Genomic DNA, 144,179 nt, shown 5'->3' with positions numbered 1-144,179 from the left:
GTGGTTTTCTCAGTGGTGAGAACATGTGGAAGGGCGTGTGTTTTCTTGTTGAAACTCCTTCCATCCTACTGTAGTTTCCCTTCCTCTGGCCATTCATCTGTGATATTTGTTGGCCCCTCTTCCTCCGACTGCTGTTTCATTGCTGTGTTCCTCATATTTCCTGTGTTAATATTTCTATTCTCTCTAGTGATCTTACCCATTCCTCCAAATTCTCCTACTTTGAAAAAAATAACACTAATGTTTTAAAAAATATTTTATTTATTTATTCATGAGTGACACAGAGAAAGAGGCCTAGACATAGACAGAGGGAGAAGCAGGCTCCCCGCAGGGATCCTGATATGGGACTCCATCCCAGGACATAAGATCACAACCTGAGCTGAAGGCAGACGCTCAACCATTGAGCAACCCAGGTGCCCCCAAAACCACTTTTTAAGTCCAGTCTCTCTTTCTTTTCATTAGACAGGAATTGCATCTGCTTACTCAAAATATATCCCTGGATGCAGCACAGATTTAGCTGGTCTAAAACTTTAACTCATTGCCTTTTTCCAGTGACTCCTTCCTTCCTCCCTTGCTCTCTTCCTTCTCTTTGCTTCTTTGTTTTTTTTTTTTTCTTTGTTTAAATAGATAATTCATGAGCACATTAAGAACAAAATTGAACAATATAAAATAATTCTTCAGAGGCAGTAGTCCTTGCCCGTTACTTGTGTATCATCTTACAGACATTCAATGCAAATAAAAGAATGCATGTATGATTGTGTTGTCTATTTCTGGCACAAGCAATAACATGTGCAGACTATTCTGCATCTTGCTTTTTCTCTTTTAATATATTTGGAAGTCAGTCCCCACCAATAACACAGAACTGACTCGTTGCTTTTAATGAATATGAAATGTACACATTCTATGAATTTACATACTTTAACTTATTGATGGACATTTCAGTTGGTCTGATTTTTATGACCTTAAAAATGCTAAGATGAATTTTGAAATGCATTCTGTGCATTTACCTGTAGGTTTAAAGTATAAAAAGTAAAATTATTAAATCAAAGGGAAATGCATTAAAATTTTTATTGCATACTGCTAAATTTATCTCTAATTCACATCCACACCCTAGCCAGAATACTATTTTTTATCAATAATTTTCAGTTTTTGCCTATTTGATCAGAAAAAAAATGATGCCTAATTATAGGTTAAATTGTATTTTTCATTTCATGGGTGGTTTTTAACATAAATTGAAAATAATCTCAAGTGTTTACCCATTTTCCTATTTGCTTCTTGGTTTTTTGCTTCCACATTTGGATAATCTCTTGATTATTAAATATATCAGCTCCTTGTCTGGAACACCTATTAAAAATTGCTCTTTTCACAGTGTTTATTTTTAGTTCTTTTTAGTATTGTTTTCAAGCAGAACCTCCTAAATTTCTATGACATAAAATTAATTTTGGGCTATATTTTAATTGCTTTTTGTGCCAATGTTGTACTGGATTTATAAAAAACTGTGAATATTTTCCTTGCTTGCAATACTCTGAAATGATAATAAATAAAGCTTCAGTAGGAATTATATATTTTGCCATTTGGGCTTATTATGTTTTGTGTGAGGAGCAGGGCTTTCAATATTTTTTTCTGCAGCTATTATAGCTTTCCATTTTCTAGCTCTTCTCAGGTAGATTTCATAGAAAAAATTAACTTTAATTAGATTTTTAAATATAATTGCATAATTTTAAGCAAGATAATATGTTATACTTCATTTAATTCCCAACTATCTGTAATTATACATTCAGCATGTGCACATGCTGAATTTGTGTAGATTATCTACATTTTTAGCATTTCGGCTTTTTCAACAAACACTCAGAATTATTATATAATATTTTTGCTGCTTTTTAAATAATTTTATTTTTATCTTCACATATTTCTTCTGTGCTTTGGGTTGATTTTATTATTTTTTTCAAACTTGTGGTTGAATTTTTATTCATTTTTATGCATCACTTGTTTATATGAATGATTACAGCTATTTGTTTTAAAGATTTTTATTTATTTATTCATTCATGAGAGACATAGGGAGAGAGAGAGAGAGAGAGAGAGAGAGGCAGAGACACAGGCAGAGGGAGAAGCAGGCTCCATGCAGGGAGCCCCACGTAGGACTAGATCCCGGGACTCCAGGATCAGGCCCTGGGCTGAAGGCGGCGTTAAACCGCTGAGCCACCCGGGCAGCCCTGATTACAGCTATTAATTTACTCTTAGTTTGCTGTATCCGTTAGGTTTTGAAATGTAGAATTTTCTTTATTGTCAAACTCACTACATTTTTCACTTAGTTTATTTTCACACTGATGCATTAAGAAAACATTTTTTTTTTAAGTTTCCAGGTGGAAGGTTGTGTCTTGTATGTTTTATCTCATTTTGCTATTAGTTCCTATTTGTATAGATACATTTTTTTTTTGGTTAGAAAAATATGCATGCTATCTCTATTCTTTGAAAAAAATTAAAATTGTCTTTATGATCAATTTTTAACTATTTTGTGTAACTACTTAGTCAATTCTGAATTCTCCACCAAAGCTCCTTCTATTTTCCTTCACTAGGGGGTATATAGTGAAACATTGATGTGTCCTGAAATAGCTATGAGTGGAGTATCTAATATGTGTGCCATCATTTGTTTTTGCTGACTTTCAGGAAAGTAAATATCTGTCCTCTATATTTTAACCACTAGTCTTAGTCCTTAGTGCATTTTATTGATATCCATAGTTTTGGCATGGTCTCCACTTGTCAGATTTATGTATCCTGGGGCCTTCCCATCCCCATTAAAGGATATCATTGAAAGTTATCTATTTAGCTATATTTCTGTATCTATATCTATTTCTCTATTGATAGATATACGTGTGTGTATATATATATATATATATATATATATATATATAGAGAGAGAGAGAGAGAGAGAGAGAGAGAGAGAGAAAGAATATATACTAAAAATTGAAATAAAAACACTGGGTCAGTGATAAGTAAAGAAAAGTAAATATGGACCCAAGAGACCTAAATATAATAATTAACTATTAATAATTTTGCACTGAAAACATAGCTTATGTTTTAAGTAGCCATGCAATATGCATAAACAACTCCATAGCTCAAATAAATGAGAGCTAATAAATCCTTAAGAAATAAATTTTGTTCAGTTAGAGAAAAATAAAGAACAATTCTGACAGTTTAAGAGAGAAAAGTATTTTTTTTCCTATATGTATGTTGAGTTTTTAAAAGGAAAGCCTAGAGTTCAACATGATTGCCAGGGTTGCTAAGTCTGTGGGAGGTGTCTGCAGTGTGGGCTTACGAGTTTCAGCCTATAGTGTAGGGAAAATACTGGAGAATTCAAAAACCCTTTGAGCAAGGTGTGGAAATAGCTTTGAGGGTCAGTAGAGAAGAAATGACCATTCATCGAGGGAGAGGAAGATAAATAACTTGTGGCTCTAAGAAGTGGGGTCTGTAGCAAAACCATGGACATTGGCAGCAAATGCACTAGGGATTGAGGTCACTGTGCAAGACAGTGGGGACAAGTTGAGGTGAGCAAGGACATGTAAGACCATAAAATGAATACAGTTCCCTGGGTGCCAGGAAATTCACAAGCCACCACATCTACCTCTGCTTCCTTACGAGGTATCCTGAACCAAGAACCAAGATCACTCCCTTTTCTTGGTAATAAGAAAAAGAGAAGAGGAAGCTAAAGAAATCCTTGAAGAATCCAAATAGTTACCTAACGTTGACCGAAATCTATCTGGGTCCAATTGAGTTACATTAAAATAGCAAGGTTATATTTGCTATACAACTGGAATAGAAGTCTTATAAACCAAGGTGACTTCCATTATGGAGAAACAAAGAAAGTTACTTTTAGCACATCTAAGTTTCTTACTGTTAATGTATGTGCCCATGCCAGCCCCCCAGGTTTGCCACCTTCCTCAGAGAAACATATGTTCTGTTGATTCTTTCAGAGATCCTCAGAAGCAGATTTATGTCTTCTTTTTGTAGTCTCACTATATGGGTCACCAGCGTCTCAACTTCCTTGTTAGAAAGCTTGGAATTACCCAGGACTATGTCCCTCATTCTCTGCATCCAATTTTCATGGTGTTACTGATTTTATCTTAGAAATATTTCCTGAATTGGATCTTTCTCTGTTTCCACTGTCTCTGTGACTCTCATCATGTCTCAAAACCCTTGCAGGAGCTATTTATTATTCTGCATTCCCAAATTCCTTCTCTTCTATAGTTTGGTGCCAGGTATCTTTCTAAAAAGTAAATTTAATTTTCTTTCTCCTCTGTTTATAAGCCCAGCTAGTTTCTTACTGACCATAGTGTAGTTCCAGCAACTAATGGTGATCTTCAAGGCTCATCATCACCTGCTCTGTAGCTAGTCTCTCCCATCAATAACCTTGGATCTTGCTACAGGGAACTTCTCACTGTTTGTTGTCTACAAATCTACTTTCATGACAGCAAAACTGTAAACTCTCTGAGTTCTCCATGGCTAATTGTCTTCCCTGTCTGTTCCATTTATTTGACAGTTATAGTGACTGTATGTTGAAGTTTTATAGCATTTTTAAATTACTTTTTAAGAATTTTTTTATTTTTATCAAAAATTTTATTTTATCAGATATAGACATTTGATTGAAAAAGCAAATATTATCAAAAGGTTTATTATTCACACTAACAGGAGACAGAGAGCATCCCCACAATCCCACAATCCTGCTCCCAGAGGGAACAGTGTTAACTTTTTTTTCCTGTTATTACTACTATTTACCTCCATTTTCAAAAACAGTATATAGTAACTTTCTAGTATGGAACCACTTCTCTGTCCTGCATCTTTGCAAAATATCACTTTTTTTTTGTTAAATAAAGATCTAAAACATCATTATTATAATGTGAATGTTAAAATGAACACTAAATATATGTATCACATTTTTCATCCCATGGCTGTTGTGAATAATACTACAGTGAAAATGAAAATACAGGTATCTCTTTGAGATAAAGATTTGCTTTCCTTCCTATGTATGCCCAGAAGTGAGATTACTAGATCATATGATAGTTTTAATTTAAATTTCTTCAGGAATTCCCATACCCTTTTCGATAGTAGCTGTACCAGTTTACATTCCCACCAACAGCGTATGAGAGTTCCCTTACTTCATATCCTGGCTAGCATTTGTTACTTATCTTTTTGATTAAAAACATACTGACAAGTGTGAGGTGGCATCTCACTATGGTTTTATTTGCATTTCCATGATGGGTAGTAACATCGAGTAACTTCTCATGTACCTGTTGACCATTTGTATGTCTTCTTTGGTAAGATGTCTGTTTCACTTCTCCAAACTTACTTCACCATGAAATCCTTTTCACATGTAAACACTTTTTTTTTTTTTTTTGCCTTCTAATAATTTGAGAAGCACTGGCTAAAAATGTGTTTCAAATCAGCCAAACAGGAGAGCAGGAAGTGTAACAGAAGAGAGGGCCCAGGGAATATAAGGAGCTGGGTATAAGCTTACTTGCCTATAGAGTCAGTAAAAAGTGATTCAAAACTTGAAGGCAGAAATTAGGGACCAGAAATGGAAATGTCTTCTATCTCCAAGGAAGTTAAGGAAGCTGAATGGAGAAATACACCCAACCCTGGAACCAGAGTTTCAAAGCGACCTGTTCAATTCAGAAAGTAATCCCAGAGAAGCTTCTGCTAGGGGCTTGGTTCACACCAGCTCCAGAAACTATTTCAGTTCTGGAGTCTCAATGTCCTTGAGTTTCAACCAAGTCAAGTCAATTAGTGAAAGAACTGGAACCAGAGTGCTTGCTTGTCTAGTGTCAGCCAAGAAGCCTGAGGAGACTTCAATTATCTTAGCATAGCAATTTTGTGCTCTGTAAGCCAGTGCTTTGTTTTTGTTTGCTTTGTTTTAATATTTTATTTCAATTTGTTTTTCTCATTGACTTCACTAGTAAAATCTTTTTAAAACTACCAGTCAATCCGGCAATAAAGGGGGATTTTTTTAAACAAACTGACTTTAGAAATACTAACGTGTGATGGTGTTAGCAGTGGATTCACCAATGTGATCCCCCAGAACTGATGGAACCCTGGGATGTTCTTGGGTAAACCTTAGAGATTCAAATTATTAAAAATAGTTATCTGTCTTCATCCCACAGAGATGATTCCCTTTATGTTTCTTCCTAGTTGGTCAGCAAAGTACACACTGATATCCCCAATTAAAAAGTACATGGCTATGGAATATTATTTCATATACACTGTGTAATTGTAAGTTTCTTACTACGTTTCTACATGTTATATTCTGAAGATACAATTTTTTAACAGGGAATATGTATTTTTAGTATGAATCACACCTTTATGTACCACATGTATTTAAATAAGACTAAAATAGACGAACATATTTATCTCTCTCTGTCAATAGACGTCACAGAGTTTTTTAAAAAAAATACTCATACTTTTGGGGAAAGAACCAAAAAATGGAACTCCTTTATAAGTATAATAAGACTCTTGGAAAAATTATCCAATATAAGAAGAAAATAAAAAAATAACCCACAGAACCTTCAATTTAAAACATACTAGTTTGATTTCCAATATAGAATTTGTGTTCATATCTTTATTTAGCAGCATTACGGTTGTTTTTTTCCATTTGCTGTTCTCATAATTTGGTAGTTAACCGTCTTGTTTTTTAAAAAGAAGTTCTGCCAAAATATGCTGAGCAAGTTGTTTGTTTCTAAGCCCTGAGAAATCAAAAGTAGCAAGTAAACTTTATTATTATGACATTTTAATTATGAGTACATTTATGTATTTTTTCTTTTGATCTTTGAATCACTTTATGATTCTGGAGTTTAAATTTGTGAACTTGGGAGATCATAATCATTTAACTAAAGAGTAATGCTAACCCATGTTTATATATAAATAAAGTTATATAAATAGGGTTCTCCCTCTACTTTTCAAAATAATATTAACACTTTACATTCATGTTGTGACAGGATTTTCATATATATAATTTCATCTGATTACCAAATAGCTTGTGATCCTACCAGGTCAAATATTGCTCTTCCCTGGGCTCCTCTCCCACTTTGGTTTGTTTGTTTGCTTGTTTGTTTGTCTTTTATAAATAAGGAAACTAAAGCTTACAGATGGAAAGAGATGCCTCCAGAATTTACAAATAGTAGGTGGTTGCTCTAGATCTAAAGCTAAAAATTTCACCCTGCTTTCCATGACACTGGGCTCCCTCTCAGTCTGTAAACAGTTTAACTCAGACTTGAGGAGTGAAATGCAAAATGTGACTACTCTTTCCGAAGCCAGTTCTTAACCAAAAGAAACCGTTTGAATAGGTAGCAGAAAGAAAATGTGCAGCCCTGTATCATAGGATGAGAAGGTAGTAAGATGGAATCATGAAACTCTGAGGCTATTTCTTCTTCAAAAAATCATTTCTCCCACCCAATAAATAAATAAATAAATAAATAAAAATTAAATAAAAAAAATCATTTTCCCAGGATCTTACTGAGGGGCCACTATAGAGACTGCTGCATACCACACACTCAGGAGTAAAGGATATATGATAGGAACCCTGGACTCAAGAGTGTCATATTCTGCATAAATACAATCCACATAGAGATAAGTATTTATGATAACATACGGTCAGTTCTTTAGGCTCTACAAAGTTTTTTTTTAAAAAAGATATTTATTTATTTATTTATTTATTTATTTATTTATATTTGAAAGGGAGAGACAGCATAAGCAGACTGGGAGGGGCAGAAGGTGAGGAAGAAGCAGACTTCCTGGGGAGCAGGAGCCAGATGCAGACTCCATCCTAGGACCTGGAGATCATGACCTGAGCCGAAGGCAGAGGCTTAACCGACTGAGCCACCCATGTGCCTCAGCTCTACAAAGTTCTATGGAGCAATAGCAGGACAGATCTGTTTTGTGGGGTGTTACGGTCTGAATTTCGTATTCCCCCCACCCACCAATCAAAATTCATGGGTGGAAATCATAATTCCCAATGTGATTGTACTAGGAGATAGGCCTTTGGAAGGTGATTAGATCATTCATAGCATGAAAATTTCATAAATGGGATTAAACCTCCTATTAAAGAGAACCCCCAGAGCTCTTCTCTTTCTCCACCTTCTGAGGACATAACCAGGAAGAGGGACCTTACCAGCAACTGAATCAGCCAGCTCCTTGATCTTAGACTTCCCAGCCTTCAGAACTGTGAGAAATAAATGTCTTATTTAGGCTACCCAGTCTATGGTATTTTTCTTTTAGTAGCCTGAGTTGACTTCAACATGGGGTCTGAAGCTTACACAACTTGATATGTGTACGGGCAGTAGAGGGATATAAGAAAAAGAGTACAAAAAATATAAATATAAAATTAAGTACAGGGTCTTGGAAGGGGCCTGTGCTAGGAGGGTCTCTAAAATTTTAGCTTCTATAGTGGTATCAAGTATGAAATCTTGATAATAGAAGGGGGAGGAACCTGGAAGAGACTCTTGAGCAGAGTAGTCCTAGAGGGAGGAGGAGCCTGCCCAGGTAAAAGACCTGGGAGCAACAACAGCTTGGCAGACTTCAAGGGCAGTGGCTGAGAATCTCTCTGGGACAGAAAGAAAACAAACAAGTCCCCTATAGAAAAAGCCTCACTGACACTGTAAACCACTAATGTGCTTCCCTGCCATGGAAATTCTCCTGTAATATATTTAAAATAAAATGGATAAACTTCAGCAACTACATTTTCCCAGTTTAAAAAAATAGCTTTCATCACCACACATAAAACATATATATCTTTTAAGAGTGATAACCTCAAAAAACCTTTGCCTTTAAAATGTGAATTTAACGGGCACCTGGGTGGCTCAGTTGGTTGAGCATGAGCATCACACTCTTGATTTCAGCTCAGGTTGTGATCTCAGGGCTGTGGCATTGAACCCTGCTTGTTGGGCTCCATTCTCAGCACCTGGTCTGCTTGTCCTTCTCCCTCCCCCTCTGCTCCTCCCCTACTCGCCTGCATGCACATGCTCTTTTTCTCTCTAAAATAAATAGATAAGTAAAATCTTTGGAAAAAAAATAAAATTGGATGTCAACAGTTAATAGGTAGTAGAATTGTGAACAATTTTTAAAAAGTTAAAAAAAAGTAAATTTGAATTGAAAATAAGTGGATGGAAACGACGAGCAAGTCCTGTTGTAGCAAAGCCTTTTTTTGAAAATGTGATGAATGAAGTGGAAAAAGGTAAAGTATGTCATACCAGGTGAGCAAGCAACTCCAAACCTGTAACATAAACTCAAAAATAGGGCTAACAGAACAGACGGTATGCCATTTCCTAATGTCATTCCCAGGTAAGGATTCAGTAATTCATTTATTTACTCGACAAATAGTCATCGAATATTTACTAGTGACAAGCACTGTACTACTAGAGAAACAATATTGAAGAAAAAAAGAATAAAATTGTCAAAGTCATGAAGCTTATGTTATGGAAAGAAAACTGTCAAAAAATAAATCAGTAACACACAATACGTTGGGTAGTGGTAAATGCTTTGGAAGAGAATTAATAAATTAATTAATAAAGCAGGCAGTGAGGTGGGCCATTTTCTGGGAAGGTGAACATTGTGATTTTAAAGAGCACAATTGAGGGAGGCCTAACACATAGGACAGGATTTGAACAGAGGGAGGGAGTAAGAGAAGGAGCAATTCCAGGAGAGGGAACAGTTAGTGCCCACAGGCAGAAGACTGTTAAAAATTCCACAGCATATATACTAATAACAGAATTTCAGTGCATTTAATTTTTTCTTAATACTTATAGGTTTGTATAGACATAATACTGAATATAACTGAAAAATAAGCTGTTATAATTATAACTGATTTTATTATTATTATTTTATTGAGGTCTAATTGATGAATAGAATTGTAAAATATTTAAAATATATAATGTGATGATCTGATATGTATTCACATTGTGATAGTACTCCCCACATTGAATCAATTCACACATCCATATAATGATTAGAAATGATTCAAATCCAAACAGGTGAATTTCTTTAGTAAGTCAAAATCTCTAAATCTCTGACTGATTTCCAACAATCTGGGAAAGTGATTTCTTAAACTCCCCTAGACTGTCTCAGCTTTTGTTTTTGTCAAGCACAAAGTGCTGAAATCGGCTCTATTCCAGGTATTTTAAATTTTTAAATAATATTGATGTCAGCTGGGGTCACTGTATTCTCTGAGATTCATAAACAATTAGTTTAAACTCGCTCTCCTGTATTCCTTGGGGGTGTTTCTTCTCCCTAAATTCTAGGTGGTTTGTGATCTCCCTCAGTTCTTTCTCCAGATCCCTGTGCCCTCCAGGTTTCTGTTCCCAGTTCTGGTTCACTGAATCCCATTAGCTGTTCTCATCCCCAAACCAACCTCCCCCCATTCCCGTGGCCAGATGTGGTCCCCAGACAATATCCACAGTAGGAATCTCTGTGTGTGAGAGAATCTATTAAGTTTGGAAGCAATAAGAATAACTTGCATCACTTCACAACAGTCATCACTGGAATTGTTTGTTGCTGGCATTTTCCTGCAGATCTCCATGGCCATCCACCTCTTCACTGAAACACTGTGTTCCTAATTCTCCTGTCTTGCCCCACATCCACCCCCTCTCTTATGTGGTCTCCTTCACACCAACATTGCCATTTATTTTCTTTGTGCAGAAAAGTTCAGATTTCTTTTTGTGTCACTCTCTGAAATTGTCCCTTGAGTTTTTCATATTTTCATAGTTATAGATAAAGTCATCTGGAAAGAAATTATATACTCCCTTCTTTACAGTAAGTTTTGAGGGTTTTTTTTAAGATTGTATTTATTCATTCATGAAAGACACAGAGAGAGGTAGAGACATAGGCAGATGGAGAAGCAGGCTCCCCACAGGGAACCCCATGTGGAACTCGATCCCAGGACCCTGGGATCACGACCTGAACCGAAGGTAGACGCTCAACAATGAACCACCCAAGCAGCCCTAGTTTTGAGTTTTAAAACAATTTTCCCTCCTTACATTTATTATAAGTCTTCAAAACAAAGATTATTGTTATTTGTTGTTGTTGTTGTTTTACAATGGAAATCTAAAGTGTAAAGGTATTTTGCCCAAGGCCACATAGTGGGTTCTAAGTTTATCTGTTCCCAAGGTCAATGCAATACGTGAACTCAGTGGCACCATGTAGCAAAGCCATGGTCAAGCAAAATAGGCCATCTCCTTAGTCAGGATTCTGGGAGACAATATACTCTCTTATTTTGCATCTGGAATATTTTAGCAGGTCATGGATGGTATAAACTGGATTCATTTTAGGAAAGTGTAGTTAGCATAATAAAGTAATAAAGAGTCTTCATGTATGATGCAATAACATTTTTTTAAAAAAATAGGAGCTCTTAATGTACAAAAGTTACAGTGGTTCATTAATATAAACCAAGGGTGTAAAGTCAGAAATCCTGTGAATAGTGTAAATGTTAACTTTTTGAAATTCACCACTGTACATTGAAATTAGCATGTGGAAGTTGAGATAAAGCTCCAGAATTTATATTTGGGTCCAAATTTTAGGATTATTATATTATATGGCAATTAATAGCACTGGTAGCCTCCTTATTCCAAACAGTGTCATGGACTTTCACTGTGGTTTTTAAGACTCTAAAATAGTTTTGTTTTGTTTTTAAGAGAGGGAGGGAGTAGGGGGAGAGGGAGAGAATCTTAAGCAGGCTCCATGCTCAGCACAGAGCCCCACATGGGGCTCAATCTCACAACCCTGACATCATGACCTGAGCCAAAAACAAGAGTCAGACACGTAACTGACTGAGCTATTCAGGTGCCCCACCTTTAAAATAGTTTTGATTAAGTTTCAGCATCGGGACACACAAACTGACTTTTACGAATAACATTCCTAGAATGAATTCACTGATCTGATCTCTAATTCCTATACTTTTCTATGCTATAATTAGATAAAAATATTTTTCCAAGTTAAATTTTCTACTTTAATAGATATTTCAATACAGAAAAGAGCTTCTGTGATAGACTAATGTGGAGAAGATTTTAGTGCATTTTATGTAACATTTAGTGGTATCGACAATAGGTAATTATTGTGAAGTTAATTCAGACATGAAAATGAACAGTGATTTCTAGTATCTGGTTATTTACTAGCATATCCTTAGGGTGTGAAATTCTTGTGGGTTATCCTGTGCCAGCAATTAGGCCAAGACATCCTTTGAAGTAAATTATAAATCTCAAACCTGAAACATATTTTCACTAAGTCAGAGACAGTATTGGGTATCTAATGATGCATAACAAATTACCACAAACTTAGTGGCTTAAAGCAACACATAGTTGTTATCCTGCAGTCCAGGCATAGCTTATCTGGATTCTCTCCTTCAGGGTTTCCCACAGGCTGCAATTAAGTCATCAGTTAGGTTGTGGTCTCATATGAAGGCTCTCGCAGGGAAAGATCCACTTCCAAGCCTGTGCGGTTGTTGGCAAGACTCAATTCCTTGAGGGTTGCTGACCTAAGGGCCTCAGTTTCTCACTGGACATTGGCTGGAGGCCACCCTCAACTTCATAAGGCTTCACCATATGGCAGCTAGCTTCCTCAAAGCCAACAAGGCTTTAATGTTACTATCTCATGTCATCTCATCACAAAAGTGACATTCTGCTACTTTTGCTATAGCTTGTTTATTAGAAGCAAGTCACTAGGCTACTGCACACTCAAGAGGAAGGGATTAGACACTGGGATCATCTGGGACCATCTTAGTTTCTGGTCACCGTAGAGACAATGAGAGATAGAACTTACTTCATGACAGTTACAAGAGGGAAGTAATTTTATACTGTTTCTACTCTGACAATATCCAAGTAAGATTAATTTTTCAATATAAGTAAAATATTAGTGTACTATAAAAGTAGCAAATACAACCAGGCATGTCACAGATGCCTAATAATGGTTGCTTGGCCAGTTGTCTTTATATCCCACAACTCTGAGATTTTAGAAGTTATTGGGGAAGCATAGTCTTAAAAGTCATTTACCTCCTTTGATATTCCATCTCATTGCCTTTTTGTTTTTGTTGCTATTGCTATCGTATCCTGCTAAAACTCCTCTTTTAACTTTGACAAGTTCTATCTTTCTGTGTCTTATTTTCTTTGTCTATATTGTTGTAAATTTTTTGAAAACATCTCTTTCATATTTCAGAGGAATGCTAGAAATGTGGATGAGATCATGAGATGTATGTGCAATAATGCTAAGCCCAAAAGGGTGAGAGACACTATATAAACACAAAAATCTAGAATATCATAGAAAGTATAATAAAAGTTATACATCCTTGAAATCATTTATAAAGTATGATGATAGTGAACCTGAAATGCAGTGCACGCTTAGGTCTCTATTCTGATGTTGCTTACCTATGTATAGTTTAGTAAACAGAAGATAGACCTTTAAAAATGATATTTGAGAGGAGAAATACAAATTAACCACTGTGTGGTCATCAGAAGGCAGTGTGCAGCCAGGAGTTTACACCACACACTCACCACCACCAAAAGGGGCTGAAGCTCTTTGTTCTCCACCATTGGTCATTCTGGGGACAAGTTCTATTAACAGCTTTGCCTTCAGTATGATGTTGGGTTGTGAGTACTGAGCACTGACTTGTCCCTAGTAAGGGGTTTTACTATGTCAACATTCTAATTAGCATCCACACGGAAGGTGCCTGTTATTGTTGGCTCAGTTGCCTCTGTAATCCTGACAAACTGTTCGATTGAAGAGTACTGTTGATGTAGTGTATAGCAGCCTGTGGCTTTCTTTGAAAGGGTATATTAAAGCTGGATCCAGATTACAAATGTTTAACCTGGCAAATAGCACTATGACCTCTAAAACAAATATTGTGTCATTAATATAGCAGTGTCCACAGATGGGATTGGCAACCTAAAATGTGCTGTCTGTAAACATTTTCAAATTATATTTGAGGTCCTTAATTAACCCCATTAGGCTTACATTTTGAAACAACCAGCCAATCAGTATAAAAGGACAATTGAATAAAGATAGAGATATGGTTATTATATATATATATATATATATATATATATATATATATATATAATAAATTCTCTGGAGTCTGTGGTTTTAAATCAGATTTAGTGTTATTTGAAAATTATCTTTCTTCCCCTATGAGTTCAAATTCTTAACATCTCAGAACAAAATGGAATTAAGAATGATTAAATCCATCACTGAATTATAGAGTGAGTTTGGACTTGGAAGTTATCTTACAGGTCATCTATACCAACCCCTCAACTTTTAGAAAACAAAACCAAACCAAACCCTGAAATTCAAAGTAGCTAAGTGATCCAGATACAAGTTGAAGTGAAAAACCACAATTGTACTATTATGCTCATACATATATATTAAACTTTTTCATCATGGACTTCTAAATAAATAGGTTGGAATTTTCTTTCCAGCCATGAATGTACTGATGAAACCTTGTGTCATCTAAAATTTACTGAGCAAATAAGTTGCCACTATTATGAAAACTAAAGATGTTGCTAAAAGTTTGAATCCCCTATAAACAAATACAGGTATTTGTTTCACATTGCTCTTTGCATCTGAGATTGTCACACTGAGTTTGATCACTGCTCAAAAGTGTTTTCCTCATTATGGTGAAGATAATTAAGAAAGTCCTTTGGTTTCTGGCACTATTTCCTACATTAAATTTTATCTCTTAGGCTATCCAAAGTTGGACTGTTCTGTGCTGGGTTAGTTGGTTTCCAACTGCGGTTTCCTGGCCGACTTCAACTGTGGTCCAGAATGTGAAATTGTGCTTCAGTGTTTCTTTAAACAGTGTTTTTCATTCTGTGCATCTTCCTTCCATTTGATGATCCACTTTATTCACAATATAGCAGCTACCTGAATGTCTCCAGCCATCTATTATTCATAAATGTCTATGTCAATAAAATATTATTGCAATGGGCTTTGCTTCAATAATGTATCACAGCTTAAATTTTCCTCACCAGTCATTCCTTCATTTGTTATCCAGTCATTAAAAGAAAAGAAAACTTCATGAGAACTTATCCATTCTTAATCAAAGAATTGCCAGGTTTAAAGATCAGAGGAAATGAGCCATGGTTGGGGGTAGAAGATAATGTCTTGTCAGAAACACATAGGGGGGCACCTTGGTGCTTCAGTTGGTTAAGCGTCTGACTTCTGCTCAGGTCATGATTCTGGGTCCTGGGATCAAGCCCTGCATTGGACTCACTGCTCAACGGGGAGCCTGCTTCTCCTCCTCCCTCTCCCCGCACCTTGCTACTGGTGCTCTCCCCACCTAACATAATAAAATATTTTTTTTAAAAAAGAAAGGAAACACATAAAAAAGCCTTAACCCCCGAATCCTTCTCTACATATCTCAACTTCTGGGTCTCATGCTATTTCATCTATTTTTCAAATCAGTTTGAACAACAACAATGGCAACATGTTACTTCAAATACTGTTGAAGAGGCAACACATGGGAGACTGTATTCCAGAGAAACATGTTCCTCCTCCAGCTTCCCCCATGCTCTCACTCAATCTGCTACTCAGTACTAGGTATAGGAAAACAAACAACCAAAACCCAAAACCAAACAAACAAACAGGAAACAAAATAACAAAAATAAAGTCCCTGACTCCAAGGAGTTCTCCATTTAGAAGGAGAAACAGAGAACCTAACACAGAAATGCACACATGCAAAGTTTGCCACAGAAGCATGAGGAGAAACTTCTTAAAGAAAAGGAATGACAAGCCAAGTGCTGAATGGTGATGTTTAACCACACGGAAAAAGAGGTAAAAGTGTATTTCATATACCCAGAGAAGTGTGCTCAAAAGTATGGAGTCATGAAGACCATGGCCTGAGTTCTGAGCAGGCCAGTATCACTAAAGATGAGTATATCATGGATATAGAGGAGGAGTTTGAGCTGGGAAGATGGGCAACCACCACAGTGGCCTGGTGAGCAAAGCTAAACATCTTGGATTGTATCCCAAAAGTAACAATAAACTATGAAAAGATCTTTAAACATTATTTTCTGGTTTTATAAATTTTCTGATCTATAATGCATTTGGAGTAGAAATGTAAATAAATACAGAAAACTGTAAAGACAGGAAAATCTTTCATTAATCTACATCCAGAGAAAATCAATTTTGAAATATATTTCCTTCGAGCATATTTTCTGATTGTGTTTTAAGGGTATATATTACATTTATCACTTGAATTAAATCATTTAAGTTTTGTTTTATTCTCTTAATGTATTCGTGTTTTACTTTCCATTAAATATTTGTTGAAACCATTATTTTTAGCTTTTGGATTTGGCCTAACCATAAAATTATTACATCATCCAATTACTGTTGGTTACTGAGTTCTTTCCAATGTATTATCATTATACATAAACCTAACCCTTATGCCACTTAAGGGTTTTCTAGACTTTTAAGATCTTGATAAGCATATTCAGATGACTGCTAACTCCATGGCTTGTGGAACACTGAAACCCTCCCCAGATTCCTGTGAATTCCTAGGATTCTTTTGCTCTCAGAGCAACAATTCTACAAATGTGGTCATCAGGGGTTCTGCAAGGTCAAAACTATTTTCATTGTGTTATTAAGAAATGATGTGCCTTTTCATTTTTATTGTCTCACGAGGGTTAAGTGGAATTTTCTAGGTGCTACAGACTTGAGATGACAGCATCCTTCCCATGGTAATGGAATGTTTGGTTATTTTTTTTTAAACTTTAGTTTTTTAGAAACTTTCAGGATTGGTTTTGAATACAGTAAAGATGAATAGGTACAACACAAAGAAGCAATAGCCCATTGGGATCCCCAATACTTTTTAAGTGTAGAAGGGCTCATAATACCAGAAATTATGAGAACTGCTCTTTAGTGCAACAAGACATTTTCCAAAGTAAGAAATTCTGTCCTGAAGAGTAAATATGGTGCCAACTCTCGATTAAGAGTCTTTCCATATCAAGACATAACTACTGTTTAGGTAATTAAAATTCCTAATGTCTTTAACTTTGGATAGAAGTAAAGAATGGAGGGTGTGGCATATTCATATTTCTGCTTTAGAAGATTAGTGGAGAATAAGTTGGAAGAATATGCAGAGTCCAGTTAGGAGGATATTAGGTAAAGCAGGTACCCAAGGATGAAGCAGCAACGTGTGATTGCAGTGGAGCTGGATAAGTGAGATGTGAGAGAGGTGGAATCCTAGGCTGCTTTACTAGCTTTATTGCACAGGTGAGAAAAAAAAAAGGGACACAGTGGTAATGGCTAAGGTAGATTTTGAAATGAAACTTCTGACACCAAGATTGTTGTCCTTTCTGCTATACCAGAACTCAATTAGGTAATTGTCCCTGAGAAAATATATTTACTGTTGACCTGAACACAAATATGGTAACAAATCTAACAACTCACTGTTTCCAGGGCAGCTTTGTTCACTTTTCTATAGCCCCCTGTAATATATTCACTTACTCATGGAAATTATCTTCATGGGTCGGTGAGTTTGATGTAGTTCTCATTCTGTCTCTGTCTCTCCCCCTCTCCCTCCTTTTTTTTTTTTCTTTTTCTTTCCTTTTTAAACATTTACTTTTTTGTTGTTATACTAGCACATGGAGCAGTACTAGATGATGATCATAAGTGAAACATATTGGCTTTACGTATATAAGCTTCTTAACATTTCTTTTTAATTTGTGTAGCTATTTTGTTCAACCCAGCTGTGTCTGCCCTTGGAGATCACAATCCTTTGCAGAATAAGACAAATGAGTAAATGTGGCTTTGTTCATAACTTTTCTGTAGGAGTGCTAATTATGAGTTCTGGAATCTCTCAGAGCTACAAAGTCCCCTCCAAACACGGGTTTGTGATTTCTAGATTAGTGTAGTTCCTGGTAGCAATATGGAAGGTATTGGTTTCCACTTTATGAAAACATTCATGAAGACTTTATGAAGACAACAAAAGACATGTCCATAGAAAACTAAGTGCTTGACATCCCCACTGCCCATTTGGAGAAACATCTTCTTCTGAAATCGTAACTCTACAGTCATTGTTTCCACTTAATTATTTCAATTTTTATCGAATGTTTTTCCATTGAATTGTTAATAGAAAGGGGAAACCGTGAACCATTCTATACTTGTTCTACAGCATGAACTATAGTAAACAGAGCTCCATAAACCATAATGGCTTTCTGTCCATCTTTAATAAATTTTATAGTTAGTAACGTTCTTAAGTATAGTTTAAATAGTCTATTTGGGGGAAGAAAGAAAGAAAATACTTTTAAAGAATCATAAGAGTCAAAGGATTTCAGAGAAGGAAAGACATGTTTTATTCTTGCTTAAGATATTTGATTCTTTCCAGGCTCTCTCATTATGAGCCAGTCACACACTGAAAGTTACACAGTGTCATATTTCTCAGCACGAGGAATCGTGGAAAGTATATATGCACCAACACTGGAAGTAAGTGAAACTTAAAACAAGGCGAAAACAGCAGGGAAATGAAAAAATTGGGAGGTTCTCTAATTTTATGATGCTGTCAAACATATTGCCCAATGAGAACTCTGTATATTATCAGAAAAATCAAGACTGAGAAGACAGAAGTAATTTTTTCATAGGGATAAATGCATTTATCCTTTTCCACAGTTCACCCTCCATGTCAAGAGTACTTGATAATTTTCCAGAATGTTCTTCAGATAGATTTTTCTGTTTTAATACAATCACATTTTACCTCAGATTTAATTGTTCACGGTCCAACTTCTTGTATTCTAAATGAATACTTCATTAGCTTCAGGATAAAATCTCATTTCCCATGAATACTACCTCCAGAGTCAAAATTGAAGACATATGAATGCCATAAATGCTATAGTTTAGAGCAAAAGTCCATCTGATCCAAGAGTGTATAGTAGGAAATATTGCAAGAGAGTGGGCACTTTTCATGTTCTTCTGAAACATGGACTACTATTACATAAACATTCTTAAATTCCCTTAGAATGTGTCCAATATTCACCTGGGTGACAGGGCACATTGAAGAGAAATTAAAAGTGATCTTGGATATCTCATCATGAGCTATATATATATATATATATATAATAGAATTATCTCAAGCATTGCAATGATTCTTATCAGATTTTGAGGCAAGTTTTTAAAAGTTGCAAAAATTTATAAAACATAATGCTCCCAACTTTGTTTGGGAAAGATGTTCATAGAAGTTCTGATTGTTCCAGTTTGAGCTACACATGGACTCTGTGGAGAACAAACCTGGTCATCGGGCAGATGGGTTGAAATCACACTCTTCAGTGTAGGACATATTGTATATTTACTCATTTATATACTTATTTCTTGTCTTTACACTCTAAAATGTACACATTGTGGTAAGGACTTTATCTGCCTTGTTCACTACTAGACATTATCTCCTGGCATACAGCAGGTGCTTCACAGCTACTGCTTAAAACAATAGATACACTGATTTTTCCACTGAGAAACTCAAGGTCTTTGCTTCTCTTACATCTTTTCTATTGCCAAGGTTTATTTCTATTTTCATTAGCATGTTCCTCCCATTCTACCTTGTAAATGAAAATTGGAAGTTGTCAGTAGCCACTTCACTTAGTGGATGAACTACATAGATCCTTCACTGGCACCTTGTTTTCTAGATCATGAGACATACTCACTACTCCCCGAGAGAAGCTTCTGATGGATGCCTGGACTCTACTATTTCCTTGGATGTATGTGAAGGAGGGGGCATCTTCTTCTTTATGAAGGACGTTCTCAGTTCAAATCATGGGTTTTGTATAACTGTAACTCTCACTATGACCTCCTGAGAGTCCCTGTTCTTGGTAACATGGGAGAGTTTTGTAGCCCTTTCTAAGATGTGGAATTCTTCTACTGATCTTTCAACCCAGAAAAAAAATTATTCCCTTTTGTTCCCTGTATTCAAAGTCTGCTACTTTAAATATTACTGCTTACTTATTTCAGGAAATATTTTGATAGTCCCAGTGCAGATCACTTTTCCATCATTCTATATGTCTCATTGAATCCTACGTGTACCTATCAAATGGTTATTTTTTTTCTTTTCAATAAAAAGAATGTTATTTAACTGTATTTCTCACATTATATCGGGATTTGTGAGGGAGAATGATACCCACTCATCTTTTATAAATGGACAACATCTAGGATCTCATGGAACTCAGATTCTAATGGGGTTTGATAAGTAGATAAATAAAGTTATAATTAAGAAATATAACAGATATTGAGAGGGATCCACAGAAAATGAAAATAAGGTAGAACAACAAAGCATGGTTTGTAAATGTGATCAGAAAGGTGGTATTTGAGCTCAGATCTGAATTAACCAGCTCTCTGAAGAGCCAGCAACAGGGTCTTTCAGGTACAGGGAACACTTCCTACCAGACCTTCAGGTACACACTTGGTGGTAGAGAAACTAAAAAAAAAAAAAAAAAAAAAAAAAAAAAAAAAAAAAAAAGGCAGCCTGGCTAGTGCACCTCAGGTGAGAAGGAGAGTGAAGTAATGTGAAGAGGGTAAGAGGGACCAGATTATGCAGACTCCTGTATATCAAGACAGAATTTGAATTTATCCTGAATGAAGGGAAGCATCCTTAGGGTCCCATGACAAGGAATATGTAATCAGATTTGGTTTTTAATTCCCTCCCTCCTACCATGCATCCTGTCACTCCTTTCTCCTTTTTCTTCCTCCCTTCCTGTCTTCCTCCCCACTTCCTGTCTTCCTGTCTTCCTCCACCCCTCCCCTCTTCCTGTCCTTCCCTTCCACCTTTCATCTCTTCCTTCCTCCTTCCCTTTTGCCCTCCCTTCTCCCTTTCTGTCTCCTACTCTTCCTCCCTACATTTCCTTCCTACTTTTATTTGTCTTTGTCTGTTTACTTTGTAAGCATTCTGACTGCTTTGTGGGGGATGGAATGGGCAGAAGGCTGTTGCAGGCTGCCTTCGTGTGCTTCCACTGGTTTCTGGCATATAGCAGCACTTAATGCAGTAAAAATATTGAAAGTCTAGAGGAACCAGATGATCTTATAAATACTGTTTAAACAACATCACATGAATATTTGTCTTCTTCACTCACCACAAGCCCTTTCAGCTACACCAAATATTAAAAATGACGTGCAATGTGTGCTATTCTGTGTGTTTTCCCACCACAAAATGCTCCAAGAGGACATGGATTTTTGTCTGCTTCGTGCAGTGGCATACCCTGGTGCCTGGGAAAGTTTGTGGCATGCAGTGGGGACTCAGTACATACTAATTGAATTCACAAGGAATTTTTTTTTCTTTATCTTTCTGAACCTTCTTTCCACTTGCTTCTGACAACTTCTCTACTTTACCAAATGGGGCTGAAGTGGTACAAAGGATTGGAAAACTATTGGAACTGTGTCCCTGCCTCCCATCCCAAGACAGTTCCTGATGATACTACCATCAAATCTTATGGTGCCCTTCATATTTGTATATTAAGATTCCCATCAGCTTAGGTAGCAAAGAAATGTGTTTATTTTGCATAGTGTTTGTTTTATTTCAATAATCATTATTTTTTCCTTTTTAAAAAGATTTTATTTATTTGAGAGACAGAGAAAGCGAGAGCAGGGAGGAGGAGAAGCACGATCCTCACTGAGCAGGGAGCCCAACCTGGGGCTCCATTCCAGGACCCTGGGATCAAGACCTGAGGCAAAGACAGACACTTAACCGACTGAGCCACCTAGGCGACCCACCATTGTTTTTTCTTTATTTTGACACCCTTTCCACAGATATCTCTCTTCTAGCCATTTTCTGAGATTCTTCTCTTAAACATTTTTTTTCTCCACTCCAGTTGAGGCCAATGGCTTCAAAATGCCTTAATTAGTTCCTTGTTTACACTAGGAAGCCCCTTCCAAAGATAGCAATCACAGAGAAAAACGAAAGGCTCATGGTTAATATGCTTTATTATATCTAGAGACTTGTTAGAAAATTTTCCGGTTAATGCTATAATTCTAACTTTAATCTTGGGCAACCAGCAAATTAACTGCCTATAAGATGTTTGCAGCTCAAGGGATATAACTGTAGTGATGTTTAGAGAGTTAAATTATTCCAGGAAGCTGTGTATTTAAGCAGTTAAGCCTTAAAGAGACTTATTTTCCAAAATAGTGACACCTGTAGTGTGCTTACTATAATGCAGGGTATTATGTTCAAAATGAGTAGGTGTGTATGTATGTGTAGGATAGAGGAAGAAAATTAAAAAAATTGAAATGCAAGAAATATACATGTGGAAAAATATTCATGAATTAAATTTCTGTAATAATTGGTAGAAATTGAGGATGGAGTTATCAGTCTTTCAGGGTAGAATTAAGAGTTAACTTGGTGACAGTAAGTTAACAAGATGTGAATCATGAAGGACTCCCCAGGAGAACTGGTAGAAAACAAGTTTTTTTTTTTTTTTTTAAGATTTATTTATTTATTTATTTATTTATTTATTTATTTATTTGAGAGATAGAAGGAGAAATCATGTGTGTGAGCAGGGGTAGGGAAGGACAGAGCGAGAGGAAGAGAGGGAATCCTCAAGCATACTCCCCACTGAGCACAGAGCCCAAGGCAAGGCTGGATCTCAAGACCCTGAAATCATGACCTGAGCCAAAATCAAGAGTTGGATGCAAAACCGGCTGAGCCACCCAGATATCCCAGTAACCAGTTTTTGTAAGTCACATGGCTATACCATGGGATGTGCTGGAAGGTCCTTCTAGGTAGGCAGCAGGTGAGCAAAATCTGATGGAACTGAATACATGGAGCATGGGCAACAATCTGGGGAGAAGGCCTGGCCCATGCCAGCAGGGGGTCCTCTGTCTAAATCAGTAAGACCAAGAGACACATTTGGATTTGAGTTCAACTCAAGCTAAAGTCACTACTTGGGGTCACTGGGTTGGTAAAAGATGATGTAACCACGGAGGATTAATTCATCAGCACTGTTGAGATGCTCCCCTCCACACACATCCCCTAGAAGAATGCTAGAAATAGTTTTAGGGATAGTGAGGCAGGAAGAGCCAAGGGAGAGGTGTGAGCACTAGTCCAAGCAAACATCTGAATGATGAAGGTAGGAATGAAGGTAGGAATCCAGTCAGTCAGAATAATCCTAATTAGTGTGGATTGGGCAGAGAAACCACAGTTGATGCTTTAGCAGGTAGTCTAGGATTGAATTCTTTTCACTACAACTATCTTCTAAGGATATTTGTTTTGGAAACAGCAGACTATTTCCAGATCCCTTTCAGCAGTATGATGGAGCCCCACATAGCTGATCAGTTCTAACTCATGTCAGAATAGTGTGCTGCCTTTAATCATTATCATTTGCAGATGAGCAGGACTGCAGACACAGAGGTTGGCATCCGGGCAAAAGGTTGATATTTAATGAGCTAAGACACTGTTGTAGAAACCACAATAATTGAAGCTATAATCTCCTCTATGTCAGTGTTGAATTGTATTTCATGCTGTGAATACACTGCTATTTTTTTCATTCTGCTGATGGACATTTGGCTTGTTTCTGTATTATTATTATTATTGAGAATAATACTCCTCTGAAGACTCTTTTTTATGCTTCCTTGTGCACATGTGAAATATTTTCTCCTAAGCTGGGAATCAAATTGCTGGCTGACACATTATGCCTATCTTTGCCTTATAGGAAAATGCTAGATTCTTTCCAAAGTGGTCATCTAATTTGTACTCCCAACAAAAGAGAGGCATGAGTTCCTATTGATCCACCTTCCTACCTATACTTAATAGGGACAGATCTTTAATTATTTTTTTCTAATCTAGGAAGTATGTAATAAATAGTATTTCATTATCATTTAATTTACATTCCCCTGGTTATTCTACCTACCTTATTATTATTAGCATGAAGATGAACAGCTTTTAATGTTTTTTAGTGTGTGTCATAAAGATATCCTCTGATATTTTATCTAAAATTTTCTAGATTTACCTTTCTTATTTGATCCTTTCACTCACCTATAATTTATATTTTTACTGACTTTCCATTTTCCAGAATACAATATCTCAAAGGATGAAACTTTAAAATTCAAAGATGATGTCAATAGCTTCTTATCAAATCTTCCAACTAATGCATCAGTCATTCCCACATTATGTGTACAAAATGGCATCTAGCCAAGTTTGATTGCTCATAGTGACAGGGAGCTCATCATTTCAACCATGATAAAGTTCTTCCTCAAAATTAACTGATATTTGTCTCTGTAATTCCCAGTAATTAACTAGAGTTTTTATTTGGGGGGAAACCCCAAAGAAGACCATGGTAAATTGCAAAAATGCCCCAATCTTTCACACTTCTCTGTGTCTACCTCCCTTGCATCTCTCCCCATAAAGGGATGGGAACTATTTCCTACCCCTTAAATCTGGGCTGATCTTGTGACTCACTCTGACGACAGAAAGCACCGGAAATAATGATATACCAATTTTGAGCCTTGGCATCAAGAGACTTTGCATACACTGTCACGCTATGAGAAGAAACCCAAACTAGCACTCTGGAAGATTAGAAATCACCTGGAGCCAGCCCAGAGCAGACCCAATAGCTAAGCGTTGACTCATGAAGAATTGCAGTGACGATCACCTGAAACCAGAACTGCCCATCTGAGACCAGCCTGAATTGACTGACAGAACTGAAAGTTAAATAAATGGTTTTAAGCCTCAGTAATATGAAGACAAATTCCTTTCAATGTGGCAATCTTTACACCTGTGCTGTAAAAAACAATTCTATGGTGACTTTATTCAGAAAAATACCATTTGATTCAATAGCATTACTTTCAAATTTGATAATACTAATGTGTATTCATGTCACCATGAATGTCTTTGAATGAATCATATAAATGTCAACTTTGCAATTTATGAATCGATGCTAACAGAAAATACCACAGTAATAATAAAAGTAAAATAGAATTCCACAGACGAGAGGCAAAGAACACATTCAAAAGCAGTCACATATACATTGAATTCATAGAACTATTTAAAGTAAAAGATCAGAAATGTCACAATTTATATGTAATTCCAAAACTAATCCTATGAGATAGGTAAAACTGTTACCACCCTTTTACACTGGTGTCAACTCAGGCCTAAAGAGATGAAATTATGCATACAAGTTCACTAAGGGGGTGCCTGGGTGACTCAGTCGGTTAAGTGCCTGCCATTGGCTCAGGTCATGATCCCAAAGTTCTGGGATCGAACCCCAGGTTGGGCTCCCAGCTCAGCGGGGAGACTACTTCTCCCATTGCCCTCCCCCTGTTCATGCTTTCTCTCTCTATCCCTCTCTCAAATAAATAAATAAAATCTTAAAAAAAAAAAAAAAAAAACAGTTCGCTGATCTAGGAAGTGGGGCGAGCACGGATCAAATTCCAACTCTCTGATTCCAAAGCCCATGGTCTTTACTACTGTGCCAGAGGTTCTCAGCCCTGGCTGCACATTAGAATCATTTGGGTAGACTTAAAAATGCCAATTCCCAAACCCCTCCCTTCCCAGAAAAATCAAATCGGTTATCTCTGGAGATCTGCAGGGAAGTGGGCTGTTTTTGTTTTTTTTTTAACTCCTCAAATAGTTATAAAAATGAAAAGTTAGAGTTAAGCTCCATTGTATTATGCTTTGCACTTAACAGTGAAACCTCTAATCTTTAATAGAGCCTAACAGGTCCTGTAGCATAATCCCTGCCCATCTCCAGGCTCATCTTGCACCATTTTTCTACCCACGGATTATTAGTATTAATTAAATACAGCTTTCATCTTTCAAGAATCATTAGCTGTGAGATGGATTTAGAATTCACACAAGGACCATTGAATCATGTTGATGCCACACTTGAATTTACCACAAACTTGCTTATGTAACCTCAAACAAGTCCTTTCATCCCACAAAGCCACAGTATCCTCATGGACCCAGTAAAGTTGGAGCTATTCCTTGTCCAAGACCTCACAGTATTTTAAAAGTGTAATAGGATTCTAAAAAGATTCTACAATTTATGGGAGTTTTTAATTGGCAATAGACTAGCAGCTTACTGCTGAAAGCAATCGAGCAAGAAGTCAAGAATCAGTGAATTTTCTGTATTTCACTGCCATCTATTGGATTTCATCTGTATCCAAAATCCTTTGTGGTTTTTTTTTTAAGTTTCTCATGTACAGATCAATTTACATTAAACATTCCTGTGTACTTTGGAGATAAAGGTATGTGCCCTTTTGAGTAAGATGAAATTTCCCTGTATTATTGAGAATAAGCCTATTGGAATGACGATTCTATTCAAGAAATATATCTAGGGACTTCCATTCTTACTCTCTATAATAGTTATAAGTCTCAATCAATACACAGGACTGAGATAAAAATGATAGGATTATTTTTTAAAATTCATACTAGTCAAAGATTTTCTCCCCCTGGATTGAACTGAAATGTGCCAATAAGGTATTCATATTATTGAGGTTATTAATAATTTAAGAGGACTTGGCAATATTGGTGGATAGGTTTTTATTTTGGAGAAAGATGTAGATAAAGGGCAAGAAATGTGAACATTGGAGGAGACCCAAATCTTGAGAAATCATTTTTGAAAAACATTACATACAGCTTTTCATACGTGCTAGTGTACTTCAATAACCATCTTCAAACAATGTGAGAGGTGTCATGCAGTAACTCAGCATCCCCTTTAGAAGATGTACGTTCACAACCCTCTCAGGAGCTTCCTGGGTATAATCTGAAAGCAGCCCCCAAACACAGAGGGCAGGGGAGATCAAAGGAAAAGAGGTAGTCCATTCCAGGTTGGTAGGTGGTAGTTTTAGTAATAGCAAAGGGAACTTACATATGACGCATGCCTTTGGTGGTGGCAGGATGAATGGATCCCTGTACTCACTCTCCAAATCTTAAAAGTTATAAAGAGGACTTATTGGGCTCAGTCACATATACCATGCAGATGATTCAAGATCACATCACCATCTCAAGGCTGTGTCCTTAGAGCAGCCTCTGGGAGTGGGAAAGGCAAGTGGAATCCGCATTCCAAGGACAATGGAGCCAGTGAGGAGTCAGAGTGCCTGGCCCAGTTCATGGGTCCATTGACAGTCACGTCTTTTTTTCTTTTTTACCACATTCTCCAACAGAAGACAAACCAAAAATTTTAAAAATATATTTTCATTTTGTTGATGCACATTTAAAAAAAATTATGATACATTCTGAGGATAATTTATACTTAGTCAAGGGTATATTGTAGCTAATATTCAGCATCAACTCTCCCTGGTATTTTATTTAAAAATTCAAACATTAATTGAAAGACTTTTAGAGTGAACATTTATCCATAATGTAGATTTAATCATTAATATTTTACTACATTTGCCTTATCACATCTCCATCCCTCCTGCCAACATTAATCTATCTCATTTTTCTCATTCTGTTGATGCAGATATCAATACACTTGTGCCTAACTACTTTAGCATTCATGTCATTAGCTGGAGTTCAATTATTTGCTTAAAATTATATAAATTTAGACACAAAACGTACAAATATTAAGGCACTTTGCAAAGTTTTCACTAATGAATACACGTGGGTAATGCATTCCTGTCAAGATATAGAACGTTAAGATGATGGCAGAAAATTTCCTCACCTCTTTCCCAGTCTCCAATCTTTACTCCAGAAGAAACCACTCTTCTCATTTTTCCATCAAACATTGGTTATATAAAAATAAAAAAACATTGATTATATATTGTTTTCCAGACTTTCTTTTTTTAAAAGATTTTATTTATTTATTTTATAGAGAGAAAGAGGAAAAAGGACACAATTACGCAGAGTGTCAGGCAGAGAGCCCTCACTGACCAGATACCGATGCTGGACTCCATCCCAGGACCCCAGGATCATGACCTGAGCTGAAGGCAGACACTTAACCAGCTGAGCCACCCAAGCACCACGTTTTCTAGACTTTCACATGTAGACACGTAGCACACGCTCCTTATGTACTACTCATTTCACTTAGTGTGGTTTGGGCATTCATCCATTTTTGTTTTGTGTATCAGTAGTTGGTTCCCTTTTTATTGCTGAGTGCCATTCATTTGCAAGACTCTGTTAGTTTATATATTTTCCTGTTGATGGACACAAGTTGCTTTCAGTTTGAAGCTGTTTTAACTAGATCTGCTAAGACACACAAAACTTTTTGTGAAAATGTGGTTTTATTTTTCTTGAGTAAATATCTAGGAATGAAATTACTGGTTTTAGGGGAGGTATAATGTTGGTTTTATGAGCCATTGTCAGATTTTCCAAAAGTATTTGTATCATTTTATATCTCTACCAACAATGTACAAGAGTTCCAGTTTCCTTATAAAACATTGTCAACATTTGGTATTGTCATTCTTTTAAATTCTAGCCATTATTGTTGCTATGCAATGATATCTCATTGTGGTTTTAGCTTTAGATTCTTTGGTGTCTAATGATATTGAGCACTTAAGTATTTGTTGGTTATTGATTTATCTTCTTTTGTGAAGGGCGATTTAATCATTTACCCATTTTTATTTGGGATATTTATCTATTCTTAAGTGATATATATATAGTTCTTGGCCATGTATATATTTTATGGATATTTTGTCCTGAGGTATGGATTATGTATTTATTTTCTTAGGAACTGTTCTGATAAGCAGAAATTTAAAATGTTGATCGAATCTAATTTATCATCTTAAAATACTATTCTAAGAAAGAGTTAGAGTTTTCTGACTATTCCCTTACTTAGAATTTTGTACACTTTTGGTTTTTAATTTCAGCTTGAAGAACTCCTTTCAGTATTTCTTGAAAGGCAAGTCTAGTGGCAGTGAACTCCCTCAGCTTTTGTTTGCTTGGGAAAGCTTTTGTTTCTCCTTCATATCTGAAGGATAACATTACTGGATAGAGTATTCTTGGCTGGCTGTTTATCTTTCACTATTTTGAATATGTCATTCCACTCTCTCCTGGCCTCCAGAGTTTCTGCTGAGGAATCTGCTTATAGCCTAGCAGAAGTACTGTTGCAGGTTACTGGGTTCCCCCGATCCACCCAGCTGCCTTTAAAATTCTTTATCGTTGACTTTTGATAGTTCAAATATAATGTGTCTTGGAGAAGATCTTTTTTCTATTGGCTTCATGCACTTGTATATCTGGTTTCTTCCCCTGACATGGGATGTTCTCAGCTATTATTTCTTTAAATACCCACCTGTTCCCCCTTCTCTCTCTTCTCCTTCTGGTATACCCATTAATCTTACATTGGCTCATGTGAGTGAGTCTGAGAGTTCTTGTAGGGCTTCTTCACTTTTTAAAAATCTTAGTTCTCTCTCCTATTCTACCTGAATCATTGCTATAGTCCTAGCATTGAGCTCCCCAATTCTCTTTTCCAGCTGATGTGCTCTATTTCCAAAGCATTCTAATGCACTCTTCAGCTCATTTATTGAGTTCTTTACCCCAAGAATTTCTGTAAGAATTTCAATCTCCTTAGTAAAATACTCCTTCTGTTCATTGACTTTATTCCTGAGGTCATTACATTGCCTTCCTGTGTTTTCTTATAACTTGTTGAATTTTCATGTAACAGCTACTTTGAATTCTTTATTAGTGAGATTACAATATTCCACGTCTTTGGGTCTGCTTGATGGAAAATTGTCTTTTTCTTTTTGTGATACCACATTACTGTAATTTTTCATGGTGTTTGATGAAAAGAGACTGCTCCAGCATTTAAAGTCACCAATACTTTCTTTGTTAAAGGTATAAGACTTTGTTTATTTTGATTCTGACAGCTGATAAATAGGAGTCTTTGTTTTCTAGAAGGAGGCATTATAGTAACAAGTTTTTGATTTATTGTAATAGAGCTAACTTGCTAAGGTTGGGAGCCACACATTTAAGAAAAAAGAAAGCTAGTAGGAAAAAAAGGAGGGTATGGTAGCAGAGTAAGGGGAGTACCTAGCGCTTGGGGTTGAGGTGTGCCCACAGACTGGTAGGGGGATCATTGAGTAGGGAGATCTCGGAGGACCGTGGGTAGTCCTTTTGCAATGACCCTCCCCCCGCATAGGAGAGGCTTTCTTTCAGTTCCACTTGTGTGCGTATTTCACTCTCCTTTTCCTCCTCTGAGTCACTGCTGGGACTGATGTCACTACTCCCCATATCTTTCACTTGGCTTCTCTGCCCCTTTGCTATGTCTTCATCAATATATAGCATGTATATATTAAAATATATGTAGTAATATATATATATGTGATAGTATATATACTACATATATAGCAAATAGTAATAAATGTAATAAAATATGTGTAAGATGTTTATGGAGAAATCTATAAAATTTACTTAAGATCACTGATGTAAAACTTGTAAGAGAAGACTCAGTAGTATCCAGGTACCAATTCTTTCAAGTTCATTCAATACACATAAAAGTACAACACAATTTTTGTGTAAATGTAAAGGCTAATTTTAAAATTCATATTAGAACAGATGACCAAAAACCTCCAGCCAAATGCTGAAGTGGAAGTGCTTCCTCTATCAGAGAGTAAGTAAAGACCCTAAAAGCAATAGTAATTAAAACAGTGTGGTATTTGTGAAAGAATGGGCAAATAAACTGATGGAATAGAAAAGAAATTAATAAATAGGTTCATACATGTATGTCAAAGGTGACATTGTAAATTAGTGGAGACGGGTTAAAGGTATCAATACTTTCTAGTCATATTATATAATTGACTATGAAAAATAAACATTTTAAATGTTTAGGAAAATGTTGACAGATTTGTTTATAAATAAATATTTACTTATAAATATTTGAGATAGACCCCAAAGCACAAACCATAAAGGAGAAGATTGATAAATTGAGGGAGAAAAACCATGAGAGATTCTTAACTATAGGAAATAAACTGAGCATTGCCGGATGGGAGGTCGGTGGGTGAATGCAGTAACTGGGTGATGGGCATTAAGGAGGGCAAGTGATATGATGAGTAGTACTGGGTGTTATACACATCTGATGAATTGTTGAACACTACATCTGAGACTACTGTATGTTGGCTAATTGAATTTAGATTTTAAAAAGAGAGAAAAAAGAAATTTTGTGTATTTTTTTAAAAAAAGAAAGAGAATATTTTCTATTTTAATCAAGTCACTTTTAATTGCATTAAGAAGCAGTGCTCTTTTATTTTTGACTTAAATAATGAGTAAATAATGAAATCAGAGGCAAAAGCACATGCACTGCTAATAAGAAATCTCATAAGGCAAACTAAGGTCAAGTCTTTCAATAACTTGAGCAAATAGGCAGATGAATGGACCAGCTGTGCCTGAGGTGAAGCAAAGCAGCTGGCAGATGTGGGAACCGAACAGACTCTGAGAAGCACGTACATGAGCGATAGATCATTGAATGGACAAGACAACTCCTAAGTCAAACTTTACAAAAAAGGGTAGAAATGGTTATTAAATGCCCTCCTTATTTTGAAAAAAGTCTACTTATTTAGAAAGTAACTTCATCTAATTAATCCCATCAACTCCATATTTATTTGTCCAAATAAGGCCTTTTACCAGCTGATTCTAATTTTTCCTGTCTGCTGAACTTTCTTGGTTCTCCTACTGGGGGCACAGGAGATGACCCATTAGCCCATAAGTGTAAAAACATATTGTCCTTTTTTATTAGTTCCCCATTTTATTAGTTCCTGTTTTATTAGTTCCCCGTGTCACTGAAACCTTCTTACAGAACCCATTGATCATGTGATTACAGAGAGTGATCACATGATTACTTCTATGAAGGCAGATGGGGGACTAGCAAAAATTTGCTGGGAGAGTTGCTACTGGTAGGTTGATTAAAAAACAAACACAAAACAAAACAACAACAAAAGAACAGTTTACCAATCCTTCTCTCTGTCTGTCATTGTCATCATCAGAGCAGTTTTTTCTTGTGAAATTCTGAAAAGTATAAAGCTTATTCCCAGGACTTCAATCATCACTCTGAAAAGTTGAGAGCTCCCATTTAAAACAATTATTAGTAAATGAAGGTAAAAAATAAACTCTATGAGTCATGTATACCCTCCTGCTGTTTAAAGTTGAAACAGGAACTCATAAACTTTCTGCCAAAGAAAATAACATTGGCATGAATGATGTTTTTACGCTTGTGCCACTGCATGAATGTCCTTCTGTAATTTTCAGATTATAAAATCTTTGCAAGGGACTACAGAACTCAGTGAATTCATAAATGTTGGCAGTAATGCAAAACAAATTGGTTTGTTGCATCTGTAGCAAAGTCCTGTGGATTACTTGGAATTATCTTCATTTGATTGGAATCAGCCAACTAATCAGGCTATCCTTTTATTTTTATTCTCATCTTCTTTCAAAGGGCCTTGGCCAAGACCTAACAAACTCACACCACCCCAGCTTGTTAAGGATTTATGCTTTGGTTATGATGATTCAAAATTAGATTGTTTATTCCATTACAAGTAAGCATACTTTGTCTGGAGTCACCAGTAGTCCCTAATCCAGTAAGGAGGCATGCTCTCCAGACTATACTTACTACTGTGAAGTTATCCATGTACAATATGCCCATAGAGCTTAATTTTTTGGTACTCTTCTCTTCTTCATCTGTATTCTCCACCTTGGTGATCTCATCACATATAAATGATATTAAATCTCACCTATATTCTAACAAGCTCAGAATTTATATCTCTACCCTAGAACTCTCTCCTGAACTTCTGATTTATTAATCCACCTGCCACCACTTGATGTGAATCTGAAATTTAATATTTCTATAACTAAGCTTCTAATATTTCCCCTAAAACTGCTCTAACTTCACCTCCCTACTCTCAGTTGACCCCATCATTGAAGTTGTTCATAACAGAAACCTTGGTCTTCTATTGAACCTCTTTTCCACACACCCTACTTCCAAGCCACCAGGAAAATCTCTTGGCTCTACCATTAAAATATACCCCAAATCTGACCACTGTTGGTAAACTTTTGCAAGTCATCACTTCTACAACTTGGTTTTCTACAGTTCCTTCCTACTGTATCCCTTAGCTTCTGTCTCTGTCTACCTACAGTCCTTTTTGGCATAGCTCTCAGAGTGGACCTTTTCGTATCTAAGCCTTATCATATTAACTTTTTTTCAGAAAGCTACATCATCTTTTCATTTCACTCAGGGTAAAGCCAAAGTCTGACAAAGGCTCACAGGGCCCTCATGATATAGTCTCTCTTAATTTCTTTTGTCATGTGTTACCACCTTTTCCTCTTGATATTGCTCCAGGTATGTTTTCTCTCAGGACCTTTCCTCCAGTTGTTCCTAATGCCTGTGCAGAGTCCCTTTCCCCCAAATGTCCATTAGATTGATCTGTCACCTCAAGTTCTTTGCTGAAATCTCATCTTCTCAGTGAAATCCACCTTATTTGCCTATTAAATATCACTTCCTCCATGATCAGTACAGATAGCCTTCCTTTACATTTTTTCATGGAATGTCATATAATTCACTATTTATTATATTATTTAATACTTGCATAATTTCTTCTAGGGTATAATGTTTTGAGAGTAGTTAAGTTTATCTGTTTCATTCACTAATATATCTCTAGATAACTAAAATAGTACCCAGTATATGGTACAGACTCAGTAATTATTTGATAAATAAATGAGTAAATAGTTCTCTATATCCTGGTGCTCTCAATAAAGTAAATATTTCTATCACAAATTCCGTAGATAGTCTGACTCTATCATTGTCTAAATATCCAGCAGCCCATCCCTTAATCCTCAATCTCCCTCAAGTAGATATTCATTAATGGAGAATAATTACAAATGAATATATAATTAGGATTAGACACTGGAAAGAGAATGTCTGGAGAAGTACTAGTTGTTGAATAGTACAGGAGGCCACCTTACTTGCACACACATGGATATAATTTGAGAAGTCTTGTGTAGAGTCTTTGACCAAAACTATCTCCTTTTCCATTTTATAATATCAAATATTATATTTACTCATCTTTTTTGTCTATTTCAACACACATTTATTTTGTTTCTTATATGTCACATTCATGCCACCTACTGACATATAGTCCTACTTTTTTCAGACTAGCTATGTGACCCAATGAAGGAAAAAAATCAACAAGAATACGCTGTTATATGGCAGGTGCTTTGATATCTCAATTAATCCTCACCACAGACCATGGAGATTTTCTTTATTTTGCCTATTTTATGAGAGGGAAAGTAAGGTAGACAAGCAGCTAGTAAGTAGGTGGATTGCTATGATGAAACGTCTGACTCCAAGAGCAAAAAGTGTCAGGTATGCTCGACTACTACCCTTCCCATTCTACCACCTAATTCCTTTCTCACTCCTTTTGGAATAATGTTGCAATAGAAAGTAACAAATGGTTACTCTGTTCTATTCAGCAATTTTATATCAATCACACTAACAATAAAATCTTTCATGAAATGTTGTATTTGTTAACTCTTTGGTACTCTTTGTTTTCTCACTATCATTAATAACTCATCCTCTAGGAGAATTCACACTAAGGTGAATATTACCTCATGCATGATTCAAAACACATCAGAGAATGTAAAAAAATAGATTATTATAGTACCTCAGATAGATATATATTTCCTTCAAATTTGGGGATATACACTTCAAATACCAGCCTGTCCTGAAATGAGAAAAAGAACCAAAGCCAAGTAAAATTTGTGATCAAAATAAAAATCTACAGTGGAAGTTTCAAAAGGAAAAATAGCTCTTTATATTAATGAATAACACACTAGAAATAATCAATAGATGGCGTTCTTCAAAATTTAAGTTATAAAAAGATAAATTATAAAGCTGATTATCTTATCAGTTTCCAGAAACTTCCTTAGTCATGTCTGAGTGACAGTGAATTCCTCCCAACTCTTCAGGGAAATGGAAAAAAAAAAAAAAAAAAAAGACCCACATTGATTGTTGAACTTGAAAATATTTTAAAGTATGTATTAAGTACTGTACACTTTGTCTAAATAACAAATCCTCCATACACTTTCTCTAAGTCCTGCACACTCTCTTCTAAGGCTTAAGCAAGTATTTTGTGCAGTCATCCAAATAATTATAGGGCATCTCTTAAACATTTCTTATTTTTGCTTTCTAACATTAACATAAACATAAACTTCGAATCAAATGATTCTAAATATTAGGAAAAATGCCTTATATTTTTTCCTACCTTTGCCAGTATTTTTACCAATCTGTAACTATATGAGATGGTTGTATTAGCTAACATTTTCCGGAATGATGGTTTTAGAGTGATATAGGGGAGCTGTAGCTTCTGCTGACTGCTGTGCATTTACCAAACCCCTTATCCTTTTCAGTACCCAACTAGACTATATTTTCCATCTAACTTTGTAGTCAGGCGAGACCATATAAATAGATGGGATGTGGGCAGAAATAATAGACATCATTCCCAGACCTGTTCCCTAAAAACTTCCCCAGTGATCTTCCTTTTTCCTTCTCTTTTCTCATCTGAGGCTAGAAGAAAAAGTTTGATTCCTTAGTGGATGTTGAGGCAAAAAAAAAAAAGGAAGATTCTAATTCTCGTGTTACCCCTTAAAGGAGCTACCTAGTAGAACTGTCAGACTGAGAACTTCTCTTAGGTAAGTCACTAAAATCTGGGGACTGTTTGTTACAGTAATTACCTTATCTTTATTATTACACTATTATTTTAATGGGAGTGATATTAATCCAAACTCCTAAACAATCTTGGTTCTGAGTTTGAAATGGAGTTTTCTAAATCATCCTCTGATTCCCGTTATATTAATACCTTTATAAATCTAAAATAAACCTGAAGATTTATGAAGTAACTTTTAAAATATATCAGGATTATCATATAATTTTTTCAACTGCCTTGTTTGTAATGAAAATGCCCATCAACTATGCAATGTTAAATCACACTGAATTCTTAGAATAAAATTTACCTGACCATACTGAATGATTATATTAATATATTACTAAATTCAATTTGCTAAATTTTATTTTAGATTTTGAGTCACAAATGATCAGTAATATTGATGTATTGTTTTTAATTTTTCCATTTTTCCATTTTTCCTTATTTTTCTACTAATTTTTTGTAAACTTTGAGGTATTTCTATAATGTTTTTCTAGGCTTGTATTAGCTTTATACATGTCTTCAGGTAAAAATAATTCTTTTTGTGGATCATTTTAAATAGAATATGTATTCTTATCACATGAAATTTTGAAAGAATTTTACATTAAAGTCATCCTGTGCCAGTGTTTTCTCTGGGGGTAGAGTAGCGTTATTTGGCAACCATCTTAGTTCCTCTCATGATCACTTGCTATTCAAATATTCTACCTCTGGTCAATTTTAAACCCTTGTGATTCCTCTGAAAAATATCCATTTTTGTAATTAAGGCATTCATTTGTCAATTCTACTGTTTTTTTTCCCTTCAGTTTTTGAATTTATGAATTGAAATCAAAATAATTCCATGGCCAGGTCTCAATTATATGCTCAAAATCATTAAAAATAACATATTCTAAACTAACCGTGTTTAGACTTCTTTTTTCCCAAATGAGACAATCATAAAAATAGTATTCATTTGGACATTCCTCATAACAAGCTGACTCCTACTCTTCTTGTCTCATCCCTCACAGTGATGCAATAATAAACAGAGCTTGAAAATTTTCCTAATCACTGATGGAGCAGTCAATAACTAGAGTTACATTTCACATGGATATGAGAGAATTGATGTTAATAGAGCAGTACGTATTTTGAAAGTCAAATACTCATCAACTTAGTAGATGCTCACCAAGTATTTATCAAATAAGTAAATGAACGGGGGCCTAAATCACTGTTACCCATGTTCTCTTGGATATTTCAGCAGGCTGGTTGAAAATTGTAGAATAAAGTGATTTCAGTTGGTAAATTTCAAATTATATTAAAAAGTGACAAAAGATGGTTCGTATGGAATATGTAAGTTCTATAGTATAAGGTCAGCTTAAATGGAAAAAGTCTACCATTAAATTCTGTCTAAAACCTGGGATTTGTTAGATAAGAGTATATTAACTTCATTTTTTCCAATTATCAGATGTGGTCTTCATATATTTATTGGATATTTTGTTATTCACAAAGTATAGTTTTTCAAAATACCTCCCTTTTTTTTTTACATTTTTTAAAATTCAAATTAAATTTGTCAACATATAGTATAGTACCTTCCTCATTGCCTGGCATTCATTTACCCCTTCCCCCAACCACCTTTCTTTTTGTTGATTTCCTCATATCCAGATTCAAAAAGTCAATAGATTTACTAATTCTTGGTTGTCTTAAAAAGACAGCTACTACAAAATAGTTTTAGATGTGCAGAAAAGTTGCAAAGATAGTAGATACGATACCCACATACCCTTCACTCAGCTTCCCCTAATGGTGACAATTTTACACACTCAGGGCACATTTATCAAAACTAAAAAAATCATTGGTATGACACTATTAACAAAACTACAAATTTTATTTGAATTTCACCAGTTTTCCTCTCATGTCCTTTTTTCTGTTCTAGGATTTTATCAAGGGCACCATGTTGCATTTACTCACCGTATCTCCTTATTCTTCCGTGATCTGTGACAGTTTGTTTTTTCTTGCTTTCTTATGATTTTGAGAGTTTCAAAGAGTGCTGGTTAGGTAGTTTGTAGGATGTCTTTGTATTTGTGTTTGTCTCATGTTTTCTAATTACTAATTTTGTTACTTAAATTGTCCTACTTTTGGCAATTTGGAGTTCTTTTGGTTTGACTCCTATGTTCTTTTTTCATGTTCCTACCTCTATTTCGTTATTATTGTTTTGTAGTTTTTTGAGGAAAATGCTGCCTTACTTTTCTGGCAAAAAGAATGCTCCAAGTTCATCTTACATATATCATGTCTCACCCTTTGAAGAAAAGGCATTTCTCCAAGAAACTCTGGTTCTTTTTGTTGGGTAATATTATTTAGAAAATGAGATCTATGATTAAAGACATTTTTTAAATTAACATTTTATTTAAGAATAGTTTCAGATTAAAAATTATAGATAGTAATTGGAAGATTGTAACATAAAAAATTGAAGATAGTAAGAATTCCCATATACCTCATGCTATTAATATCTCATATTAGGAAGCTATGTTTGTTACAATCAGTAGACACATACTGACACATTATTATCAACTAAAACATAACACTGATTTTCTGTGTTTTTACCTAATGTCCTTTTTCTGTTCCAAATTTCCATCTGGGATATCGCAATACAGTTAGCACCATGTCTTCTTAGGCTTGTTACTTAGGCTGTGACAGTTTCTCAGACTTCCTTTATTTTCAATTACCTTCACAGACATGAGGAATCATGGTCAGATCTTTTGTAGAATGTCCTTAATGAAGATCTGTCTGGATCTATCTGGTGTTTCTCATGATTCGACAGTAGTTTTGTCATTTGGGGAGGAAGATCACAGAGGTAAAGTACCATTTTCATCACATCATATCAAATGTTCACACTCTCAACATGATTTATCACTGTAAATACTGACCTTGATTACCTGATTGAAGTAATATTTGTCAGGTTTCTCCACTTGTAAAGTTATTTTTTTATGCTTCCTTCCATTCTGTATGCTTTAGAAGATAGTCATGGTGCACAAGTCCATTCTTAAGGGTGGGGAGTTATGCTCCACTATGAGGGCAGATAGCTATAGTAATTACCTGGATTTTTCTGCTAGAAAGACTGTTTATTCTTCCCCATTTATTGACTTATTCATGCATTAATATCAATATGGACTCATGGATATTTTACGTTATATCTCTATCTCCACTTAGTTATATCAAGTTCTTCTTTATTTCTTGTTCAAATTGTTTTAGTTTTGCAATATGATTCCTAGGAATAAATCTAATTAAAGATTTTAAAAGCCTTGAACTCTGAAAATTATAAAACACTGATGAAAGAAATTGAAGATGACACAAAGAAATGGAAAGACATTCCATGCTCATGGATTGGAAGAATGAATATTGTTAAAATGTCTATACTACCCAAAGCAATCTACACACTTAATGCAATCTCTATCAAAATTTCCAACAGCGTTTTTCACAGAGCAGAAACACACAATACTAAAATTTGCCTGGAGCCACAAAAGACCTTGAGTAGTCAAAGCAACCTTGAAAAAAAAATCAAATCTGGAGGCATCACAATTCAGGATTTCAAGTTATATTACAAAGCTGTAGTGATCAAAACAGTATGATACTGGTACAAAAATAGACACAGACATCAATAAAATAAAATGGAAAACCCAGAAATGAACCCATAACTAAATGGTCAGTTAATCTTTCACAAAGCAGGAATGAATATCCAGTGGAAAAAGGAATGTCTCTTCTTCAACAAATGGTGTTGGGAAAACTGGACAGTGATATGGAAAAGAATAAAACTAGAGCCATTTTCTTACACCATACACAAAAATAAATTCAAAGTGGATGAAAGTCCCATACGTGAAATAGGAAACCATCAAAATAATTTAATTAAAAATATTTCATCAAAAATCATTTAATTAGACTTTATAGATTTTCTTTATATGAAACCAAACTGATATCTGGGAAATTCACATATTTTGATGTAATATTGTCAGGTTTTTAGTTTTGAAAATAACTAGAAGTTTATGTAAGTTACCATGTCATGATTATCTATATCAAATACAGAATTTTCAAATTAAATATAATAGAGATAAAAATTAATTTTAAAAGTAGAAAAATGTGATGTAATATAAGAGTTCACTTTGTAGAACCATCCTCCACAATAAGGAATTTTTCCAGATCATGCATATCTTTCAAAAGTCTTCTTAGGCTTCAACAATGAAAAATGTGATTTTAATTATGTGAGCTGAAATCTTTCTTCTTGATAAAAACAGGAATTTTTGTTTGGTTTTAGTATATTCTGAATTTTCTGGAGATGCAACGACTATGTAAAATGCGGGAGGGTTTTGTTCAGAATTTAGGGAAGATTTGTTTACCTTTTTACCATGTTTTTGTGTGAAGTGATAGCTTGCCCTTTTTTTTTAATTGCCAGTGTGTATCTCATATAATCTAATTTTAACCTGAAAATATAATGTTTAAAAGCAGCAAGCAGAAATAGAAGGAAAATAATGTATAATAAAACTATGCATTTGTATTGTTAAAACTCCTAGTTGACTACACTGGGAGACAAGATGATGATGGCTGAACATAATTATAATAAAACATTTGGAAAGAAGAGATAAAGACAATTAGAAGAAATAGGAAACTGTTAGGACAAATAATAACAAACCAGAGTAATTTGTGTGTAATAAGAAGGTGGAAATAACCATAATTGAAGTAAGTATATTGTGCCAAAAAACATTACTAACTGTTGAAGGGAAGAAATAAGGAAGTACTTGCAAATAAACTGAACTTTATTTTTAAATGTAGCATCAAACTAATTCCTGATGACTTTTCATAAATAAAAGAGAAAACGTTGCTCCTGGGGCACCTGGGTGGCCCAGGGGTTGAATGTGTGCCTTTGGCTCAAGTCATGATCCTGCCATCCCGGAATCGAGTCCCACACAGCCTCACCTCTAGGAGCTTGCTTCTCCCTTTGTCTATGTCTCTGCCTGTCTCTGTCTCTCTCATGAATAAAGAAATAAAATCTTAAAAAAAAAAAAAGAAAGAAAGAAACCATTGCTCCTGTTTAAAACCGCACCATATGTTAAGGCAACCATTCAGTCTCTATTGTTTAAAAGTAGCCTAAAAACTGTCCTTCAATTTTGATAGGAAACAGCCCTTAGGAACAGAGATAAAATAATGAAGATTCTATACCAAAGTGATATCTCAAACCTCAAATCATAGAAGATTTAAAAAGAATAAACAACATGTGAACTGTACAGCATAGGGAATACAGTCAATGGTATTGTAATGGGCTACAGTGACCAACGGTAGCTATGCTTGTGGTGAGCAGAGCTAACGTAGAGACTTGTTCAATCACTATGTAATTTGTACACTCTTGTTTCTCTCTCCCTCTCCCTCTCCCCCTTTCTCTCTCTCCCCTTCTCTTTCTCTTTCTTTTTCTTAAGAAACACGGCCACAAATAGTGGTAAGTTCTTAACCCAAGTTGAAAAGGCAAATTAACATGTACATGTAGTAAATGTAGCCGATTTGAAGAAACTGTTATTGTAGCACCTGGAAGGAGAGACATGTTTTATTTACAGAACTACTTTGAGAGACCACTTTGAATAAGAACATTCATGGTTGCCTAGTATCCAGGCCAGTGACCACACCAGACCAGGGACATCTTCCCCACCCCCAAACCATGAAACTAAGTTAATTCCCCAAACTTCAAACCCTAACGCATTTCAAGAATGGTCCTCTAGAGGGCACCAGCCTTCTCACTACTTTAGATCAAGGTTGGGGAAGACCAAGAAGACATCACTACTATTACAAGTTCATTATTCTCCTGATAGTTCCTTTGATCCTTTATTTTCCCCAAGGTGGTCTTCTACTCTGTTGCACCCCTTTCACTTATTGCTCTCCGGGTTCCTCTCCTATTTCTCAGCACACAGCAAATTTCAAATCTGGTGCTTCTTTGCAAACTAAATCCTCAGGGCTATAGCTTTTCCTCCTCCAAAGGAGCCTCTTGAGATATTTTCCTGAGTAACTCTTACCTCTTGATAACAAGTGGTAAAGTAAAAAAAAAAAAGTCTCTTTTCTACTATGTTACATGTTTATTAGGCTTTTTAATAACTTATAAAAATAAAACTATTCATCATTTATAGTCTTGATTCTCCGAAAAAAATTACAAATTCCAAATCAATGATTTACAAATTGACTTTAGACACAATCCACTCATAAATGAATGACTCTCAGAAATAACGAACAAACAAGACAGACAAAGAAAAGGATAAAAAATTTTCATTTTTATCCTTTATTCCAAAGTGTCTGGTTTGCTTTTCTCTGGCTATAACATGCTCTGTCACATTTATACCCAGTCCCTAATCTGCCCTGCTGATCAAGAGGCAAAATTAAATAAATACAATCTCAGGGGAAAGTGAGTTTTGGTAATATCTTCTTTTGGACCTCCTCATAAAGAATCAGAAAAACATATTTTTGCTTCAGTGCTTTCCTTTCTTATCCACCCTCGCTACAATATAGTGCTTATGAAACATCTCAAGTTTTAATTTGAATTGTAATTGTATGCGAGAGTAATGGTCAGCAGCATACTTAAGTGTTTTTAGGCTAAAAAATGTTCATTGTTTACCAAGGGCAAGAGAACTTCACTTTAGCCCTCAGAGATCCTATTTTAAAGCTACCTTTTAAGGTTTCAGTTTGGGGACTCTATTAATTATAATTGTTTTTAAATAGTTTATAGTAACTTTTATTTCTTTGAACAATTAAAACTACTGCAAACCGTGTGCCACACGTTCATATTTTATGTTTCAAATATATTGATTTGCCAGAAGAGGGAGCAATCTATCTAGTCTCCACTTGATCTGTCCACCTTCCTATAATTTATACCAACATGGAACCTTTGAAAGCTAGCTACAGTTTTATCTGGACCTGTTTTGGAACCTTAAATTTTAATGTCCTTAAAAGGTAAGAAAATTAGAGTTTCTAAATTATAATAAGAAACTTCAATAAATTTCGAGGAACAAATCATTTTTTAATTACCTTCCTTTCCTGAAAAAATTAAATAAGCTATTGACACAGTTAGGATGGAACCACAGAGAAAGAGAATGCCAAAAGATAGTTTAATGGCCTTGAGATAGTTATTGCTATCCATCTTTCTTCCATTGCATCAATGTCATTTTTTACTATTTAACCAATGACAGATTAAGTGGTGTGAGATAATGCTTTTGATCTTTTACTTCTTGTTTTTTAATATCTTAATAAATATAACATGTGGAAATGGATTCATGGCCAATATAAAATTACCTTAGACCAGCCATTTGAAGACTGGAGGAAAGGGATGATATCAGATATAAATTTTCATTGTTCTCACTTTTTATTACCAATAATATATTCAACATATTGTCTTAGACGACCTTGCCCAAAAATGTGTCAAAGATTGTTTTTCAATTTAAATGATGAGAAAAATACTTATGTCAGCCTGATTTTCCTCATGACTAAACTAGCCATGATAGATAAGATGCTTTTGAAGATTATTACATTTCTCTGTATATGTCCTTTAAATAACAAATCGCTTATCCATATTAACTATTAGAATTATGGAAAATATATGAAATATGACATCATGAACATACAGGTGTAAAATAAAATGCACCTGTTAGATTTAAGTACAGGAATGATTTTTTCAGAGGCTACCATGAAAGAAGGTAAATTTTGGTGACTCTGTTATCCACATGCTATCAACCCGAGGCCCATGAGTCAGAAGAATCAATGTATCCTTCAAAGCTGGTCACCCTGCTCCTCTGCCCAGAAGAACCAAGAGATTTACCATATTTCTTAATCTGTTCTTCACTGTCTCTGTTGAGCAAAAAGGCACTACTCAACTCATTCGGTCTTGGAGAGAGTCTTGGGAAGAGTGGATGCAATCCAAGGGTGTTACTGGAATTAGGGCTTCACAGGGCCAGGTTAGTATGAGCATGGTTGTGGTTTGGTTTTAAGGTTTTTTTTTTTTTTCTTTTTCTTTCTTTTTTTTTTCTTTTTCGTTTTCTTCTTCTTTTTTTTTTTTTCTTGTTGCCTTGTGAAGCTGTCCCTAGTTGAACCTCCGGTTCTTGGTTCTTTCTCCCTTGTAGCCTAGATGGAAAGGCAAAAGAGAGCTGCATCTCACATCAATCCCTATTTTCCTTTATGCCAAATGTGTCTTCTAGCTATAACAACATGTATGTTATGTTGCTTGGCAGTGATAACCCAGGTGGACAGAGATTCTGTAAACCACCAAGAGTCCATGTAGCACATGGAAGGAAACATTAATGGCGACCCAATAGGCAATCGAATTCACATGTGTTGCATTCCAATCTTTCCTTCAGCACACAGTTTGGTAACACAGAGCTTTAATAGTGCCAGTTAGACTTTTCAAGCCTGAGTGGTGAAGCATCTACCTAATCCATTATCATGGAGTAATAAAATTCTCTCCAAAGATAACAAAAAGCCATTTCTGTCAGGCTAAGTTACTTTAAACATCAATGAAATGGCATTCTGATTTTAATTTCTTTAACAGTGAAAGAGCATGAGCTTTGGCAGGAAGGTGGTGTTCTTTTTACAATTTCCACTGGAGAGCAGACTTGGAGTTCTGGCCAGTTTTCAGGGAGGATTGACAACTAGGATTATTATAATGGCAATAAGAACTAACAGGACTGGGAGGGATGCTCTTCCTCTCCCTAACCCTTAGTTACTAACATCCTGATTTTACACTCCATGGTGTATCTTGGTGGGCAGAGGGCAAGCTGAACAAAGATTAACTGAAGCTGATGAAGATAATGCTTCATGATGCATCACTTGCATCATTCTGCCCTCGCAGAATCTCAAGAAATACATTCACGTGGTATTATATTTTTGTAAAATTTGCAAAATACTGTATTTTTATGACAGCTTGTTAAGAACTCCCCTTTATCACACTTTTTAAAGGGTTGATGTTGAAGTGTTCCCCGGACTGTTGGGAAAATAGGAGTTGAGTTAGACAGTTACCTATTCAGTTTAGAATATATTCATGTGATTCACAGTCTCTTCTAGATATGGTTGTTATTACAACCAGCTTACAACAAGCTGTCTGCATTGGAAATGGCTTCTTTGATCAACCATGCTGGAAGAAAAACTAAATACCTTTCCATTGTCCCTTTAGAAAATATTACAAGACATGAAACTAAGGTAACATTGTGTATCAACCATACGTCAATGATAAAAAAAAGAAATACCACAAGACTATTGCCTTTGAAAAGGCAATCAAAGACTATGCATCCAAAGACTCAAAGGTTATATATTATAGAAGTGTTTCATATGGTAATTGATAAATATACTATGTTCTCTTTCTAATTTTATATTAGATATTAGTATGGTTTGTTGGTTTTTTAAAACTTGCACTTTGCTGCGAATTCTAATTTATTTTTCATTTTAAATAATAGTCATTGTTGAATTTTGTTGTTTCATAATTTTGTTTTCTCTTTCTTAAAGAGAGCCCCGAGATTTTTCTAAGTTGATAGATTTGTCAACAAAAGCTCAGGCTCTGACTCAAAGGACAAGTAGATTCCTGATTATACCCGATGAAATTAATTGCTTCTTGTCAGAACGTGGGCACCTTCCATCATGCATCTGCTACACATAGGAACTTTTATCCTGACCTTCATAAACTTTATGGACTTCCTAATCTTTCCGCATTTTATCCTGAGTATTTAAGGAAGAAAGCAAAGAAATATATGATATGCATATCCTCCCAGTCCTGCTTTTCCCTCTGTCCTGGGAGTCTATTGAGATCCCAACAAGACAGCCTCCTCCGTGTTCTCCTATTTACTTTCTAAATGAATGACTTTTAGCAACAAGCCCAAATATATCCACCTGAGATCCTTTACTCCTTTATATGAGAGCTGCCAGTTATGACTGACTTCTAGGTTCTTGTGTGGACTAGTCAACATCACAACAAATATTTATCGAATGGTATCTATGTGCAAACACTGGGCTAGGTAATGGAAATTTGGGGGTTGCTAAGTTCTAAGCAGAAGAAATTGTTTCATTTTCTAAAGGAAATTGTCCCTCTCTTTGCATTGATAAAGTACATTATATTTAGCATCACATTTGACCCACACAACTCTTTGCAGTAGGTGTTATTGCATCTTTTTTTTAAGAGATGAGTAGAGAAGTCTCAGAGAGCCTCTGAGAGTTTATGTGACTCTCCTGAGGTCATGCTGCTCATAAAGGGCAGAGTTTGGATTAGACCTCCTGGACCACATAGCCTTCCCTCTGTGCTACAGATGATGCCAGTGTGTCCCCTCGTTTAGTTGGTCATAGCTCGTAGAATGCTTTGCCAGACTTTTTTTTGAGCCATATCAAATGTAGGTTCTAATTATGCCTTCCTCAATTGCTAGCTTAAAGCAAATAAATTAATATCTTGCAGTTTCTGTTTCCTTCTACATTAAGTGGAATAATAATAATAATCTCAACTTGCTATGAGCATTTATAGAGATACTAAGAGCACAAGTTGTGGGATGAGACTGTTAAAGGACAGAGGTGAGGACACACCAGAAGGCACACAATCTAATAATGATCCTCTTGGCTCCAATTTCTGTCTGTTTCTGTCTTTGTCTATCTCTTTCAACTAAAAAGATAACATGGGTAGCCCAGGTGGCTCAGCATTTAGCGCTGCCTTCAGCCCAGGGCGTGATCCTGGAGACCCTGGATCGAGTCCCACGTCAGGCTCCTTGCATGGAGCTTGCTTCTCCCTCTGCCTGTGTCTCTGCCTCTCTCTCTGTCTCTGTGTGTCTCTCATGAATACATAAATAAAATCTTAAAAAAAAAAAGATAACAAACAGTTACAGACATACCTTTTTTGGAACTGTATTCCCTGATTGCATTCCTCTATCATTATTCCTAAAGGCATTCTCTACTCTATGCTATTATGTGTCATTCCTATGCATGTTTTATAAGTTTTTTAAAGATTTTTATTTATTTATTTATTTATTTATGAGAGACACACACAGAGAGGCAGAGACATAGCCAAAGGGAGAAGCAGGCTCCATGCAGGAAGCCCAATGTGGGACTGGATCCCAGAACCCTGGGATCATGACCTAAGCCAAAGGCAGACGCTCAACCACTGAGCCACCCAGGTGCCTCGCATGTTTTATACTTTTTTAAAGTTTTAATTTTAATTCCAGTAGTTAATATACAGTGCGATATTAATTTCAGGTGTATGATATAGTGAATCAACCCTTCTATACATCACCCAGTGCTCATCAGGACAAGTGTACTCCTTAATCTCCATCACCTACTTAACCCATCTCCCCCATTCACCACCCCTCTGGTGACCATCTGTTTGTTTTCTATTAGAGTCTGTTTCTTGATTTGACTTTCTCTCTTATTATTTTCCTTTTGCTTGTCTGTTTTGTTTCTTAAATTCTACATGAGTGAAATTAGATAGTATTTGCCTTTCTCTGACTTGACTCTCTAGCTCCACCCATGTTGTTGCAAATGGGAAGATTTCATTCTTTTTTATCACTAAGTAGTACTTACATGTTTTATAATTTATCCATATGTAAATTTGTGTTAGTAGTAGTATGTCCTTAACAGAGACTATCATAAGTATAGTAAATATTATGTTAGTTTAAGAGTCTTTTTCTGCATGCTGGTGTCAGATATTGATATTGCCAACAGGATTATTTAAAATGATATTTATTATTTTAATTTGAATTTTCCTCATTAATAATGGGGTAATACATTTCAGAAATTTATTAGCCTTTCAATTTTCTTCTTCTGTTCTAAGGTCATTTTCTCTGATTGGGTCATTTCTGTTTTTCTTAATAATGTTTTAGTTTCTTTGCTTGTTCTGAATATAAATCTATTAGTTATATAAGCTACAATTATCTTCTTTTAATCTGTGGTTTGTCTTTTAACTCTTTTAATGGTTCTTTTATTATACAAAAACCATTAATTTTTATAATAGTTAAATATGTCAAGTTTTCTTCTGGATATTGTGATTTTTCTATCTTGGAAGAAATTCTTTCCTCTCCTAGTATTAAAAAGCTATCCCACCTATATTTATTCTATAAGTTTCAAGCTCCTCTATGAATGTCTTTAATGAAACTGATATTGTTTATATTTGTGATGTGAAATAAGTACAGAATTTTATTTTTCCACAATTAAAGCAATTTTTCATAGGACCATTTATTGAGTGATCCAGTCCCACTTCTTTATATTTAATGCCATACTTATTATATACCAAATTTCCAAATATGCCTTAGATTATTGTGTTCTGACGCATTGGTTCAAATAGTCAATACCTGCACCAGTGAGCATTTTTAATGACAGGTAGAAAGTACTTTATTAATAGAATGTAATTAACAAGAAGGTCTGCAGCCAAACACATGGATAGCATTGACTATTTTTCCTTCAGGTCATACTTAGAGATCTTTAACAACCTCACTTCCATTGTGCAGAAATCATCATAGGATGCTATCTAAGCATGAAGTGGCTCTTTGCCAACTTTGTTCTGAATTCTTGACTTGCTGACTACTTGAATGGTCATTAAAATCCTTATTATAATCCAGCTGAGTTTCCAAATCAATGATCATGATGTTCCCATATATATTTGATCTCTGAAAAAATATGAACTTGGAGAGATAGAATCATAGAAAATCTATTGTAAGTGTTCATTATTAAAACAAATTCCACCAAAGTTTGCCAACCATGCTGCTCCAACTTGAAAGCATTGCTTTCCCCAATACCTAATCTTTTAATAAGTGTCTTGACCAGAAGAGGTCTCATTTAAGTTACCTCTTTTGAATCATTACTGAAATCGTTTTCTACTTTTCCCAAATTTCCAAAATCACCTGAATTTGTAGCTAGGATCATTCCATACTTCAAGGTTTGTCCTTGGGAGAATTGGCTTCTATGTAGATGTATTTTACCTGCTTTGAGATCAGAAGTCAAAAAGAATATGACTTTGCTACATGGAAGGAATTGAAATCCTCATACATTTATGGAATTTTCATCCCCATAAACTGGGTTCTGTACAAAACAATTAGAATATCTCTGAAAATCTGCCACCTAAATAGACTAATGGAGTAGAACCCGACAGACCAGTTTTATAATCAGATGGTTCACCCATTAAATTCATTAAAACTTCACTTTCCCAGTGATGTCTCCCCCACTTTCCCTTTATACTATGAGCACCCATGGCAGATAAGGTGTCTGATCCTGACAGTAGGTAAAAGGCCATCACTTTGGCAAATATGCCTGAGAATTTGATCTAATGTAGCTTTGAGGACTAATATTCAAATTTTCTTGAAGGTAATGTAATAATTCCACGAGAAGCTCAACCAAGTAGAGAGTGCTTTGACTAGAGTTCTAAGAAATCAACTTTTAGACAGAATAAATGCAAAGCTGAGTGATTGATTTTATTAGAAATTTATTCTTCTATAAAAAATACGAAGGGCTATAGAAAATGTTCATGTACTGAGTCCTCCATTCTTTTGAATTTATTCAGTTTTATGGGTTAAATTGTGATTCTAGCAGACTTGAGTCCAGAAACAAAAGTCATTTCTTGTGCCAAAAATCTAGAAATAGCTATTAACCAAAGAAAATAGTCTTAATAAAGGTGACAAAATAGGGGGAAATATTATCTCAGAATACGGAACCAATGTTGCTAGTTGCCCTTAGCAGGCATGAGAGCCTTTGAGTTTGTCATATTTAAATAACTGCACATAAAAATAAAATTGGTATGTTGAACACTTTTGTCTTTTGAAATAGTATCTCCAGTGGTTAAGCCTGAAGACTAGATGATTTCACTATTTTCTTATGGTAATAAAAGACACGATTCTTGTATTTCAGAACAGACCACATCAAACCAAATTATGACATTTTCTCATAATAAAACTCTCGAAGGCAGTGAAGTTTTAATTTTTAAAAATTAACAATGCTTTGCAAATAAGCTGGTTTAGTAAATGCATAAACAATGGTGAATGGTTATCTTTTTTAACTGGAGATTACTTTTCAATAAACATGAATAAAGAAAATTCTTTTTAACCTGCCTTTTTATATATCATTATGACTATAATAATTTGAAGCTATTCATTTTTATACCACCTGAAAGTATTTTCTATGTTATTATAAAACAGATGAGTAAGTAAAAACTAAAGTTATGAATAAAATGCATTTGCAGAGGTTTATTGAAGCCCTCTGTAGGTATTTTCATGGTGTTGATTGCCAATGGAAAGCAACCAAAGTCATGTAGTAAGTCATAATTACTGAGTATTCATGAAATGCCAAAACAGAGCTACTTCTGTTTAAAGATATTATAATCTCCCTTAGATGGCAACAGTAGTAAGGGATGCCAGTGTTATGCCACAAACTGAAGATCAATAGCAAGGTATTATTTACCAAATTAAATAGCTTTAAAAAGCAGAAATGATTCCTAGTTAAATGCATGTTTAGGGGCGCCTAGGTGGCTCAGTCTGTTAAGCGTCTGCCTTTGCTGGGGTCATGATCCCTGGTTTTAGGATTGAGCCCCGCGTTGCATTGGGCTCCTTGTTCAGCAAGGAGCTTGATTCTCCTTCTCCCTCTGCCTGCCGCTCCCCCTGCTTTTGCCCTCTCCCTCTGTCAAATACATAAATAGTATCTTTTTAAAAATGCATACTTAAATTACAAACACATTGATATTAAAACTAAAATAGAATGACACAAAAATGAGTTGTCTTTTAAAAGAGATAGGAAAAGAGTTATAGCAGATAGAATAGTAAAAAGGGAAACAGTGAAAAAAAGAGTATATTGTATAACTTGGAATTCGTTTTCTTTGTGTTTGCATTCTTCCAATTCTATTCCTATCCCTTGGTCTAACAAAGCAAGCCAAGGGCAGACTTTAAACAAATTCTGAGAAGCCAGAAGTGGAACAGGAAACCTGGTTTGATAAAGCGAAGGCAATTTGTTCAACATGTGGGAGAAGTGCTTCATCTTGTTAATAGATGGTCTGTGAGCTGAATTGTTACTAACAGATAAGCTATTAATTTGAAATAGAAATTGAATTTGTCTTATGGGATTTGCACAAGTAATGGTTTTTCTTACATATTTCTTTCCGGATGTTCTTTTTATAACTACAGGCAATCTTAATTTTCAAATATTCCAAATGTATAATTAAAGTTTCACCTCAAATTTAAAGTATTAAATCTTGAGTAAACTTGGATAGACTGCTGCTTTGGCAAAACGAAGAACGTGTCTTGAATTCTTCTGATTCCTCCTTCAGTCGTCCTGTCTGCCATCTGGATAACAGCCATTCTTCACATCTCAAAACACGCACACCTACCTCTTCCTGCCTGGCACCAGCTTGATTCTACTTTTCAGAACATAACTTCCTTTATATAATATTGTTGAGGGCAGAGAGCCTTTGTACTTCATTTTCCCTTTTTCCAATATCAAGAAATATGTCTTGCCTTGGATTTGAGCCTATATGCTTCCTGTTGTTCGTTTCCTCACTCAATTGAATATACTTCTTTGCACCGTCAGACCCTTCTGAACTCAACAGTTCTGCTCAGGATTGAACCAGTCTCCCAAGGTTGTTTTTCTATAATGTGGAAAAATGTGATTTAAAAAAATATATAACACTATTGTTTCTTAAAATATAACATTATCCTAGGATGGACTAAAACAAAAATTTGCCTAACAAACTTTTTAAATTAAAAACCTTTTAAAGGAGTGATACAGTTCTGCGAAAGAGGGGCAATATCAAATTCTTGAAATTTGTGGTTTCATGATACAACCTAACCTTTCACCCACCATCTGCCTTTTACTCTTATCCATTAGATTACATATATAGTACTACTTACATGCAGTGTAATTTTGTTAAGATACATAAATCAGCATTTTGCTAAGGCTCACAAAAATATTCTCATATTGTTAAAAGTCACAAATGAGGGTATTTAGCCATGAGGAAGAATTGGAAACTTCAAAACAAAATATATTTGGCATAGATATTCTCTATTAGTTTGCTACTCCTTACCTCCTGTTCCCTACTACCAACATTTGCATTTGAAAAGATTCTTTACTTGTACCTGAAAAAGAAAGGAAAAGAGCAGTGGGGTCGAGGTAGGAAGAGGGGGTTGTGGTGAGCACACTGGTCTTAAGAAAAAGATTTATTTTCATTCTGTGCAAGTCACTTAGTCTTTCTAAACGTCAACAATATATATTTCACAGGATTGTTATAATATGGATGCATTAAATATAAAAATATTTACTCAACAGTCTTGCTGTGATAGTTTTATGCAGCACACAACAAAACCCTAGGAGCTTTTAGAAGTATTTACTTCTAAATAAATCTGAAAGGTTGGCTCTAATCTTGGCTGGCCTCAGTTGGACAAGGCTGAACTCCAAGGTTTGGGAACTAAAAAAGCAACAGGTGTCTGGGCGTGCTCTTCTCATGACAGAAGACAGAAGCTCCAAAAGGTTGAGTAGAAATTACCAAGCCTCCAAAAGTCTCAGTTTCTACCTGCGTTCTATTGAGCAAAGCAATATGGACAAGACCAAAGTCAATGGCAAGAGAAAGATTTGTAGGCAAATAATTCAATTTAACACCAGCTAAAATATGCTAGGTTTTCAGTGAGTGCTTTTCAAAAAAAAGCATGACGCTTCCTTAAAAATGTCACATTTTATACCTAAAATGTCACATTTTCACCTAAATTCTAACAAGTATATATTAAGTTTCATTTTTCTTATTTTGAGTTTCTCATGATTTTAGATTTTTAAGTATTTCTTTTAAATAAAAGGGTTTATATTTTAAAGATTCTAATATCTGAATCACCAGTGTAATGAACCCTTCCACTTAAAAAAAATAGGGCCTTTTTAGGTCTAAAAAGTATGCTTTTACTATTAAAAATGTTTTTCCTTTGATGTTTGCAGATACACAGAGATTTTAGAGGATAGATAGAATATCTATATAGGAGGACAATTAGAATGATTTCTTGGAAGAATTGGGATTTGAGATGAAACCTTTAAAGAAAGGGGCAGAGATATCCATGCAGTAGTTCAGAACAATGTTATAATTTGGGGAAGAATTTGGGCAAAGAGCACGGAGGTAGTAATATTTAGGAGAGAGTGAGGTACATTGACATACCAAGAATGGGTCCTGAAGCTAAAGGTACAGTACAAAGCCAGACAGGAGCAGAAGCAAAAGTCACTTCGTGTAAATTCAGCTACACAATATTGAGATTATGAATGTTTCAGATCTGTTTGCGAAGCTGTTTATTTCAGCATATTTTTATTTGCCCATGTGCTCTGTTTATTATTTATAAAGTTACGATTTTCCAAAGCCTTCAGTTTCTTGTTATTTCAACTATTTTAGATCAAAGCATTTTTAACATCTGTATTAATTCTTGGGTTTATATTCAGGAGCAGAACCGAAGGTAACATACATCAAATCAAAATTTGCACATTTTCTTCCATATTTCCAGTGTTTTCCCCTATAACTTATCAACTTAAAATTAAATTTTCTTCATCTCTCCCATCATCTAGCAAAATAATATATTTAACATTCAGATACAATACACACATATGTGTTTATATATACTTTATATATGTGATTTTTTGTATTTTATAACCATATATATTTTTTAATTGTGGAGAGTCCGTATTTGTAGAAAACATCAGACATTTTAATTGTTTCACTTTTGTTAAATGTGATCCTTTAAAATTATCATTAAAAGTGGACTTCAGGGGTTTTGTTAGCTAACAATAGTGGAGAACATTTTCATTCTCCTTATATTAGGATGAAAAACCTGTCTTTGACATTAATTCTGTAAATGAACGGATGAATATATTTCCTTTTATAATGCTTACCTTACAACAGACCTTCCTGGTAAACCTGAAAGACAAACTCTAGACCCAGCACATAGTGAATCACTTCTGCAGATCTAGATAGAACAGTGATTATTAAAAGATGAAGGAAGCTACATCCCTTTGAATTACTGTTTTGTATTCTTTGGGTAAATAGCTAGTAGTGCAATTGCTGGATGGTAGGGTAGTCCTATGATGGCAAATTATGGACCGGGCCAAATATCCGTTGACTGATCAAAGGATAAAGAACATGTGGTATATATATACACAATGAAATATTACTAAACCACAAAAAGAATGAAATCTTGTCATTGGCAATATGTGGATGGAGCTAGAGAGTATTATGCTAAGTGAAATAAGTCAGAGAAATATAAACACCACGTAATTTTACTCAAATGTGGAATTTCAGAAACAAAATAAATGAGCAAAGAGAAGCTTTGGTTTGCCTTCCTCTGTCTTTATATAAGTTGTAAAGAGATCTATGGAAGTATGAGCAAGACATCAATAGGTAAAACATACATAGGAGGATATCAGTTAAGTAGTGTATCATTCTGAAATATAATTTTTAATTAACATTTGACCTGTTTCTCTTTACTTTAGCAAACATAATTTTCCTATTAATGTTTAGAAGTGACATATTGAAAAGAATGAATGGCTTAAAAGTGGATTGCATTCTTCTTTTTTAAAAAAGTTATGCCAAGCTTGGTTTTCATTTTAAAATTAATCTGAATTGCACATCTGCTTTGCAATTCATTTATGAATAAACATTTTTTCAACATGTTTTCCTTAAAGAAAAAAGCTCCAAGTGAAAAATCATCTCTAGTATTATGTGCCTTGTTTTGTGGATTCTAGTTCTCCTTACCACAGGCTTGTATATCCAGGGACATGTGTGTACCGTTCTGAGAAATACTGAATATTCTAACAATCCAATTCATCTGTTTACTTAATCTAAATTGTAAATAATACAAAAGTCACATAAACATGATCTCCCTTCTCTAGGAGCTTGGCATTGTTAGAGATAAGTACATCAATTCAATAGTGATCATTTATACCATAGATATTAATAAGAGTTAGAGGAAAATGAAATAACAGAGATAATCGTTGGCTGGATCAGTTAAAATATTTGTGGAGAAAAATGGTTAGAGAGTGGGAACTCAGAAAAGAATAAATGGAAGATACTTCCAGCAGTGAGAACAGGATCAAGAAAGGCACAGAAGTATTTCTGGAAATTATTGACAAACATTTTTTTCCAGATAATAAAGGACAGCACTGGTGGTAAAAGAAGATATCTTAAAAATGAATCACTGAACTCAGTGGTTGTAGAGGAGTCCAATTTCAAAAAAAGTTCTCCAAAAATCCATTCTAGATGGATCAAAGACCTGATTGTAAAGTATAAAATAATAAAGCCTGAAGATAGCATAGGAGAAATTTCTTCATGACGTAAGAATAGGTAAATATCTCCCCAACAGGTCACACACATCACTTACCAAAAGAAAAAGACTGATAAAATGAACTTCATTAAAATCACTATGTTCTCTATTTGGATCTGAGTTGTTTTCACACAGGTGTCTTAACTTTGTAAAATTCCATCAAGCTGCACACTTAATTTTTTGCATTTTAATGCATGTATATTACATTTCAATAATCAAGTTTAATAACTGATTATATTCTTGCAGTTAGAATAGAAAGACTAGTATGGCATTTATTAAAAGTCAATCATATATATGAAAGACATATATATACATATATATATATATATATATATATTTCAGATCTTGGATAAGATCTGCTTTGAATAAGAAGGGAGATGGTTTCCTATGGTAAGCTGAATTAAATTCTATATGTGCAGTGAGAAGAAAATTGACTAAATTTGCCAGAAATATTCTAGATTGTTTTCATCATGTCTATAGCCAATTATTTAATTTTTTAAAGATTGATTGATTGATTGATTTATAAGAGAGAGAGTGTGTGTGAGCAAGAGATCACAAGCAGAGGGCACAGCAGAGGGAGAGGGAGAAGCAGACTCTCCACTGCGCAGGGAGCCCAATGTGGGGCTCGATCCCTGAGATCAGGACCTAAGCTGAAAGTAGCTGCTTAACTGACTGATCCACCCAGGCACCCTGGCCAGTTACTTGTCTTCTATTTAAAAGTTAAATTTCTAGTCTGCACAGTACTTTGATTAAATCCCATTGAGTTTATAAAATAGCATATATAAAGTCTCTAGTTTGGTTCTTATAATAATTTTTAACTCTTATTCAGAACTTTCTATTTACTTGTTACTGTTTTAGTGCTCCCATGCATTAACTCATTCTTTTAAAGATCCACTTATTTATTTTAGAGAGAGAGTTTATGTGCAGTGGGGAGGGGCAGAGAGAGAGATGGAGAGAGAGTCTCAAGCTGACTCTGTACTGAGAATGGAGTTCAAGGATCCCACAACCCCAAGATCATGAGTGGAGCCGAAACCAAGAGTCTCACTCTTAACCAACTCTACCGCCCAGGCACCCCTATTAACTCATCTTATTTTTTTTTATTATTAACTCATCTTAATACACAAAGTAACAAAGTTTAAGATAGCTACTATTATTATTTCCTTTTTTAAAAAAATGTTTTATTTGTTTGAGAGAGTGAGAGAGAGAGAGCACAAGGCAGGGAGCGTCAGAAGGAGAAGCGGGATCCCTCCAGGAGCTGGCTCCTGGGACTCCAGGATCATGACATGAGTTGAAGACAGATGCTTAACAGAATAGAGCCACCCAGGTACCCCTATGTTTCCTTTTTAAGAGGAAGGATCAAGGGTTCATAGTGGCCAAGTAGCATAATCAACATTCCACAACTAGCAGCATGTCATGGAGCTTAACTCCAGCATCTTAATTTAAAATTCCGTGTTTTAAAACATTCCACTACACTGATTCCATCTCTTAAAACCCACTAGGGAGGATGGGCTTATCATGATATATTAACAGAACAACCAGGGCCTTGGCTTGAGATTCAGGTTTAAGGGTCATGAAACCATACAGCAGATGAAATGCCTACAGGGGAATACATATAGATGAATATATACAGATGAATATAAAGGCATACCTCATTTTATCGTATTTTGTTTCATTACACTTTATAGATACTGCGTTTTTACAAATTGAAGTTTTGTGGCAACCCTGCGTCAAGCAAGGCTATCATGCCATTTTTCCAAAAACATTTGCTCACTTCTTGTCTCTACGTCACACTTCTGGTAATTCTCAAAATATTTCAAACTTTTTCCTTGTTATTGTGTTTGTTATGATGATCTCTGATCAGTGATCTTTGATGTTACTACCGTAACTTAACTTTTAGGGTGCTATGAACCATGCCCATATAAGACTTTGAACTTAATAAATGTGTGGACTCACTGTTCCATTGACTGGCCATTACTTGGTCTTTTTCCCTTTTACTGAACCTTCCAATTTCCTGAAACACAACAATATTAAAATTAAGCTAATAACCCTATAATAGCTTCTAAGTGTCCAAGTGAATGAAGAATCACCATCTCTCACTTTGAATAATAATAACAAAAATACCTAGAAAAGATTAATCTTAGTGAGGAAGGTATGCTGAAATCAGAGACAGACCCAAAGCTAGGCCTCTTGGCCAGTAGGCCAAGCTGTGAATACAAGAGATTGATTTAAGCGGTTTATGGAAGAAGCCATCTCCATAACATCAAAGCGCAAGGTGAAGCAGCAGATGCTAATGTAGATGCTGCAGGAAGTTCTCCAGAAGATCCAGTTAAGATAATTAATGAAGGTGGCTACACTAAATAACAGACTTTCAATGTAGACAAAACAGCCCTGTATTAGGGAAAAAAATGACATCTAGGACTGTCAGAGCTAGAGAGAAGTCAATGTCTGGCTTCAAAGCTTCAAAGGACAGGCTCACTTTTTAGTTGGGGCTAATGCAGCTGAGGACTTTAAGTCAAAGCCTCTGTTGATTTACCATCCTGAAAATCCTGGGGCTCTTAAGAACTATGCTAAATCTACTCTGCTTATGCTGTATAAATGAAACAACAATGCCATGTTTACAACATGGTTCACTGAATTTTTTTAGCCCACTGGTATGACCTATTGCTAAGAAAAAAAGATTCCTTATAAAATATTTCTGCTCATTGACAAGCATCTGATCATCCAAGAACTCTGATGGAGATGTACAATGAGATTAATGTTGTTTTCATGCCTGCTAACACAACATCCATTCTGCTGCTTATGGATCAAAGAGTAATTTGACTTCCAAATCTTATTTAAAAAAATACATATCATAAGGTTATAGCTTCCATAGGTAATAATTTCTCTGGTGGATTTGGGCAAAGTAAATTTGAAAACCTCTGGAAAGATTTCACTATTCTAGATGCCATTAAGAACATGCGTGATTCATGGGAAAAGGGCAAAATATCAGTATCAATAGGAGTCTGGAAGAAGTTGATTCCAATTCTCATGGATGATTTTGAGGGATCATGACTTGAGTGGAGGAAGTCACTGCAGATAGGGTGGAAATAGCAACAGAACTAGAATTAGAAGTGGAGCCTGAATATATGATTTATGATTGAATTGCTGTAACATCATGGTAAAACCGGAATGGATGAGGAGTTGCTTCTTACGGATGAGCAAAGAAAATGGCTTCTCGAGATGGCGTCTACTCCTATTGAAGATGCTGTGAAGGTTTTTAAAATGACAATAAAGGATTTAGAGTATCACATAAACTTAGTTGGTGAGGCAGCAGCAAGGTTTGAGAGGACTGACTCCAATTTTGAAAGAAGTCCTCCTGTGGGTAAAAGGCTCTCAAACAGCATCACATGCTACAGAGAAATCATTCCTCAAAGGAAGAGTCAATCAACATGGCAAACTTCATTGTTGTTCTAAGAAATTGCACAGCCACCTCAACCTTCAGTAACCGCTCCCTTGATGTGTTGGCAGCCATCAGCACTCAGTAAACACTCAACATCCATCAGTAAAAAGATGGTTGTTAGCATTTTTTAGAAATATTTTTGATTAAGGCATTTTTATATGTATTTTTAGACATAATGCTATTGCACTCTTAATAGACTATAGTATAGTATAGACATAGCTTTTATATGCACTGGGAAACAAAACAATTCATTTGACTTGCTTTATTACAATATTTGCTTTATTGAATGGTCTGGAAATGAAACCACAATATCTCTGAGGTATGCCTGTACCTACTTTTGCAAGGGCAGGGATAGAAAAACACATAAGAATATATTGAAACATACCACCTAAGTATGGACATTAGCAGAAAATGATAGCAGCGTGGACAAAATGACATTTCCAGAGGAAGGTATCTTCTTGGTGGGATATGTCTGTTAGAGTACTTAGAGCTGCAGGTAACTGAATACCCAAGTCAATGTGGCCTAAGCAATGCATTTACTATCTCTTGTCAGCAGAAAAATGGAGAGTAGGTGTTCAGTGACTGGTCAGTGGCAAAGAGAGTCAGATGCAATATGTCCGTCCAAGGTCTCTGCTCTCAGGCTTGCCCTTCTTTGCACAATAACAGCTGTCTCTAAATTTCACAAACTTACCAGCACCTTCAGGGACATTTTCTCTTTTTGTATCTCTTTTTATCTCAAAGAAAACCTTGCCAACCCTTCTTCTCATACCTAAGATGATTTCTTCCACCCTTTCAGTAACCAAGGTTGTCCCTGCAGGCATGTCCCTGCTAAACCAGTCACTGTAGCAGGGATAAATTGTGATGATTGGCTTTAACTAATCAACATTCACTTCCCAAAGAAGCCAGCTGGACAGCATGCGAGAGAGTGACCGCTTCAGTAAACTGGAAGGTTGGAAGAAAGGAGTGGAAGGTTGGTTGTTGGTTAGGCAATCAACAGCCTCTGCCACAAGAAAGTAGTAATGCTAAAAACAACCATGGCTTTATAAGTAACATCCTAGCCACAAACCAAAGTGCCATTTTTACATGAATTCAGTGTGGAGAAGATGTTTCCCCTGTCTACATACAGATTTCTCAATAACAAATAAAAATGTGAAAATACCATCTTTAAGTGTTCAAGAATATTGTCACTTCTCTTCAAAACAGTTCAGGCATATATATTAAATCAGATCGAAAAGCTGTGCTATCCAAAAATTAATGTTTAATATAATGAATATTTGAATCATTCTTTTACATAAAAATATGACCTGAAGTACCAAATTGGAAGCCAATTTAAATGCTGAGTCAAGGGATATAAACTTTTTTTTTTTTTTCTTGTCTGGAAAGTTTGGAAATAAAGCCTTAAAACCAAATCTTATTTTTTTTTAATGCAATCCTTTAGGTGTCTGATTTGTATATTGTGTGGAAATGCTTGTGACGGAAACATTCAAGAGTCAATGCATTTAGCTTCTGGTCCTTATCATCTTACTTCCCTGCATCCCAATTCAAATTCACTTTGAAAATATTTCAAGTAATGTTATTACTCTCAAGATGTTTTAATTTGATACTTAGTATACTTTTCAATACTACATTAAAATTGTAGTTTCCAGGAGGGAAAGCGGGTTTTCTGAATCCTGTGCAAAAGAGTTATAAATAACTGAAAAAGTACAAAGCAACAATCTTTTTGTGTTTAAACTGCTATGAAGCTGCAAAAGCCTTCAATGAAAGTCATGTGTGCACCAAAACCTTTCACCTCCTGTGTCCTAATAGGTGATGCCTCCCTTTTCTTCATTGTGAGAGGAAGCAAGGTCTCAAGTTCACTAGAGGCTTAAATCTCAGTTTTTAGGTTTGATAAAGTTTAAGTATGTTGTGGAAAGAGGTAGCAGTTCAGGATGATTTGGGAGTTACTATCAAAATGTTTTACTTCATTTGATCACATGCTATATATACTGTAGCATTTAGAAATAAGGACTTAGAATCATGGGTCACTATGAGGCAAGCAAAGGTAAATGAATTAAATAAATGCTTCTTAATTTAAAGAAACCTACTTGTAGACACGGTACCATAGTCAGTAGGGCGAGTCTTCATGAATTTAAAGATAGCATTTTTTTTTTTTTTACTCCGGATTACAATATGGACAACCGGGAAATCGGCACTCATTTCACTATCAGTTCTAGGGCTGGGTTTTAAATCCCTGTTAATATAACGCTGATGAATTAATTGAGGGTAGCCTTCATATATCAACTCCAAAAATACCTACATCATTAGAAAGAAAAAAACAGAAAAACAAAGTGCTCTGGTCAACTTGGGAAGCAAATGCCACATGTTTTATAGATAAAGTGAGACTCTCAACTGTCAGGCAATCCCAAGTGACACATCCCTAACTACATCCCTCTATGAAACTCCTTCCCCATCTGGTCATCATAAAGGTTTAATGGAACCAAAAGGAACAGCTTCTCTATGCTAGACACTGGGTCCTGGAAACAGAAGTGATCTCCTGTTGGGGATAAAAGGTAAAGCCGTTCCTCCCCACCCCGCCCCCCAGCACCTCTTCTGCATCTCCAGGAGCCTGAGATGCGAAGCCATCCCCGCTCCCCCTCCGCAGGCTCCCGGGGGCGCCTCCTCTCCCGTCAGGGTTGCTGAAGTCATCCTTGCATCCCGTCTGGAAGCTACTAGGAAGACCTCTGGAAGCAGAGGAGCTGGGGGTGGGGGTGGGGGTGAGGGTGGGGAGGAGTTGGGGCCCTCCCAGCCCACGCCTCCCGCACGGTCCAGACCTGCACGCCGGGCTCTGCCGCCCAAAGCGCGCCCACAAAGGCCAGGCGTCCCGGCTTGGCGGGGCCGGGGGAGAAGCAGGGCGGCTGCTCCCCGCTCCGCCGCGGGCCCGGGGCCAGGCCGGGGAGGGGTGGGGGTGGGCGAGGAGGGGCGCTCACGTCACGTGCGCGCGCAGGGGCCGCAATAAATGCCCGGGAGCTCGCGGGAGCGGCGGAAGCGCTCGGCGCCCGGCTCTGCGCACCTCGGCCGCCCCGGGCGGGAGTCGGGGCCGCCGCCAGCCGTCGCCTCGCAGCCGCGCTCGCGTCCCCGCCCCTTGCTCCCGCCGCGGCCGCTCGGACGCGCGGCGCCCCCCCTGGCCGGCCAACCCCCAGCTCCCTCGCAGCCCCAGGTCCGGCCTCTCGCCGTGGGGCGCCGGGCCCGCTGCAGGTCCTCGCCGAGCGCGGGAGGCCCAGGCTCGCGTCCACCCTCCGCCCTCCGCCCTCCGCCCTCCACCCTCCGCCGCGCCCCGGCCCTTCCCGACCCGACTCTGCGCGGGCTGGGGCGGCTGCGGGAGGCCGCCGTGCTGCTCCGCCCCGCTCGCCTCGGGAGCCCCACGCTGGAGAGGTAAGGGCGTTTCTAAACCGCGTCGCTCCCACCTTCTCCCGTCTACCTTTTTTTCCTTCTAAAACTCCACTTAAAAAAAAAAGGCAACTTGTAGAGAATGGGCGGACGCGGAGGGTGAGTGCGCTGCTTGCAAAGCTGCAGCGATGGAGATCTGCGGGAGCTGGTGCTTCCAAGTGACCGTGGCTTCCTCCTCCTCCTCCTCCTCTCCCCCTCTCCCTCCTCCTCCTCCTCTCCCTCCTCCTCCTCCTCTACCTCCTCCTCTCCTCGTCCTCATCCCTCATCCTCTCCTCCTCGTCCTCTCCCTCCTCCCCTCCTCCTCCACCTCCCCCTCCTCCTCTACCTCCTCCTCCTCCTCTTCCTCTCCCCCTCGTCCTCTCCCTCCTCCTCCTCTCCTCCTCCTCCTTTCCCTCCTCGTCCTCATCCTCTCCTCCTCGTCCTCTCCCTCCTCCCCTCCTCCTCCTCCACCTCTCCCTCCTCCTCTACCTCCTCCTCCTCCTCCACCTCCTCCTCCTCCTCCACCTCCTCCTCCTCTTCCTCTCCCCCTCCTCCTCTCCCTCCTCCTCCTCCTCTGCCTCCTCCTCACCTCTTGCTCCTCGTCCTCATCCTCTCGTCCTCGTCCTCTCCCTCCTCCCCACCTCCTCCTCCTCTCCCTCCTCCTCTTCTACTCGTCTTCTCCCTCCTCCTCCTCCACCTCCTCCTCCTCTTCCTTTCCCCCTCGTCCTCTCCCTCCTCCTCCTCTACCTCCTCCTCCCCACCTCCTCCTCCTCCTCTCCCTCCTTCTCTCATTCCTCCTCCTCCTCTCCTACTCGTCTTCTCCCTCCTCCTCCTCCACCTCCTCCTCCTCTTCCTCTCCCTCCTCCTCCTCTACCTCCTCCTCACCTCTTCCTCCTCGTCCTCGTCCTCTCCTCCTCCTCTTCCTCTCCCTCCTCCTCTCCCTCCTCCTCCTCCACGCCTCTTCCTGCTCCTCCTCTCCTCCTTGTCCTCTCCCTCCTCCCCTCCTCCTCCCCTCCCTCCTCCCCTCCTCCTCCCCTCCTCCTCTCCCTCCTCCTCCTCACCTCCTCCTCGCCTCTTCCTGCTCCTCCTCTCCTCCTTGTCCTCTCCCTACTCCCCTCCTCCTCCCCTCCCTTCTCCCCTCCTCCTCCCCTCCTCCTCTCCCTCCTCCTCTCCCTTCTCTCCTCCTCCTCTCCCTCCTCCTCCTCTCCCTCTCCCTCCTCTCCCTCCTCTCCCTCCTCTTCCTCATCCTCGTGCGCTTTCCGTTTGGGTTAAGTGGGGAGCGCGCGCCTGCGGCACGTGGGAGGAAGAGCTAGAGGTGCTGGCGACCTGTTAGCTTTATCGGGTGCGGGCCACAGGTTGGGCACACACTTTCTAGGAAATATGATTGAATTCTTCTTGCCCTGCGCCTGGGGAAGAGGAGACTTCCTCCCAGGCCATTCTTTCGCATTAGTTCCCATGGGCCCTCTAGATGCATATACCCGTGGATATACCTATGAATGATATTTTCTACTCCTTCAAAACATTCACCTCAATTTCAGCATGTTGTGGACATCCTGAGTGTCTGCGAACTGGAGCTAGGACTCTGGTATAAAATAATACCTTAAGACAGCGAAATTTGGACCTCTAGGTTGATAGAAAACGCTGTAAGGTGGATGATACCCCTTTGCAAGCTGTATGTATGTAATATGTAGCCTCTTAAAGCTTTTCCATTCAGAAATAGAATCTCAAGCTTTGACTCTTTGGGGCTACTTTTGCCATTTATCTTGGCTTCTTGCGTGTTATCTTGGTAAATATAGTTGTCTATTTGGTGAAAATAATGCATCGTGGAAAACCTCTGGAGGAAAAATGGATTAGAGAGAAGTTATTTTAAAAATAACTTCTCTCCAATCCAAAACCCATGTCCGTTTGTTGGCGTTATGTAAACCAATCCATCTGGCACACTTCCTTTGTGACTGCTATTTTACTTTTGTTATTGGAAAGTTAGTACCTGCCTAGATTTTCACCTTAATCACACTGCATGTCGTTATAGCCAAAAGGAGTGGAAGAGCCTGTCTTGGAGATTTTCCCGGGGAAATCCTGAGATCATTCATTATGAAGTGTACCGCGCAGGAGTGGCTCAGAGTGACCACAGTGCTATTCATGGCTAGAGCAATTCCAGCCATGGTGGTTCCCAATGCTACTTTATTGGAGAAACTTTTGGAAAAGTACATGGATGAGGATGGTGAGTGGTGGATGGCCAAGCAAAGAGGGAAGAGGGCCATCACAGACAATGACATGCAGAGTATCTTGGACCTTCATAATAAACTACGGAGTCAGGTGTATCCAACAGCATCTAATATGCAGTATATGGTAAGGAAATTATTCAAATGGTATGTACAAAAAATGTTTATTAATGCTTTCAGTCTTCCTGGTTAAATTTCTTCATGCTGTTATTTAATCTTTGCCATTTGTCCTGTATGAAATTAAAAAAAAAAGATTTTTGGGGGAGTATCTTCCTCTGTATATTCTTATTAGTGTTCCCTCTATTCTAAGAGCTCTTTGAATTTCATAGTAGAATTAAATACCTTTAGATGCAATGTTCCTACTAAAAACTCTGAATTCTACTCTTACCAGGAAGATTCCTATACTGAAATGCTGAACAGCTAACACATTTGCTTTTAAGTGAGTTAGTGGAACCAACTGCTTCCTAATTCCTCTTCCTAGCTGATGGAACTTATGAATGGTGGATCTGAAAAGTCAGGGACCAATAATTTGAAGTAGTTTTCTGGATTGGTGATAACTTTCCAATAGATCCTTGCTGCTTACCAGTATGTAAATTACCTTGTAAATTGTACACTTTTCTGGTTGCTTTATATTAAGGAGTGCTTTGGAAATGACTTTTTTTTTTCTTGTGGATTTATTTATTCTTGTGGATTTATTTATGCACTTTGTCATGTGAAAACAAGCTTGGACAAAGATTACAAAATATATATGTGACTTATCCTTAATAATCTCATTTATTTTTAGAGTACAGTAGCAAACAATAATAAAACTTACATTTTATTATTATTATTTTAATTTTTTTTTAGAGAGGTGGGGAGAGGCAGAGACAGAATCCTAAGCAGGTTCCCTGCCCAGTGCAAAGCCAGATGCTAGCTCTCACAACCCTGAGATCATGACCTGAGCCGAAATCAAGAGTCGGATGCTTAATCATCTGAGTCACCCAGGCACCACACACACTTACTTTTTAAAGGCTATTAGGATATAGCTCATTAATATATTTGTACCTTGAAAATTTAGAAAAAAATTCAAATATCTATTATACTAAAATTAGGAATGTACTAGCAAAAACTGAGATAAATAATCATTGGTGATAGCAACACATGTGTAATAAACATTGGGAATTACATTTCTCCTTTGGATACATTGTAGGGCATAGCTAATTTTAATGCATTCTAGTTTTTCTTCTTCTGCATTCACATTAGTGCTGATGGATATTCTCTAGGCAACCTTCATGATATATGGAAGTTCTAAATTCACATTACCCATTACAAAATTTAGCATATTATTTTAACTTTAACTAGAAAAACAATTTACCCTGAAGAAAGTAGGTAGCACTCAAGAAAATGCATGAGAGGTTAAGAATGGGGCCTGGCAATCTGGTGATCTAGGTTTAAAATTTGGCACTGATATGCATTAGCTGTGTGATTTAGGGAAACTTAATTTCTTTCTACTTCCATTCCCTCGTGTCTAGCATGTATATTCACCTCAGAGGGTTGTTGTGGGGATTGAAGGAGATAACCTAGGTAGTAAAGTTTGTCAGGCATATTGCAAGGTCTTAGTAAATGTTACTATAGACTGATAGTTAATTCTATGTCTCCCCATACTGTTTAAATAAAATACATAAGGAAATTGTTAGCTCTTTTCAAAATTCTGTGCAGGCTATGATACATTTCTCCTTTTTGTATATTTTAAAATGTTTGTCCGAAGTAAAAAATTCTAGGAGTTCTTCACTGTGAGCTTTCAAACAGAAAGAGCCAATTATGGAGCCTTTCCAAGTAGGCCACCATATGCTTATTCCATGTGGATAGGTGTTCTGTTGCTTTTTACTTAAAATAAGGAAAACCTTGGGAGTTTGAACCCACAAAAAGAAATCTGAGAATATTTGTGTGTGTTTTAAGTAATATGGAAATAATGAAAGAAGTTAGTTCAGTGATTCGTTTTTCACAGAAACAAATCCAAAGAAAATAACTGCCTATTGTATGATGTCTAGTCTGGGCTGTTTATATGAGTTTCTTTTTAGTTTCACTGGTTTCATTCTATCCTTGAAATGTAGATTTAGAAACCAGCCAGGGTTTATGTTGTGTTGCCCTTAGATACTATTAGCACTGGAACTGTGTCTTGGCCATTAACTGGGCTGCAAAGGACTTCGTTGCCCAAGTATACTGGAACACATTTTCTAGAATACACATTTAAGGGGAAGTCTTAAAGAACACTTCTATTTTATTTGAAATACTGTTAACATATATAGCAGCAGAAGTACAGATGTTGATCAACCTTGTGAAAATGATATTTATTTAAATAGTTATTTAAAATATATTAATTCTGAGAAAACAAAATTAAAATTTGGCTTAAAGAGCTATTTCCTGTAAAATACGCAATACCCTATAGGTGCCACAACTTTGTCTGCTTGTATGCTATTTGCCATATCACATTAAAAATGTGAATAGCCAATTACCTTATTCACACTTGGTGCTTTATTTAGTGTACTGTTTATCCTGGAACCTATGGCAGCCAAGCCACATCCGCATTTATTAACATCACATACCTACCCCTACTCTTACCCTCATTTAAATAATAGGGTTAAAAGTGGACTCTGGAAAGCCACATCTTCCATTGAAGAGCTTATAGGCTGATTTAGAAGAAAGAATAGATACATTTGAAAATGCTCAAGTAAACAACGTTGTAAAATTCTCTGCTAAAGTGTATGAATAATGCCAAAGGAGCCCAAAATAATGGAATATTCCTAATGGTGAGAGTTAATCAGTGAGGAAGATGGTTAATAGGTGTTCCTGGAAGGTGATCAGGACCCTAAATTATGGCAGAGAGTGGAGGGCATATCTCAACTAGAGGAAGAGAAACTGACAAGTGCTGTTCCAGGGAACCTTCCAGAAGAAGAGTAGGTTGAAGAAACACAGACTTGTGGCAGGATAAGGAAGGGGAGAAATAAATTATTGATTATGGAAATCAGTGATGATTGGAAAGGCTCCCTAATTGGCTTTCTTTTTTTTTTTTTTTTTTTTTTAATTTTTATTTATGATAGTCACAGAGAGAGAGAGAGAGAGAGGCAGAGACACAGGCAGAGGGAGAAGCAGGCTCCATGCACCGGGAGCCTGATGTGGGATTCGATCCCGGGTCTCCAGGATCGCGCCCTGGGCCAAAGGCAGGCGCCAAACCGCTGCGCCACCCAGGGATCCCCCTAATTGGCTTTCTTTTTAAAAGTTCATAAATGAAGAAGTCCTATAATTTTTTTTACACTTGATTTTGGGTAAGTTGAGAAACTAGAACTCTTGTTGCTGAGGAGGCAATAGATTTTTAAAAGAAAAAAATACTAGCTTTGGACTTCAGTAGCAGTGCGTTCACTTTGCCTCTGCTGCTTATTGGGATGTGAACTTAGCCAGCAACCATACTTGGCATTGCTTTTCTTGTTAGTAAAACTGGTGTAAAGAATAAAACCACAATCTATAATAAGACATCTGATACTGTTGCACATACTGTCTTTTTTCAAGCCTTTCCTTTCCCATGGGTTTTCACCTTATCCTTTGGTTGTTTTGTTTTTCTAGTTATTTCATCAACATGTTCTTGTTTTCTTCGTTTCTTGAAACTTTGTTTTTCAGGTTTTTCCTTTTGGCCATCTCCCTTCCTACAGGACCATATCTACTCCATTGACTTTAAATACCATCCATATATTGATGGTATTTAGTCCATAGCGTAGTCTTTATCTCCATCCAACAGTCATCTCATTGAGCTCCGCTTTCATATTTGAGCTTCATTTTCATATTTCCTGCTGCCTACTAGTTTAGGCTTAAGGTGTCTGAAAAGAAAATGAACCACCTCCACCCTTATCTGTGATCCTGCTTCTTTTCCTGGATTCTTAGTGGATCTCATCAACATTTGCTGAGTCTTCTGTAAGCAAATCAAAGCAAAACATCTTACAAAATAGAAAATTGGGCCCATCCCCAGCTCTTGCCACACTCTCATTCTTCCCACTTTCACATAACATATACCTGCAAACATAAATATACGATTACTTGCCAAACTCTGTAGATTCTGTCTCAGAAATGTCTTTTGAATTCATCTCTTCCATTTCATCCTAAGCTTTGCTAATTATGTCACCTAAAGATTGGTACCACAGCTTCTCACCCAGCAGACTATACCAGTTTGTTCCTACTTTATTTTTACTTTTTACTTGAGTCCACCTTCCTCATTGTTACTAAGTCTGTTTTTTTTTTTCCTCAAACACTTCTATAATAGTGGTTACTCAGCTGCATGACACTTCTGTTAACTTCTGGATGCTCACAAGTTGAAGCTTACCTTGATTAATGTATACAAGGAGGTATATCCTGTCAGTTTTGCCCATGGCCCTCAGCTCCCTTGTGTATATCTAAATCTGTGTTCACATTTATCTATTCACTGTTCTTAAGGATGGTTGTGTTTCCTCTGTCTCTTTGCTTATCAGTTTTTTCTGTGCCCAGAATTTCTGCATTTCCTGTCTCCTCATAATGTCTTACTCAAGACTAAGCTCAAATGTTGTCTTTCTGCAAAGCTGTCACTGGTGCATGCATTCCTCTGCCTTTCTACTATGCTCCTAAAGCATTTATTAAAATGTATTGGTAGTATCAAAATTTTGTTGGAATTAAATATTTACATGTCTATTTTCCTTTCTAAGACTTAAAATTCCTAGAAGGATAAGCATCATACCTTAATTATTTTTATAACCCTGTGGCTGATGGATAGAAGTACTCACTAAATACTCGTTGATTGAATATTGTTGATTGTTCAACAAATATACGTTGAATGAAGGGATGGATGGAAGAGTAAAGATTATGTATGAGATAAATATAAGGACAGATAAGAAAGAGGAATTAAAATAATAAAAGTTGTGGAAGGTAGGATATCAGTAACACCGGAGATATACTGAAATTGGAAATGCTAGAGATGAGGGAATAAATGTTTCAAATAAGTCAATATTTAAAATATTTATGGTACACTAAAAATTATCCTATAATATGGAGCTAATGAGATAATAATAAATATGTTCAAATGTTCTGGAATTCAGATACTAAAATGAGTTAGTGGATATTTACCTCTTGCTACAAATTTTTGACATAGACCCCCTACAACACTATAGAATGACTGAAATCCCAAGTAATTCACTGTGATGCAAAGGGTACCTAAGTCTAGAATGCGCTTTAGCAGCCAGGATACTTTGCCTAAAAAGGGACACATGGGCCAATTATATAAGCCATTTTCCGCTCTTAAATCTATTTCCATGTCTTTTAGGGAACCGTTGACAGATACTGCTGGGAGGGTTGGTGGCTGTGCCTGCTTGTTCTCACCTCACATATGGGCGAAACTATGGTCAGAACTTTGGCTTAGCACTTTTCTAAATGTAAAACAAAATACATCTGGATACCTCTCCTTTTGCTAGGCATCCAGTCTCTGAGCCAAAAAACTACTGGTACTTTTGATCCATGGTGCATATTGTAATAGCTTGGTTCCGATTTGTCACTTAGATTTTTTTCCTATGGCTATGTTTAACACAGGAAGTAAAGTCTAGTTGTTACTGTTTTTTCCTATACTTTAGTATAGTAGATACTCATAGAAACTGGACCTTAATTTGAATAGATAGCTATTGTTTTTTAAAGACAATGATACTTATATTTAATGTATTTTTCTTTTCAGAAGTTGCATTGTAAATGGTAATACTGATAGGAAGAAAGTGACATTAAGGCCAGTTTTATGTAATTTAGTTATTACCCTGGAGTTCTGAGAGAGTGAAGATGCCTCCTTAAATGTAAGAAAACCTAGCATCTCAGAAAGGAAAGAGAAGTAGTTTTAGTAGGAGAATGGAACACTCAAAGCAAGAAAATGCCACAAAATTTTGAAATTGTTGTTATTTATTGCTTCATTTAGCAGTTTACCATATGGCAGGCACCTTTAGAACCCAGAAGTAAATACAACAAACATTCTTCCTTGCCTAGAATAGGTGTGAAGACCCTAAATCACCATACCCAGCAAAGGGCCCCATGTTGTTGACACAGAGTGAGGGTGGGAAGTAATGTAGAAAATGAGATCAGAAATTTAACTGAGAAGGACAGATACAGATCATTGTAGAAACTCACTTTTAGTCTGAGCAGTAAGAAGCCATCTGAACTGTTTGAACAGAGGAATACTATAATCTTATACTTATTCAGAATCACTTGGCTTTTTTGGGAATAGAAGTTGGGTGGTGGGAGGTGGGGCAAAAGTGTAAGCAGGTAGACAAACCTCTTGCAGTAATCAACTTAACACTGCTGGCTGGTTGACATGAAGGTGGTGAGAAGTGGCAAGAGTGTGAGTACACACCAAAACTCCTTTGTAATCATAACATCAGTCTTGACAAATTCAAGGAAGCCTGGTTGCTGGACTAATGAAATTGCCTTGGTGAGCCAGGCAGCCAGTAGGCTGGGGGTTTCTGCATCTGAAGCAAGATCTAAATCCACTCAATCCAGTTTCTTGAAAATTGATGGCGGTTTCTTTTTTCTTTCTCTTTTCTTTTTTTTTTTTTTAAGATTTTATTTATCGGGACGCCTGGGTGGCTCAGCGGTTTAGCACCATCTTCAGTCCAGGGCGTGATCCTGGAGACCTGGGATCAAGTCCCCATCAGGCTCCCTGCATGAAGCCTGCTTCTCCTTCTGCCTGTGTCTCTGCCTCTCTCTCTCCCTCTGTGTCTCAAATAAATAAATAAATAAATAAATAAATAAATAAATAAATAAAAATTTTTAAAAAAGATTTCATTTATTGGGATGCCTGGGTGGCTCAGTGGTTGAGTGTCTGCCTTCAGCTCAGGACATGATTCCAGTTTGGGGATTGAGTCCCACATTGGGTCCCCTGTGAGGAATCTGCTTCTTCCTCTGCCTTCTCTCTGTCTCTCTCATGAATAAAGAAATAAAATCTTAGAAAAAAGTAATCAGTAGAGTATTTACAGTAGATGAGCATTTTCAAAATAAAACGATTAAGATGATCAGAGGATTTGGGGGGAAATCTCAAAAAAAAAAAAGATTTTATTCGTGAGAGAGAGAGAGAGGCAGAGACATAGGCAGAGGGAGAAGCAGGCTCCACGAAGGGAGCCTGATGTTGGAATCCATCCCAGGATTCTGGGGTCACGCCCTGAGCTCAACTGCTGAGCCACCAAGGCGTCCCATTGATGTCATTTTCTATTCTGGTTTAAAGATCAATGGGCAAGATTCTGTGTCTTTCAACTTGGTGGCTTTCAGAATGTTTAGAGAGATCCCAGAAGTCACCCAGTTACTTGATACCCATTTTGCCAACCAAATTCCAAGAGATTAGTAACCAACCTCTGCCTCCTTACTTCCCGGGATAAGGATGCCTGCTGTTTTCCCACATAGTTTTCTCTCCTCTTCCAAAAGCCAGTCTATTCTCTCTTTCCCTCCATTAACAACAGAAGATGAGAACTTTAGCATGAGAAGCAGAACAGGACTGTGGCCTAGTTCTTGTCCAGTAATCACCCATTTCTTTATCATGGGGGTTAACATTAGGATTCTATTTCGTTTTGGAGTTAACAGATTTTGGATATGGTGTATGGCTGTATAGTTTTTGCCTGAGGAACTAGAAGTATTGGAGTTACCATATTTTTAAGATAGGGAAGACTGTGGATAGATCAACTTTTGGTAGAGAAAGCTGGAGCTCAATTTTGGACGTATAAACTTAAAATTTAGCTTAAATATCCAAGTGAATTTGTCAAGTATGCAATTAGACAAAAGTGATATAATCTAATCTGGAACATAAAACTAGAGTTTATCAGCATTTAGATGGTATTTAAAGCCATGAAGAGAGGTAGATCATTAAGGAAGTGAGTATAGATAGAGATTATTGAGAAGTGAGCCCTAGATATACTTTATAGTGTAGAGGTAAGAGAGGTGGGGAGAAACAACAAAGAGAATTAAAAATTAGTAAAAAACAATAACAATAACAAAAAACCTGGGAGCACGATATCCTGGAAGCTAAATGAAGAAAGGGAAAAATCATGATCAGTTCTGTTAGAAGATGGTTATAAAGATTAAATAAAATGAGGAGGTTTGAGTTTAACAATATGGAGGCCACATTGAAAGCCTGAAAAAACAGTTTGGCTAAGTTCATAGTGATTCTAGGGCAGCTGGGCAGAATGGGATGAAAAAAATAAGCATGCATGTTCATTCACTTATTCATCAAACATGTGTCTTTCATTTTTTATGGGCCAGGTGGTATCTGCAGTGTTAACTGTTTTCTAACCAAAAATTTTCAACTTAGTTTTAAAAGACATAACTCAAATAGGGAACATATCCCAAATTTACAATGATGGTAATAGGACAATGCAATTTCTTTAAGTAATTATTTTTTTTTACTTTTACTGAATACCTTCATTAAAAAAAATAATCATTTTTAATAATTTATAAATTATAAATTTTGAATGACATTTAGTTCAAGAACATTCTTTGCTATTGTTCAGCTGTGTCCTCTTACACAGTCCTTTTAGATTTTATACAAATAATTACACGTGATTTAAAATTTAAATTCTGTTTTTAATAATTTTTACTAATTCAGTTAAAACCAAATATTTCTAAAACTGACATATATATCTTACATATTGTTATATATAATACTGGTTCATTGGACGAAAATGTACAAATTCAGGTGGTAATGAATTGTCTAGTGAAGGTATTACAATATGTCTAAGTAACTGTTTCCTTATTTTCCTGTATGTCTGTTGCATTCAAAATTTTAATAAGTTACAGAAAAGCTTTTAAAATTGATTAAACCAATTTGTTATTGATAACCTTGTGTTTTAGAAAGCATTTAATTCGGGGGATCCCTGGGTGGCTCAGCGTTTTGGCGCCTGCCTTTGGCCCAGGGCGCGATCCTGGAGTCCCAGGATCGAGTCCCACATCAGGCTCCCTGCACAGAGCCTGCTTCTCCCTCTGCCTGTGTCTCAGCCTCTCTCTCTCTCTCTCTCTCTCTCATAAATAAATAAATATTTTTTTTTTTTTTAAAAAAGAAAGCATTTAATTCGACAAATACTGATTGAGCATTTTTGTGCCAGGCACTGTTCTTGATGCTGGAGAATACATCAGTGTATAAAAAGTTCAACAACTTAATGAAAATAGGGAGAATGAATGATAGAGAAGGATAAAGGTGGAGCTAATCATGTTGGTGGACTTTGAGCTGGGGAAGACTTCCCTGCGTTGGTGGCTCTTGAGCTGAGAGCTCAGTTACAAGAAGGAGTCAGCTAAACAAAAGTCAGAAATCTAGGCAGAAGGAATACCAGACACAAAGTCTCTAAATCCAAAATTAAGTGGGGTTTTTCAGGGGTCACAAAGAAGGCTAGTATGACTGAATTTTATTCCACAATGGGTAAGGTGTTAGAAAATGAGGTAGCATGGGCCAGAAGTCCTTTTGGCTTATAGGTGAGGAAGTTTTTGAATTTTATGCTGAGTGAGATGGAAATCATTGGAGAATGCCTTGCAAGGAATTGCCCTGGTCAGTTTCCACTTCAAAAACTATTCCTCACCACATTATGGAGAGTGGTCTGAAGGATAGCTAAGGCTGAAAGCAGAGAGACAGTTAGGAAGCCCTTGCTATATTCTGGGTGTGATAGGATGGTGACTGGGACCAGGGTGATAGTGGTAAAGATGGCGAGAGGTGGGTGGTTTCAAGATATGATTCATGGCATTGTCAATGGTTTGGTTGATAGCTTTAATGTGAAGGATGAAGGAAAAGGAGAAGTCTGAAATGTTCATAGGTTTTACTTAAGCGTATTGGTGGATGGTAGAATTATTTTCTGAGAAGCAGACAGGAGTAGGTGACGATGAAATTGCAAGTTTCTTCCTGGTCAAGCTTCATTGTGATGCCAAATGTCATCTTTATTTGGATGTTAATGGTCAGTAGGGAGGTGGGACTGGAGATAAAATGTGGAAATTATGTAGATGTTATTCATTAACTGACTGAACAAAATCCTTCAAGGAGAAGATTTTATGGACAAATGCCAGTTGAATGCCTTGGATTGAGCCCTAAGGTCCTGGAATATGTAGAGGTTGAACAGAAAAGAGCAACTAATAAAGGAAGCTGAGAAAAAGTGGTCAGCAAGATTGGAGGAAAAGACAGTGTAGCCTGGTGTCCCAGAAAGCACAAGAGTTCATCAGGGTAGAAGTCAGTGTTTCAGTATTGCTGAGAGGCTGGGTAAAATGAAGAAAAGCCAACAATGTTCTTGCCAACATGGAGGTTGTGGGTGATCTCAGTAAGAGTAATTTCAGTGATGGGGTATGACTGGAAGTCTTACTCAAGTGGGAAGAAGAGAATGGAAGGTGAGGTAGTAGAGAAATTACCTCAAGTAACTCTTTAAGATGATGTTGCTGTGAAGATCAGAGAAGGGAAACTAGCTATTGGTAGAGGGGAATATGGGCTTTTTTCCATTTTTTTTTAAAGAGTATATTTGTAGATTAATGAGAATGAATAAGTTGAGAAATTACTTGGCAATGGAAGGGAGAAAATATAACCACAAAGTCACCTCGTTTATTTAACAGGAAGCACTGAGAATGTAGGTTCAGAAGCTTATATACACGGTTTGGTGTATTTGATGAGGAAGAGAAAGAAGAGAATTTTCATATGGGTGCCTCTGTTTTTTTCCCAGTGAGATTATAAAGCGAGATCATCAGCAGAGATGGAGAAGGCAGGAATGATAAGTGTTGAGGATAGGACATTACAAAATGGTAATTTTGGACATATTGCATGAAGATCCATGTGGAGTCAAATGTTTGGGATGCTTTGAGATGTTTGCAGTTCATTTGGTTCATAATGCTTTAAGTTTAAAAACTGACAGATATAGATAGGTTTCCTATATAAGTATGTCAGAATGTTTCCAAAAAATGGGGACATTTAAAATAATGATTCCTGCTCTGACTTGCTGTAGGTCCCATCACTCTTTTCCAACCACTTTGTGTGATGTCACCTGCTTGACCTTTGAAGACATTTGACTAAGGCAGCTTCTGGATATGAGAAAGAGGTGATTAAAGACATGTTAGTGGAGTTCGAGTTTTAAAGTGTTCAGATACTACATAATCCTAATCAAATATAGATACAGACCAAATAGTATGTTTGGGGTTCAGATTGCAAACTGAATGCTAAATACAGATAGATATATGGGAATTCCAAAAATGAAATTATGGGACCAATTCAAATATGTGACTTGGAGTAGTGGGTCACTAGAACTTACCAAAGATAAGGAGGACATTTGAATGGTAAAATTCCCCATTGCCTAATATTTAAATCAGTCTAAATGGAAGAGAAGTGGAAAATGAAATCTTAAAATTAGCTAATGGGACAGTTCTGTGGGATGGTGACAAGAGAGGTGCAGTCAATGATAGGATAAATAAAGAGGGCATATGAGTGAGGAGGAAGAAAGTAGAATGTCAAATTGGGCTAGTACGGAGGTGCCACTGGATAGAAGGATAATGAGCTATTGAATAAGACCCAGGAATGAGCACAAGAGTTCCTGTTCGTAGACTTTACCACATATATTGTTGTACCTTAGACAATAGAAGGTAATCCTGCAAAGGGGGCAATCCAGTAAAGGTGCTGGGATTGAAACACAAAAATGCATCTTACATTTCCTCAAGACATGGCAGATCTGTATCTGAAAAACTGGATAATTGGCTGATAATAAGATCAGCTGTTGTCCAGAGAAGAGAAACCAGAGCCCTAGAAGTACTGGGGGAGCTGTGGTTCTGGATTGAGCATCAAAACTGCTGCCTAGAAAGAGAAAGCAGAGAGGTCTGTTCACCAAGAAGTCTGTGAACACAGAAAACTAAACGAAAAGCATCACCATTTCACAGGAGCATCTATGCCATTATTCCATATGCTTTGGGTTTTTTTTTTTTTTTTTTTTGATGCTGTACAGAGCTTGCTAAACCTGATCACCTTAGCACTGTGAGGCTGGCTTATAACCTCCTTGTTTTCTCTCTAATGACTTTCTTTCCTCTTCCTTAAGAATCTACTTTTGTCTAAACCCTTCCATATAGTGTTAGGTGCACTCCCACTCACTTCCCGGACTCCCATAGCATTTCGTATTTGCCTCTGCTTCTGGTATTTGCATCCTGACTCTTTATCTAACCTTACATTCCTTTATGTAAAGGGGCTGTGCTTTAGTAATTTTTGCATTTCCCTGGTGAGTGGCTGACAGATACTCCAAGCTCAATTCATGCTAGTTGGAAGGGGTAAAACTGACATGAATAAATGAAAAAATGATTAGATTTTCAACAACAGTTTTAAAATGGGTAGAATGTAAAAGAATTTGATTAATTCTGACGAGAAAATGTTCTTAAAATTGAAAAAAACATTCCTTTTAATGAAGTATTATATTTAATATTTTACTTTGTATTTTTAAGTGCAGTTGCATTTGGGTCAGATAAAGTAAGTCTTTAATAAGTATGACAGGTGGCTAAATTGGCACTGGATTTCAGTGACTTTGAGAGTTACATTGATTTATGGATAACTCTATCTCATGAAGTGAGGATGTTTAGACCCCTCAGCAAGTCCAGAGACTCTTTCAGGAGGTATAGGGACCAGACTATGAAGACTTTTTCCAGATGGGACACCTGGGTGGCTCAGTTCTTTAGCGTCTGCCTTTGGCTCGGGCCATGATCCCGGGGTCCTGGGATCGAGTTCTGCATCAGACTCCCTGCAGGGAGCCTGTTTCTCCCTCTGCCTTGTCTCTGCCTCTCTCTCTGTGTCTCTCATGAATAAATAAATAAAATCTTAAAAAAAGGCTTTTCCCAGAGAACTATTTGTAAGATGTAAATCATAATGTGGTTACAATTCATATATTTTAAAGTGCCTATAAACCTTAAAGAATTTCAGAATAAAGCCATAATCAGGAAGGGCTTCATAGAAGAGGTATGTTTTAAAATAGCATTTGAAAGATGTTATAGTTATTGTGTGGTGGGGAGTTTGAAGAGAGCATTTGGAGGATGAGAACCTTCTTAGCAAAGGGGTTGATACAAGAGTATGTGTACAGGTGATTTGAAGGCAAGGACATTGTAGCCACACTGTGTTAAAACTGATCCAAGCTTCTATTATGGAGATATCTGGGGATGTATTTTTTCTATGTATGATGAAAAGAACCTTGTTCAAATGTAAATGGAACAGATTGGAGCGGCATAACCCTACTCATCTTTCCATTCATATCTAAAAAGAAAGAAAAAGAAACATTTTCTTTGACATAATTTGGCAGTATTCATTTGGTTTTTGCAAGTGAAAGTTATGACAATGGATTTATAAACTTGAGGTTTGTGAACACTTTTAAAATTATTCCTGTATGTATTTTTGTGTATCATATATACCTAAACTTCAGAGGTAGCTGGGGGCTCCTGTGGAACTATCATCCTAGAAATTTAATAGGAACAAAGATCTTAGGTTTCAATGTTTATTGTTAATAGACTCAAAGCAAATCCGGGAATAACTTACTCTAAACTTTGTGTAATTAATATTGTGTTAAATTTGAATTGTAAGGGGATCACTTACTTTTTCATTGGGATTTTAGGTGACAATGATTATCTTGTTTTTCAGTCATTCAAAATACTGGATTTGAGTTTCTTCCTTAGTCACATGGATATCAGCAATGTTCCATAAAAAGGCTATGCAAATCATAGAAAATTTAGCAAGTTCTTAAAGGAATGAGGGAATAAGATAACATTTATTAAGATCTAATAGATATCGGCTAATACGTTAGGCAGTTTGCTAATATAAATTTTGTGAGATAGTCTAATTCTCAAATATTATTTTTTAGCAGGAAAAAAATGCCACAATAACAAGAGTTCACCAGAAAAAAAAATGAAGATCTATATGCAGAATTGTGGCTAGGCCTAAAGTGAGCCATAAGAGACAGGGGTCACCTAGGCTTGAATGGTGATGTCACAGCCTGGTCAGGACTATTGCCTGGAAGTAGGGCTGTATGACAGGACACTGTCACCATCACAGTGAGGCATAGAATTCCAAGGGAATGCATAGAGTTGGTGAGGGAGTAATACAGACTTAAATTCACCTCACACCCTCTGACTTACTGTTTGTGTCTCCCTTTAGCCAAATCCAATTGGAATCCAGAGGCTGAGAGAGCCTGAAGAGACTTACTATGTAGAATTCAGCCTTTCGGGACATAAAGAATGGTGCTTAGGGAAACAAATGAAGAATATTGTACACATATTCTTTCTCAGATTTTCAAAATAAGGACTTTTGAAAATCATATTTCTTAAAATCATCATCTTTGTCATTGTTCAGTTACTGAAGAAGAAAAAGCTAAAGGCATATTCCTGAAGGACACCTAAAAACCTGATTGCTGTGGTGGTTATTATTATTATTATTTTTTTAAAGTCTTTTTTTTATTTTTTTTTCATTTATTTATGATAGTCACACACAGAGAGAGAGAGAGGCAGAGACATAGGCAGAGGGAGAAGCAGGCTCCATGCACCGGGAGCCTGACGTGGGATTCGATCCCGGGTCTCCAGGATCGCGCCCGGGGCCAAAGGCAGGCGCTAAACCGCTGCGCCACCCAGGGATCCCATGCTGTGGTTATTAAATTAGCGTTGAGTTTCCCAGCAGCCAAGGAAAACAGGGAACTGTGTACATAGCTCTTATTGACTGCTGGGAAACAAACCAACTTATCATTCTTGAGAGAGGAATTCTTAGTGAAGAGTTAACAAAATTCTCACTATAGGAACAATGAGCAACTTACTATAGCATATTCATGAAAACTATGTAAACGTATTCATTTAAATGTTTCTGGTATTAGTGTTTGGTTTAAATTAAAGTTATGGTGTTAAATTATAAGTCTCGGTTTCTATGTGTCTATCAGCTTTTTCTTTTACTAATCTGCCTATGAAGAAGTTTTTCATTTGCTAACCCATTTCTTACTTTCTGAGTAGAGAAGCATCTCTAAGTACAATAAATAGAAGCAATTAATATTTACTTTCAAAACCCATTATGTTGAAATATTGAAATATAAAATATAAACTAATGCATAAGTAGATACTGTAGAGTGATTTGTTATGAGAGGTTATCTTTCCTATCATCTGTTTTTCTAGGCTTGACTTACTGATCAATCTTGCATCCGTCTAAAATTTATGAGCTATAAATAACTAAAACACAGGTGTTAATTCTTGCAAATTGACCCAGTGCTATAAATGGAGACTTAGAGAACTGATAAATGGTACTTTCTCAGTTACTAAAGGGTTTCCTTAAATACTAGTCTCCTCAAACATGTAGAACATAGTCTTGAAGATTAACTACTTCAGTTTTAAATGACAATAAAAATAATGAAAGCATCATCACCTTGGATTAATCACAAAATTAAAACAAAGATATGACATGTACAAAAATAATCCAACAGGTCAGCTTTTCAGAGGTTTACCTTTTGTTTAGCATAGGTACATTATGAATACTCTTCCATCTGAGTTTATGTCACACATGTACGTTTGAAGCATAGAATTTAGGTCATATGTCTTTGATCTAAGTTATTGCTCATTCCCAGGCCAGTTGTGGGACAAGAGATAATTGATGAGTACATACTGGCAATGTATTTTTATGCCATGTTTTATATTAGGTGCCATGAAAAGCACACAAAAAAGTGTGAGACACAGGTTTGTTTGTTTGTTTTGAATTCTAGTTTGGGAATTAAGACCCAAAACAATGGAGACAAATCAAGGGGAATATATAGTAACTGATAAATTACATGTTTAAGAAGGTTCAAAGAAGAGTGTGATAAATGGAATATTATAGTTGGAATGACTTTCAAAAGGAGAGAGATTGTGAATAGGACTTCGGTGAAAGGATAAAGTTTAAGTAACTAAGTAGGAGAGCAGAAAAAGGACAGTTCCTTTTGGGGAAAATCTCTAATGGATTCAGTTGGCCAAGAAACTGGACTAGAACCTTGCTAGAACCTTGTAACTCTAAGTGTGGTTATTCAGTGTATGGTCCTAGGACCATATAGAAATACTATAGTTTAGATTTGTCTCCTAAACTACCAAATCAGAATCTGAATTTTTTAAAATTATTTTAGAGAGAGAGTGCACACACATGGCCCCGGGGATGAGGTGGGGGTGGGGAGGGGCAGAGAGAGAAGGAGAGAGAATCTTCAACGTGACTTCCTGCTGAGCAAGGAGCCTGATGATCCCAGGACCCTGAGATCATGACCTGAGCCAAAATCAAGAATCAGCTTCTTAACTGACTGCATCACCCAGATACCCTGAGAATCAACATTTTAAAAAAAGATCTTCTGGTGATTTATGGACTCTTGAAAATTTCAGAGTCAGTTGTTAAGGGTCCTGTTGAATAGGGGTGGTACATATGTGAGTCAGTTATGGCCAGACTGGTGTGGGCATTGGCAGTGAGATGAGATGAATCAATAGACATTTCTGTGTAAGACTTGTGTTCAGTTAATGGCTCTGCTGTCTCACAAGGACATTCTTCCATACATTATACTTTCAGTCTCCCTGTGTAATATTCAAACTGTGGATTTAATTGAAATCATCTTGTGTGTTTATCCACACATTAAATTTCCATTTCAATAATATTTCAATTTTAAAGAAATGAAGAGGCAGTTCCTGAAATTACAGGTTGCTACTTTTTTAAGGTTTTAAGGCCTTGTTTTAAAGTGGGCTTTAAGTAAAATACTGGCACATCTGCCTCTTATCTCTGTAACTTCCAGGAAACCCTCAGAAGTGCAATGCCCGGAGGTAATGCAGCTTTCTCAGTATCTGGCCTGTGTGCATAGTAGCACAGGTGTTCCCTTTGAAATCTGAGCCTTGTGCATTTTCCCTGTCACTACAAAGTCTTTTCAGGACAGGTGAAGCACAGTAGTTAAACACCTGAGGTAGTTTTAGAGTTGTAAGGAATGCGTTGCTGCAGATTTCCATAGTGCTTTCTATACCGGAGGACTTTATCACACACACACACACACAAAAACCATCATACATTCTTTGAACATAGATTGACTTGCTTATTTATTTATTTCACTGATGTCAGTTTCTTCATTGTAGTTCAGATAATGCCACCAACAGGGAGCAAAGAAGGTATAATGAGGCATTATGTTTGGAATTTGAATCTGAAATCTTGTGAAGTGTCAAATGTGTGACTCGCATAGAATAACAGATTCTTTTTTGAGGGTCAAGTTATTGCTGTCAAGAGGATCATGTTGACAATTTATCCTGTCAGATTTTTGGATTGCACTTTCTTATTCAAATAGGAGAACACAACAGTGATTTGGAGAGGGATTTATTTTTGACACCTGATGGATAATTTACAAACCTGTTTTTCCAGAGGTGATAGCACAGCAAGAATTATCTTTCATAGGTGGTATTTAGAAAGACCTAACTTCTTAGGGTTTGGTTTTCTCCAGCGACATCTACGTTCATGAGCTGGCTGAAAAATTCTTGTTCCCTTTAGCTGTGCAGACAAGTTGTATATATGTTACATGTATATTATATCTTGAAAATCCATAAAACTATATCAATTTTATAAAAATGTACTAGCTGACTAAAAAATACTGTGCTGTTTGGCTGTGCAGAAAAATTACATGTAGAAGTCAAAGGTTTTACCATTGTGTTTTCGGCATTAAACTGCAAGAAGCCTGGTTTTAACTTCTTACTGAGAATATATTCTTGTCATATTCGGTTACGTTTCAGTTTATCTGTTTTGGACAATATTAAAACTTTCTTAAATAGGGATAATTCAGAAATAATTGAGCTTTTCTCTAGATTCATAATTGGAAGATCTGAAACCTTTTCGGTTTTGCAATCTTGTAAGTCACAGTACAGCTTTTTTTTTTTTAAAAAAATTAAGTGTAGTTGGTATACAATGTTATATTAGTTTCAGGTTCACAACAGATTTGACAATTCTATATATTCTAATTTTACAATTCTATATGATACACAGTGCTCACTACCATAACTATAGTTACCATCTGTTATACATAATGTTATATAGTTTTATTTACTGCATTTTCTATGCTGTATTTTTCATCTGCTTATTTATAACTGGCCATTTGTGTCTCTTAATCCCTTTCAACTATTTTGCCAATTTATCCAACCTTATCCTCTCTGGTAACTACCAGTTTGTTCTCTGCACTTATGAGTCTGTTTCTGTTTCTGTTTGTTTGTTTAGATTCCACATATAAATAAAATCATATGGTATTTTTCTTTACTTGACTGAATTATTTTACTTAGCGTAACATCCTCTAGGGGTTCATCCATGTTATTGCAAATGGCAAGATCTCATTCTTTTTTGTGGCTGAGTAATAGTCTGTTGTATTCTAATAACATAACTTCTTTATCTATTCATTTATTGATAGACATTTGGGTTGCTTCCATACCTTATTTTTGTAAATAATGCTACAGCGAACATAGGGGTAGATATATCTTTTTGAATTCATGTTTTTGTTTTCTTTGGTTAGATACCCAGTAGTGGAATTACTGGATTCTATGGTATTTTTATTTTTATTTTTTGGAGGGGAACTTACTGTTTTTCACAGTGGTTGCACCAGTTTGTATTCCCACCAACAGTGCAGGAGGGTTCCTTTCTTTCCACATCCTCTCTAACACTTGTTATTTCTTTCTATTTTTTTTTTAATGCTAACCATTCTGACTGGTGTGAGCGATATCTCATTATTGTTTCGATATGCATTTCCTGATTAGTGGTGCTGAGCATCTTTTCAAGTTTCTGTTGCTCATCTGCATGTCTTCTTTGGAAAAATGTCTATTCAAATCCTCTGCCCACTTTTTTTTTATCTGCCCACTTTTTAATCACAAAATAGCTTTTGCTTCTTAGAAATGCCTTTAATTGTCATAAGAAAGATTATTTTAGAGTTTGCAAGTATTTATCCATTTCTATAAGCAGTAAAGAGCACTCTATAAGAAACTATAAGTGCAAAATAATAGAATTTTAAAGCTGAAAGAATTTGAAAAGACTTATTCTAGCTTTTTATTATTTCAGATAAGGAAACAGAAACCAAACTTGACATAATCAAGAGACAAATTTGAAAGTACATAAATTAAGAAAGAAAACTCTTCCAGAGTGTATCATGTATTTTATTTTTTAAAAAAGATTTTAGAGAAAGCACAAGCAGGGGGAGTGGCAGGCAGAGGGAGAGGGAGAATCAGGCTCCCTGCTCAGCGAGGAGGGACCCTGGGATCATGGTCTGAGCTGATGGAAGATGCTTAACCAACTGGGCCATTCAGGTGCCCTGTGTATTTATTTGAATTACCCATTGAAGTACTTTGAACAAATAAAAGGTTATTTTTACTGTCTATAAAAGAAAACGAGAGGAAAATTTATGACTAATGACCTTACTTGCTTGTGTCCAGAAGACGTAGCACTAGGGAAAGGGTATTTTCAATACCATTGAAAGCTAGCATACTATTATTATTTCTGTCAGCCATTGATTGCTCAGGACTGAGGTAGGCTTGGAGATGTAAGGGTAGTTTTCTGAATTAGGTATGTAGATGTATATGTTCCAAAACAAGAATGTGAAATTCCTTTTGTCAAAATTTATTGCAAATGCTAAGATAATTTTTTAAAATAATTTCATCATGCTATTTCAAGTTTTCAGTGGTAGAAGTAGACCAGAGTTTCTAGCCTAGACCAGACTTCCAACATAATTGCCTTTTTCAAACCACTGTGTTTTTATAATATTGTTACTTTGCCATAAAGCAATGCAGATTTAAAAAGTCTATATTAAATTGCAAATCATATTATGGACTAATGTTTGTCATTTAATTAGGCTACCTAATAGTATGATAATCAAAGATCAATTTTGTCTATTGCATTTATCCCTGTTGGATAATCCACTAAAACTGTATAAATTTTGCAAAAAGTATAATGTATTAGAAGGTATAATGTATTGTTTCTATATTATTTAGATATTCTTTCCATTTGTTAGCTAATGCAACACTAATTATATTTTCCAGTTGTTTTGGAAAAAAAATTATCTTTACTATTTAAAGGCATTTTTCTCAGCATGTCTTTGAAAAGACCTATTATAGCTTTGTCCACTTAGGTAGAATTTTGTAAAATGGTAGAAAATCTTACAATCCTATTTCTCTCTACTGAGAAAGATATTTTACAGTTATGAAATTATGTGAGTTTCTAGTTAATAATTTCTTTGTGCATTTAAAGGTGTCAGACCATTTAAGGCTGGTCTATTTAAAATGTCTTTAATCATTTATATATTTTCTTTGTTGGTGAATCTAACTCTATGAAACTACTTTACTTTAGTGTCACCTAGGGTATTCTCTTTGGTAGACTAATTATCATGATACAGATCCCAGCCGGGACATGGATTTTCAAATTTTATTAATCTAGAAAGAGTTATAAATTTATTGTGGTCAAGAAGATACATATGAAAATACTTAAGCAATTTTAAGAGACAGAACTATTCTCAGTAACAAAGAGAAGGAAAAGGTAATATTCACTAATGACAATTTTTGGCTAATGTACAGTGATACAACTTACTGGTAACCTACCAATATTAATTCTGTTAAAAACTACATCCTTGAATGATTTCCAGCTGTCCTCACTGTGGATTATTATTATTAGAGCAGGATTGCGGGTATTATGATAGGAATATGAATTGTATATGTCCACTCATGTTTCACAGGAGGATAGCAGTCCTGGTTTTCTGTACGTGTTTAGATAGCTACATACTTTCTGATTTCTACCAGTTTAATATTTTATTACCAAAATTACTTTATTTCTAGGTTTACTTTTGAAAGTCCTTTGTTAACATTTAGGATTCCTCAGATAGGCACACAAATACACAGAAGAAATGATAAAACCTTCATGTTGAACTGGCTTTAAAAATATCATTGGAGACAAAGAATTTAGTAGTTTTCTAAATGTTTCTTTTAGTAATAAAAATTCATTGAACACTTGACTGTGGTCTAAGGAGGAACAGCTTACAGATGTAATTGGAAAATAGAGTGGTTTTCATTTCTACACACCTCAAGTACCCATTTTATAAAGAAATGGTAATTTTAAGTGTGGTTTGGCTTTAAATTAGTGCTGGGTGAATAGTTCATAGAGAAAAAAAGTCTGTCAAGCCATCTTGATTTTATTTACAAACTTGAACTTAAATAGAAACGTGTAGAGACTAACTTACATTTAAATGGGATGGGTATGACCCTGAGAGACTCTTAACTCTGGGAAACAAAGGGTTGCAGAAGGGGAGGTGAGTAGGAGGATGGGGTAACTGGGTGACGGGCACTGAGGAGGGCACTTGATGGGATGAGCACTGGGTGTTATATGATATATTGGCAAATTGAACTTAAATAAAAACAAATGTAAAAAAAACCCACAAAAAAATAAATGGGATGAGTTATGAATTATTGGTGCCCTTAAAACATGTAATATAACATTAGGGCATGAAAATACACTGTTTTCATAATAATGTTTCCTCCAGGACAGCTGTATTTTCATTAAGTTTTTTAAAGAGTCTTCTTGATTTGTATTACTGTATTTACCTAAACACCTGTGCTTGATTATATTCTTTAAATAGATAATTACTTTACAAACTGTCACTAATTAATATTTGTTAAATATTAGTAGTAAATTTTAGTTGCATGCTCCTCTACTTCAGTTCTTATATTAAAATAATGTGTCCTTATTTTAACATTATATTATAGTTCATTTGATAATGATTTCCTCTCATATTTTTAGTGCATTACATAGAAAAATTGCCATGGCTTAAAAAACAGCTTATCCATAGTACATACTCAGTAATTGAATATTTTAGTCCTTGAAGGGACCTGAGTTATCTTCTGTTACTCACTTTGCAAATAAGAAAACTTAGCCTAAAGCATTTGAATGATATGCTTTAGATTTTATTTCAATGTCTGTACAAAGATATGTACACAAACTTTTGCAATATAATGTATTTGTGAACTGGGAGCTGGTTGTTTATCCTCTACAAAAAGCATCCATCTTCAATGTCTTCAGAAAAACTAACATCTGAGATTGTAGAATCATGTATAAAACAAGAGTAGATTGGCCTTGAATAAGGGTCTTAATGATGTGAGAGAGCTGGGCTCTTGTCTCATGGAGTTGAAGAATGAACCTTGTGGACAAAGAGTGAGTAAAGTGATAAAAATTTTATTAAGTGAGGATATAGAGAAAGCTCTTGGAAGTGAGAGGGGTCCCGGCAAGGTTGCCACTGAGGGTAACCACTTTTAATGACAGTCTTTTATTGAGAACTGACTAGGAAGCTTGTGGCCTTGAGATTCTTGTGCAGTCTTGGTTTGAGCAAGAACTATTGATAACATCCTTAATGACTTATTTCTTTGTGGTCTGGTGAATTTCTGTGATTATTTTGCAGCTGTCAAAGAAAGATATTCCTTAATATCCAGGGCCAAGTCCTCTAGACTATTCCCTTATCTCTGGTTTTTATATCTCAGCATCCTTGGGATTTCTGTGAACCTGATTCCGTAGCCCCCCCTCCCCTCCCGTCTGTCTTTCCCTGTCTAGCCCTGCCTGTCCCTTAATCACTATGGTCTCTTTTACCAGCTCAGATGGGTGGTTCATACTCTGAGTCTCTCACATGTTAGTTTGCAGTGACCTGGACTTGCAAACTGCTAGGCCTCATGCATGGGCTAGGAAAACCCAAACCACCAAAACCCCTCTTGCATTTTTTAGGCTCTGTGTGATCTCTCTACAGTATTTTGCCAGCTACCCCTTCAGGGTAGCTAGACTCAATTTCTTGGCTCAGGTCTGTCAAGATATGTGTGGATGGGCAGAGGGAGAGAGAGAGCAAAACCCAAGCTGACTCCACGCTAAACATGGAGCCCAGGGCTGGGTCTCACAACCATGAGATGAGAACCCTGAGATCAGGACCCTGACCAAGAATCAGATGTTTAAATCACTGTGCTACTCAGGTGCCCCAAGATGTGTGTCTTAAAAGATAATGAACTGACTGTAGAGAGGCTGTATTTCCTAACCTAGCCTGAGAAGTCTTGTAGTGTCCTTCTGTGTATTAGAAGGGAGTTACCATCCAGCTCAAATTGAAGGGAGGGGAAGGGAATTTAGCTCCACCTTTGTGGAAAAGAGTGTTTTAAAATCACCACACCATTTTTTTTTCTTTTTTTTTTTTGTGCTGCTTTTTCCCTAGTGTGCCTTCCTTTGGCCTACAGTCATGATTAGGTTTCTTCCACACTTTAAAAAAATCAAAGCAAACAAATTCTCCCTAGAACCTGGCATGTTACTTTTTTTTTTTAGCTTCTGGACATCTCTCTCTCTCTCTCTCTCTTTTTTTTTCCTTTCCTTTCTGAAGCATTAACAAAGTAATGCATACTTGTCTTCTCTTCTTTCTCCTTCCAGCCAAGTATGTGCCCATGTGCTCTGATTTTTCTCCTAAGCATTGATCTGAAATCACTCTTGATCATGAATTAGCCCTTAGCAGCTCTTGTCTTTCTGGACTTCTCTGTGGCATTTGATCTTGTTGCCCACTCTACTCCTAGAATCCTTGTCCCATTACTTCTATAATTGAACTCTCTTACAGTTTTCCTTTCACCTTTCTGATCCCAATTTCCTTGGTTTATTTTACTAATTCATTGTTTTTTTCTCCCTTTCCAAGGTTAATAATCCCAGAATTTTCTTTTCATTTCTCTTTTTATTCTATATCATCTTCCTGAAGAAAGTCATCTCTAGATGAATAACTTCAAAATTCATATCTTCACAGATTTCTTTCCCCAGAACCCCAGTCATATCTTTCCACTCTCTCCTTGGCATACATGCTGTATGTATAACACACATCTCATGTGGCACCCAAAAAATTGACATCAAAATACATTAAACACATTTCCATGGCAACAATCTATTTCTTTTCCTGTATTTTCTTTCTCCTAATTTGGTAACCTTCATCATCTTCATCTTTTTCTTTTTTTTTTTCCCCCCCTCACCACCTACCTTCAGTCATCCATCAACTTCTAGGAATTTAAATTCTGAAACATGATTTCAGTTTGTCTGCATTTCTCCAGTCTCATTGCTATCACCTTAGGTTGGGTCCTCATGTTCCAGTTTCCTATCCCCTAACATGCCCAGAGTTCTGTTATTGTGCCAAGACTGAACCTAGCTCTACCTATGTTTTTACAACCACTATGCTGCCTGTTTTCTAAATAAAAAATTGAACATTAAACCGAGGACATTCAAAATAATTTCAGTAATAATTTTGTAATTTTAAATATTTCTTTGTAAATTATTTTAAAAGTAAAAATTAATCACCCTCATTGAATGTTATATATAATAATCCATATATGTTTTATAGGAATCAAATTCATTAATCATTCATATACTCAATAAGTATTTATTAATCATCTTGTCTATATGATAGACACAAAGCACAAAAAATAGGCCAAAGATACTGGAGTGAATTAAATGACTGCCTCCAAGAAACTCAGTCTTATGAAAGAGATGGACATGTAGACGAATGCTAACATTGCATTCTAATAGCTGCTAAATGAAGAAGTATTACAAAGTTTTAAGAGCCCCAAAGAGCTGGGATCCCTGGGTGGCGCAGCGGTTTAGCGCCTGCCTTTGGCTCAGGGCGTGATCCTGGAGACCTGGGATCAAATCCCACGTCGGGCTCCTGGTGCATGGAGCCTGCTTCTCCCTCTGCCTATGTCTCTGCCTCACTTTCTCTCTCTCTCTCTCTCTCTGTGTGTGTGACTATCATAAATAAATAAAAATTAAAAAAAAAAGAGCCCCAAGGAGGGAGAAACCTACATCTGAAAGTATACAAGGTATCTAGAGTGTATTATGTAAAGCTGGGTTATGAGGAAAGAATAGGGGTCTGACAAATAATTGGGAGAAGGATGTTTTAAGACAAGAAACAATGCCAGCAAGAGCAAGAAATGGCATGTTTTATAAGGAACAATGGGACCAAAGAGATCTTGGACTTTATGTATATGGGAATTTATTGAATGTGCTTAGACAGAGCAATCACCTAGATGTATTTGTGCTCACTTAGGTAGTCTAAATACCTTGGGGCAGATTGGAGGGAAAAGAGATGGCAGCAAAGAGACTAGTTAGGAGACTAGCGCAAAAAAATCTAGGTGAGAGATATTGAGAACGCAGACTAAGATGTTGACTTTGCAAAGCAGTAGGAAGGGAAGAAACTAACTGAAACATACAATATTTTGAAGAAATGTCCAGACTCTACATATACTTTATATGTTTGTATCTGTACGTTGTTTTTGTTTTAAACTATAGACTTGGGATGTAGAACTGGAAAGATCTGCAGAATCCTGGGCTGAAACTTGTTTATGGGAACATGGACCTGCAAATTTGCTTCCGTCAATTGGACAGAATTTGGGAGCACACTGGGGAAGGTAGCGTAAAATGTAACTTTTTTTTTTGATTAACATAAAGGCTTGAAATGCTTATTAATTCAGCACTGAAAATTTTCTAAAATTTCTTTTAGAGCTTAAGGAAAAAAAATAATCACAATATACAAATAATACAAATAATTTTTAAAAATGTCATAGCAGAATGACCAGCAATATTTTAGACTTACTTTTGTTTAAATCATTGACATATTAGTAATGTAATGGGCATAAGTATTTAACATGTATAACTTACAGAAGACTATCTCTCTACCAAACTTCATCAATCTATTTTGCAATATTTGGTTTTACATTTTTTCCAACTTTACTTACTCTCAGTGGTTATTGTCTTTCAAATAGATACAGGCCCCCAACATTTCATGTACAAGCATGGTATGATGAAGTAAGAGACTTTAGCTACCCGTATGAACATGAATGCAACCCATATTGTCCATTCAGATGTTCCGGTCCTGTGTGTACTCATTATACACAGGTATGTTTTGGGTATATTATACTTCATTTTTCTAAGTGTTTTATGCTGCTAAACTTGTGTCTAATGTAATCTGGTATGATTATTTAAAAAACATAAATATTGATTTATGTGGAATAGACTTATCGATTTCTATAAATAATAAAAGTAGTTACTAGGAAAAGTCCAAACATCAATTTAAAAAAGACAGTATTTCAGTGATTTTCTGTGTGAAACATTTTTAATCTGGCCCCAGGAAATGCGCATGGGGAGAAGTTTACCATCTTCAACGTTAGGTATCATTATTTTTTATTTTCCAAAAAAATAAAAATATAGTTTTATTTACCATGACACTCAATATTTACATATGTGCAGCATTTATGTACATTTATTTATTTTTATTAAGTGTCTACTTTTGGTATTTGGATTAGTTGTAAACCTCTAAGTCAAACAACTGAGGCTAAATTCAACTAGATAAATCCCACCACAGATCTGAGTTACTAGAATTTCTATAGCTGATTATTAGTGAATATAAAGCAAATTGTTCCGTCTTTGCCTGTGACAAGAGTAAGATTAGCACTGAATTCCCTAATAAGCAGTCATGCGATTAAAATATACATTGTATAAGAAGTTTGAGCCTCTACATTTTTGTTCCAGTACAGTTTAAGATGAGAAATTCTATTCTTTGTTAGGTAAGCCTCTTCATAGAAACATGAACACAGCAATTTAGGTTTGTGAGGATGTAACTTTTGAACTATTTACTAAACACATATTTGGAAGATACTTACCTTTAACAGATAGACAGGGTTATTTACCTGTAGTGCTCTTTTTTTTTTAAGATTTTATTTATTTATTCACGAGAGAGAGAGAGAGAGAGAGAGAGAGAGAGAGAGAGAGAAAGAGAGGCAGAGACAAGGCAGAGGGAGAAGCATGCTCCATGCAGGGAGCCTGATGTGGGACTTGATCCCCTGTCTCTAGGATCACACCCTGGGCTGAAGGCAGCGCTAAACCGCTGAGCCACCGGGGCTGCCCTGTAGTACTCTTTAAATTGAATCACTTCCCAAAGTTTCAGGAAAAATATTCTTTTGACATTGCCTTGTTACATCATGAATGATAAAGGTTCATTTCTCAAGTTGAGTTTTATACATTTCTCTCTGAGATATATTGTCTTATTTTGTCTCAGCCTACTTTTTCTGAAAATTTCTCTTAATGTAGGTGGTGTGGGCAACAAGTAGCAGAATAGGCTGTGCCATTAATTTGTGTCATAACATGAACATCTGGGGGCAGATATGGCCCAAAGCTGTCTATTTGGTGTGCAATTATTCCCCAAAGTAAGTAGACAAAACATTACTTTTATATGTAAATTTTGCCTGACCACATGAAGTAACTTTATATTCTCAATTTTTTCTCATTTTCATTGTGAATTATTGAGTAAAATGTATTGTTTTAACTCTATTTACTTAATATGGCAACAATTATGGTTGCCCGATGCATAAAATCAGTGCTTAAAGGAATATAAAGATTGAAAATATGATCTTTGTGAAGACAGGAATTATATTTTTATGTCTTCAGTATTACTCATTACATTATTATATTACATAAATATTTTTAATACTTTGGATTTATTAGAGATAAAAAATGACAGATTAACTGAGAAATGTATTTTCACCTTTGTAAAGAGCATTGAATGATTATGTTGAAAATATTACACCTGTACTTAGGGTCAAATCTAAGTCTCAGATCTCTTCATTAAAACAAATGGAATAGGGATGAATATTTCATAACAGAGCTTAGCATTCTGTAAAAGTTTAAATTTGTAATTTTTAACAGTATACATAGCATTTTACTTTGAATATTTTCAAAAGAATGAGGCAGCAGTTCATATATAAACCTAGTAACTGAAGGGACTCTGTGATGGAAGATATAAATGTCTTAAATCTATACATCAAAATCATTACTTAGAATATAGTAATATTTTACAGTGTCTTCTAAATGATTCTATATTAGACTACCTCTTAATAGAATGGATCATCTTTTTAAGGGGGAACTGGTGGGGCCATGCTCCCTATAAACATGGACGTCCGTGTTCTGCTTGCCCACCCAGTTTTGGAGGTGGCTGTCGAGAAAATCTGTGCTATAAAGGTATGTGCCGTTGTGTCATAATATCAGTGTGATTTATGTTTTAATCCAGCATTTGTACTTAAAAGGCAAAAAGCACATTTAATTATTACATGAGGGCACTTGGATGGCTCAGCAGTTGAGCATCTCCCTTTGGCTCAGGTCGGGATCCTAGGGTCCTGGGATGGAGTTCTGCATCAGGCTCCCCGCAGGGAGACTGCTTCTCCCTCTGCCTGTATCTCTGCCTCTCTGTGTGTCTCTCATGAATAAATAAAATCCTTAAAAAAACAGCAAATAATTATTATTATTATTATGTGTAAAGTTCCCAGAACTCTATTTGAAATATTTTGAAGCCATTTCAAATATTTTCAAAATAAAATATTAAGAAGTCTGTCATTCCTAATATGTTCTTAAAGTTTCATCATTCTATCAGATAACCACTTCTTTTTTTTATTTTTTATTTTTTCAGATAACCACTTCTAATTCTACTTTGAAATTACCCCAGAGTGACAAATACATTTACATTTTTAAAAAATTTTACTTATTTATTAGAGAGAGAGAGAGAGAGGGAGAGGCAGAGACACAGGCAGAGGGAGAAGCAGACTCCATGCAGGGAGCCTGACGTGGGACTCGATCCCAGCACTCCAGGATCATGCCCTGAGCAGAAAAGCAGGCACTAAACCTCTGAGCCACCCAGGGATCCCCAAATACATTTACATTTTTAAAAAACACCTTAGTATGTTATTGACTAGAGTTATTTTTATAAGTGTCTTCAATTTTGAAGGATTTAGCAGTCTAATACAGTTTGGTTTTAGCACTTCAAGAGTTTTTGCCAAAATACCTATCCATGAATCTTACTAAATCATGCTCAATGAATTATACTAATTCTGTGTTCCTTACTACAGAATACATAATTTCTCATGCCAAAGTAACAAATTAAAAAGCTATAGTAGTATTGTAAAACTGTTGTAAAAGCAGTGCTCTGAAATGTATTTGACATGCCAAAATGTACATATAAATATGGTATCCTGTTTACAGCACACGAAGAGAAAACTTATATGACAAAGCTTTGTGATAATCCTGTCTTGTTGGGCATCCAGGTGAACATTTCTATTCCCTTGTACTTTTTTCTTAATGACGACCAAATGGAGATTAAAGTAGACTGTTTTAGAAAATATGAATTAGGGACGCCTGGATGGCTCGGTGGTTGAGCCTTTGGCTTGGGTCATGATCCCGGGGTTCTGGGATCGAGTCCCACATTGGGCTTCCTGCAGGGAGCCTGCTGCTACTCTGCCTATGTCTCTGCCTCTCTGTGTCTCTAATGAATAAATAAATAAAATCTTAAAAAAAATAAATTAATGCAACTTTTTTTTTTAGTATTCATAAAGAGATGTCTTTTTTCCTTGACAACCAAATACTCATTAGTATAATGAGCTGATGAGAGGTTACAATTTATTTCACTCTGTTACATGAACCATTTTTCATTCGTGGAAGCATTTTTCATTGTGTGCGTGTTTTTCCGTCTTCTATACCCCTAAACTTCCAGCCTACTTGCCCCTTCACCAACAAACCCCTATTTTACTTAAAATTGACTCTCCTCTGAATTCATACTTCCCTTTTCTATGTTCTGAGTTCTTGGACATCCATGAAAATAACATACCTTTCCAAAGTATTTCACTGTTAAAGCCTTGATATAAGTCAACCTGGAAAAAAATTAAATTCTCCATTGTTAAGTATAAATTTTTGCACATTAAGTTTCCTTCTAAAAGGGAAAAACTTTCCATCGAAACTGACATTGTAGTAAATTAAAAGGGCAAGCCTTCTTTAGGCTGAATTTCCTTTGGGGAGTATTTTAAATGTGACCCTTTTGAAAATTTTAAATGTGAACCTCTAAACAAAATGATTTCATTTGGGAAACTGCATTCAAATACACTAAGCACACAAATAGTTCATTAGATCACTGCGTAGACTAAATGGTACCATTATGAAAGGCAATCACTGATACCACTTTCAAATATAAAGCGAGTTTAGAACTGACTCCATTTAATGTTAGCCCATAGAAGCATAAATGATTCAAGAGTTCAAAACCTTATCCATGTATTTCATGTATTCCAATGCAGTAGACCACCTGAAGTCAACACCAGTGTCAAAAACTATGAATTTTTCTAGTTTTAAATGTTACACAGCCATAGACTGTGTATATCACTATCATTGGTATATGATTAGGTATATCATTATTTGATAATTTGTGCACATTTCAGATGAGTTCACAGTTCTTAAATCCTTTCTCTCTAACAGAAGGCTCAGACAGATACTACCCTCCTCGAGAAGAAGAAACAAATGAAATTGAACGGCAACAGTCCCAAGTCCGTGACACCCACGTTCGGACAAGAGCAGACGATAGTAACAGAAATGAAGTCATAAGCACACAGCAAATGTGTAAGGCCTCTGCAGTATTTACACAAAATTTAAAGTTGACATAGATGGCATATGCAACTGTATTTTATTAATTGGGACAGTTTTAGGATGGCAAAAGCTTGACATTAGACTATCTGTGATGAACAGTAACAGCTTTTACATTATCTAAATTATTTTGGTATTTTTCTCTTTTTCAGCCCAGATTGTTTCTTGTGAAGTAAGATTAAGAGATCAGTGCAAAGGGACAACCTGCAATAGGTAATGTTTGTTATTGATTCTCAAAATTACCTGACAAAACATAAGAGAGACTTTCATTTTACACTGACATTCAGAGAAACTAAATTTTGTTCCAACTTCTTTCATTTAGATATGAATGCCCTGCTGGCTGTTTGGATAGTAAAGCTAAAGTTATTGGCAGTGTACATTATGAAATGGTAAGTACGATAAATACAATGATCCCGGAATAGGATCTTTTTTTATAATATTTGATTTTTTAAATGCAAAAATAACAATTTATATAAGTATAGATATTTTGCTCAGATATGTTCATTTAATTTAAAGTCATGTAAATAGTAATTAGTTGTGTCTTATGCAGAACTCTTAACATCTTAATATCCTTCTCTTCCTTTTTTTCTCTCCAAGCAATCCAGCATCTGTAGAGCTGCAATTCATTATGGTATAATAGACAATGATGGTGGTTGGGTAGATATCACTAGACAAGGAAGAAAACATTATTTCATCAAATCCAACAGAAATGGTGTTCAAACAATTGGGTAAGTACCCAAATGACCTGTTGGATGAGATGATTTTAAATTGTAATAATGAGTTGGCAAATTCTTTCAGAGCCCAGCATAGAAGAATTTATAGAGAAGTTGGTAATTGTCAAGGCTCATTTGAGCTCTGTAATTTCCAGACAAAAAGGAGCCAAAGTATGTAAATTTAGAGTTGAACAGTTTTACTGATAAAGAACATGTTAAAGCTCCACATTTTGTGGAGTTTCATTAAGAATGTACAAGTTACAGTTTTTCCTGATGTGAAGCAACAGATTATTCAGCTGTGAAAGAAAATATTCCAGAGAAGGCTCATTGATTTGCATATTTTCCTTGCCCTCCTTATGGAAAATGGTTTATTTTATGCAACAGTAACTTTGTTAATGAGATAGATTAATAGGTAGAAGAGCATTCTGAAAAGTTCTCTAATATGTCATATACATGTACCCTTGTCCATCTCAATGTAATTTAACTCAACATAAAAGCATTAACTTTTGAAATGTTTCTTGTATTAAATATATGAAACATATTTTAGAAGACTACATATTTTGATATATACTCTAAGAAATTAGAACAATGTGGCCTTTTGAAATAGCTTTGTAGTGTTTTTCTTCTATGTAAAAAACAAACTTTGAGCCTCATATGGAATGGCTTAAGATATATGACATAGTTTCTTTTAAGTGTAGATTTGCATGAAACTCCACAAGTAGAGGATTCATAATGATAAGAAAGAATTTATTAAAAACCTTTACAGATTTGGTGGAATGACATTCAATGTATACAATTTTGTTCAAAGACTTTATGTGTGGTTTTAGTCATTAGCGATTACTTTAAGTGAAACTTTATAGAAGCATTTATTGATTAGCTTAGTGATTCAGCAGGCATTTATTAATTGCCTTCAACAAATAATTAAAGTTATTAGCTTTAGTAAACCAAACACTGGGTGTTGGATTAAGGAATATTTATCCTATTTACTGTTTTTGTGTGAACTTAGTTTTTTATTGTATTTATAACAGAAACTGTTGAAATGTGAAGAGTGTGTCATTAAAATACTATCACAAATAAGCCTTAGTAATAGATATTTTTCTGAAAATCTGGGTATAAATAAACCAATTAAAATTTGGATATATAATAGCTTACCTGTTCTTCTATCCCTGCTTTTTAATGATGCACGATGCATATAATGGGGAGTTCATTCATTGTAGATATTTTACAAGATACTTGGGGGAACAAAAATGTGAATAAAACACGCTCCTTTAAGGTACTGATGATTCAGTAGTCTTTTCACAATACTACCTTGTATTTACTATTGTGAGAGATTAAATAATTTAGTTCTATGGTGACAGAATTTGTATGTTTAGAGTTCTAATTTTAACTTTAAAAATTTTAATTAAAACAAGTATGTAGATATAAATCTGTGTGGTTTTATGCTATTATTTATACATTTTGAGATTGATCATGAGAAGAGACCATTCTCCAATATCAAGAATGATTAATTTGGTTGGCATTGATTTGGTTCCTACTTGAAGATAATATCAGCTTAGTCTAAAATAGATGATGCAATCTTATACTGCTGCTTATTTATATATTTAAGTAAGAATGCTCCAGGAGAAACAAAGTATTCATAGACCTAAATAATACCAGAAGTTACGTTGATGATGATTCATTTAAAAAATGATTGACATCTTTATATTTTTATCTTCAGCAAATATCAGTCTGCTAATTCCTTCACAGTCTCTAAAGTAACAGGTTAGCACTTTTTTAAATCTTATTTTCTTAAGACCATGTTGCATGTTATTGTTACCAAAGATTTGCTTACTGTTTCCTGTTTCAACTCTTTAGTCCAGGCTATCACTTGTGAAACAACTGTGGAACAGCTCTGTCCGTTTCATAAGCCTGCTTCACATTGTCCAAGGTAATGTTTTCTAAATTTTCTCATTCTTCTTGACCAGTGAATATACATCGATGGGGCTCTTACTCTGTGATACCTGTTTTTGCCTGCAGTTCGGCTGTCTGCAGATATGAAAGGTGTTTAGTCTTGAGCTGGGAAGCAGAAGGGAGCAGTTGTTCATCACAAACTTCTGCACTCTAGGCACTTCAAGTCTGCTTTCTGCAAATACCAGAGTGCTTTTGGCTCTCTCATACTACCAGGGCTGTGGGTATACTCTGTATGTTCACCTGTGCCATGAAGACTTGTTTTGGTCTGCTCAGGCTGCTCTTACAAGATATCACAGACTGGGTGGTATAAAAAATAGAAATTTATCTTTACTTAACTCTGGAAGATGGAAGACTAAGATCAAGGTGTTGGCAGGTTTGGTTTCTTCCAAAGCCTCTCTCCTTGTTGCAGATGGCTGCCTTGTCCTCTGTGTTCTCACAAGGCAGGGGAGTTAGGGATGGAGAGAAAGAGAGACAAAGACAGAGAAGGAGAGAGAAGACTCTCCTTTCCTGGAATCTCATTTAACCTTAATTAACTCCATAAGGGCCCATTTCCAAATACAGTCACATTGGGACTTGGGCTTCAGCATATGAATTTGGAGGGACACCAACATTTGGTCTATCACAAGTCATTACTACAACACCTACAATGATGTAACATATTTTTAAGCATTGCCATCCAGTTCCTAAATTGGATAAATTTAAGTGTGATTGGTAAGTCAAAAAGCCCATCTTCTGCCTTTCTTTTATTTTTGTTTTGTTTACTATCATTTTGAAAATTATAATAGAGTTTATCTACTATACAATAGTGGAAAAGTACTTCATTTATCTTGACCTCACAAAGGTGAAAATTGTTAGAAGTATTATGACCATAAGTCATAACCATACATAGGAAAGACGAAATATGTCTTTTCATATCCAGTCTTATTTCTATCCACACTTCCTCCATTAATGCCAAGAAAGCACATGATAATTCCAAGAACTAGTAATGAGATTTAGAGATAGAATTGTAATTGATAAACTGTAATTACTAAAAATTGAGGGAACTCACTTTTTGTGGAAAAGTTTATTTTGGAACAGCTTCATCACTTAGCTTTTTAAAGATAAAGCAGTGTTTTGCTTAAAGAATGAGATTGGTTGTTCATAAGGTAATAAAAGACTTGATGATATAAAAAGTAGTTACTACTTACAAGTAGGTGAAGCTGGTAAATTCTACCATTAAGATATGATGAAAAAAACCCAAAATATTTTAGAATCATCCATTTATAAATATTTATTAAATACCTGCTATATGCAGTGTGCTACTAGGCCATATCTCTGCCATGTGAACAGGCTTATGAGGACCAAATAGTAAGTAAAATCTCAGTAGAGCATCACAGCATAAAGCTTCCTTCTAGTAGATGCTCAGTAAATGGTTATTTTAATATCTGTGGAAAAATTTATGGCAATATTGTTCCAAAAGAAATAAAAATCACTGATGTAAATATTGATAAATGTTTCCTATTTCTTTGGTTTCTCCAGGAAGGGAAATATTTCCCCAAGAGAGAAATTTTTAAAGCTAAATTTAGTCGTGGTGCCTAGGTGGGCAGTTGGTTTAGCATCCAACTCTTGATTTCCACTCAGGTCATGATCTCAGGGTAGTGGGATTGAGCCCCATGCTCAGCATAGAGTCTGCTCTGGATTCTCTCTCTCTCTCTCTCTCTCTCTCTCTCTGTCCCTTTGCCCCTCCCCTTGTGTGTGGGTACTCATAAATAAATAAATAAATAAATAAATAAATAAATAAATAAATGCAATCTTAAAAAAAGTAAACTTACCTCATACTGTTATCCACACAACAAATTGGTAGAAGTATGAATTATACATAATTTTGACCTTATAGTAGTCTGGAAAGTCTCCCTCCTGTTTTCTTTTAAAGTCTAGTAAAACCAAGGGTTGTCTTTTCTTATATAAAATTTTTAACAGTTTCATAAATTATGCATGCTATCATGGTATTATTTATATAACAGTTTATAACTTTTAGGGAACCATCTGGTTGGTACATCTGTTTCAGAATTTCATATAACTTAAATAAGTTGGGACATAAATCTTGGAGAAAATGCCAAGAGCAAATACATGAAAGGAAATTAGCTCAAGACAAGGATGAAGAAACAATATTTACCTGTACAGTTGTGTCCTTGAGAGATTCCCTAGCAGGCAAATAGCGCCGAATAAGCAATCTCTATTATTTAATACCATAACCTTCTAAATATCATATGTTTTGTGTGTGTTACTAGAAATCTTTTTTTTTTTTCCTTGCCTGGGGATGGAGGCACAGAGAGGAAGGGCAGAAATCATATCCTGATTTACATATATTTATAAAGAACTCTATCTTTGAAACTTATTGAGTGTTCAAGATGTAAAAGCAGGTATCATTAAAATGTATCAAAATTTTTATTCAATACTTATAACGATTGAGTTGTGTATAAAGGAACGTGTACCAGGTCACTATCTGCATTCTCAGAAGTACATAATGTGCTAAAACCAGGGAGTAGAACACAAGCAAGTAAAAATCTCCTTCGGTCTTTGACCTGAACTTGCCTAGGTGGAAGCTAACTCAGTTTGGAGCTACTGACCTTTGCCTCTCACAAACTAAGTGCTAAGTATAGTCAAGGTAGAGCTTGCACAGTGTGATCCTAAAGGCAGAACAGATGATTTTATGACTACAGGATGGATAGTGAATGCCCAGCTGTTCTCAAACACCTGGAGGAAACATTGCAGTCAACGGGGACAACATTCCTCCTATAGAAATCCCCACAGCATCTTTTATAAAAGTCAGCTCTTTAAGGTTATAAAAACTCAGACTCATTTATTATTTATATTTAAATGATTCTAGTTTAGTTGTTATAAGAAACGTGTATATGCTAAAGTGTACAATGTTATATAAATTTTAGAAATAAGAAATGTAGCTATTTCTTTTTTTTATTTTAAATATTTTATTTATCTGAGAGAGAGAGAGAGAGAAAGAAAGAGAGAAAACATGAGCGTGGGGTGGGGAAGGGTGGCAGAGGGAGAGCTGAGAAGCATACTACTCCTGGAGCATGGAGTCCAATATGGGGCTTGATCCCAGGACCCTGGGATCATGACCTGAGCTGAAGACAGACAGTTAACCAACTGAGCCACGCAAGGGTCCCAAAATGCAGCTATTTCTTAAGAGCTATCTTAAGAAGGAATAGCTTCAATTGGAAAAGGTAGTTGCAATTGAAGTTTTTTTGGAATAGTTTTGGGAAAATCATTGATTCCTTTATCACACAAGGATTTTCATGTAGTCATTTTGCTGAGACTCTGATTTACTACTTACTAAAATGAATTCTGTTTTCTCCAGTTGTAATTTTTAATTTCTTTTTAGTTCATGAGTGTCTGTGTATCTGTATGTATGAATCAAAGAGCCCATTGCTAAAAAAAAGTTCCATTTGATAGCTTCTTAAACTCTTGGAGTGAGTTTTTAAACATGTAATTGATTGAACAGTGATAATTGGACCCTGTGTTTAAATAAAAGGCCTTTGGATATGTTTTTTAAATGAGCTAAGCCAATCAGATATCAGTAAGGCAGTAGGGTATCTGGAGAAAGAATATTCCATGCAAAGGAAAAGATAAGTGCAAAAACTATTTTTGTACGTTTGAGAAATAACTATTAGGGCAGTATGACTGGATCTGGGGGAGAAAGTGGAAGAGGAGGATATAAGATCAGAAAGGTAGTGGGGGAACAGGATATGCAGGGTTTATTGGCCATTTTGTAAAGATCTTGTCATTTATTCTGAATAAGATGGAAAACCACTGGAGTATTTGGAGCAGAGGAATGATATGCTTGGACCTGTATGCTTTAAGTAGGGGGATAAAAGAATAGACGGGGCAAGGTTGGAAGCAAGGAGATCATAGGAGAACCTATAGTGGTAAGCTAGACACCAGATGATAAAGACTAGAGTTTGAAATGGTTATTAGGGTTAGTGGATATATTGAATAAGCAATAGGACATGCAAATTTGTAATTAAGAGGTCTCGACTGAAGGTATAAATTTGGGAGTCAATAATTTATCATCATAATTAAAACCACATACCAGAGATGTGAACACAGAAGAAAGAAACTATGAAATGTATGAGGCAGACAATGAGTCAAGTTTTTCAAGTTATCTGTTTACCAAATTCTTACAGACACGTTGGAAACCAATTCCCAGATACTCTGAGATGCACCCTGATGTTTCTTTCTGCTTAATCCCTAAATTTGAAAGCTTCCTGGCTAAGTTAAAAAAGAAAAGAACACGTTTGTGCCAAAAGCTAGAAGTGGGTAAATTAAGCAGAAGCAATTGCATATACTGCCTGGCTTGTAAAATTGACCTATTTCAGAAGAAAAAAAGATGAGAAGGGTTGAGAATGCTGCTAACTATTGTGCATGCCTGTTTGTGGCCTTACTAGTAAGAATGACTGAAATAACCAGCTACTTAAAATATATATGTGTATTTTGTTTTTCAGAGTCTACTGTCCTCGTAACTGTATGCAGGCAAATCCACATTATGCTCGTGTAATTGGAACTAGAGTTTATTCTGATGTAAGTATCCTAATTTATGCAGCTCTGTCTTCGTGTATATATGTGTATATATACATTTAAATGTATGTATGTACATTTATACATAGAATAAGAGAACAGATTCTATGTTGATAGACATTCTCAGAGAAGCTGGTCAGCAATAACACTGAAAATGACAATCCTTTTGCAATTATGAGTGCATAATAATTTGTTTTACTATATTTTTCTTTATATCCTACCCATACATTGTACATCAGACACTTACTAAATAGTACAGAGACATCCTTCCGAAGGAAAAGTTCATTTTGCTTTTTTAAATCTTCCTTTTGGTTCTTCAGTAATTTGCAGTGTTAACTTGATAATTAAGAAATCGTCAAATGTATAAACAATATCTTTCTCTGCCAAAGGAGCAGTTAAGTAGCATAGAATCAATCACATATAATATGTTAAAATACTTACAAAAGGAAACCACTTGAGAGGATGTTATAATAGACAACATTACGGAGTTGGACAAGGATAATTAGCTGGAAGGGCTTCAGTATGGACAAGTGCTCTTTGAACCAGAATTCAAGTATGGGTTGATAAACTGGATGAGGGACACATTCTAGGTGGGATGAATGGCATCTACAAAGACTGAGAAGTGACAGCAGGTGAGATGCATGCATAACACATAGATTTGCTTATCTCTGAGCAGGTGATCAAAGGGACTGCAGCCAATTTTGTGTGAGAGATGGTGGGGGTCTGGGTCTTGAAACATGTAAATGGAGAGTCTGAATGCATGGTGAAGAGTTTAGATTTTATGTGGCAGACATTTAAAAAAAATTACAAATTCCTAAACCAGAGAGTTGCAAAAACCAATTCAGGAAATACATTCTTGAAGCACATATGCAATAGAGTACTATGGAAATAGGTTTGTGAAAAGAGGCCGGAAATAGTATTTACCACCTTATTTCTGTTGGTGAGTTCATTGAGGTCAGTTTTTTGTTTTTAGTTCAGCTTTAGCTCTGAAATTTTCTCCACATCTGAATCCCTCCCAGACTTCAGCTTTGCACTTATCTGCAGCTGAAATGTCTTGCTGGTATCTAATTTATTAGTCCTCATGTTGTGCTTATCTTCTTGTCTTTCTGTTAGTTAAAATCATGGTCATTCTTCACATCCTAAATTATTGCCACTTCCTCTGTGGAATGTATTGCGGGATCTCCTAATACATATATAATGTAGCCTGTCTTTCAACCCCTATGACTATTTTTTTCCTGTTAGCACTTAGCTGATTCTGTTAGTGTTATGATTGTTTCTTCATCTCTTTTATTATTTTGAAGTTCCTTGAGGGTGACAGCTGTGCAATTTGTGCACCACTTTTTCATCAACAATTTGATGTGTGCCAGCCTGTGAACAAGACATAATTACATCCTGCCTTAACAAACTTAGAGAACACAGTGACATTAGAAATTAAGCACATACCTTGCACATAAATATGTGTTGAAAAAAAAAAAGGTACAAAAGAAAAGAAAAAAAAGGTAAATGTACATGAATAAGCCTATCTAGAATCATCAGAGATTTCAAAAGGTATTCTTTTTAGATTGTCCCTTTAGTCATGCCTGATGAAAATCTCAAAATATCCTATACACTTCTATGCTTATAAGCCATCTATTTTTCTAGAGTTAATGTTTTGTTAGAACTTATATCTTGAGGTCATTTTATCTTCCTACTTAGTGCAGTGCATAGGTGATTATGTATTATTATGCAATGCAGAGTTGATTATGTATTATTATGTAGATCCTTTTAAGAGTAAGTTGGAAATACAGAGATAACTATTATGTGTGGTCAGCACAGAGTCAGATGGAGATTCAGCCATTAACTGCCAATCTTTCCACCCACCACAAAATACATGATCTCTTTAAATACAAGATATGGAAAGATATCTTCTTTCTCCATCCCTCCCCACTTTTCTCTCTGTCTCTCTCTGTTTACATGGCTACAACTTGTACCTTCTATTCCTTTGAACTTTTCTCATTTGTTACAAATAAAGTTAATTTCTGAATTCATTAAAAATGTTTCAGTGTTTTCACAGATAAATTTTTTTTCATGATATATTAATTCTTACGAAGTGCGGCGTAAAAAGAAAATCTCTTCTGACCTTTGAACTCAAATAGGAATGCCTGCTGACTGCATAGTTATGGGCAAAACAATAGTTTCAAAACATATTAAGTGCTTGGATTTAGTGAATGCTATATCTAAGCACTTTTATTGCCTTAGGGAAAATGCTGATAATACTCTTTTAACAGAACAAGATAAATACTGAAATGTGTACAGAATTATTTTTAACTTCATCTTTTATGAACCATATTGGATACAAACATTAATTCAATGAGGGACTTTAAACTGAATAAAATGCCTCCTTAGAGTAAGGATACGAGGTTTTAGATATATGGTATTTTGTGATATAGCAAAAACATGAAAAGGATTAAACAGCTTGGCATTCAGGCTCTCTCTGATCTAATAAGTTCTGACTGATGCCACAAAGTTCAGAGCACAGTAATAAAGCAAGGTCATGTAAGATGCACATGCTTATGTGAACGTAAAAAAAGCACATTAAGTCACTCACATGTGCATAGAGATAAAAAAAGAACACACCAGTGGGATCAGAAAAGACCCCTCGGATATGAGGGGGATTGTTTTCTACCGAAACAGTTCAAGTGTTTCATTTTGTGGGATTTCCTCAGGCTGTATTCAGCTATTGACAAATTTCAGTAGAACATTAGGATTAAAGCAAATGTCAAAATCTGGAAAAGACTTTAATGGGGCAGAGGAAAAGAGTAGACTTCTAGAAATCCATAGACCTGAAAATTATTTTCTCTTCCGTAGAAATCTAATTCAGTTAAGACTATATAACTGGAACAAATAATCATAGCACTTTCCTAGTACTTTATATCCGACCCTTAAACCAGGGTGATAGATGTTGCAAATATAGATAAGAAGCTATGATTGTTCTTTATATTTTTCTTCTTGGGCAAATTTTCTCTGAGTAGATTACATTATTTCATAGAAGAAAACTCCCCATTTAACATATACCTGTATTTTGGAAAAGGGACCATAAAGATATACAGAGCTATGATCTGTTTCTAAGTCAAAACTAAACATAAATGAGGTACAGGTAATAAGCCTGTGAACATTTGGTCACAGTGACTCTAGTTGGGACTAGCAAGGCTGAAATTTAAGAATGATAAATAGGCCCTTCAAGAGATGAAAGAGGCAAATTTGCATCTGATTGCTTCATTTCAGAAAAAGCCTGCTATTTGGAAAGGCAAGTGTTTGTTAGATTAAATGATGAAAGGATTTTACCATTGTAGCCACCCTTAAGATCTGCTTCAGACTTGTTCAGAATTTGCTTTAACTTTGTGACTTTTGAAACATTCCTTTATGCACAAAACATCAACCTGTAACTGCTGAATATCCATATAGAGACAAGTGTCAGTGTCTTCAGCCTAATAGAAGAGTAGTCAGGGTAAGTTCAGCAGGAATTTCCTAATAACGAAAAGATTTTTCTCATCCCCTCAGCTGTCCAGTATCTGCAGAGCAGCAGTACATGCTGGGGTGGTTCGAAATCATGGTGGTTATGTTGACGTCATGCCTGTGGACAAAAGAAAGACTTACACTGCTTCTTTTCAGAATGGAATCTTCTCAGAAAGGTAAAATTTAAAATGTACACATGTATTTTATATATTTATAGTCTCTCTCTTTCCTTCTCTGTCTCTCTCTCCTTCCACACACACACACCCCTTTATGCTTACTTTATAACCAACTCATTTTAGTATGGGTTTGGAGTTATGTGACTGCGTCAGTGTGTTTCCTTTGCATACTGTGTAAATAGTTGGTCTTCCAGGAATGGGAGAAGCTGTAGTACCAGAGGTGCCTGTCTCTTACAGGCTTATAAAAATCAACATGAAAATCGGATTATTAGTCAGAACCACTCTTTTGTTAATTGATTTTATAATACGGAAATTTCTTTCATCCTCTTTGGATTTTCTAGATTAGTTTTTATATGTAATTCTTTCTAGGTGAGCAGGGCACTGGATATTTCTCTAATCCAGTTATATGACAAAGTGTTTGACAAAAGAATGAGTCTGATTTTCCCCAGAACCATATTCTTTTTTTGATTGAAGTTGGATATCTAATATTACATAAATGAATACCTTCTGGTCATCTCATATTATTCAGTCCATTAGTATTATATATTTTAGTGGTTTAGGAAAATTCATATAACTTACTTTATCAAGTATCTTTAAAAAGTTAAGAGCAAAGAACTATACACATTTTTCAAATCATTTATACGTGGGGAAGTAACATTAACTTTCATGTATATTGTATAGATACTGAAAAATCCCTAACTTTTAGATATTTACTGGGTTATTTAAAATTGCCAGTGGAAGTTTTATATATACGGTAGTTTCTCTAAAGGATACTGAAGGATATGCTTTGCAGGGTATCTAGATTGCCTTCCACATAACCATCTGAGTGCCACCGTAAAAAAAAAAAAAAAAAAAAAAAAAAGACAGCTTTGCCTTTAGCATCTGTTAATCTGGGAAATTCATGGTAGGTGCTCAAAAATAATAGTACTCTAGAATATTGCTTAAGTATCACTATCCTCTTAACTTGCAGTAAACTTTTAACCATATTGGTCAGTTGTAAACCTGGATCTCAATATTCCCCCAGTAAAATGGAATAACAGCTGCCTAACTCTGCTTTATTAAAATGAAAGGTGGTAATTCAGGAAAACATGATCTGGAATCTGTTAAGTTCTATATAAAATACTATTATTACCACTGTGCATCTTAAATTTTAGTAAACTTACAGCCCAGTATAGAGCCAAGATTTAAAGAATTATGTCATCCTCACTCAAGCTTTCCAATAACTATAAATTATAGTAGCCTAAGAAAGTTGGTCATCTGGATTCATAGAGCTGCTTTCTTGACTGTCATAAGTAAGCATGATTTATTTGGAGGATTATGTGTGGAGGTGACATCAGTATACTTTCTGTATTTTTTTGCAGTTTACAGAATCCTCCAGGAGGAAAGGCATTCAGAGTATTTGCTGTTGTGTGAAGTGGAACACTTGGAAGAGGATCCTAAAGACTATTCCAAATGCCATATTTCTAAAGTTTGTATAAAATTGTAACATTACTGTACAGAAGATATCAACTATTTTCAGCCCTCCCCCCCAAAAGTGCCAAATGCATATAAATCTTGATAGATAAATTCTGTAAAAATTAAACATGGGACAGTATTAGCTTTGGGGAAAGTAATGAATATGTAATGGTTTTAGAAATCCTGTGTTAAATATTGCTATATTTTCTTAGCAGTTATTTCTATAGTTAATTACATAGTCATGATTGTTCTACATTTCACGTGTTATTTTATATGGTGCTTTGTATATGCCACTAATAAAATGAATCTAAACATTGAATGTGAATGGTCCTCAGAAAATCATCTTGTGCATTTAAAAAAAATCAACTCTTGAAAAATGAAAAGAACCATATTATCACATTTTCCCCAGTTCAATACTATGCCATTACCTACTCCAAATAATCTGAAATTGGGAAATTGTTTTCCACGTAATACCTGTATAGTTTTTCTCTTCTGTTAAGTTTAGGCAGATCAAATATTATGTCCTAATATTGCACTTCTTATTTTGTATAAAATAATACCTTGATATCCAAATGAATCTATTAAAATGTTTGATTCCTTGGGAATGGCTTTAATAGTAAGTGGAATGCGTTATTTGTTTCCTTGGTAGAGTAGTGGTATGGAAACATTCCTAGTGATAATATTGTAAATCTAGGGTTAAGCACAGGCAGCCAGAGCTTTCTATGTATTGTTCAAAGTGAGGTCACACATTTTTCTTTTGTATCCTGGCAAATACTCCTGCAGGCCAGGAAGTATGATAGCAAAATTTTAACAAAGATAAACTAATGTATTGCATCACCATTGCCACTGATTTTATTAATGGTAAATGGCCTTGTGTATAAATATTGCCATATTATGGTACCTATGATGGTGATATATTTGTTTCTATGAAAAATGTATTGTGCTTTGAGACTAAAAACCTGTAAAATGTTAATTTTGGTATTTTTTTTTTCTGCTGGTGAATTTACTCTTTCCCTGTAAACATATTAAAATTAATCATGTTTCAAAATATTTTTAGTCCCCTTTATTCCTTATTTTGATTTAGAAATAATTTTAAATTAAAATTATTGTAAGTCTTTTAAATTGGGGTTATTGACATTAATGTGATTAACATCCTTAATACTAGAAGTCTGCAAAGTCAACTTGATTATTTAGGTGTTTGTAATGAAAGAGAAGACAATCACTTATTTAGAAGCATCAGGTGAAAATTTGAATAAAACGAGGAAAGACTGAAGGATGTAAAGTAATTTTTTAAAATTGACAAGGCAATAAATACTTCATATATTTTCAGAAAATAAATGACTACGTGTTTAGGATCAGATAAAAGGGAGATAAATTGCATACAGGCATCTGGAAAAACAAGAGAACTGAATAATGGAAAAACAAGAGAGGCTCATATAGACCTTGCTGGAGAGTAAATGGTAAAGAAATAATATCATGATCATTTATCAAGCACTGGCCAGAAATTAAGTGGTTCAAAATTTGGTAGTCAAAACTTAAGCATCTGTAGCTTAAAAAACTAAAAATTTAAAGCAGATCTGTGGGAACATTTTTTTCCCGAAAGACACATTACACCTTCTTAAATAACATGATTGAAATGAAAACTTTACCCATATTCATCTTCTGCTCCCCATTGTTTCCCCCTCCCAGTGCGGAAGCCCTATATTTTCTTGTCAGTATAAAGATTCTCATAAATGTCCTTAGTTTAGATGCTCATCAAAAATTTCCTATACTATTACATTGTCTTCAACTGGAGCCTCATTTAGTTTCTTTCCATTCCTTTGCAATCCATCTTTAATTTTTTCACTGGAATTACTCTGTTTCCTAGGAAAACCAAATCATCTTATAAAAACATTTAAGAACCCCTGTAGTCTTGTATATATTGCTTACCTATGCTTTTGTACACAAGATGCAGCCTTGAGTAAATTATTTAACTTTCTACACTCTAATTACCTCATTTGAAAAATGGAAAGAATAGTACCTAATAGGGTTTGCTCCAAGAATTGAGATATTATGCAAAATGTACTTAACATCAAACACATAGTATGCAATCAATATATGTTAGTTCTTCTTATTAATATAATAATTTCTGTTGTTATTTACCTTGGCGAAACTATGTATCTGGCATCCTACACTACTGATCTTTCACACTTAAAGTGAAATCCTCTAGGAATCTTCCTGCAATTCTCCTGGTAAGAATTAAATAATGCTTTCTATTATGCCCTTTTAATTTGACCATACTAATTTTTAGATTTTTGCCCTGTATTATATTTAGTTCTTTAAACTTAAGGATAAGCTCCTTGAGAATTTTAACAGTTATCTTTTTACCCCAGAGATACAATGATTTTTACATTTTATAAATGGTCAAAATTGCTAAATGAATATTCCAACAGTTCTTAATTTTATTCTTGATGACATAAATGAATATTGTTTCATATTATCACAGCAGAAGATACTATAACTAATGAAAGTAGTTCATTGATGAACATTCTAAATGTGGATATAAAACAGAGGTCAATGCTTATAAAATAGTATTAACATTATTGTTTCAACTTTTACAGTTTACCAGACCATGTGTTATTTCTTTAATGTTCTGCATCTGATAAAAGTGATCTGTGTATTTCACACAAAGCAGAATTCTCCAAGATTTCTCTCCTCATGTGTTAGATAATTGGCTCATTGTAATGTATGCTTTTCTATTCAATACTATATTTTGCAATACTGAGTTCAATATTTGGAGATATTTCAATACTTCAATATCTGCATCTAATAAAAGTGATCTGTGTAATGTATGCTTTTTCTATTCAATATTATATTTTGCAATATTGAGTTCAATATTTGGAGATATTTCAGTATTTCAATATCTGCATGTAATAAAAGTGATCTGTGTATTTCACGCAAAGCAGAATTCTCCAAGATTTGTCTTCTCATCTGTTAAGATAATTGGCTCATTATAATGTATGCTTTTCTATTCAATATTACATTTTGCAATATTGAGTTCAATATTTGGGAGATATTTCAATATTTTGGAATACTGAGTTCTCTAGCACTTCTAAAATGGTCTAAAAAGAACCGTAAACTCTTGGAACATAGTGAGCTAAACAAACAGAGCTGTTTTGCAAATGTACCAGACTTCAGATTTGGAGTTCAAACTAATGTGCTGCACGAAGAATCCTATTATTTAGGTTGACTTAAAACAGTTATCCGAGGTGCTATTTCAACGCTGGCACCATAATTTTCAGGAACTGAAGAAATAATTCAGCCAAATAATGTGATCGTTTCACCAATATAATAGAATTCAAGGCTAAATTAGATCAGTTTCAATTTTTTATTTTTTATTTTATTTTATTTTATTTTATTTTATTTATTTTATTTTATATTATATTTTATTTTAATTTTATTTTTTTATTTTATTTTTATTTTTTTATTTTTATTTTTATTTATTTTATTTTATATTTTATTTTATTTTTTTATTTTATTTTTATTTTTATTTTTATTTTTTTTATTTTTATTTTTATTTTTATTTTTTTTTCAGTTTCAATTTTTTAAAAGCACCAGGGCGCTGCCACTGTGTCTCGTGGATTCAGTCGGGAAAGGTGATCCCGTGACACTCGGTAAGGCCCTGCGGCCTTGACACCTGTCCGTCAACCGCAACTCCCACGTGCCTCCCTGTGCGCGGGCTGCCCGCGCTGGCTTCTGGGATCCGGGGAGCGTGGGCTCTGAGGTATCGCGAGATCTGGCGTTCGTGGCTTTAGCACTTCCGTCGCAGCAGGAGGAGGAAGAGGGAACCTCGCAGCTCTGGGTGTTCAAGTTGGCGCCCTCGGGGGGCCCTCGGTCTTCGCAACGCACGCAGATCCTGCAAGGTCCCGGGAAGCCTGAACGCCAAGTCAGCAAGCACCGCGCGTGCGCAGTCGCGATGCTGGCACTCCCGGCCCGGGGTTCCTCCTCCTGGGTGCCCCTCGCCGCGGAGGCCGCCACGTGAGCCAGAGGTGCGGGGCCGGCGCGGAGGCCCGCGGCGGAAGTCAGCTCCCCCAGGTGCCCCTCGGCCCACTTCCCGACAGCGCCCTGATGGCGGGACCAAGCAGCCCCTGTGGGAGGGATCTGGCCGCAGGGCAACGGGCATCCTGGAACTTGGCGGTCGGCGTGTTCCCCGGACGTCGCACCTGTGGCCCGCTCCGCCCTCCGCCTCCGCCTCCGGAGCCAGGTCGGGCGCGGCCTGGACCTGGCAGGAGTCAGACCCCAGGTCGTCCCGTATCTGCACTTGGCTGAGAGGTGAGTGTCCATTTTCGAGCTGTTGAGTACAAAGGACCTTTATGTTAATTGAAAGAACTCCACCAGAAGTTTTTAATTGGCTTCACTTATCATACATGAAAGGAAGAAAAGAATTGGAGAGTGTTGTTACTGCCTAATAATAAGATTTTTGCTCCTCCTTGGCTCGTTGCTTTGGTACTGCTGAGATGTTCGATGGAAGGAAATGATTATGGAAATATTATCCAGAACAGATGTGCTGGAAGTTTGCCCCATAACTTTGATATGGTTTTAATCGACAAAACAAAACAAAACAAACAAACAAAAACATCTTAGGCTCCTTTGAGACCTGAAGTCGGACAACCTCTGCCTGTGTTGTGTGTGAGTTTGTGTGTGTGTGTGAATTTCCATTTGTCACAGAGTGATGCTGTGTTGGATAAATGTCTGAGAGCTCACGTAGCCACCATTGATTCTCTCCAGTTTGCTGATGGAAACATCGAATATGCACTACCTTCACCAAAGTCACATAGAGCCGTGATTAATTTCAAATAAATTCTTTATATTTCCAATCATATTCTCTATATTTCCCTGAGATACAGCCAGAAATAAGAGCACAAACCAAATGTTAGAGTCCTGATGCCTAAATACTTTGAATACATCCTCACAAACTTCAGAAAATATCCAAAGCCATTGCAGTGTAATCAAATACTGTACATGTGAGGGTGAGTGCCACACTAATAAGAAATAAGCCTAATTGGGTATTTAAATGTGTCAATTTAGGAGCATATTTATTTGTTGCGTGAGAACTTTTTTTTTTAAGATTTTTATTTATTTATTCATGAGAGACACAGAGAGAGAGAGAGAGGCAGAGACACAGGCAGAGGGAGAAGCAGGCTTCACGCAGGGAGCCGGATGTGGGACTCGATCCGGGGTCTCCAGGATCACACCCTGGGCTGAAGGTGGCGCTAAACTGCTGGGCCACCCAGGCTGCCCAAGAACTTATTTTTTAAAAAGTAAAATACATCTTTACCATATATACACTCTCAAAGACATTACAAAGCAACCAGACAAGTAGTATTTCTGTGTGAACTAGAAGCGTATCAAGTGTTTTTAAAAAACAATATGAATAATAGCTATTTTACATAGTGTTTGTGCGAGGCACTGTCCTAAGTAGTTTTTACCTAAACTCATATATTACACACTAAAATCCAGTGAGGAGAATGCTGTTATTATCATGTTCATTTTATGGATGACAAGAAGAGTTCATTCAGTAACTTTCTCAAAATCACCCCAAAAATAAATACTGGAGCCAGGATTCGAACTGCTAAAATATGGCTCTGGATTCTGTGCTCTAAATAATTATTTCTCCTCCTATAGCCAGCATCTTTTACATTAGTTGTATAGACAGTCTAATCTCTGTATGTAAACATCTTTTTCAGAATATGTACAAAGTGTGAAGGTATTTTTGTTCTAAACAAATGCCCTGAAGAAGTCATTTACTGCAGAGGAGGCTTCCAGTAACCAGACAGGCTCCCCGCTGGGCTCCTAAGGGACATCACTTAGACACCTAAGTCCCTTATGAGATCCCCTGGTCCCTCGACTATGTTCTCTTTTCTTCCCCTCTGTCCCCCTGAACTTTGCTTCTGAGCAGTCTCATGTTGTGAGGGCTGTCCCCCCGTGCAAACTTGTCAGAGCATTCATTGCCCAGTAAAGTTTGTGTGTGCTCTTTCCACCTGTGGTTATATATTTTTCCTTGACCAGCTCTGAAATATATTTACCCCCTGTGGCTGGTATATATTTTCCGTTTGCACATCTGTTTTTTATTCATTTGTGCCTCCTCTCATCTACTTTTGGATGAATCAGGTTTAATTTAATTTTTCTGTTAATCTTAAAGATAAAAATGTCGGTTGGGGTACCTGCGTGGTACGGTAGGTTGAGTGCCCCACTCTCATTTCTGACTCAGGTTGTAATCTCAAGATGTAAGAATTTGAGCCCACCTAGGACTTTGTGCTCAGCAAGGAGTCTGCTTGATACTTTCTCTCCTCCCTCTCCCCATAACTCTCTGTCTCTCTCTCTAAATAAATGAATAAATAAATCTTTTAAAAAGTAAAAATAAATAAATAAAACTGCCAGTTATTGAACCAGAAAAAAAAAAATAGGTTTATTTTGGGAATAGTAGAGCATTGCAATCTGAGACAAGCAAGCTACAGCAAAACCATAGGCAAGTCTGCAGAACAAAGCAAAGGAACACTTTTTCAAGGAAGAACAGGGGAAATTGTGAGGCCGTTGTAAACAAAAAGTCCACAGGAATAGGGGCAGCTGGCTGGCTCATTGGTTGAGCGTCGGCCTTCTGCTCAGGTTGTGATCTCGGAGTCCTGAGATTGAGCCTTGCATCAGGCTCTGATTATGTCTTTGCCTCTCTCTGTGTGTGTCTCATGAATAAATAAATATATATATATTTTAAGTCTATTGGAGTAACAGGGAGTTCAGACATTGGCTAAACTGGGCCTCTCATTGACTGAACTGTGGTAGAGAAAAGGGAAGAATCTTTTCCTCTCCCGGGTGAAGTAGTAGCTAAAATAGTATGGACTTGCAACTTTCCTGTTGGGTTTGCAGGAAATAGGAATAGTAGGGCAGGAGAGCTCCATGCTAGCCTCTTGACTCTTGACGCCTTTTCAAAGGTTGTTTAAAATTGATTTTCACGGTTCCATATTTTCCTTCTCCATTAACAATTTAGCTCTCTTTTCTTACAGTGTTAATTTTTAAAGAATATAATATGCATTTTTGTGTATTATTGTCTAACTTTAATCTCTAGAATTATAATTTGCATTTTTTTACATATTACTGTCTACCTTTAAATCAGCACATTTGTCACTTCTCAATGCAAACACTTTCAATTTCACTGTTTACTGCACTCCTGCCTTTTGGGTTTGTATTTTCCTAAATTTTACTTCTGCATTTGTGATTTGCCTTATAAGACATTGTTGTTGTTCACCAAAGTAGTCAATACTCATTTGTATTTACTTTTCCAATGTTTGTCATTACTTCTGATGTTCTGTGTTTCTATATAGTGTCATATATATTCAATATAAGGAACTATCTTATCCTCTAGTGAAGCTTACTGATTGTGTATTTGCTCAGTTTTTATTTATCTGAAACATCTTTACTTTGCCATCATTTTTGAAGGGTATTTTTGTTAGAATTCTAGATGGATTGTCTTTTTCTTTTTGATCACTTTGAAGATATTCCATTGTCTTCTGCCTTCCATACCAATGATGATCCTGAAGCTGGAAGTTTTATTTATTTATATTTTATTTAGGTGCTCCTTTGAAAGCAAAGTATGATTTTCTTTGGCTGCTTTTAAAATTTTTCTTTCTCTTTATTTTTTGACAACCTAACTAATAACTAACAAGTAACTGAAACATCTAAATCACCTATAGATTTTTCTTTTTCTTTCTTATTTTTCTTTTTTAGTCATTTGTTTATTTTCATTTTGCATGCCTCATATGTTTGGACTGGATCAAAACTATAGAAATTCAAAATGTTGGGCAGCCCCAGTGGCTCAGTGGTTTAGCGCCACCTTCGGCCCAGGGTGTGATCCTAGAGACCTGGGATCGAGTCCCACGTCGGGCTGCCAGCGTGGAACCTGCTTCTCCCTCTGCCTGTGTCTATGCCTCTCTCTATCTCTCTCTCTGTGTCTCATGAATAAATAAATAAAATCTTAAAAAAAAAAAAAAAGAAATTCAAAATGTTATCTTCCTCCAGGTGGGCTGAATTTTCTTTTGGAAAACAGCCAGAGCACTAGTGGATCCTTTTGGTCCTATTAAGGCTTGGTGTTAGTCTTTGTTAGGGCTGTTTTATTTTTGTTTTTATTCCTAAGGTGTAGCCCTTAATATTACAGCATTACCTTTCTGGGGTCTCAGATTACAGCCTGGGTTTTACCACCCCACCTTGGCAGAGTTTGAGCTCCAGCTATTCTCTGAACACTGTGTGGCTGTTGTGATCTCTGCTTTAGCATTTTAACCTCTCACATGCTGTCTCTATAGTCTTAACAAAAATTTTCTAAGTCTTATTCTCTGACTACAGTTTAGAAGTCACCCAATGATTTAGGGGAGATTTGTATTATAATTTTTGAATTCTGTCTCTGGCGCTTCCTTCTCCCCTGGTGCTTGTCCTTTAAATGGCACTCAGTATGACAGCTCCAAAATCTGCCCTCACTCTGCTCAGTGCAGCAAGACTTGGACTTCCTGTCTATGCGTGATTTCCCTTGTCTGATATTTAGAAAATGACTTTAGTAAACAAGGCCAGAGAGAATATGAATCTCATGTTATACATTCCCTTCTCTCAAGGAGGTTAGCTTTTTGAGCCTTTTCTATATTGGAAGCTTTCCAAAACCTTCAAATCCATGCTTTATAAATTTTTCCAGCTTTTATAGTCATTTTGTGCTGGAGGATTAGTCCAAAACAAGCTAAACTACTATGGCTGGAACCAGAAGGCCACACGTTTATTTTCATAAATTGTATTATATTCAGAAGAGATAATGTAACCCATGATGACAAAGAAAAAGAATATAGAAGTTTGAAAGATGTATGATGAAAAATATATTACTCTGACTCCTGGTTTCCTTTTATAAATTCAGTAAGCTTCATGTCCATTTACAATCACAGATATGCATATCTTTATCTGTATTTATGAATCTGTACAAACATGCATGTGAACTCATAACATTATGCCACTCTAATTAAGAAATAACACTTCCTTTTAATTTAAACCACTTGTATGTTGTTAAATTTATCAAACCTTTTCCTTAATAATTTGTGAATTCTGTGTCATCTGCTTAGAAGGGTCATCCTATTCCAAGCATATGTCAAAAAAATCTTCAGTGTTTTCTTCAGGCACTTGAAAGTTTTCATTTATTATGTTGAAATACTGAATCAATCTGAAATTTGTATTGGGATAAGAACTGAGGGAAGGAGAAATCCAGCTATATTTTTCCAAAAAGCTGTTTATTGTAATATTGTTTTTTGAATAATTCATCTTTTCTACATAAGTTTGAAAATACTGTTGTATTTTAAATAAATTTCTTTTTTTAACTAAATTTTTATAAATATTTGATATAATTATTGACTCTATCTTCTGATCTGTTATCCTCTTCTGATTAGCTATCTATCAGCCAGTACTAGCATGTTTTATTAATTTATTTTGTAGTATATTTTTAATGTTTGGTGTGGCTTACTGCTCCTATTTTAAAATTTTCCCAGTCTCATAATTTATATTTTCAGTGTAAGAAGTCATTTTTATGGTAAATTAAATAGTTCAGTTTGAGAAACAAAGATATAATATTGAACACCCTATGCTTTTGCTTTGGTCATAATTGCAGTTCCTGCCACCATAATTTCTATCCTTCTTGTTAAACTGGGCCAAGTGTATCCCTAGAGGCTATGACCTGAGGTCATATGTCATGCTCTGTGATGTGCTGGTATCCCTACTTCCCCCATATACATCTCAGAGCCCCTTGACACCTCCTTTTCTTTTTCTATCCCCTGTTACAAAACCAGCCCTAGTCCATTTAAATGGGACTTTGATGACATAAATGTATAAACCATATCACAAAAAATTACCTAATATAAATGGGCAATAAGTTGTAGTCAGCACCAAAAAGACCAGTGTAGCAAAATATGTTTCAACATTGAATTGTGCACTTAACTTAGTTTATATTCTCACTTAGTTCCTAACTCTCTATCTGCTCCACATATTCATCACATTATTGTAAATAGTAAAAACTTTTAAATACCTGGCTATACCTGGGGAATTATCCTCCATTAATTTGATTGATGCCAAACTGAAACAAGGCTATTAACAGTTACACAGATAGAGCAGACACTTAGGACCAAAGTCAATGAGTCATCAAATTTTGCTTTCATAGTTTCAAGACATTGGGGGAATCCAAGATCTGGAAGATCAAAAAATGGTGGGGATCAGTTCTTGGTTGCTAAATTAGGCGGGAGCCTGGAATACCTAAAGTTAAGGTAAACATAACAGAAAAATAAAGACAGGGCAAATGCAGAAGAAATTAAGTATCTGGACAGGTTTGTTTGTGACTTCAAGTAGAAATGTATATACAGCTGGTCTGGAGGCTTGTGTAAATTAGATACAACAGAGTTAGGTGTTAATGTGTATCCGGAACATATTATTCTCAGAGAGTTCATCATTGTACCATTCCTTTGTTGAAATAGTGTAATCAATTGAAATGTCTGATCCACTCTCTACTTTATATAAAAAGGAAGTAGTAATGCGTGTGATGTGGTGTGGACCCACTTAAGATTATCTGAGGGAATGTTAGTCCATTGCAATGCAAGATCTAGTTTGAATGTGTACAGCCTTTAGGAGACGTTGCAGTATAAATCAGGGTTTCTTTAACTATTACTACATTTTAATAATTTAAAAATATTTTTATGCATCACAGTGTCCATAAATATTGGCACACTTAAGAATTTATATACAAGAATGTATACACATACAGTATATACATATTAAGAATCATTTAAGTATGAGCACAAGACAATTTATTTCTTATATATGCATTATTTTTTATCTGTTCTTTTTATCTATTGCCTCATAACACCACAGATGATAAAGTGTTGAAATTATGGCATTTGGCATGTAATACAATAAATGTGAGGATTTTGCAAACATTTGAAAATGAGAATATGAGTAAGTCTTTTATATGCTTTTTACTAGTAGTTATTAATAAATATAATCTTTATTGCATATGTTGAATTGTGTTTCCTTCTTTATATGAGTCATCCTATTTAAACCATTTAAGCATTTTCCTTGTGTCAATTGAAGATCTGTGACAATCCTGTAAGGAAAAAAGGAGTTTAAAAAAAAGCAAAAAATTATACTGAGCCACAGGTAATTTCTACTGGTTCTAATGGCTCTTCCCCAGGTCTTTTGGTCAATATGATGTTCTATTTGACAGTAGCTGTTAGTGTAGCACTGCCAGAGAAAGCTAGCCTGTGCATGCAGCAGCCAATATTCATCCACATCCTCACACGTTGAGTAAATCTTTACTTTACTGGCAGCCTTGCCCACTGGTTGGAGCCCTTGACTGGAAAGGAGAAACATAGATGTTAAAACTTGGGTTGAAGGAGAGGGAGAAGACATGGAAAAGTTCAGGGGGAAAAGAGGGGAAAGGATTTAACAATTCTTTTCCTTAAAAATAAAAAAATAAAAATTTTAGAATGATGAATCAAAGGGGAAAATATTCATGTATAATTCATAGCCACCTAACTGCTGCTTCCATGGATTTTTAAAACAACACAATACAATGGAAAAAGTGTTTCAATAAAAATATCAACAGTATTGACTTCTTATAAATTATTTATACTTGGAAGAAATGCAGTTCTCACAAGACAAGATGAAAATTTACTTCCAGGGAAACATGCTACCATAATAGTTAAGGAAATGCTGTCTTTGTTCTCAACATTTTTGAGCCAAATTTAGCCAATCTGTTTTCGTCCTTTGGAGTCTTCTTCAGAATGTTACAGATAAATGTATACTAGCTATCATTTCCAGTTATGTCTTCACAAGAAACTAGTAATTTGTTTCACTCAGGTAAAAATTGTCAGATTGAGAGGACTTGATGTTGAACAGATGTTGAAAAATATTTCTATTCAAAACCTAATACAGAGTAAGTGAAAGAAATAGTATATGTTAATTAAAAATAAAGATTTATGTTTGTTTGCATTAAGAATGTTTAATTATGGGGATCCCTGGGTGACTCAGTGGTTCAGCGCCTGCCTTTGGCCTAGGGTGTGATCCTGGAGTCCCGGGATCGAGTCCTGCGTCAGGCTTCTGGCATGGAGCCTGCTTCTCCTTCTGCCTGTGTCTCTGCCTCTCTCTCTCTATGTCTATCATGAATAAATGAATAAAATCTTTTTTTAAAAAAAGAATGTTTAATTATAAGGTATTAACCAAAGTGAAGTATTAGTGAATTCCTAAGAATAATATAACCATAACTAACATACCATAACTATCATAATAGTAAATAAAACATGTATTTGTATGTTCTAGGTGCATATAATTTATTCTATACTTTATGTAATAAAACCTAAAAATTTCATTTTTGGAAAGATAACGGTGAAGATCAGGAACAAATAATTAAGCTCTTGTAATAAAAATATATTTTCAGGAAACACCATTAAAAATAACTACAAGTAAAGGTTAAAATATTTAAGGTTATTAATGTCATTACACTTGTCCTACAAGCAAACCCCTTTCATAAACTGAATATGTACAGATTAAGTTGCGTGAAGAGAGAACAATAAACCACTTTTTCTTGTAGTATCAACAGATGAGTAGACATCTGTGAATAGACAAGACAGAAAAAACTTGCCAACATCAACCTTTCAATCAGATTTTTCTGTAAACAAATGCAATATAAGAGTATAGATATGTAAATTTTCATAAACATTGTTTAAGGAACAGTTCAGATACCTTTGACGAGCTGGATGTGTATAAGCAAGATAAGATATTGCTAGAACTTAGAATTCAAAGGATAGGCGTAAAAATAATATCCATGATATAGATGCATTACATTGAAGACAGGACAGATGTAGCAAATTCAAATAATGGAACAGACATCAAAGGGTTAAAGATTTTGGCTTAGGGCAGTTAAATAATGTATCTCTGCACATTCATAATAGAATTGATATAGCTGGAGAATGAATAGGCTGGACAGATTGAATTAAGGAACTCTCCCAGAAAGCAGTAAAAGAATATAAAGTTATAGAAAAAATACAAGAAATGCTAAGAGATAGTGAGACCAGAAATAGAAATATGTAAATTCAGGGCAGCCCAGGTGGCTCAGTGGTTTAGTGCCGCCTTCAGCCCAGGACATGATCCTGGGGACCCAGGATCGAGTCCCACTTCAGGCTCCCCGCATGGAGCCTGCTTCTCCCTCTGCCTGTGTCTCTGCCTCTGTGTGTGTGTATGTGTCTCTCATGAATAAATAAATAAATCTTTTAAAAAAATGTAAATTCGCACTGAAGATCCCGGAAGAGAGAAAAATGAAAGTAGAAAGAAATTGAGGAAACAACAAAATTTCCCAGGATTGAAAACAAAAGACAAAAAGTCTGAGGTTGCAAGTATTCAGAGAGTACAAAATAGGAAAAAGGAAAATTCACACCTAGTGCAGTGAATTTTAAAAGGATTAAGGGAAAATGTAAATATTTTTAGAAAGAAAGGAAAAAAAACTGGAAAAGAAGTTTCAGATGAACATCAGAGATTTCAATAGCACACTAGGTGTAAAATATCAAAAGGATAGCATTTTTTATGTTTTGAAAATAAATTAAAATTTTAGACTTTTCAAGCAAATTAAATTCAAATGTGAAGATATCAGAGCAATATTCTCAGGCATACACAATCTCAAAAGGTTTTACATACAAAGACACACATTGAAAATACCCTTAGATGTAGTAAATAAGAGGAGAAACTATTTTGAGAGTATCCTTCAAGAAGTCTACCAGGATGGAGTAGCCCATTTGTCCAACTCTTCTCCCTTACAACTAAAAATTCCTGGACATAACACACAACAATGAAGCATAGGACATCTCTCAAAGGCAGAAAGAAGATAGGTTGCTTAGGAAACTCAGACTTGAACTCACTATTTGGATGGGAGTTCCTTGGGTTTTCTTTTTGCTTCATGCATTCTGGACAGAGTAGTGCAGAAACCTCTAGTCTAGAGGGTACAGATTTAAAAAGTCTGACAACACATTTGTGGCAATACCTCCCTTACTGCAGTTTAACACCAACAAACAACCACCATATACCTATGGTTTCAGAGAGGTGGAGGGTGAAGTTGCTCTTCCATACTGTATCTGCCTCACAGCATCCAGTGATGCTGATTGTTCCATTGGATGTTGGTGGGCCCAAGCAAGCAGCTGACCTTCCATTCTCAACTAGCTTAATCAGGAGATATTTTGGTTCCCTTGCTAGAGTAGTGGTACTGAGGCTGAATGGGAAACTGATCTCCATTCCCCATCCAGCAGAAGCAGGCAGTGTTCCTATCCCCCCCTCACTACAACCGGATAATTTCAGTGTGGTCCAGTGGTTGGTGAACCTCCACCACTACCTGACATCAAGGAGACTGAAAAAAGTAATGCAAAACAGGCTACCTACCCCTCTATTACCTCCCGCCCCAGCATTTGATGACATGGTAAGATGTAGTACTAGTTTGTATCTGCTTTTCCCTTTCTCTTCCTTGAATAGCATGGGACCCGGTAGGGAAGTGCTCTTGTACCTCTACTTGGAAAAAATAATGTTCCATTAATAGGTATCCCACTTATGTGGGGTGGTATGGTAGGACCAGGCAAGAAACAAGTCTTAAATAACTACTTGCTATACCTCAACAGGAGGAAAGTCTTTTATAAATATATTTTATAACTTATTTAAATATATGTAAAATCCCTGAAAATAGCACAAATAAATTTGTATGTGTGTATTTCATTTTCTTATATTACAAAATCAAAAAATCCAGGATGCAATAAAAAAATCCTGTCAAAAACCAGGAAAATACCATAACGTGAATGAGAAAAAACAGTGGCAACATAGAGACAAATCAAATGTTGGAATTATCTGACAAAGATTTTAAAGTAGCCTTCATAAGAGCACTTAAGCAATTTAAAATTCTCTTGAAACTGGGGCACCTAGGTGGCTCAGTTGGTTAAGCATCTGACTCTTGATTTCCACTCAGATCATGGTCTCAGGGTCCTGAGATCAAATCTCATGTCCAGCCCTGTGTTCAGTTCTATGCTAAACAAGGAGCTTGCTTCTCTCTCTCCCTCTTCCTCTTCTCCCCAGCTCATGCTCTCTCTAAAATGAATAGATATTAAAAAAATAAAAATTCTCTTGTAACAAATGAATAAAAAAGGGAAAATCTCAGTTAAAAAGTGGAATATCAAAGAACCAAATGGAAATTATTGAATTCTAAAATACAATAACTGAACACATAACTCTCTGGATGGTTTCATTACAAAAGTGGAGATGGCAGAGGATAAAATTATTAACTTGATAACAGATCAAAAGGGTTTACCTGATCTAAATAACAGAAAATAGACTAAAAGTAAATTACTGCCTACATTAAGAAGTAGGAAATACCCCAAATAAACTACCTAACTGTTTGCTATAAGCAACCAGAAGAAGAACAAATAAGCTCAAAGTTAGCAGAAAAAAGCAAATAATAGAAATGAGAGCAGAAATAAATGAAGTAGGGAACCAACAAAAAATAGAAAAGATTATCCAAACTAAGAGTTCTTTCTTTGAAATGATAAAATAAAAATTTAAAAAAAAGACAAATCCTTGGCTAGACTAATCAGAGAAAACCCACATTAACAAAATTATAAATAAAAAGGAGACATTATAACTGATAACTCATGAATTCAAAGGATCGTCAGAGACTACTATGAACAATTATATGCCAACAAACTAGACAACCTAGAAGAAATGGGAAAATTCTTAGAAACATGCAATTTACCAAGACTGAATCAGGAAGAAATAGAAAATCTGGATAGACCAATTACTAGTTAGGAGATTTAATCAGTAATCCAAAACCTCCTAGCCAAGAAAGTTCAGGACCAAATAGTTTGTTTCACTGGTGAATTCTACCAAACATTTAAAGAATTAACACCAATCTTTCTCAAAACTCTTCTAAGAAATCCAGAGGAGGGAATACTCCCAAACTTATTTTATAATATCAGCATTATGTTGATATCAAAACCAGAAGAGGACATTACTAGAAAAGAAAACTATAGGCCAATATCCCTGGTGAATATGGATACAAAATTTCTCAATAAAATGCTACCAAACCATATGCAGCAGTACATTTGAAGGATCACTCATCATATCAAGTGGGTTTTATCCCTGGGATGCAAGGATGGTTCAGTGTACACAAATCAGTAAATGTGATAAGCTACATTAACAGAATGAAGTATAAGAATTATATGATCACCTCAATAGATACTGAAAAAGCATTTGACAAAATTCAACAACTAATCACGATTTAAACTCAACAAATTAGGAACATATCTCAACATAATAAAAGACACATATGACGAGCCTACAGCTAAAATCATATTCAGTGGTGAGAGATTGAAAGCTTTTTCTCTAAGATCAGAAACTAGACACGAGTGCCCATTCTTATACTCCTATCCAACAGAGTACTAGAAGTCTTAGGGCAATAAAGTAAGAAAAAGAGATAAAAGGTATTAGAATTCGGAAGGAAGAAGTGAAATAGTTTCTGTTTACAGATGAATGATCTTATAGATAGAATACCCTTTAAAGACTCAATAAAGAAATCTTTGAGTACTAATAAATGAATTTAGTAAAGTTGCAAGTTATAAAACCAACAGAAAAATCACTCACATTTATATACACTAAATGAACTATTTGAAAAAGAAACTGATTAAACAATCTCATGTATAATAGTATGCAAAAAATTAAATACTTATGAATAGATTTAACTGTGGAGGTGAAACATCTGTACACTGAAAACTATAAAACATTCCTGAAGGAAATTGAAGAAACAAATAAATGGAAAGGTATTCTTTTACATGGATTGGAAGAATTAATTTCCTCTTAGTCATTTTTTCTGACTACTCTGACAGAGAAATTGAAAGAAAATAGCATTTGAATAGATAGGCCTTCTTTTGATCGTCTTTAACCATTAGGCATTTTCTTTTTGTGTTAACCCCTAAAACATAATTAAAAAGCTCTTTTGTGTAGGAAATTTAAGAAGTTAGTCTTCAGTGATTCTGTATTCAATTTTGTTTGCAGTATATATTCATGATTATTTTTCCAGTTTATCATAGTTTAAAGATCCTCCTTTCTATCTATTGAACACATTGAATTACATTTTTTAAATCTTAATTTTCTGGCACCCTTGATTGTCAGTCACCCTCTAGTAAGATTTTTTTGTAAGAGAAATTAACTTTCTGTACAAAATTTATAGAACTAAAATAATTACTCAAATACTGAATTTATAGTGTATGAGGTGCCCCAAAGGCTGTCCTTTAAAAAGTAGGGGAGAAGAAAACTTTGGCAGGAAAGCGCCATGTAAAGCAATTCTTTCTTCCTGGAAAACTGTGGGTATTAGCAATTTTTGATGTTTTCATTAGTTAAAAGAAAATACCAAACTCATCCTCCTGTGGTTTTGTCTTTTTTAACTTGAATCTGAGTTTCCATTTTTTTAGGCAGCATTTCCTTACTCCTCAGTACTTTACACTGGCAGGGATGCTAGGCCTCTGAAGAAAATTTTGAATGTAACTACTTACTCAAGTATTAGATAACTGAAGGGCTGCTAATCCTGTTGCTGAACTGATTCACGAGTGGTCTTTTTCACTCTATACCTATCTCCCTTATAACCATGTTATTCACAAAGCCAAGTGATTTTACTAAGTCATAAATCACCTATCTGCTTAAATCTCCAAGGTTCTCTATTGCCTGTGGAGGTATTCCAAGCTCCTTCTTGATCCATATAAAGCTTTCCATCACTATGAAATGGGTCTCCTTTACAATCAGCCCTATTACTTGCTACTCTGGCTACAGAATTTATGACCCAACTACACCAAGGTATCTGTAGATTTCCGCAATCTAAATGTATATTGCTTTTTACTTTTGTGATTCTATTTGTTTAAGAAATCTTTTCCATTGGAATAAAACAATATGTTGGAATGTTGGAAAAACATTCACTGAAGCCATCCATTTAAATTTGCATGATATTTGCAAAAACGTGACTCAGACACACAAATCGATATTCTGTTTCTGTATGTGTAAGACGGGAGGCAGTATCTCGGAGTTTTCACTTAGATTGCTGTGCATTTCTAGGATCTTATTTTTTATGGTGACACTGGGATCCCAGTTCCTGGTCTCAGTTAATCTTTACTCATGTCTTACTTTCTGGGACTGTTGTTCTCTATGCTCTTTGCTTCACCATTACAGATGCAAAAAAGAAGAAAAAATTACTTTACTTGAGTTTCTTAAAACCCAAGCGTGTGCATGGTATAGTGGACCTTATCTTAGTGTAGGCTAATAGAAAGCATTTAAATTGAAACAACAAAAATGATTCAAAATTGATTATAAGTTCTTGTTATTTAATAATCCGTTAGGCATTCCATTATTTGAATTCAATACATATTTTGTCCCAATGGACAACACCAGCCAGATTGGTGATGTTTTACATCTTGTTATCCTTTTCATTTCTTTTCCAGGCCCTCTTTTCTACCAGGGGACTCAAACCCTCTCACCTGTCATGTAAAGCAATTCCACATAATTCTTGACTCATAATGGCTTCTCATGAGTTAATTTAGTTAACTAAAATGGACTTAGTGGTTTTGAAGTTTACACCTATTTTTTCCCTTCCTTCAATACATCTCTATGTAATGAAATAAAAACCTATATACACCATTTGATATGAATTAGGCTAGGTCTCATAGAAACAAAAGGGAGAAACAGTACATTTAAGATTTAAATAACTTTCTGGGCAGCCCAGGCGTGGCTCAGCAGTTTAGTGCCGCCTTCATTCCAGGGTCTAGTCCTGGAGACCTGGGATCGAGTCCTACGTCAGGCTCCCTGCATGGAGCCTGCTTCTCCTTCTGCCTGTGTCTCTGCCTCTCTCTCTTTGTGTCTCTCATGAATAAGTAAATAAAATCTTAAAAAAAAAAAAAGATTTAAAATAACTTTCTTCTCTGCCCACATTTAAATGTATATCCTCACTCTCTAAAAACAGACCCTCTGACACATCTCTCAGCAAGATGGTAAACTCCCTAAAGGCAGGGTTTTTTGTCTGTTTTGTTCACCATATTTCAAATGCTTGAATATTGTTTGATATATAGTGATACTCAATTAATACATATTTTTAATTAAATTAAATTTGGCTAGTTGCCACATTTTCCTGGATTTTTACTTTTTATGGTTATCTGAAAGTTCAAGTTTAATTGTATTACTGAATATAATATCTTTTGTTTATATAGTATTTTAGAATTCTAAAAACACTATAATGCAAGTTAGTTTTATTTAATCCTTACATAGACTTTGGGGGGTAGATAGAATAGGTAATATTTCTGTTTTGGGGATAAGAACACTAAGATACAGAGATAGTATTGTTTTTCTTAACTAGTAACTTTGGCCTCCACTCTTCAAATCCATGTCTTTGTATGGTATTTTTTTTCTAACAATAAAGGAAATCGGCAAACACATACAGTATACATGTGTATGAAGTAGTCTTTATTTTAAACATCCTACATTGTGAATTTATGAACTGAATCTTGGAAGAAGTTATTTAGATTTAAATAAACAGCTTGACTCCACAACATGAAAGCATGCTAAAAGCCTACTTCCCGAAAGCATAATTTCCCCATAGTGCCTCCATTTGGGGAAGGAAGAAGACTTATGAATCATTATTTTGAAGAATCATTTCAACTATATTCTTCCTGAGATTACAATAAAATGTAGTCTCTTAAAACTTGCCTTTTGTTTTTTAACTTTTATGTCGCTACATAAGTAAAAAAAAATGATAGTAGAATATCAATACCATTCTCTTTCAACATTACAATTATAGAAGCATTTAACTAAAAATCCAGGAATTATTATCTGTCTTTAGAATAAGATTTATTTCTGATTGGGTAAGCAGTGTTCAAATCATCTGGAAGCCTTTAAGTTTATAAAACTACATGGACTCTTATACAATTTAGCCACTTTGGGAAGAAAAAAAATCCGTAGTTTATTGTTCATTGTCTGTTGCCACTTTACAGATTTTAGGTTAAGTCTTTTATAATAATTCATTAATTTTTATGGAAGTCATAAGATAATACAGAGCAAAACTGTTGCTAAAAATACATCATTCTGAAGTCAAGCACACCATCTTTCACAGGTATGTGTGTGCACGTTATTTTTCTGTTTTATGACTGTTTATTGTATAGTTACTATATGATAGTATGCTCAGCCCCACAAATACACAGAAAATTTTCTTCCTTACTCTCTGAACTCTCATTCTAATGTTAAAAGACAATCAATATGGGTGCCTGGGTGCCTCAGTCAGTTGAGCATCTGACTCTTGATTTCTGCTCAGGTCACGATCTCAGGGTCAGGAGATCAAACCCCACATTGGGCTCTGTGCTCAGTGCAGAGTTTGCTTGTCCCTTTCCCTCTGCTCCTCCTCCTATGTGCACTCTCTCTCACTCGCAAATAAATAAAATCTTTTAAAAAGAGATAATGTAGTCATAAAATATCTAAACAAACTATATTCTGTCTAAAGAAGAAAATAATATATATGGAAAATGTTTGATACATGTTTATAAAATAAAGTTCAAAATTAAATTTAATTGGGAAATTTGAGAGGGAAGCTGTAAGCTCCCCCCCCCCCCCTTCAAGCCACAGGTTAGCAAACTTGGTGGTTTGTGACTTTAAGTACATAACTTGTTTTTTGCATAGACTTCTTAAAACTGATTCAAGCTAAATAATTGGCAGAGCTAAAGTTGTAACATTATCACAAACACAATGGCAACAGCATTATTTTCTATTTCATCCCAAGGACTTGACTGGTACTTGTGGCCAAGGGAGTGATATGTGCCTACTTAGAACTGAATCCTCTTTTGTCAAGCTAGAAAGAAAGCACTGGTGCAGCCAGGAGCTCCTCTGGGCAGACGTCATTTGGGTTCTCTAATTTAGTAGGGTGCAAATAGATCCTAAAATTAAAAACCCAGTCCTCTGTTTATTTCTTCTGTTTGGGAAGCAGTCAATAAACTCCACAAAACATGAGCTCTGTGCTATGTTTCCAATGTCAGCTGCCCCTGTAGCCAACTTTTGCTTGCTATGAAAGGATTCCATTGACTTTCACCAACTAAAAACACAGGAGACTGACTATCCAGGAACCCCACTTTATTTTCAGTTATGGCTTCTTCTGTTTCCATATTTAAAAACAAAAAGTCTTTCTTACTTATGTTTTTCCAGTTTAACCAGGTCTTCAATTTTACTAACAATAATGTGTTTATATGGTGTTTCAACCAGGTGGAAGCCCCAGTTCCTTATATGAATATATACATAGCCTTTCCTTCTTCTCCTTACCTTCCCATCCCCCACCCTATACACACAAATCACGTCATTCTTGAAATATGACCTCTCAAGGGTAGAGTATGCTTCATGCTGAAACAGCATATAACATTGGGTATGAATGACTTCATATGGGGCTGCTGAAAGACCAGAGGGGGAGAAAAGATAAAAATGCTTTTCTCTGAGCAAAAGCCACCCTGTACTCTGCACAGAAATGAGGACAGTTATTGTTCTCCTGCCCTCATTCTCAGAGGGATAGACTCAGCCTAGGTCAACCTACTATACATTTGCATCATAGCATGTTTTGTGCTTTTGTAAATTTGAGCTGGAGTCTTAACTCTAACCCAAAGCAGCAATGTATAATGAAAAGCGCACTGCATTTGAAATCAGAATATCTAGGTAAATTTTTAAAACATATTTTGTTTATTTATTCATGAGAAGGAGAGAGAAGCAGAGACACAAGTAGAGGCAGAAGCAGGCTCCCTGTGGAGATCCTGATGCAGGAATTTGTTCCAGGACCCTCGGATCATGACCTGAGCCAAAGGCAGATGCTCAACCACTGAGTCACCCAGGCATCTCTCTAGGTAAATTTGACACATTTCCTGTGAGATTATAAGCAAGATAATTTTGACTCTTCTGAGCTTCAACTTACTGATTTTTAAAACTGGAGTAATAATAATGTTAATCATAGAAGATCATTTGGGAATTTAAAAGTTAATCATAGGAGAGGTTTACTGTACTGCTTAATATAAATTTATTGATTAGGCTGGGCTCCTATTGGTTGTAAGTGACAGATACCTTTTACTCTAGCTGAAATGAAACCAGTGTGCATCGCAAGTTCAAATCTGAATCTGATGCTTGCCGTGATTCTTTTTCTTGGTGAATCTTGCCTCTCTTCTTGACCATCTTCTGCTCCTTCATATAGTGCTACACACCTGGAGGACAAGGTAGTAGATGACAGGTTTCTAGCTTGACATATAAAAGGAAGAAGGATCCTCTCTCATCCCTGTGGCTAGGTGGTGCATTTAAAAAAAAATGGTTCTAATCAGCTATTGTTGAGTTATATATTCAATTCTTTGACTGATTTCTGTACATAGCTTGGGGTCACATGGCTATGATTACGGGTAAGCATCCTAGACTCACAAGGGATAAGAAAAGAGTCCTTTTGTTCTGGAAAGAGGGATGCTGGGCAGAGAAGAGAGAGCTGTCCATTTTAACTCAGGGATTGATAAATATTAAAATCCGTATTCACTATATACCTTACCTCTGTATCCCCTCCTTTTCCTTCTGTCTCCATTGATGGTTTAACACTAATATACCAAACACCTACTGAGCTCCTACTCAACTGCCAGTGATGCCAAGTACTGGAAAACAAAAATGAAAAGATGTGACTCTCAAGAGCTCATTGCCCAGTTGGGGAGATTGTAATGATAACAGTGTGACCTCCAATATACTTTAGGGATAGGCATAGTGTGCAGTGAAATACCACCCAGTGTGATGTGGGGCTGGGACAAGGAAAGTGTGTGGTAAATTGGGGCATACTTACTGAAAGACCCAATATGTAGAATGAATCTTTTTAAAATTTTTTTAAAGATTTTATTTATTCATCAGAGAGAGAGACAGAGAGAGAGAGAGAGGCAGAGACAGAAACAGGCTCCATGCCGGGAGCCCAACGTGGGACTCGATCCCGGGTCTCTAGGATCACACCCCTGGCCGAAGGCAGCGCTAAACCGCTGAGCTACTGGGGCTGCCCTCTAGAATGAATCTTAAAGACGAATAAGAATTAACCAGGCAAAGATGGTGAGAAAGAATATTGCTGTACAGTTTAACATTATATACCATCTTGTTTTCTTTGCTACATATTTTAGCTGTTTCCAATTTTAATGTGTCTTGATAGTGATCACATCTTATAAATCTTCATACTATTGACAGTGCTTGCACAGTGCTAACTAGCTTATTGATTCTCGCTGCCTAATCTATTTAATGTTTCCAATTGTTTCTTTTCATCACTGGCCATCTGAAACATTTTTTTTCTCTTAAGGAAGATGAGCTAATTATTAATAGTAATGGAATGGTAAATGAAATAGAGTGTCAGTTTTCCTGGCGAGCCTTTCAGATTTCACCAGGTTTTAATTTTTCCCTCCTAAGAATTCTTAATGTTACTCCAGTAGTGCACTTTTAGGCAATTTTAGAACCTACAGCCATTTATACATGACAAACGTCAAAGTGATGCCTCCTCTGAACCACCTCTTCAACTGAAAAAATAAAGATCTGATATTTGCCAACTGCTTTGGTCAAACTTTTGTTCAAAAAATATATTAACTTAGTAAAACAGCATCATGTAACTATGCCATGCCAGTAAAAATACCACCATGTCCAGAAAATACACTCGTGGGTGGCTTGATTTGCCTAGAACACCTAATTAAATTTTCTTCCTTTTCCTCAATGACATAGTCACATTCACTGATTGGTTGCTGGTACTATATGTATCTCCCAAACCACTGATTTCTGATTTAATTCATGTGCAAGTCTTAGATGCAAGAAAAACAATACTGAATTTGAGTGAGTCCATCAGCATCTCTTTCACTCTATGCATGTTTATCTATTACATATGGTACAAGTGGCTTTAGCTATATACATACATAGGATGACTAGGATATTTATTCTTAATATATTGGATATTAGGAGTATTTTTGTATTTAAGCATATCAATTGACATGATCACATGTGGTTGGGGGAATACAGATATTTGTAACTAAGAGGTAATTCTCACTTTTTTAGATTTTTGATATGAGAAGAGAATGAGTAATAGTGACATGCCATCTCTGGAACCTGTCTGGCAGGATTTGTACTTTCCAGGCCTGCTTTACCAATTCTACCTCTAATCCTGTGAAATCTGCTTTATGCACTTGTGTTTCATACAAAGAAATATAAACACAATCATATTCATTGACTCTAAGAAGTCATTGGTAGAAAAGTGAAATGCTCATTTAGTTCAGTTACGTTCAAGATATTTTTGGAAAAAGATTTTTAGCACAGATATTTTTCTTCTTGAGGCAAATAGGTGTCCAATGAGCTTTCTTTGGCTGGATTATGGAAATAGAATGACACTGACCTGTGTGGTATGAGCACAAGGGAACCCAAAAAGATAAAAGGCAGTGTCCTTGATAAAAAAAGGCACAGTGTACATGACCTTGGGGTCTGTAACAGGACAACTAAAAGGACAAGTGCTAAGGCAAGGGAAGAGTCTTAGGTTCAGGCTCTTAAGTTGCCTGGGGTGTGTACCTGAATCAGGGGAAGATGTTAAGAGCACTCTGGCTGTACAGAACATTTTCATGAATTGTGTGAAGTCAGGTTTCTTCACATTACTGAATGCTTTTAATATGCTTGGCATCATTTTCAAGATAGGAGGCCTGTTCCCACAATTGTTTCTCTGGGCCCAGGCCTTCCCCAGTAGGATAGGCAGTAGGCCAGCCATAGAGTCATAGGATGTTTTACAGAGGCTTTCTCAGTTTGACCTCCAGATATATCGGAGTGAAGAGTAGGGTCTCTGCAGGCTGAGAGCAAAAGGCATACTTGAACTATCTGGTGGATTCCCTTGGATGGAGGTTGAAGAAGTCAGAAAACTATGGGAAAATTACCTCTATCTCAGTGAAAAAGCCCTGGGAACCAGTCTCTTGCTTCTTACTGGTCAGATTACACATGTAATGCAAAAAGGTCAGATAGTACTTTCCACCTAAGTATCTTCCTACAAGCCTATGCCAGTCTCTGCTTAATGTGGTGTGTTCTCCCACTCCTACCAATTTTCCCAAAATTATCTGAGTAACCTATATTTTGTTTGGATTTTGATTAGCTGTTGATATTTTAGGGCTCCCCAGGGAAGTTGCCTGGGGTAGAAACACTGAGTACAATTAGATGTAAATATTTCTGATGGAGAAGGACAGTAAGACAAAACTGGAAAGGTGAAGCAGCTGTGCTGTTGATACACCGCCCTTCATACTCAGTGTTGGAGTTCTCTGTTTAGGCCTCTGTCTGGGGATTGTGGGCAGTGGAATGTGGGCATGGACTTGGAGAATACAAACTTCTTCCAAATCCAGGAACCTATTGAGACCCTGGCTGAGGAACTGATGACTGTAGGAATGGTTAGTGTTCTAGGTAGGGACTGTGTGAGTTTATAGTAGCCTTCTCAGAAAGAATGGCTCATGAATCTGCACTTAGGTTTGTGCTTGGCTGGAAGCTTGGAAAGGAAATGTGCCTGCCTTGGGAGCATACAGGCACCAGGCTCTTGGAACCAATTTAATTGCAGTCTTCCTCACACAAACACAACAGTTCTTGGCACATAGATATTTTGTTGAGTTCTATTAAAATTAAATTGAAACCCAGACATTTTACTCTGCATATGTTTATTCCAGAGCTATTCTAGAGGCACAAATGATGCTTTAATCACTCTATGCATCAGTGTCTCATATTTATTTATGAAACTCTTCATAAACTGCCCTAATTCCCTCTTATTATCTCAAAGCTGGGTGAGATGTCATCAAAGATGTCTAGACTTGTTCCTTTCAGCATATTGGCCCCATAAGAAAGAGAGCCTCTCCTGCTATCTCTAACAGACATTTTCTGAGAGGAATCAGTGTTGGGTCAATGACTACTGGATAGAGTTGGGTCACTAGTCATTTCTGAACTGAAATTAGACTGACCAGACTTACATAATCTGTCTGTTGCTGTTGCTGTATCTGCTGAGGGATGGAGGGCATGTGTTTGACAGTTCTACTTAAACCTCATAGAGATGGGGTGGGGGTAGCTATCCCCCCCCAAAAAAAAGAGGCTATTGTTTCTAATAGAAAAAGAATGATAGGACATTCTGGATAGATAAAACAAAAGCTACCATAGGCTACTACATATATGTTATCTTTTAAAGTTGGAAAATTTGTATTTGGAATAAATAAAAGGAAGTTCAGAAGTTCTCTTTATATGAAAATTTGATATAAATATGCTAAATTACTATTATTTATTTCATTCCAGCCATTATAGGCGTTTGGCAATCAATACTTTTCAAAACAATTTAAATTAGACTAGACAGAAAGATGAAGCTGAAGATACAGGGTTAAGGAAGAGGTTAATGAAATGATAGAAAATAAACTCAGGCTTTGCAAATATATCATTTTAAGGTCATCTGTTATTTCAAAAGATACAATAGAAGAGATGGAAATCAGAAGGTGAAGCTTAGTGGGCAGGATTATGATGGTAGAACAGTCAACACTTTGACTCTAAAATTGCCTTAGCTCAAACCCTAATTATCTTTTCATTTGATAATGGAAGTAGAGTTTTGGATAGATTTCTTGGCTCCAGTTTGTCTCCCATCTAATCAGTTTGTCATTATTGTCAATATTATTGATCAAATACAAATTTGTGATCATTATAATGTCTTGAAGGGCTATGGGGATGGAAATATTAACCACAGTGAGAAATTTTAAACTGGTTTGTCCTACAAATGGACTTTGAGGGACAGAAGAAAGATGTAAGGGAGCCCTTGAGTCAGAGAGAACATGATACATATTGAGATGGCTGGAGTGAGAGAAATTTTTGTAAGGGAAATATGTGACATTAGGCAGGTCCAAGAAAGGCAATAGTATGCCCCGATAATGAAATAGGTGAAAATGTCAACATTCAAATAAGAATATTAAAAAAGTGTGCTGGCAGATACCATAATCTTATGACAAGGGGAGCATTAGTTAATAGTTAATACCAGAAGCAGGGTTCATAATCCATAGAGGTTTATGGAATGATGTAAGGGGGCACAAGGAACATGGTATGCAGAATTTAATCTGTGTGGCCCTAACTTTTGCCAGTTTTTCTGATGCTCCATATAAACCTCCAAATGTTCACACTGAAAATAAATTTCTATTTGTTTTTAATGTTTAGAACTTATGTGATTTATTTAAAGAGTAGTTAGAAAAAATGCCACTCAAATTAGTCATAATATTCCATTTTTATATGATTTTTAACTGATTCAATTTCTGAAATTTTATTTTCCACTTTGAGTGACAATAATAACTTAATACCATGATTATTTTTCTACCTCTATATTTTGTTTTTATCCTCTAATTTTTTGTTTTTTTGGGGAAAAATAGACATTTTTAGAAAATGAATGCTGAATTCCATTTGGAATTTTACTTTTACATTTTCTCTTATCTTTAAAAAATTTCTGAAGCATATAGTTTTTCTTATGATAATAAGATATCATAGAGAAACCAAAGCTGTTTTAAACCTAAATTTGTTCCCACTGCCAGTCATTTATTAATGGCTGGGTAATAATTACCTCTTTGTGTTTTCACCCTCCAGTGGCCAACACAATGGTTGGCATGTAGTGGCTGTTCAATAAATATTTGTTGGACTGAATTGAAATGAATCAATTTGTAAATATTTTCTGGTTACATGAGTGAAATTAAGAAATATACAACTTCTCTTGGGTTAGCTTGAAGAGCTATTCTAATAATTAAACATTCTTTGGACCAAATTTTCAAATTTGAGTTTGGACCAAATTTTCAAATTTGAGTTAAGATCACTAACTACATATAACCTGTTTCTTTCTGGAATTGCTGATGAAAACATTTCAAAGCCTTGCCAATTCATTTTTGGAAAGGAAATATGTGGATATAACAAATGTAGAGAAATCAGTATTTTACCTCTAATGAAACTACTGTTTTCTAATTAAAATATTTCATAATTAAAAATTGTCAGCATTTGCTTACCACAATATGATGACATGAAGCACTACTTGGGAGACACAAGAATTCTTGAAATGAAATTTTTGTACTCTACAGTGGACCAAAGATCATTCTATGGACTTTTCCCTAAAGGAGTAAACAGCCTCTAAGTATATTCAGTCTCATTTATTTAAATTCCATAGTCAGCAAGAAGCCTTAACTCTACTGATTTTGTCTCTCAAGCATTTAATTTTTTTTTGGGGGGAAGAACTGTATTTTAATATAGAAATACATATCTTGATCCTTAGTATGACATAGCAATATTCATTATAATGAGGAAATTAAAATTAAAAATTAAAATTCTGTCATTTCATTAGTTTACTGTTAAAGTGAGGGTGTGTGTATATGTATAGACATAGACATAGATATAGATAAAGATAAAGATATGGATATAGATATCTGAGCTGTATTGCTTCATGTGGAAGAAAAGATGAGATCTATAAAGGTAAGGATCACCTCCTAGAGCGATAAGCCTTCTCAGACAACATTATCAGGAGCTTATATCTTCTTTTGATAGTTCTGAGTTATAATGTTTTCCTTTTAGAATGATTTCTACCAAAATTTGAAAGTTAATGAAGGCCAGTTATTGCTGATGAATTCTTCTTCTTCTTTACATGTGTGTCTATACTTAGGTTGGTGAGTTTGGAATGAGGCTTTTTCCTGTGAACTTTTGAAAAGGTAATGCCAAAATCTTAGGTTATGTTGTTGTCAGTGAAACATTTTTAGATAAAAAAACTTAAATCACCACCTTTCAAAAAAACACTCAAGACTTGAATTTATCTATACTGAGAACATAAACAGTTGTACAATCAAAGCCAGATGATTATCCAGTTCATCTCTGAACTTAATATACCTCATATGTGAAAAAATTCACTTGTTTACATGGGGAAAAGAGTAGAGCAACTTAATACGAAATTATAGAATGGAAACCTTGTAATAGCTTCAGCTTTATACTCCAACATCTTGGCATGAGGTCAGCCTTGCTTATTATGATTGGCATAGGTTGTAGACTGGCAAGTTAGCCTAGTGAAGCTAGAGTAAGACTAGCTGTTTACATCATTAAATTTTGAATGATGGCATATTTTTACTTTTTTCTGCCAACTTTACCTTTGATAAATAATTTGTAGGATCAATAATTTGTTAGTTGTGACAATCGGGAATGAATCCAGAGAAACTAATTCCATATTATTTATTTTACACCAAATTCTCAAGCTCTCCTAGGGGGACTCTGAGTTATTAGTGTGTATTAAAAGCAGAAACTGAATACAGTAGATTTCCAGTGAGCACTGAGTTTACTCCAAAAGCTTATATAAATGTTCTCATTAAGTTGCAGCTCTACAGCTCTATTAGAGAACTGTTTTATTTAATTCCAAGGCAACCTTTCCAGTGGTTGGCATATCTGTCCCCAGGCTAAGGCCTTAAGGTCAATTTTTCACCTTTAAAAATGTAATTAAAAAGACAAAATGAACACCCCCTACCATCCTCCAAAAGTCATTAATTAAAACAGTCCTATAGCAACTTTGGATTGGATTCATACCCCAAGGGGAATTTAACAAAAGAGAGAACTGAAAAATGCCCTAAATTTGACAAATCTAACTGGAGAAAAATTGTTGGCTTTAAAATCAGATAAATAGAGGTTTGAATCTTAGCCTTGCTACTTGGCTATGTGATTTGGGACAAATTGCTTATCCTCTCTGAGCCTCGGTTTCTACCCCTCAGTGTTGTTCTGAGTGTAAGCAAAATAGAGTATGAAATTATCTAGTAAAGAGCACAACATAATGTAGATATTTTATTTTGTTTTATTTTCAGTCCACGATAATGTGATTTACTTGAGGACAGAGATTTTCATATTTTGGTTAAATGTTATAACAGAATGTCATGAATATTCTGTCCCATATCAATACTCAGTATTTGTTGACTAGAAAAAAATTCATTTACTTCATTGCTAAAATGGAAAGATGAAATAACTTGCTACATATATTCTAATTAAAGCTATCTCATAATTATCTATGTTTTATCATGGGGCATTTATTTCTAAAGTTTTAGGATGTCCTTGCATGTGTACATATTTTGTAACATAATCTTTTTTTTTGTAAAGTAGTATTTTAAATTTTGTTTCAAATAATTATCTAAATGTAAATTATTTTATGTAGAACTATTGTATCGAAATGAATCAATATATTAAGGCTCTTATACATGCAATAAAATAGGTTTCCAAAAGTATTGCATTAATTTATGCCCTGAAAATAGTGCATAAGAACATCTGTTTAACCACAGTCTCATCAGAAATGAGTATTCTCATTTCTAAAAATTTTGCTAATGTTGGCACAGTCTGTTAAGTATCCTACGCTTGGTTTCAGCTCTGGTTGTGATCTCAGGTTCGTGAGATTGACACTGGCATGGGGCTCTGTGCTCAGTGCCAGAGTCTGCTTCAGACTCTCTCTCCCTCTCCCTCTGCCCCTACTCATTGCATTTTCTCTCACTCTGTGTCAAATAAATAAGTCTTTAAAAACTTATTTTTGCTTATGTTAAATAAAGTTTCATTTCATTGTCTATCATTGATCACATAACGTAACTATAGCCTTACAAATAAGCTTGCTAGCTAACTCATGAATCTCTACCACTGGTGATTTAAAAAGTCCTAACTATCCAGTAGATGCTCAGTTAAGCAGTGACTGAATGGGTGAGTGATTTTCTACCTCAGCATGGAGTCTTAAAGCAGCGACTTTAAAACACTGGATTTTTCAGACATAATCTTCTCCAATTAAATAGGGTTGTTCTATGTGCTATGAGTATTGTGTTTTGTATTATACTCTAATACTTCATAACCATTTCTCATAAGGTTACAGTATGATAAGTATTATAGTGAGAGTTAAACAATGTGCCATGGGACAAAGGAAAGCATAGGAGGATGGAACTATGGGCTTTGATCTGGATTTTGAAATAAGATCACAGTGGTAAAAATGTTCACTAGTAGGAAGAAGGACTTCCTTAAAAGATAAAACAGCAATGTCAGATGAGGAGCAATTTATGAAAGATTAGAGTAAATGTATAGTTATTTTTTATTTATTTATTTTTAAAGATTTTATGTATTTATTCATAAACGACAGAGAGAGAGAGAGGCAGAAACACAGGCAGAGGGAGAAGCAGGGTCCATGCAGGGAGCCCGATGCAGGACTCGATCCTGGGATTCCAGGGTCACGCCCTGAGCCAAAGGCAGACAGCCAACCGCTGAGCCACCCAGGCAGCAGGCATCACCTGTGTAGTTATTTTAAAACAGTGAATAACTATCAAAGTTATTTTTGTCACCATGCAGACTTTATGATTTTTGGCCTTCCAAAGCTAACTCTCCTGGCAACAGTGTATAAAAGACTCAGGCTAATTGTTGAAAGAGCCTGAATGTACAGATGAAATAGAGGAGATAGGCTTAGCTTTCTAAGTAAAGTTAAGAAATTCTTTTCTAACTTAAAACCTGGGTGCCTGGGTGGCTCAGTTGATTAGCATCTACCTTTGGTTCAGGTCATGATCTCAGGGTCTAGGGATCGAGCCTTGCATTAGGCTGCTTCTCTCCCTCTGCCTGTTCCCTGTGCTTGTGCTCTCTCACTATCTCTCTGTCAAACAAACAAACAAACAAACAAACAAACAAACCAAAACCCTTCCTTATTCATGTGACAGTATAAAAAAAGAGGCCACTGGAGATGATTAGCTGCCTTTAATCCGGAAGTTTAGTTACAAGCAATATGGAAATGTTTAATTCTTATATCAGTTTGCTATAAAGTTAAAGGATATTTGGGATTTGTATCTGCATCAGAATATAGAAAATACATTATTTAGGCTTTCTATCACAACCTTTATATTTTCTAACAAATTATAGCTTGGCCTGAGAACTGTATTTTCTCCTCCATTAACAACAATAAAAGAGCCTTTAAGGGCACCTGGGTGGCTCAGTTTGTTAAGCATCTGCCTTTGGCTCAGGTCATGATCTCAGCATCCTGGGATTGAGTCCCACATAAGGGTCCCTGTTAGCAGGAGAGCCTGCTTCTTCTCCCTCTTTCTCTGCCTCTCCCCTCCACTCTTGCACTCTCTATCTCTCTCAAATAAATATTTTTTTAATAAAGGCCTTTAAAACCTTATAAATATCTACTTTATAACCTTTACATAAGAGGTCATGTGGAATATTTTCTTAGATTTTACCATTCATGTCATAAAAATAACTTAATAAAATACCCTAGATTTCCATATTCAAAATCCATATTGATTTGTCCGGCCCTTTATATCTTGTCAAAGTAAATTTTATGTATTCAACTATCTGTGTAGTTAAAAGTACATAATTAAGGAAGAGTAAATTTCAACAACTTGTCATTTTTTTCGGAAAATAATTTTTAAGCAAGTGTACTGTACATGACTGTATAAACATAAAAGTAGGATACATGCTGCTGTACAAAAACATATTTTGTTAGCTTGTAGGGTGGCCACACAGGTTGGCCTGCCTTAAATGACTGGAAAATAAAGCCTTCTTGTTTTGAAGTGATGATCTACACTGGTTTGGGGCAATAAACTTACTCATGTTAAAAAACAGAATAGGCTTTGCAATTCATCACCTAACTTGATTTCAAGTTTTCTCTGCTTCTTGATTTTAATCTCTTGGGAGGGTGCCTTTCTTTTTACTGATATCCAAGTACCTTGCTCTCAAAGAGATGCAAATAAAAACATTTCTGTACTGCCTTTCAAATAAGGATTCCCATGAGTCTCATGTGAAGTACTCATAGGCATCTTTTATAGTACAGGAAATGCAAGCAAATAGAGAGGTTAAGGAAATTGCTCAAGGACATTCAGCAAGTTGGAATCAAAGCCAGAAATAGTAAACAGGCCTTCTCACTCCAAGTTCTTGGCACAACTGCCAGATTTTGGACACTTTTTGGTGGTGAAAGAGTGAGCCATTTTGGCATCATTTATTTCAGTTCATTTTGGTGCTTAAGAAAGCAAGAGTCTAACAGGCTTTAAAAGAAAAATAAAGCCCAGAACAGAAGGTATTATTAAACTTGAATTTAATACTTACCCTTCTTTTATTTCTTCTGTTCTCAGTCATCAGTTATAGGAACAAAAGGTGAAAAGTTAAATCAGAGATATTTTGGAATAGTGCAGGTGGGATGGCATTAGTAGTACTACATTGGTATTATTATTTACTTTTTTCAATTCAGCTCAACACATATTCCTGAAGGATTTAGCCTGTGCCAGGGACTATATAAATCTGCAAACATGATTTAGACATTGTTGCTATCTTTGAGAAGATACTGACATATAAACACATGCAATAGCAATAAAGTCTCTGAAGTGTGAATATCCAAGAGTGTATAAGAGCATTAGAGAAGTTCAGAGAATGTGTGCAGAATTTAAAGTAAGATGTAGAATTGGGGAATGCTGTCTTGGGGAAGTATATTTGGATCGAGCTTTCAAGGATTATTGTTTTAGCCACAGAAAAAGTCAGAAGGGAAAACAAGCAAAAGGAATAATATTCATGAATGCAAAGAGATGTGGATTACAAATTTTATGCAAGGAATTATAGTTCAATAATGTGTGACTTTAGAGGAAGGTGGTTGAGAACTGAAACTAGAGAAGTAGAGGATACGAAGGCTTTGTATGATATGCTAAAGATCATGCTAAAAGCCTTTTAGGAATGGAAGCCAGAGGAGGCTTTCACCAGTCACGTGGCATGATTTGCTTGTTAGATAGATTTTCCTGATTTCAAGAAGACGAACTTAAGCGGATAATGCAACAGTCCAGAAAGGGCTGCTGAGGCAATGACTAAGGAAATTGTAATGGGGATGGTGAGGAGAAGGTAGATTGAAAAGAGATATGAATGAATCTAGACACAGACCTTATACTTGTCATAAGAATTTGCTCAAAATGTATCATAGAGTTACATGTAAAATGCAAAATTATAAAATTCTTAGGTAACATAGGAGAAAATATAGGTGATATTGTGTATGGTGATATTTTTTTAGATACACCATGAAAAGTACAATCCAAGAGAGAAAGAATTGTTAAGCCTGATTTCATTAAATTAAAAATTGCTCTGTAAAGGATAATGTCAAGAGAATGAGAAGACAAACCCAGATGGAGATAAAATATTTGCAAAAGGTACTGTTCTCCAAAATATACAGTGACTCTTAAAATCCAACATTAAGAAAACAACCCGTTGTAAAAAAAAACATGCCCAAAGAGCTGAACAGACACCTCTCCAAAAAAGATATACAGATGGAAGTAAGCATATCAAGATTTTCAACATCATATGCCATCAGGGAACTGCAAATTAAAATGACAGTGAGAGGGATGTGAGTGGCTCAGTTGCTGCTGAGCATCTGCCTTTGGCTCAGGGTGTTATTCCTGGGATCTGGAATCAAGTCCCGCATCGGGCTCCTTGAGATGAGCCTGCTTCTTCCTCTGCCTATGTCTCTGCCTCTCTCTCTCTGTGTCTCTAATAAATAAACAAAATCTTTTAAAAAATAAAAATTAAATAAAAAATAAAATGACAGCGAGATACTACTATACACCTATTAGAATTGCCAAAATCCAGAACATTTACAGCATCGAATACTGGCGGGATGTGGAGCAACAGGTAGTCTTCATTTGTTATGGTGGGAATGCAAAATGATACAGCAGCTTTGGAAGACAGTTTGGTGGTTTCTTACAAAATGAACATACTCTTATGGAGCAATCTAGCAATTGTGCCTCCTGGAGTTGAGAACTTATGCCCACCCAAAAATCTGCACACATGTTAATTGCCAAAACTTGAAAGTGATCAGAATCTCTTCAGCAGATGAGTGCGTAAATAAACAATGGTACATCCAAACAATGGAATATTAAGCTCTAAAAAGAGATGAGCTATCAGGCCATGAAAAGACATGAGAACCTTAATTGCATGTTACTAAATGAAAAAAGCCAATCTGAAAAGACTACATATTCTATGATTCCAACTATATGACATTTTGGAAAAGACAAAAGTATGAAAAGCATAAAAAGATCAGTGATTCCCAGTGTTTAGTGGAGAGGGAGTTATGAATAGGCGTAGCTCAGAAGATTTTGAGGGCAGTACAATTACTATATGATGCTATAATAATGGATACATGCCGTTATGCAATTGTCAAAACCTGTAGAATTTACAACACCAGTGAATCTTAAAGTAAACTATAGACTGGGTTATAAGGATTTGTCAAGAGAGTTTCATGGATTGTAACAAATGTTCCACTGTGGTAGGGGTGTGAATAATGAGGAAAATTGTGTGTGTGGCAGGGATGGGGTAATGAGAATTACTTGTACTTTCCACTTAAGTTTTCTGTGAACCTAAAACTGCTCTAAAAATACAGTTTATTAATTTAAAAAATATATAATCATAAGAATGACTATGGAATTTAAAGAAAGGGAGGAGTCTATATGTTCTCAAGTTTGACTTGGATAACTATATGACTATGGTACTCCTAACTTTATCAAGAATATAGAAATAAAAGTTCTGAGGAAGATGGCAAATTAAATTGGGATTTTAGTGGGCACATCATTGACTGTATTCTTTAGGAGCTCATAATGTGACTCAGCCTCAGAAAATTTGCCAGACCTGGAAATATTTCAAACTTCTAAGTATATAAATGGCATTTGAAATCTTTAGAGGAGAAGAGGTAAACCAAGAAATGAAACTGAGGAAAAAGAATAATGAACCAGGAATGAATCTTGAGGTAACCCTAAGATTAAGGTTCTGGCAGAAAAATAAATATGGAGACAAGAACCAGTGAGAGAAGTAGGTGTATAAGTTGAATAGTCACCTAAATAAAGTAATAGTAGTTGTCTAGTAATTTATTTTTTCCAAGGAATTTTCTTGTCAGACAATTTACTTCCATCTCCAATTGAAGATAGGAGAGGCAAAGTGCCTGTTCTTATAGTTTTTACAAGTTCATTTTTAAAAGTTACAGAACTATTTCTTTATAATCTACTTTACAGATTCTTTCTCTTTAGTGCAACCTTAAATAATGGTTTTCATCTTTTTTTTTTTTGTTTTCTACACTATTCCTAAATTGTTTTAATCTATATAATTGTTTCTATTTTTTTCTGTAAGTTACCCAAATCATTAGTACACAGATTTGCATTTCCAACTCTTTATTAAACATCTTCATCTGGATATTCCATAAACTTTTCCTTTTGTGTTTTCATGCCTGTCAATGACAACCATGTTAATCCAGTCATTAAAATCAGAAACTGGGGTGCCTGGGTGGCTCATTTGGTTAAGCATCTGACTTTTGGCTTTAGCTCAGGTCATGATCTCATGGGTCCTGAGATTAAGCCTTGAGTGGACTCCCTGCTTGACAATTCTCTCCCTCTACTCCCCCCCCCCCCCACATGCCCTCTTTCTCTAACATAAATAGATAAATCTTTTTTTAAAAAAAGTCAGAAACTAAGAAATCACCCTGGCCTTCCCCCTGCCCCTTTTCTCTCTCTCTCTCTCTCTCTCTCTCTCTCTCACACACACACACACACACACACTAGTTATGAATGGACACATGATATCCTTTCCAGCTTTTCTCTTTAGCAGAACTCATTATTACATCCTCTTATGCATATGATTCTCCATCTCAAAGTCTGTTTCCAGGCAGCCCGATCAAGTTGAGTTTGTCTTTGCATGTCAAGCTAGGAGGCCTCCTATGACTAACCATAGTTTATTAGTGATCCTGCTTTGAGATACTTAGAAACCTATAATTAACCTTATCTAGTATTTAGCAACTATAATATAACTGTTTTTGCTTGCCAGTTGGTAAACAACTTAAGGACAGGCTTTGTCTTTAATTGTAGTATTCCCAATGTCTAGCACTCAAGCACTCAATAATTATTTTTTAATGAATGATTAGTATGCCCAAGGCTATTCAAATATTTGGTAACTTTAAAGTGCTTAAAATGTAGGCCTCCCAAGAACAAGTTCCAGTGTCTTTACCTACAGCAAACAACATAGCACTGGTTACTCAATAATATACAGAAGGAAAAGCACAGGGAAGTATTTGTTGCAATTTTTCTAGACCCTTATCTGATGTCACTGAACTCTTGGATAGAGATCTGAATTCTTGAAAAGAGAATACAATATATTTACAAAATTAAACATGGGAAAGTTACTAGAGATCCTCTTTTCTGGAAAACTTAATATTTTTTAAATTTTTTGATTGGTTAATTAGTTAATTTATGAGCGAGAAGGAGAGAGAGAGGGTGAGGAGAGGGGTAGAGAGGAAGAGAGGAGAAGA

At 35.9% G+C, this 144,179-nt stretch overlaps 1 protein-coding gene and 1 long non-coding RNA gene across 2 annotated transcripts; one reads left to right on the top strand and one right to left on the bottom strand.

Moving 5' to 3' along the window:
* Positions 1-48,949: 48,949 nt before the first annotated feature.
* Positions 48,950-53,872, bottom strand: LOC140620247 (uncharacterized). Its single transcript, XR_012020036.1, has 2 exons — positions 51,569-53,872; positions 48,950-51,133 (listed from the first exon to the last, which is right to left on the bottom strand). It is a non-coding gene; the product is annotated as an uncharacterized lncRNA (long non-coding RNA).
* Positions 53,873-61,525: 7,653 nt separating this feature from the next.
* On the top strand, positions 61,526-109,565 carry CRISPLD1 (cysteine rich secretory protein LCCL domain containing 1). The gene is made up of 15 exons (XM_072804173.1): positions 61,526-61,677; positions 63,701-64,020; positions 89,212-89,330; positions 89,685-89,817; positions 91,009-91,124; positions 91,835-91,935; positions 94,210-94,350; positions 94,527-94,587; positions 94,697-94,763; positions 94,972-95,102; positions 96,805-96,848; positions 96,942-97,014; positions 101,540-101,615; positions 105,153-105,283; positions 106,645-109,565. Exons 2-15 carry the CDS (start codon positions 63,763-63,765, stop codon positions 106,694-106,696), a joined length of 1,503 nt encoding a protein of 500 aa, XP_072660274.1. The 5' UTR covers positions 61,526-61,677; positions 63,701-63,762; the 3' UTR covers positions 106,697-109,565.
* Positions 109,566-144,179: the final 34,614 nt, after the last annotated feature.

Source organism: Canis lupus, chromosome 28 (assembly GCF_048164855.1).
Source record: "Canis lupus baileyi chromosome 28, mCanLup2.hap1, whole genome shotgun sequence".
Classification (NCBI taxonomy): Eukaryota; Metazoa; Chordata; class Mammalia; order Carnivora; family Canidae; genus Canis; species Canis lupus.
The sequence above is the reverse complement of the archived record's forward strand: the minus strand, read 5'-3'. Positions and strand labels throughout refer to the sequence as shown.

What these genes read in the sequence shown, in the direction of transcription:
- CRISPLD1 (XM_072804173.1), top strand. Translation starts at nt 63,763, where the DNA reads ATGAAGTGTACCGCGCAGGAGTGGCTCAGAGTGACCACAGTGCTATTC. An exon ending in GTGTGCAATTATTCCCCAAA is followed by an intron (nt 91,125 to 91,834) that starts GTAAGTAGACAA and finishes CATCTTTTTAAG; the next exon opens with GGGGAACTGGTGGGGCCATG. An exon ending in CCTGCTTCACATTGTCCAAG is followed by an intron (nt 97,015 to 101,539) that starts GTAATGTTTTCT and finishes TTTGTTTTTCAG; the next exon opens with AGTCTACTGTCCTCGTAACT.